A 140,962-nucleotide genomic window follows, 5' to 3' on the forward strand; every position below is an offset into this window, starting at 1 on the left:
GGTCTGTCCCACTTCTTTTTCCCCCACCAGCGTGGGGTGCCATGTTTCCTGCCTGCTGGCGAGAAAGATGAGAATGCAAATTAGTGATCGGGACAAAGGGAGCACTTGAAGTTTTATTTAAAAATCATGATGGCACTGATTGTTTTTGATGCTGTCTCTCATAGTTTGGGATCCTGGAAGGTCTGTGCCTCGCAGGCCTCAAGGGTCCTTTCATGTGGCATCTGCTCTCCGTCCTGCAGATGCCAGACTTCGTTGCCAGCCAGTGAACAGCGCCGTGGACGGTCGGCGTTCTCCTCCTCTCTGCTGCCAAGGGAGAGGCGGCGATCACGGCGTGATGCAAGCGGGAGACGGGAGTGCCGTGGGCTGCAGGCTGGGGTGGGTTGTGGCGTCTCGTCGATGAACGTGGTGATCTCATCTCTGAAGAAGCAGGCGCTGGAGCTGGAGCCCCGGGGCATCAGCCCCCCTTCCAAAAACTGCCGTAGCGTTGTCAGCTCATCTTCTGGGGGCCGCCGGCGGTGCTGGTAGTCATGCAGCTGAGGAGGCAAGAAGCCGGGGCCCCCAGGCTTGTGGGGGGTGGAAATACGGATGTCGTCAGATGAAGACCACTTGTGTAGGAAGGATGGAGCAGAACGGTGGGCGGAAAAGATGTTAGTCTCATCATGTGACATTCTCCGGGAGATAGGGACCTGGAAAACAGAGAAGGAAGAAGGTGATGGAAGACTTGAAGAGACAGAACAGAAGGGGAGTAGCTGAGGCTTTCTCAGAGAAGAGAGTCAAGAGGACACAAAGATGTGGGAGACTGACAGAGAAGGAAGTGGGTTTGTGGGGCTGCCCCTGCTAGATCTTGGCTCACCTGCAGGTAGTGCACCTTATCCTGGGGCAACAACATGTGGTGCATGGGTAGCAGCTTGATGTCCCGGGAGTCCCGCCTCACAGCTGCAGCACCATTCGCATCAAATCTCACTTTGCAGATCCTGCCATCACCATAATCATCACACACACCATCTGTTGGCAAAGAGGAGAACAGCAGTCAACACTTTTCAGTCAGAAGTGTTAACAGGGCACCTGGATGCCATCCTAACACTTGTCTGACTTCTGCTGCTCTACTTGCAACCCTCAGGGCTCACCACTGAACAAGAACCTTGTCTTTCTGCTTGCAGCGGTACTAAAGGACCCAGAGACTGCCCCATTTCTTCTGTCTCGCTTTTGAATTGCCCACTGCCAGAACCTGGACCTTTGGATCAGTGAGTTGGGCCAAGGCCTAGTGTCTCCCTTTTGTTGTCGTTTGGCAGCTGTACACATCATCTCTACTCTTGCATCTACTGTGAAGGATGTTGCACTAATTCTTCCTGAATGCTAGTGAGTGGCAGAGCCTTCTTCAGAATAAACTTTCTCATGGTTGCTGGCTCCAAGCTATAGCATGAATCCTACCTAGCCACCCACACCACCTCTCCCATGTCCTTTTCCCAAGGCAGACCCCTCTTTCTTCTGTAGTCTTTTGAGGAGGGAGTTAGTGAAGAAAGGTGACTGTGGGGTGGTGAGGGGCTTACCGTCATCTCCATCTTCCTCAGACATGATAGCCACACACTGCTCCCATACAGTGCGGAGATCTGCTCGGTAGCGCTCACAGGACCAGATGAAGGAGGGGAGCAGCAGGGTCTGCACCATGGAGCACCAGAGCACAGCCAGGACCATCCAGGTGGGGGCCGTATCGTAGCGCAGGCTAAAAAAGCTCACAACCTTTCAGGTGAGAGAGAGAAACAAAGTCAAGAAAGAAGACAGAAGTGGGGATCAAGGGAGAAAGATAATGGGATTCAATTCTGTAGTAGAACGTGAGCTGTCAGTAAAGTATTCATCAAGTAATTAGCCCATGCCCCTTTGAAAAATTGTTCCTGGGGTGTTACCCTGGGTTTGCTGGAGTATATTCTGAGCAGTCATATCTCTAACATGAGACTTGGTGCATCCCTTCTTCCCCATGCTCATTATGAGCTAGAGCTAAATAGGTGCTACCAAAGGATGCAGCCACTGGAAAAAAGCTGTGACTAAGCCTCTGTTCTCCTAATGTTTCCCTTTGAGAACTTCCCCAGCTCTCAAGTTTTGCAGAGAATCAACCAGCCAGCCAAAACCTGAATGCTGACTACAACCATACAAGCAGAAGGAAAAAGAAAACTGTGACAGCTTTTAAAGCTGGTGTATCAGTTCTCCAGAAGCAAACTGGAGAAATGGAAATTGCATTGTTTTTACAGAGGTAGATATCCCTGTAAGTCTGCAGAAAATTTCCTCTCCAATCTCCTCTTAGCCACTTAAAACTTTCACAGTGGTTTTAGCTGTGTGGTGTGTATTCCCCAGGCTTAGACCTGTCTTAAGAAAATGCTGCTGCGGAAGGATGAGAGAATTAGTGCAATCTTTTTAAAACCGTCCCTCAGAATAACACAGATTCAGATGCGACAGCTCTGTGGGTGGTGGACAGAAGACAGAGTTTCTTCTCTAAAACTTGAGAGAAACAGAAATCTAGCTTAACTGCAGACTCTGTGAAGGGAAAGGGAGAACTTGCTGCTTACCAAGATGGGCACCCCAGTGAGAGTGTCATACAGGAAGACAATAGCGCTGATGAGGTTGGTCATCTGCAAGGAGGTCTTGGCTGACTCAGAGCCATCCAGTGAAGACCTCCTTTTGCCTCGTACATCCTCCACTACAATGGCTGGCACATTGAAAGTGGTGTGTGCTGATGAAGAACAGGATGATGCTTCCTCTGCCCTCTGATGGCGGCACTGCTGGCGTCTTCTGTGTGCCCACAGGGTCTGGTAGAAAGTGATACCCACACACACCAAACCCATGACAATTCCTCCGAGCAGCAGAAGGCTAAAGCAGACACCGAAGCCCAGCCCTATCTTGCTGACAATGAACTGGCAGCCACGGGCATAGTAGCGCTCGCCATTGTTGTGCCAGCCGATGGAGGGCAGGGTGGAGAGGATGAATGATACCATCCAGATACCCATGACTGCATGCAGAGCCTGCTTCTTGGCATTGCTCAGCCGGTAGTTGACTGGCCATCTCACCATCCACATCCGGTGGTAGGAAAGGGAGGCCACTGTGAAGCAGGTGGCCAGTGCCAGGGTGTAATATGTGGAGACAAAGACCTTGCAGATGCTTTCATTCCAGTCGTAGTCAGAGGACTCACGCCGCAGCTGCACCACGGCATAGGTGGTGAGGGGTACTGCTGCCATAAGGATGTGGGTCCCAGCAAGGAAGCACAGCAGCAGCTCCAGGGGCTTGTGTTTCTGTTGTTTGGCCGTGATGCTGAGGATAATCCAAGAGTTTGCCAACAGGGCTAACATCCCACATGCCAGCCACCAGAGTGAGTTGTTGTGCAAAGTGGACTCTGATTCAGAGTCCCCCATGCTGCCACCCCTGCTAGGCTTCACCCTGTCCCTGCTGCTGGGATTCTGTAAGACGGTGAGTGGGATTCCACACTGGGGGAGCCACGTTCCTCCTCATCTGCTGCTGCCACTGCAATGTGACGTGTATGCACGCTGGAGGGGTTCCTCAAGGCATTGCCACGAGGTGCTAGGCAGAACAGCTGTCAACTCTGTCTCACATTCAGCCCTCCCTTTCCCTGCTGTTTGATTATATTTCTTTCCCTTGCTCTAACTTTTTCACCTGTTTTTTCCCTTGTTCTCTTTCTTTTTCTTTCTTCCACCTTCTTTCTCTCTCTTTCTCATGAACACTTGCCAGTGCTTCTTCCCTCACTCGCTCAGGCTCACTTTTTTTTTCCCTCCCCATCTATTTCATCCCCCTCCTCCACTCTTCCCCCGAAGAAAAAGCTCTCCTTACTTCATGTGCCGACCAGGCACCTTCTGTCTCAGGGACCACCTTCTCCTGGGACTGGTGAAGGCCACATGCAAACAGGGACTGCTGGGACTCCAAACGGCTTGGCAGTAGCAGGTGCCTGCTGCCCAATGTCCTAGTGAATGAGGAGCTAGCCAAGAGTTTCAGAGATGACAGGAGGCAGGACGAAGGTCCTGCAGAAATGGTGAGGTCAGTGCATACACCGTGTGTAATCCCCTTCTCCCCAAATGCCACGCTTGTGGCCAGGTAGAGGTTCCTGCCAAGGCTGTCAGAGAGCTATCAGCGGAGAGTGACGGGTGGGGAACAAGATTCAGAGGGTTCCCTATCCAAGGCCTCACAGCACTCTCTCTACATTGTCCTTTTTGCTGTCCTCCAGGGCTCAGCCTGCTCTTTCAAGCTTCCCTGCACAGCGCAGGGCAGAGCTGGCAAACAATAAGGAGATGGCAGGGAGGGGAAGATCCTTTTCAAAGGTTCCCTTGGAGATTCAGGGCACGAGGTTCACTGTAGAAGAGAGAAAAGAGGAAAAAGTAATTTAAGATCATTCTATCTCCCCAGATCTCTCTCTCTCTCCCCTTGCCCACACAAACACCTTGTCATGATTTAGGCTGCACAGAGCACTCCTTGTGTCTTTCAGGGAACAGAGAGCCAGATTTGCACCAGTCCCTGCATACATCAGCCCAGACTCTGTACCCCAGCAACTCCTTCCAGCACTGCTGAGACACGCTGTGCTCCCTGCCTGGAAGTCTGAAGCTCCCCACCCAAGGCGTTACTAATGCCATTTCTGTAATGGAAGGCCTGATCTGCATTGCTCCTTGCCATTCCAGTCCTGCCCTCCCCATGTACCCGCTGCAATACCCCTCACTCCTGCTGTACAGCTCCCACAGCTCCGCCAGTCTTCGGACCTCAGCTTTTCTCCACCAGTGCTCTGGATTGTAACCTGCCGCTCCCATCCCGTCCCACCCATGCAACAACCTGCCATGCCACAGGCTTGAAGCACAAGTCTTTTGGCCACACACCTTGCCCACTTAGCGCGCTTCTGCTAAAGCAGCTCTGGTCTCCAGATGCCCCACGGCTACAAACCCAGCGAACAAGACTGCTAACCCAGTCCTGAGACTACTCACCTTTGCCAGTGACCCCTGCTCCTGCTAGCTCAGACCCCCTCTCCTGTCTTCGTCTTAGAGGACGCCCAAGCAGTATATTCCAAGAAGGTATAGGCCTGCTCTGCACCTTGACCAGAGCGGATGTGAACTTAATCTTTCTGTGGATGGATCAGTAGCCCCCAGGCTCTGTTCCCACCTCTCCCCTTCCTTCTGCTTGTCTGTATTTTCTCACCCTCTCTGTAACCACCTGAGGCTTTCCCTCCTTTTCTCCCTGCTTGGAGCAGTTTGTTGGGAGCGGATTGATGCCCCTGTTCTGCCCTGGTTCATCTTTTTCCCCGCAGTGCCATCATGCTTGCAGCTAGGCCTGTGGCCCCTGGAGACAGCCACAAAGCTAGCCGGCCCTGGTAATCCCAGGGGAACAAATTTCCTTGCAGCATCTCCTTCTGCCACCCTTCCCACCCGGCTTGTTCTGGTGGCCCACGCTGTTCCCTCGATGAGGCAGGAACCCTCCCGCCTCTGCAGGCTTTGGGGCCCAATTCTGTCCCGAGCTGCGATCCTCTGGATCCCGGAGCTGATGCAGGGTGGCCAGGTCGGGGAAACCCGTCCACGACTGGCCCTGCTCTCTTGGCCTGAGCCCCCCGCCCCACCCCACCGCCCATCCCACTGGCGCGGGGAGGAGAGACTCCCGGGGCTGGCGGATCAGGGGAGGGCAAGGGCGGGGAATCTGAGGGGAAGATGACCCAGAATAATTGCGAGGAAGAGCGGAGAAAACTAGGGTGCCGGGGGATGCGGCCGGCCGGCCCGGGGCCGAGGTGCGGTGCTGACCCCGCCGCCCCCTCCCTTTGCTCCCAGCCCGGCAGCCTGGCCACGGCCGCGGCTCCCACGGCGGCCGGAGGGGCGGAGGGGGGCCGGGCCGGGCCGCCCGGTGCCTCGCCCGGCGCCTCGCCCGGCGGCCGCGACAGAGCGAAGCGGCGCAGCCGACCGGGGCTGGGCTGGGCCGGGGCCGCGGAGCCCGCGGGGAGCCCCGGGGCGCGGCTGTGCCCGGCGGCGGCGCCGCCCTGCTCGCGGCGGAGCGGAGCGGGGGCCGGCGACGGCGGGGGCCGATCGCGGCGGCGGCGGCGGCGGCGGCGGTGGCGGGGGCCGGAGGGACCCATCTTACCTCTCGCTGGAGCAAGCGCTGCCATGGCGACGGGCGCCCCGCGCGGCGGAGCGCGCCCCTGCCCTGCTGTGCCCGTCCCCGGCCCCGGCCGCCGCAGCGGACGCCGCAGGCAGCCGCCCCGGCCCCGTGCTCCGGCCATCCGCCAGGCGGGGCGACGGCGAGGGGCGAGGGGCGGGGAGCGCCGGCGGGAGACGGCGGCGGGAGCACCGCCGGGCCGAGCAGCCAGGGGGCGGGCCGGCCGGCGGGGCGCGGGAGCCACCGCCCCGGCCCCGGCCCCTCCCGGCGCCCGGGCGCCCGCGGTGATGGTGCAGGCGGGGGCCAGGGCGGGCCACGGCCAGCTGTGCCGGGGTACGCGCGGCTCCCGGAGCTGGTCTTGGCCAGGGCCCAGTCGCAGGGGCTGCTGCTGCCGGGCCCCGGGCCGCTGCCCCTCGTACGCATCCCTCCTGCCGCACGGGGTGGGCCCGGCCGCCCCCAGGTGCCAGGCTTCCATTCCCACAGATGACGCGTTATGAGGAGGCACCCTAAGAGATGTCGGGAGGATGGGTGCTGGCGTGAGGGGAAAGGCAAAGAGCTAACAGAGCGGCCTGCAGGGCATGCTTGGAGAGCAGGCTGCCCAGGACACCTGCTGCCCAGGGTGAGCCATGGTGGCAGAGCTGACTCAGTTTGCTCAGCCGCTGTGATGGCCTCTTCCATCACCAGCCAGCATAGCTCCCACAAACAGGGAAAGGGGAAGAGAAGGAAGGAGATAAAGCGGGAGTAGAGCTCAGGGGAATGGGCTGGTCATGTCAGAAGGGTAGAGCTCCCTCTCCAGCTGCATCACCTCAGTGAGGGCAATCCTGGCTAGAAAGTCTTCACAAGGCAACGGAGATCTCATTTTCCTCAGCTACTGTCTTGCCACTGAAGTGAAGGCACCAACACCTTCCTTCTCCTCATTCCCTTTTGGAACTGATGTCTACCAAAATCTCTATACTCCTTTCCTCTATTAGAACTGGGCTGGGCTGGCAGTCCGTGTTTCTGGACAGTTAGGTTGCAGCTGCATTAGCACCTCAGTTTGAATCAGGAGAACATGAACAATTTAGGTGAAAGGACCTGCAAGATAAGTGACAAACAGGCTCTGAGGACTACTGCGAATTCAGCTCTGCTTTGGGCTTGGGTTAGTCTGAAGTAAGCCCCCAGACATTTACAGCATGGCCACAGCACGCCGTAAGTCCTCAGCATCAGCTATTTTCTTCTACACATCTGCTCCTGTTGCATCACCTGTTTGCTAAAGTGGACCTGACCTTATGGATCCAGGGTCTGCTCAGCTTTATTACCCTCTCTGACAGGGCAGATTTCATACATCATTCTAAATACTGTCTGAGGTATCCCAAGTGCCTTGGATACCAAGGAATTTCAGCTGAGGTTTGTATGGTCAGCAGAAGGAGAGACTCCTGAGTAAGAAAGCTGGTGGTACTGCTGTTTCTCAGGCCCAGAGGCAGCAGCAAAGGCAGTTCCAGAGGTATAAAAGAGATCAGATCTGAGGCAAGACCTATTTGCATTGCACTGGCTGTTGTGACTGGGGCCTGTTTTAGAGACAGTGAGTAGAATCAGCAACCACTAGAAAAGATCCGGCTTTGCATTGAGTAGGTGATGAGAGGTATTTTTGAACAAGGTGGGTGGCGACGATGCTGCTGTGCTGTGGCTATTCTTTGGCATGCAGGGACTGCCACAGTGGAACAGCCCCGAGGTGGTTCATCTCGGCGGCCAGTCCAGCAACAGCAGGAGCCAGAGACATGAGAAGGGACAATTATGGCCCCCCTCAATCGTTTCTTTTCAGGTCCTATCATTTGCGAGAGGTTTATGCCTTGAAGTGAGAATGCAAACATTTGTGCAGCTCCAGTTGTGTCATTTGTATGAATTGCTTAATGTGATAACTTCCACATTACCACCCTCTTCTGATTCAGAAGTTGAGTCTCCTTAGTGTGAGTTGTTAGCCTGCCTGCGTGGGTGAATAAATCCTCTTGTTATCTCAGGGAAATGGCGAACCAAGCTTCCGGCACTTTCTGCGCTGCCTGCCTGCCTCAGCTACACTCAGGTAGGAACATCCTGCAGTCTCAGGGTGGCATCTCTTCATGGCTTGGGCTACACCTGACAGTGATCAGTGAGCAGAGCTGGATGGAGACAGGTCCTCCTATCTCGAAGAGGCTTCTTGTGTTTGCAGATGTGGCTGTGTTCTTAGTTTGAATGAAAGCACAAAACTGAAGATTTCCTGTTGAAGCGGAATGAACTCTGTGGGAAGGAGAAGAGCATTTAACCTAGGGCTGTGGTACTCCCAAGCAGATGCTAGTGCATTCATCTATCTCTCTCATCTAAATGAATTTCAAAGACTGTCTGTATTTGCCTAGGATTTCCATACACCTGGCTTAACTGGTTTTGATAAGTGGTGGGTCGCAACTGCATATGTGCTATATATTGACAGTGCACATGCAAAGGAGCACCAATGCTCAGATCTGGAAATCCTGAAGCCCCACGATGCAAGGTTGCCTCCGTATCTAGGAAGTCCAGGCTAGAAATGAGATCCCCTCCAGGCCCATCTCCTAGAAGGACTCACAGAGCTGGGACAGATTTTTAATTCCTACAGAGCCAGGCTGGACTCCCGACTGGTGACCTGCTATCTGAAGGCTCAGTACATCATTAGAATATCCTAAGGCATCCAGGCCTGAAGAAACACCACTACTACAATGTCAGGGTAAGAAATGTTTTCTGGAAAAGTTCATTGCATAAAGATCAGTTATTTCTGGACAGCAGCTCTGCAGTTCCAGGGAAATGTTCTTCCCAGAGGTGCCCTGGATTCTTACAGGAACAGGGCTTATTAAGCAAGAAACAAACACCGGATTCATAAAAGCAAAAGCATTAACAGAATAGCCATATTGACTCCACGGGACTTTGCTGGTTTGCAGCTCTTACTCGGGACTTTGGTAGTGACCATGGGAGGTTTCACACATGTTTCTCGCAGATCATGAACGCAATTAAATCCATCCTCAGAGCCCCAACATGGTTTACACAGCCTCTTGTGAGGCTACGCTGGTGTGCTGCAAGCAGGTTTCCTGGCATCCTTCCTGGCTCTTTGAGCAGGGTGTGGTTAATGACTAGGAAGAATCCAGCCAAGCAGCTACGTTAGCATATTCCTTCAGAAAGGACAGTGACTGCAACGTAGATTTGTCATATCCAAACCTTAGATTCTATTTCCAGCACTGTATGGAAAGATTTAGTGAGATTTCTCAGATAATTCATCTTCAAAATGGCAAGTGATAATAGCTCACATGAGGGGACAGACAACTAACGCTGGTCATGAGCTACACAGAAATATTAAGGGCTTGCAATGTAAAAATTGGGATTTGAACTTGTGGATGCTTGCTTACAGCTGAATGTTTTGCCTTACGCAACTGGGCACCTTCTAAAAGATTTTTTTCTTCTGTCACATACCTAAATATTTGTATATGATACTTTTGTTGAGAAAAGGAAGTACCAGGGTAGGCTTGTCAAATACATGGTTGTTATTAAGCTGTGTGCCGTTTAGCAGAGGTTTATATATCCTCTTGCTTCCCCCATTCCCCTACCCACCCAATGTAATGCTTTGCATGTTCTTCTCTTCTGTATGTTACTGACCCCTTTTTCATCCCTCCTGCCCTTGTGGCCTCATAGATATCCCAGCACAGTGAGTTCCAGTGTGTAAAGAATGTAAAAATGTCATTTCAGAATTTAATTATGCCACTTTCCAAAATTACCAAACACTTACTTGTTTGTTCTCATACACAGAAAAGATAATTAGGAGCTCTTGAATAATTAATCTGGGAACCTACGATATCTGGAAGGAGCTGAAACAATTTCTTTTCTTTGGATTTGTAACACGGAATCACAATTTTCATTTTACCACTTGTTCCCCTAGCTTGTCTAGGTATGTCTGAGGTTTCTCAAGAGCAGAACAATCTTTCCTTAATTCAAAAATAGCCTGGGATTTCAGGAGCGCTGCTGACATGCTGGATGCAGCTGGCCTGTGCCAGGGAAGCTCTCTGGCCCTCCGTGTTGTTCCAGGTGGTGTGGTGGCCCCTCTGGAGCTGTGGTCCTCACAGAGGCAGTGTCACTGTTACTGCTGTTCATCTCCAGGACCTCACCCCCAGCAAGCCGCCTCTGAGCACAGCACACAGAGAAGCTCAGAGGAGACTTCCCAGCACTGGAGCCTGAAACAGGCACTTTGACACCAGGTGCTGAAGCGTTGAGGAGCTGGGGTTTCTCCTCTCTTCCCTTTTGATTCCTTGCCAGCGACGCAGTCTCTGCCACCACCTCTTAGTCTGCTATTCTCTAATTCTCCAAATCTGGAAGCACCTCTAAGGCTTGGCCAAGCTGGCTAGAAAATTAACAGGAGGAGAGCCAAAGGCTTCTTCAGAGGGGATACTGGGGAAGGATGCTGACACACATGAGGCAAAGGCAGCTCGCCGTGGTTTGGAGGGATTGCTCGGATGTGGGCGCCCTAACAAACCCTGGGGTCCCTCCTAGTAAACATGCACTTGGGAATACTCTCAGAAAGGAACCAGTCCAGAGCTTAGCATCTGCAAGGGTCTGGTACTCCTACTCTATCCTCATATCTAAGAAGGGTAAATGGAAGCTACTCTCTCTCTGCAGCTGCATTAGGCTGATGAGGCACTCAAAGGGATGCTGAAAGCTGTTCTTTTTTCTCCTCCCTGAGATAAAAAGATAGAAGAGGCTGAAGTGCACAGCTTCTTTCCTTCTAGAGCTTGGGAACATGTGAAGGAACACATAGGGTCATCTGGCTCTGAAGGCTGAGGGATGTGAGTGCTTCGCTGCAGAGCCCGGGGGGACCATAAGTCACGTGGACTGCCTCGGCAGATCCGGGCTGACAGCATCCACCGAAGCACTGCCTCGCGTTGCACTCAAAGGGCAGAAATAAACTGGGAAGCAGGAAGGGCTTGGGGAGGTACGGCTATGGGCCGGGGTTATTTCAGCCCATGTGTTTCTGGTTCAGCAGAACTGGACAGAGCAGTATATCCTTGTCTGTGTCCAAGCCCCTTCCTCCACTGGAGCAAGCAGGTCTGTGGGTCCTGATAGGGGACCATGCATTGGAGATGAGTCCAAAGGACTGAAGCATGTACTTTTTCACTTCTGCAGCCCAGAAGCATGAGGAACAGTAGTACCAGAAAGACCAACATGTTAGGGAAAACCAGCACTTCTCAGTTTTTTCTAAACTCTTTCTTTCCCTGATGTTTCTACATCACTGCACAGAGCTCTTGCTGCCATTGTCATTTTGTAAGTATTGCCATGTATGCCTTTCTGAGTCCTACCATCATCTCAGGGCTGCTCTGATGAGCTCTCACCACATGATAAAATATGTCTGTCACTGTGTTTTCTGCTTTGTAGAGTTGTGTATCGCTGTGGTTTGCATTTGAAGAGGAATTATTCCATTGTATAGTGTACATACACCCTCGTCCCACTTAGCAAAGGGAGAAGTCCTCAATGCGTCCTGAGAAGGAGGACCAGGATACATGCAACAGAGCCTGTAAAGCCCTGGGATGCCACAAGGAAGGGACCACACAAAAGTGATCTGGTAGGGACACCTGGCTTTTCATCTCTGTCTTCAATGCCGCACAGGTGCGCTGTTGCCACAATGCTACCCACTGCACAAGGCTGTAAGACAGTGTGTCGTGTCAGAAAGAGAGTGTGCTGCTGTATTACCCCAGGCCTCGGCAAGATGTTATGGCTTGTCCACTCCACATGAGGACCCGTTAGGTACATCTACGTCGGCACTTATGTTTTGCGCAAGCTTGTTCTTATCTGGCCTGAACCTCCACCTCCTTACTGCCTTGAAGCCCGCGCTGAAGCTTTCAGCATTGCACTCAGATGGAAAGCAAAGCCCATCTAGGACTCACTCTGTGGATGACTTTTCTCTCAATCAGGGCAGCCTGTGCATCTAGAGAACAAAGAAGGTCGTCATGTGAAAAGATACAGACAGGAGAGCTGCCAAAAAAGAGATTTATGAGATAGGAGCCTAGAGTGGTTTGTGCTTGCAGGTGAGTTTCAAGTAGAGTAGGGCAGGGTCATGACTGATCAGGAGACCTACTTGAGGAAATGTGCAGTGTTGAGGAAGGCTTGTCATTTTTGTTATGCCCATCCAGATGGGAGAACTGCAAGCTGTGCATCTGTGGATGCGGCTGTGCACTTACAGGCATCCCAGTGGCACCATCATGCCCGCTGTAACACCAGCCAGGACACCTGGAAACAGGTGGAGGGACCTTCTGCATCGATGGTGAATCAGTCCCAGCTGTGATTTGGGACACAGCCTTTCGTCACTTTTGGGGACTCGGCGTGCCTTTTCCAGCCCCTGGAAGAGAGCAGGACTGGGGTTGCTGAGCTAAGGGTTGCACATCACACGGTGCCACTCCTCCCCCCATGAGAGGACCAGCCTGTCTTGGAGACTGCGCTGCCACCTGCTAGTGTGAGATCAGGGCTGTGCTGGGTCAGGCGTGCTGCCTCCTGGCTTCCACAGCTGCAGGCAGTGCTGTCAGGCAGCACGGACACCTCCTCACTCCCCGAGCCACCAGTGCAGGCTTTCTCTGCTACCCATGCATTTCATCATCACACAGGCCAGGTTTTCTATGATTCTGTATCGACCACCACTGACCCAGCACTCATTTTCCCTCATACAGCTCCCAAAACTGATCTCTTCTTAAGCCCTGCCTTGTTTAGCAGACTGATAGACCTCAGCTGGCTCCCAAGGTTCGCTGGCAGTTCAGGGACAGGACGGGAGCAGGAGGAGCGGCTCTATGTACTGGGATATGGACCAAGGCTTTTCCAAAATGAATATAGTTTTGTGTGCACAAGCACAAGCTATGGGAAGGAAAATGTCATTAGCGCAGGTCTTCGTCAGTCTTGTTTGTGTGAGGATGACGGTGGAGAAGCAGGCATGACACTGGTGGTGGCCCACACCTGCTGCCACAGCTGCCTGGGGCTGCGTCCCTGCCCCAGGGGAGAGATGGGGTTGTGAGGGGGAAGGTTTCCCCCGGGTCGCAGGTGTTGCCTCTGCCATCGTTGCCACCTGTCTTTGTCAATAACGGCGTGATGCTGGCGTGACTGCTACAGAGAAACCCTCTCCTCCAGCATGGGGTGTCCTGGGGGGGTTCTCTGCCACAGGGGGCCCTTCCCACAGCCTGTGCCCCTCTTTGCCTCTCCCCAGCAAGCCCAGCACAGAAGAACAAACCTGGACCGCGGCCAGTGACAGCTGTAGGACCTCAAGGCCTTTTTGACCCGCCGCTAGCAGACAGTAGAATAAATTCTATAAACACCAGGCTTCTGTGTACATATTTTAATAGCATTTTTCTTTCAGGACATTCTGGCATCTCTGCAACACACTTTTACTTCCATCCTAAATTTCCTGGGCTTTTCACTCCCTGTTCCCATCTCCTTGAGCCAATGAAGAGTCATTTTGGTGAGAACCATTTTCAGTGGCTTTCTCAGAGGCATCTGTTCTCTGCACACTGTGGGCTTGCTCAGTCCAAGGCTGGTTTGTTCTCTGAGGAGATGACTTTGTCAGCCCCTTCCCAAACTTACCTTCTAGATCAACATTCACAACTTCTTCAGGCTCTGATTTCCAGAAGCTGTTGGTACCCTGAACTGCCCTCCTGACAAAATTAGTCCTGAATTATCCCACTGCTCATGGTGTTTTCACTTGTGTGATGGTTTGTTGTGGGAGAGGTGAAGACTACAGGCTGAGTGATGGGTCTGGGGGCTACTGCAGGGCTCAGACTGCCCAGGAAAGACAAATGAGGATGGACAGGTTTCACAGAGAGCAGAGGGTTGGTGTGTTAAGGAAGGCTCATGGCAGCCAAAGAGGTGGGAGATAGTGAGAATCAGGATTCCACATCCTTGCAAGGAAAGGGAGAAATATGAATTTGAACAAGACAAGAGTGCCTCAGAAAAAATTTAGTCCAGCTTGCAAAAAAAACCCCAACCCTGAAGTAATTTATTGTGGCTCAGGCACATAAAATTTAAAGAAGCACATAAAATTGGTGCCACAAGGTCAAATTAAGCGCATGAGCAAAATACAAGCATATATATATGTGTGTGTATATATATCTTCTATTCAGTGTCTCTCATTATAGAACTGGGGATCAATTATCACCCCTAAGGGTTTCTTGACTTGTCCATCGGCTCCTAGCCAGACACCATCCCTCCATGGCATTATACTGGGGGAATGATGAAGGAATAAAGAATTACATCAAAACAGGAGAAAAGGAGATGTATTCACAGAGCACTATGGGCTGGCAGGTGTTTAGGTACAGGCAGAGATTTCATCAGTCCTTCTGACTCCAGTGCTGCAATACTACTTATTCAGCCGGCTGCAAGAGAAAAGTATTAGGTGAGTACCAGTATTGTAGAGGTGAAAAGCTTCGCTTGGATACCTCGAAGCCAGCCAACCCTCACTTCTTTGCACAGCGTGGAAAATGACTGCCCACCTCTGTGGCTGAGGATGCAAACGGTTACTTATGCAATCCACATGGCTGCGGTTTAGGTTCCAGTTACACTGAGTTGCTTACTTGGCAAAGAGAGTTAAAAGAACAACTGTATCAGCACTTGTATTGCACAGATTTATTTAGTTTTTGATGTAGTTGTATAGGCTTTGTCCTCTCCTTATGGGGATAATTTTTTAACCTTGATAAAAAATAGGTGAAAACAAGGTGAATTCTTTGGCACACGTTATGCTAACCAGCTCTTCACCACATATACATCTCAGCTGTGAAGTAGTACTTGCCAATAAACATTCTCACTAAATTCTCAGTGACAGTGGAAAAAAAAAAAAAAAGGTGAAACTATCACAGTTTGCCACTGTCACCAGTGAAAATTAAGCAGAAGTCCAGTTTTGTACCTATACATTCATTGAACTTGTTCATGCAATCATAGCTCTCCACTTCCAGTGACAGAACAGCTGCCAGTGTCTCTTCACAGCTGCTTCTGATGCCTGATACCATGTAAGCTTAAAGACCTGGCAAAGGGCAGCTTCTTTGCTGAGAAATCCTTGCTCCCATGAAAAGGGCCGGGACATGATTGTGTATTTCATATCACTCAAGGACTTTGGGAGAGGGCATGTCACAGCATGTGCTAGCAGAGCTGGAATTACATGATGGACATACATAATGGATTTTTAAAATTTGGGTTTCATCCTTGAGCTTAGTTATGTGCTTTCTACCTCCACAAACTCGATGTCCATGTCCCAGATCCACTGTGGAACCTATCAAAGGACTCTGGAGCTCCTGCTTGGGTTTAGCTAACATCTCTCAACATCAAGGTAATTTAAGTGAAACCTGCTGCTCAAAAGTTTCCCAGCACAGTGCTACCATAGGTTTGGGGCATAACAGGAAATTCATTAAACATAACTCATAACTCTTAAGCATGACTTTACATGAGTAAGAGCTGAAAATGCTGAAATGGAGCTGTACTGTAGCACCAAGCAGGCTCAAGCTCCATTTCTCCCTACTCGATCATCCATCTCCCCTCTCTTGAAATCAGAGTCTTTGCCCATTCTGGGTGCCCTCATTGCCACTTACTGTTGACACTGACATGTCTTGTTTTCCAGCAAGTATTGTCTTGCTCGTGCCATCCTTTTTGCCCGTTGCTGCCAGGAGAGAAGGGATAAATAACGATTAGATATTTTTATGGTTCAAATGCTTTCCTCTGAATGGTAGCAAAGTACTGTGTGACATCTGCAGACTGCCCATTTCTTTGAGTCTAAGGATTGACGCTTTATCTGTTCTGCCCCGCACCCAGACAGAAAATCAGACTCCTCCTATGGTTTGGGGAGACTGTCACCTCTTCACCTTTCACAGGGACCAGGGCACTCACCCTTCTCCGTTGCCAGCTTATACCACTGATGATGCAAAGGCACGCAAAGCCAAACACCAGTAAACTGCCTCCAATACTTGCTCCAATTACCACATAGCTAATCCAAACAGGAGCTTCCTCTGTGGAAGAAGAAAAGTATTCAGACACAGAAAAAAAGATAATCTTTTAAGGCTTTTGGGTGGTGTCAGGGACGTGATGCTAATTTCCATACCCACGGGGTAATTAAGGCTGATCTTCCTGTCATTGCCTTCTATGAGGTGACAGTTCCACAGCCCTGCAGCACTGACGTTCACCTCCACCTTTACTTCATGCTGCTTTGACTTCTTGATGTCCATTTGAGTCCCATTCACACGTTCCCAAAGCAAGTGGGCATTGGATGGGAGTGGACTAGAGACCTGGCAGCTCAGGGTCATCTCGGCCCCTCTGGGGAGTGGTCCAACAGGGTTGGCTGAGACTGTAAAGGTAAGAAAAGGACACGTGAGTGAGAGGATGGGAAGATGGGTCCAACCATACTCTTGTGGCTTCCAGGTTTCTGCAGCTCCTCATCTTGACCCACTTCTCTTTCTCTCACCTTTCATCACCACCAGCTCTATCCTGCTCTGCACGTATCTTCTGTTGTACGCCAGCTGGCACTGGTACTGCCCAGAGTGGTTGAAATGGACTTTGGGGAGTGTCACTTCTATAGTGCTTTCAGGTTTGCTTTCAGGTATCTCAAACCGAAAATGGCTGCTTTTTTTGGTCTCATGCTGCTCTCCCCATGCTGTGACGTTGAAATCAAGTAGCTCATGAGTGGTTGTACTTTCTTGTTGTTTCCAATTCAGTTGTCCTGTGAAACCTTCTTTCCATTTTATCTTCCGGAAGTTCAGATGCCATGACAAGGCAACAGTGCTATCAACAGTTGCATACTTTCTTTCAAAGTCTGGATTCTGAAAACCTGAATTCAGAAGAGACAAGGAGTATAGAGACAGGGAGAGCCATGGCTACACTTCCCTGTGTCCACCCTTGATTTGGAGAGATGCACGCCATGCTCAGTTGAAAGAGGACTTGGAGAAAAGCCATGAGATACCCCAGGAAAGATAATCAGTTAGGGTCTAAGAATGGCTTTAAAGAGCAAAAACTCCCAAGCTCAACCAGAGCTGAGAACAGACCCCAAGAAGAGGGGGATCTTTTAGGGCAAGATGGGAGAGAAAAATGGGAGCAAGTGTGGGACAGAGCTCAGGCAGCAGACCAATCCCCAAGCTGCAGTGTTGGAAGCCCTGGGAAATCGATCCTGGAGGACTGTTGCTTGGGATGCTGGAAAGTAAAAGCTCAGATCATGAGCTGGAGGGAGCACTGGTTTCCAAGCCTGTGTGTGAGTTGCATTTTTGTTGTCGCATACCTAATACCTTCACATCAAAGGAGATGTTCTGATTAATCAATGGAGAGTCTGAATGGACGTGACACATCCAGGTCCCGTTGTCTGTAGCTTCCAGTTGCTTTAACTTCAGTATGTATTTTTGACGGGTCTTGTTTTGTAAGAATTTTGGTCTTACTATACTATTCTTACTGTTAAACAATGCGATATTGAGATCAGGTAGAGGATGGGATGAATTTTGCATTAAAGTCAGCTCGGGGACTTCATTTGACAGAAAGTGCCCATCTAAAGAGATCATCACTGTAAAGAGAAAAAGTGCAGCCAGTAAGTCAACTCCTCTTCCTGCAAGAGAGGGACAAGTGTCACAGCAAAGAGAATACAGAGACTTTGTGCCCTGGAGATGGAGGAGAAATGAACTAAGATAGCCCAGGCCAGAAGAAATGGCAGCTGGATAAAGAATCCCAACAGAGATGTCTCTCCAAGATCTCCTCACCCCTCCCCCTCTCATGGATATAAAGCCCTTTAATCACTCACATTTAAAGACATGCAGTGAGATACTGACTGTGTGAGAGTCATATTCACAGGTGTAGATGCCAGCATCAGAGAGCCTTAAGTCCAACACCTTCAGCTGTTTACTGTTGGCATCGATTTCAGAGCGATCAGTCATGGTAGCTTTGCCTTTTGAAAAAATAAGCTTGGTTAGGAGGGAAAAGGTTTTTCAGCCATATACTGGGGAGAAGGAGTGACAAATTGGAAGCCTTACCTTTCAAAAGGGTATTTGTAAACAACCTTATAACAACCTTGTGGTGTTTCCAGGTCACACCTGTGTCACGAGGTATGCCTCTGCAGTTCAGGATCACCGCCTGGCCTGCAACCCCAATTTGTAGTTCGTTTTGCTGAGCCATAATGGGGAGCAGACCTGAAAGTCAATAACCACCAAGAAAGGCATACATTCACTTTCTGAAGAGTGGCTCAGTGAATACTTCCCATCCCTCCAGAAAGACACAGATATTTCTTCTCCCTTTCCACTGATAGTGGGAAGATTATCCTCAATTTCTGAATTTTTCACTCCTTTGTCTCATCGATCAAACAATCAATCAATCAATCAATCAATCCCTTTTCTTTTCATCTCCATATCTTCCCTTCCCTCCACTTTGAGCTCTTTACCTGGCTAATGGCTGTTCTGTTTCATATACATTCAGAAATAGGGAAAATACCAGTGGTTATGGTGGATTCACCATCATTGACAATTTTGAGATGTCAACAGTTTTACTGAAAAAACCTTTTTTCATTGGACAAGATTTAGTTGTCCTACTGGTAGCAAAGCCAGGACAGCATATGCCAGTCCTCCTTCAGTCCCCAGTCAAGACTTGAGGCAGCACTCACAAATTTTCTTCACCCCTTCTTCCAATTTTTTCACAGAGCAAGACTGAAAGCCCAGGAAAATGAAAGGATAAAGTAAAAAAGAAAGAAAAGAAGGCTGCCCTAACGTCAGTTTCCTGTTCTTGGGATGAGGACTACGTGGCAGTAAAAGAAGTAGAAATACGATTGAAGAAACATGAGGAGTGGTTTCTTGGAAGCTTTTGGTGCTAGGATACATAAAAGATTTCCAAGCTTTCCTCTGCAACCAGAGGAATCAAAGCTGAGTATCTGAGAAATGCAGGTTTGGCCTTATTCAGTTACCTTCCTTTCTTGGAAAATGAGCACTAAAAAGTCCACCAAATCTTATAACATTAGCAATCAAACTGAGCAAACAGGTAGTATCACATTTGTAAAGGCAAAGCTGTGATGAGAAACACACACATTTTTGCTCAGGCAGAAGTGGAGAAGGCAGTGTGGAAGGCAGCATTTTCTACTCTGTGCTCAGTGTGCACCCTGGCTCTGACAGGAACCCCACTCCTGCATCTCTACGGGGCAGCTCCCCAAACTTGGCAAGTCACCAGACACCCTGGTTTCCAGCTGGCAGGCTCAGCAGGCAGGTTGGGAACAACCTAAGTCCCAAAGCTTGAGCTGTCTGTGCTGCCTCTGAAATAACAGGGCATGGATGTAGGCAGCTTCTAGCCCCTCTGTCCTAATCTCTACTGCGTGGCCTTGCAGAGAGCTCCTGGGCAGTGCAAGGGTGGGACAGACAAGGTAAGAAGGCCGCTGTCACAGCTGCATCGCTGGAATGAGCCTGCTCTAAGCCCTGTGAGGTATGTTATATAGCAAATAAGGAGGACCCTAAAACCACCCTAAATGTTGTGAGGCTTGCGGAAAGGCTGTAAGAACTGGGAGGGTTCACTGAGCCAAGGACTCACCCAGATGCAGAACCAAGAAGACGGCAAGCGTGTTGATCACCACCGTGCCGCATGACTCCATCGCTGTGGGAACGCTCCTCCCTGCTGCAGACTGCAGGGCTGGAAGTGCTGCTGGTGCCAAGGGATGCTATCCTGGAAGACTCAAATGCTCTGTTAATAATGGTTGATTTTAAGACCTTGGTGGATGGGTCCCATGTTCCCAGTCAGTACCCATCATCCTTCAGTGCAGCGAAGTGGAAACTCTTCGGTAAAGTCACCTGAGCCCTGTGTTTCATCAAAGAATCCAGCTGCAGTTTCCCCTAGAGTTTGGTATTAAACATTTCATTTTACTCATCCCTAGGTTTCTGGCATTCCTTAGACTGCAGGTGTTTATGTTGCCAAGAGTTCTGTGCTTTTTTACTTCTCTATAGTGGGTTATCATTGCTCTTGTAGCGATTAAGGCTAAACACATACAGGACTGCGTTAGCAAGAGCACTGCCAGCAGACTGAGCGAAGTAGTTATTTCCCTCTATTTGGCACACCTGAGGTCTCATCTAGGATACAGGATCCAGTTTTGGGCTCTCAGTACAAGATAGATGCCAACAAACTGGACACAGTCCGATGGAGGGCTACTGGGATGGTGAGGACACCTTCTCAGAGGTGTACAGGAGAGGAACAGGAGGCAGTGGCCATAGGTTGCAGCAAGGAACTTGTTAACTAGATATAAGGAGCCCAGCTGTGAGCAGGCGGTTGGACTGGAGACCTCCAGGGGTCCCTTGCCATCTAAGTATTTCTGTGCAATTTTGTGATTCTGTGATTAAGGCCATCTTTAGGCTCTTATTATATGACAAAAAGTCTGGGGAGAAGGGGGGAATGAGGTCAGAAAGAAGAAGATGCATTGATGGTAACAAAACCTTAAGTGGGAACTGGGAGCTAACTATCATGTTAAGGTGAGCTATTAAATTAGATGAAGTAGCTGTAGCAGAGAGCAAGTGCTGTTATCAGCTGCAGCTGGGTGGGCTGACAAGGTGAAGGGGACCATCATCTGGTTGCTGGTGCCAGGAGATTACCGAGCTCTCCATCCCTAAACCAAGGTATATATTGCAAAAAGGAAGCCAAGCAGGTTAATTGGTCTGGGGACCAAGCAAACACAGGCGCTCCCCATGCCAAGAGGCCCTTGGGGTGAATCTTTCCTGTTGTTTGTATAAGGTGTCAGCCCTATGAGGACTTGTCTGTGACAGGCATCCACCATGGCTCAGACAGAGACCTCCAAGAGGCCTCTTGCGGCCATGGTGGCTGAGCCAAGAGGGGCCAGGAAGCCACCTCATCAGGCACCGGGGCAGCTCAGAAGCATCCCACCTCCACGCTCTGTGCTGGTCAGGATGAGGCAAAGATTGGAGGATGTCAGGTTTGTGAAGGGGAGCTGGAGGGTGCTGTGTGAATACTGACAGCATAGAGACAGGTCAGAAAAGGTTTTACAGGCGTAGCTTAACTTGTGAGGCAGGAAGTTCAAAGCTGGAAATGCTTCTCGAAACGTGCATAAGATGAGGCAGAGTGCTAGGGTTGTGAAGAGTGACAGGGAAAGAAGTGTAAAGAAGAGGACTATGGGGTCATCAGGAACATGGAAACTCAGGGAGCACAGGGGGCTGTACAGAAAACACGGGTTTCATCTAAAGCAAGAGAGGCTTCATTTATGCCAAAACAGCCCCTGGCTGCTGACACATAAAGTAAGAACTTTTTTAAATAAAGGCTGGGGAAAATCTAAGAAATATAAAAGAGCATATTATGTGAACTGAAGCATTTGAAACACAAAAACTCCATGTCCTGAAGTGAAGGGTCAGGCAGAAGCTGACAAAGCTCAAGGGGCAAGCAGTGGGAGGCAAGCTGAAGAAAAAAACAAATCCTGTTTTAATGGAGTATGGCAAAACAGTATGGATGCTACCAATGGAGAAAATCAGATGGCAGAAGTAGAACTGATTAAGTAGTGGTGACATGGAGGAGAAATCCAAGCCCAAGGAGATCTGGATCCCTAACAAAAAAATTCACACCAGAGAAGTCAATAGGGTAGCTGGTGGGATGGTCACTTAGCTCTAGCTGACAACAGAAACCTCCTGTCACAGGTACTAATGCTGGAGTCATAATGGGATTGAACTCAAAAGAAATGCAAGAATAATTTAATACAATATTTATATGTATTATGTGCAATATCAAATATGATATATTCTATTAGAGGATAATCTAATATTTAAATTAATTTAAGTGATCAGAGCACATGAAACTATCAAAAAGTAGAGGAAAACATCAGCATTACATTTACATGGAGATCAGGTCAGCATGACTGACAATCTGACAGCTAGACAGATGTACACATGTACACATATGAAAAATATGGTGGCAGCCATGTGCACCATCGGAAGAGACATAAATGACAAAGGCACAGTCAGAGAAGATTTGCGGCTTGCCTCATGCAAAGCAAAAAAACCCATCCCAGCCCCAGGGAATATTTGCATGAGCTGTTTTGTGCAAAAATAGTAAAATGAAGCAGCCCGTGCATGTGATTGGAGGTCACTTCTAACAAGATGCAGTAACAGTGATCAAGCAGTTTGCTGGGCTACACGACAGAGTAAAGAAAGGGGCGGCAACAAGGCGTCTGTATGCATCTCACTCCAAAGAAGCATCTGTAGCTGAGAACTGGCACAGGGCCCTGGGTAGGATCCATTCCTGAGACGACAGAAGAAACCTCATCCCTGCTGTGAACACTTGCGTCACCTGTCCCAGTGGGACCAGCAGGAAAAGTCAGCCCCCACTCTAAAGTGGTATCTACAAATTAACAGGGCCACTGCTGGGTTTCAATATTTTAAGTCATTAAACTTTATATAAAACCTGAAGGTTATGGAACAGGTAAAAATGAATGAAATCACTGAGTCACATGCCATCATTTTGTTTTGGTTGGGAGTCCCTATTTTCCTGTCATCCTATGGCTTCAGTTTATTCTTCGCCTTCTTGCTACCTGGTTATTGAGTGAAACCACACAACCAGAGCACCATGGGACCGGTGAACTGCTGACCTTGTGCAGCTTGGTAGGTGTAGGTTGATGCACCTTTCTTTTCCTGTTTCTTCTTGTGGTTTCATACGTTCTGCATTCCTACTTCATTCACACTAATCTTTGTATTTCTGTGGCAGATCTCTACAATGTGAGATCTCTAAACAATATGATGTTTACCACCTACGTGTTACAAGTCAGGGGGGAAAATGGATTGCCTTCAGCTAGGATTTCTTTCACACACTTTCTCTCTCCCTATTTATCTCTACTTCTCATGCATGCCACTTCCTATTTTCTCCCGTCTTTCTATCTCCTCCTGTATCCCTCCCTATCTGTAAACTCTGGAGTTTACAGATCTCGGTGAGAAAGGCTCTGCTACGTTAACCCAGCGAGCCGCTCTCGTTAGCGGATGCCTGTAGCAGACCTGCAGCCTCCTTACAGGCAGCCCAGCTGTATCTTATGGTAGTACTCATAAATTAAGTGGTGTCAGGGAATGTCCCCAGGCACTGGAACACACTCATCAGTCCTGTTAAATTGCTAGAACATTTTCTGACACATTTTTGGCCCAAGACACTCTCGCTGTCCCGAGCAACTCCCGGGATGCATTTAGGTGTTAGCAGGGGCCAGGGACCACTCCCGTTAGGTGGCTGGCATGTAGCCAGTTCTTTTTGGAGGTTAAGTGAGTTTAATAGCCCAGACCATCTCACACCAGTTTGGCCTCTGTGCCAGAAACAGTCCAGGCATACTTGATTTATTAGCACGTGTAGTGACGGAGGAGCAGGGCTCCCTCCCAAGTGAGCATTGATTTCAATTTCATTTTAACTTCACCATCTTATTAAACCGGTTTAATTTCCTTTTTGACTTCTTTTAATAATCCCTGCCTCTCTGAGGCACAGGAAAAGGAGAGCTGAGGTAGTGATTGGTCTGGGGGATGATGCCCGCTGGAGCAGGTCTGGCCTGGGGAACGCCTGCCTGGGAGAGCGGTCGGCAGCCCCCTCTTGCCTTCCAGCACTAAGCCCCAGTGGGCGATGGCTGCAGAGAGCTCTCCCCCGGGCTGGCACTGGCATGACACAGGAGGAAATTGAAATAAATAAAAGAAAAAACAACAAAAAACTCAGCAACTGCTCCTGTTGCAGAGTACGCCATCTCCCTCTCTGGGTGCGTTCCTGTGCCTCTTTTATGCAGTGTGGTTTTCTTGTTTTCTTCTCTTGCTCTTGCTTGTGGCTGTGCTTTTGATCTGGCAGCAGCCTGCCCTGTTGGGGCAGGGGGGCCTCCCAGTCAACCAACCACACACGGCTCCGCACCCCAGCCTCTGCCGCTGCGCTGCATTTCCCCTCGCGGCGGCTGCCAGGCGAGAGCCGAGGGACACAGATGCCTCTTGTCCCTGCACAGCCCTGCTGGGCTTTGGGGCTCTGGGTTAGAGAGTATCACTCCCTTTTTCTCAGTTTGAACACCTAAAGCAAAGCCCATCTGGCTCTTCTACTCAGTAGCGGGTTCTTTGAAATTACTTATTAACATAAAAGCAAACGTATGTGAGCAGCAAGCAGGGTATGAGACCAAACGCAACAAAAATAGCCAGCAGAAAGCAAAGAGATGACAGCAGTGAAGGTCATTTCATGGGCCCCACTGTCCCCTCAGGTTGGCCGATCCTGCCTCGGCTTCCCCTTGGGCGCCCTTGGCCGCTCACCTGAGAGCAGCTGCCACCCTCCGGAGCTGCTGCAAGAGGGAGGTGCTGGAGCGGGGTCCATGGGGCCAGGCAGGTGAAAGCTGCTGGTCCCCCCAGAGAGAGGTCCCACCGTCCGGGCAAGGCAGCGCGGCGAGGCCACCGTGTCAGTGCCAGCCGAGCTCTCTTCAGCCATGAAGTCCCCCCGGCCTAGACGTGTGCTTGGACCCATGTGGAAGCCACACAAAGCGGCTCTATCTCCGCAGCCCGGGCTGCTCCCTATGGCCTCTAACTCCCCTTAGTTCCTCTTCTTTCCTCCTAAACCTACTCTTTTTGGCTCCGCAAACCATCTTCCATCATGCAGTTTGCAACTGCAGCCCAGGTGTGACTTTCTAAAGCCACCGGAGGCTGTGATGAGGAAAGCCACTGAGGTGCCCTCCAAAGGCAGGCCCTCCATCGCCCTCCCAAGCCGTGTGTATGCTTGGGATGATTAATGCAGTTGCCAAAATTGGAACAGCAAGATCTTACTGTGCAGTTTACTTGACATGCAGCCCCAACGGGAAAAGGGTCTATATACATATTGATAAAGTCAGCACGGCAAAATGGAGTATATCTGCCCATTCAGAGCAAAAATGCATCCCTCCTTAATTTTTCCCTCGTGAACACAGGATCCCCAGGCGAGGCTGTGGCAAATCGGGTGGGCGCTGTCCTGGGGTGCCCAGGAACCGTGAACAGGAACGGGACAGATGCTCAATTTAGATGAGGCAAGCCCTGCTGTACTGCAGGCAGCTTTGGCAGCCATGTTTGTGAAACACTGGGGAGGATAAAGGAAAAGTCTGTGAATTGATTTGAGGCTAATGTGCACCAGGGACTTAAGAGGACTGTTCGATTTATAGTGGAGAACATTAAGTAGTTCTCTGAGCTCAATCGTAACGCACCATATAGAGGAGTATCTGAGGTGGCTGATGAAGGTTGAGTAGGATACACCACCTGAAAGTTGAAAAATTCAACCAGAAATGAAACTCCTGTTTTCAACAGTGCGGCAGCCCATGGAAGGGGAAGGCAAGTCTCTTTTCTGGTGTCCTTAAATTGAAAGGATCCCTCTTTCCCCAAGAAATCCTTTTTGCTCAGCCCTGAGCTAGTAGATCAGGCTGCATCGGCAGCCAGTGTCAGGCAGTGAGCCAGTCAGCCTGGATTAGCAGAACAGACCCCTCCGGTCTCAACACGTACAGATGTAAGCAGATGTCCCTAGTTAGCTAGAGACCGGCATCTTCTTATTTTTCAGGCTTTTTTTAGAATAAAATTCCCCTTCCTGGAGGGCATGTGGAGAAGGTGATAGTAAGTGGCAGCTGGTGGAGGGCTGCTCCCCAGTGCATTTCCAGCCCTTGGGGATATACAGTCACCAGTGACAGACCCTCATATTGGACATTTTTCCATATACGCGGGTTTAAAAGATCTGTGAGTTCCCGAGGCTCTGAGGCAGGTTGAGCTTTCAATAGCTCCCTCTTTTTTGCCCCTTTCAGGGAAAAATCCAGGGAGACAAACACTTCTTAGTTAAAACTAAAAGGCCTTGGAGAATTGGACAGCCAGAAGTGTGCAATTATCAAGTCAAAGGTTCAAGATGGTTTTACATCAGATCTTTAAGTGTGGCAAAACGAATCCATCCATGCCGAAACAGCAACTCGTGTGAAATAGTAAAGTTCGTAACATTAAAAAAAACGAAAACAGATTGACCTCTTTTCTCAGAGAAAGAAAGAAAGTTTCCTTACCTCTTTTCCTTCCTCTGCCTCTGTGTTTCAGTCTCCTTGAGTTTGTCACCTGCCGTAATTGATCTCACCCAGCTACAGCTGAAACAAAAGAAGAACGAAGTTGATGTTCAGAAAGCAGCTCAACAGACGTCGGCCTTGATGTCTCCTCCTCTACAGCCAGAGTGTCAGCAAGGTCTTGCTGCCAGTCCAGGTTCTGCTGACATCCTCCAACCTTTCTAGGTAGATGGCAATTTTCCAAATGCATGTGATCTTGACTCTGGGTGTGAACAGAAATGGAGACCATAACGGAAGGCGATGTATTGCAGCGCCTGGGGAGAATGAGTGTGCAAAACAGAGAAAGCCTATTGGCCATTTGGCAGCTGATGGGAGGCTGTGATGGGGCTGAAACTTAAAAGTGAATGGTTGGAAACCGGTTCTGCTCTACTGACAAAGAAACCTCGCAAATTAATGTGTTCGCTGAGCAGATCTGGACCCAGCCTGCACCTCTGATAGTCTGTAAGAGCAAGCCAACCTCCATTTCCCAGCCTGTCTCCTGCATCACCACCAAGAAGAGGCACCTCTGAGGAATGGGGCCATGGACCTGGCCCCAGAGGCTGCACAGGGGTAACAACAGAGGAAAAGGGGATCCCTGACTATATGTTAGGGGCACCTGTCTGTGGAGTATAGCTGAGATTTGGGGTGAGACGAGAGAGTATTTTCTTTATAGCAGTGATGGGTTGACTTTGGTTGGCCACCAGCTGCCCACCCAGCCACTTCCTCACTCTCCCTCCTCAGCAAGTCAGAGGGAGAAGATAAGATGAAAAAAACCTCATTGATCAAGATAAGGACAGGGAGATCACCCACCAGTTTGCCGTCATGGGCAAAACAGACTTGACTTGAGGAAAGATTAATTTAATTTATGGCCAATTAAAACCAGAGTAGGATAGTGAGAAATCAAAATAAAACTAAAGACACCTTCCCCCACCCCTCTTTTCCTCCCAGGCTCAAGTTCACACCTGACTCTTCTGCCCCTTCTTCCTCCCCCCGAGTGTTGCAGGTGGACAGCTAGTGGGGATTGTGGTCAGTTCATAGCACTTTGTCTCTGACATTCTTTCCTGCTTATGTTGTTCCTCTGCTCCACCATGGGGTCCTTCATGAAGTGCTCCAATGTGGGTCCTTCCCATGGGCTGCCGTTCTTCATATTCATCTCGACATAAGAAAGACATTTTTTACAGTGAGAACAATCATTCACTGGAACAGTCTCCCTAGGGCCATGGTAGAGTCTCCATCGCTGAGGTTTTCAAGGTGTGGTTGGACAGGGTGCTAGATAATCTCATCTAGGGCCCCTTTTGCAGGGAAGGCTGGACCAGATGATCTTTTGAGGTCCTGTCCAACCTGGGCTGTTCTATGATTTGATGATTCTAACTGCTGCAGCGTGGGTCCTCTGCAAAGGGTATGGTCCTTCAGGAGCAGACTGCTCCAGCGTGGGTCCTCCATGGGCCACAGCTACTGCCAGGAGACAGCTCCAGCACAGACTCCCCGGGGGCTGCAATGTGGATATCTGCTCCAACATCGACCTCCAGGGGCTGCAGGGGGACAACCTGCATCACCATGGTCTTCTTCAGGGGCGGCAGGGGAATCTCTACTCCAGTGCCTGGATGGAGCACCTCCCCCCCAGCTCTTCTTCACTGACCTTGGTGTCTGCAGGGATGCTCCTCTCACATTTTCTCACTCCTCTCACAGCTGCTGTGCAGTGTTTTTTACCCTTTCTTAAATATGTTATCACAGAAGCACCACCAGCATCGCTGATTAACTCAGCTTTGGCCTGCAGTGGGTCTGTTTTGGGGCTGTCGGGACACAACTCTGGCTGACATGGGGCCAGCTCCTGCTCACATCTTACAGAAGCCACCCATACAGACCCTCCACTACCGAAACATTGCCATGCAAACCCAGCACAAGGTTACTCGTAGGTAGCTACTGAATCTCAGCTGTTTCCCTTCTCTGTAGGGTGGAGGAGGGGGCTTTTGTGGTTTTCCACCCACATTTGGTGTGTCTCTCTCTGAATCCCAGCCTCAGCCAAGACGGCGGAAACCCACTGAGCCCCAGACATGGCTGAGATTTCATCTCTGTGCCGCCCACTCTTCTCCCTGTGACTTGTCCCTTTGCCTGAGGATGGGGGTGCAAGACGCAACCAGGCCTTGGAGGAGCAGGGACAGACAGACACCGCACTGAGGTTCATAATGTGCCACCAGATGAGAGAGGAACAGCACTGATCAAGCCTCAAGTGCAACAGCTGGTCCATTGGTTGTGTCTTTGGAGAAAGACGAAGCTGTCCCATCACAGGGAAAGAGCCACCTGTGTGAGACAGGAACTTCCCAGTGTGGGACACAGGCTACGGGATGCGATGGGATGGGCGCCCACTTTGCCAGTGTCCAGAGCCTGTGCTAGCCCTGTTCTGAGACATGGGTCTTCTGCAAGAGTCTGCCATAACACATCAGTATCTTCAAAATGTTCTCGCATGCCTGCAAACAGAAATGTCCCTTCTGGTCCCTAGCTGCCAGAGAGGGGCTGTCCTGGGAAAAACAGAGCTGAGAAAAGTCAGGTTGGCATTGTAAGACCCTGGCGTTTTGGGGCTTGGGGCCCTGGGGCATTGAGTTGATGCTTCAGTTCTTATGGATTCTGGCTTGCATTTTGTCTCCCCAGCATGCTGTAATGCAGAAACACTGGCTTGTTTTTAAACAGTTGGTTTATGTCACTGCAAATATCTATGAGAAATAGCATTGCCTGAAGGGGTAAATCTTCCAAAACGCACTTGAACTTACTGCAGAATTGCAAGGAGAAGCAGGGCTGTGGGCCTGAGGTGACAAAGCTGCAGGACCTGGCCCCCATATGGACCTGTTCTTACCCCAGGGGAGTGATTCAGGAGGGAGCCTCATGTCTCAGAGCTCCTACAGCTGCGTGGTGAACAGGTACCTCTGGGACCGAGGGTCACAGCGTGTGGTGACGTCTTTGTATCACTTTCATCCAAGCATCTCAAAGCACTTTGCAAGCATTAATTAAACATCAGAATCCAGGAGGGATGAATAATATTAACCAGCCAGTCTTTCTTCTGAATGTAATATTTCTCATAAATATTTAACTGTTTTTTAAATTCCATGTGAGTCTGTTCTCACCTCGCTGGGGCAGTTGCTGTACTGCACCCGTGGGGAAAGTGGGGCTTATCCAGCATCACCCACTGACCCTGCAGCAGAGTGAGAAGAGCCTGAGTGCTACACACCACTCCCTCCTAGCCAAATTTGTGGCTGTCATCTTTTGCTGTTTTCTCCCCTGCAGAGGCCCTCCCCTCCCACCCCGCGCTGTCTCTCTTTGCTCTAATCCCATCACCAGCAATCTTTTTGCAAATGGTGGTTGGTGAGTAACAGATTCTTATAGACCTCAGTGCAGGTAGGAGATTCCCAGGCTATGCTGGGTGGAGGTCAGAGTCTGCAGGGACATGAATTCTCTCTGAGGAAGTGTGAAAAAGGGAGAAAGGGGTCTCAGAAATCAGATGTTGAGAAGGACCTTTTACTGACTCCAGTGGAAAGCCAAGAAACCTCCAGAGATGGTGTCCTTAAAATCAAGTTCCCTGCACATCCGTGGGGGCTAGGAGTGTGCCTGTGAGCTCTGATGGGTAAAGGATACCCAGATGTGTTGCAAAATCAGCGATTGCTCAGTGGTGTTGGAGAGAAGGAAAGACAAGTGTTGAACACAGCATGAAAACCATATTTTCAAGTACCTGAACGTCAGTGGCTTCAAAGGCCAGGAGCTTTCTCTTTGCAACAGAAGAGCTGACACCTGTTAGGCTTGTTGAGGGGCATTTCTGATGCTAGATGCGGAGAGCTAGACACAACCAGCCATCTGGCGAGGAGACCTGGTGATTTGCCCCAGCACAGCTGTGTGCCTTGGAAAGGAGGGAGGCTCCTGCATTGTGCTGGGGGGAGATGCCTCTCTGCAGGCGCTTGGAGTCTTTCCGCAGAAGCTTAAGCTGGGAAGAGAGGACTCTCTCAGCAGATATCATGAAGATTCATTTGCTGATCACAATGGAAAATCAGGAAATCTCCAGAGGTGTTCTTCACGAGCAAGGTGTCCCCTGAATTTTAGTGGTGGGTGTGAAGTCTTTTGGAGAAAGAATAGCTGGATGTGCTGGGAAGTCAGGAACTGCTGGGGAGCACTGAAGAGAGGGGTGGTCCAAGAATCACCAACTGCAAAAGTGTGTCACCAAAAGTGATGGGGGCTAAAGTAAGCCTAGAAAAAACCAAGCTGTTGTTAAAGATGTATCAGAAATGCAACAGGCAGGAGAGAGGTGGCTGGGACAGTTTTTAGGGACCTGTATGGGACAGATATTACTTACTATCTTACTATTAATGACCTTGGAAAAAGGAAGGAGGAGAAGTTGGTGACAATATTTGTTATGATGCACAACTGGAGGGGTTTCATCATTATGGAGAGGGTCTGGAGCATTGCACTGGAAGCAGCTTGAGGCTCATTTGCCTTCCCACAGGCGAAGTGGGATGCAATCCAATAGCACATGCCGTAAGGTTTTGCTTCTGAGTGGTAATTATAAACATTTTCGCTTTAACTTCCTGAGCTGAAGGCAAGGGAAGGGAAGGACCTGGGCCTATTAACGGGTCACTGGAGAGCTGAGTCACGGTTGTGCACACCACAAAAGGAACAAATGATGGATGAGCCTGAGAATGCAAGCGCGGGTGGGCGGGAGACCCCTGTCGCGAGTGGACGCTAGATGGCGGCATAAACCCGGGCCACGGCGAGGAGCCGCCGTGGGCTGTGGCGTGAGAGGGGCCGGCGCGGCGGCAGCGGGGCCAGAGCCGGCCGGGCGCAGCCGTGCCCCGCGCGCTGCCGCCCCCCCGGGACGGCCCTCGGTCGCTGAGACACGGGTGATGGAGGCACAAGGCTCCGTCACCCGGCAGCCGGGGCTTTGGGGCAGCGGGATGCCCGGGGCCGGGCGGTGGGGCAAAACAAGGGGGACCCTTCGGGGGACCCTGGGTGCCTGCGCTCACTTGGGCCCGAGATTTCGAAGGGCTGGGGGAGTGCCTGGCTGGAGGGTCCCGGCTGAGCTCCTGCCAGCCCCCAAAGCTTGTCAGGGAGTCTGCTGGTGCCTTCTCCTCGGTCCAAAAACCTGTGTTCTTTCCCATTAAAAAAAGGGGAGTCCTGGCCTGATGACAAGCGAGGAAGACACTCAGTGTTTGTAAAAGAAGAAGAACATGAGAAACCTCAATATCAATGAGAAATAACAAGTCCTTCCAAAAGTTGCCCTTGCACGTCACCTCCTGCCATTTTTCCTAGGCACAGAGACTGTCCTGTGTCCTTTTACCGTAAAACCCTCTGAAACCCATCCCTTCAGGAGGGGGTGACAGCCATTTCAGAGGTACACCATATGACAGCTTTTGAGAGCCGCAGTGAGTTGCATCAAACCGGCAGGCCAGCAAGACAGAAATGCAGGAGTAGAATCTCTTGAGCATAATGGAGTCAACAACTATGTAAAACAACTGTCGGAGATGCCTTGGGTCTCAATGGGTGGCACAAGATCCAGTACCTACAACAACAATGTTCCTGTAAGGAGCTTTGTTTGAGGGAACCTTTGGAAGGCAAAACGAATGATCCCATATATTTTGGTTTTATTCACTGCTGCATCAAAGTATTGAAGAAATCCAAGCAGAGAGGCATGGTTGTTTTTTTTTTTTCAGAAATGGTGCTGATATTGTTCCCACCAATTTGCCAAGCAGATATAAAACTCAGTGTGCGTTAGTGTCCTAGATCATTTGAGATCTGGTTGTAATTTTTATTATATTTAAAAGACTGTGCAGAGGCTACCAAGGCCCCAATAGACATGTTGTTTCTTTGTTAAATTACACTATTCGCTAGCATTTATTTAGCCTCTTACTTGAAATCCCTCAGAAATCTTGGATACAGAACATCTGGGCCTAGTCATGATTTTTTTCTGATAGTACTGGTCTTTCTTATGAAAAAAAGGGTAATTTGGAATTAAAGATCATCTTCCCATTCCTTTTGGAGGAGTCAGATGCAAAGGAATTTGCCTTCCTTTACTGGTCCCCTCTGCCAAAACGGAATCCACTGGATTTCCTGTGTTTTTCTCAGGATTTCTGCTTCTGGTACATTGAAAATATTTATCTGATTTTTGCACCTGTAGCTGTATCCTTGTGGAAAAGCATCAGGTCTCTTTCCTTCGTATGACATCTGTGTTATTTGCTGCTCCTGCTTATTGACTCCACCTGGGACAGATTTCCAGATTTGTTTGCTTTATTGTACAGACTATTGGTCCTTCCACTTCAGCTGTACTGATTTGCCTTGTGCCATCTTGATTCCCTCAGTGTTCAGAAATACTTTCCTACTTCCTAGTGTTGCACTGATCCAGTCTTTATCCTGCAGCATTTGGGAAGAAAAGCTTCCTTTGGCCGTGGACAGTTATTTCTGCATTGGTGGTGGCTGGCTTTTCAGCATTTTCCCTTGAGAGCTGTCAAACAAAACAGCTCAATGGCCATGCTTGTCACTTTTGTTGGTGCCTGTATTTTGTCAGTAATTCTCATCTGCATAAAGTGCTCTGCTGGTTGCAAACACAAGACTGCAACATCTGTGAAGCTTCAGATATTATTTTCAGTACTTCAGAGCGGGTGGAATTTGTATTTGTATTTATACACAGCCATGTCTGAGGCCTTGTAGCCTTTGTAGGTGTTGTCACCCTAACCTACACAGATTATACCCCTCAGCCACCGTTTGCCTCTCTGTTACAAAGAAAGTATTTTCAGGACCTACTACAGGTATTATAATGATTGTGGAGGTGCCTACCACATGCCCAAGACTTGCAGGCTTGCAGGGTAACCGTACATAATTGTATGAATGTCTCTGGTCAAACTGTCTCCAAGTATTGTCAGCTCTTTGTGAAGAGTCATGAAGCAAGAGTAACTGTGTTACAGTAAATAATCCAGTGCTCAGCTTGCATTTTACATCTTGAACAGCTCACACGTTCTCCTTGTCCCCTTGGAGCTGCAGGGCTAGCCACAGCAATGGATTGACCGTGCACTGGGGTGAATGGGACAGCTCTGCTGTGCACCTGGGACTGGCCCCGGGGTGGGAAGTGAAGAGGAGGATTAAACTGCCAGTTGTCATCAGAGGCAGCAGTGGGGCCCAAAAGTATCTGAACTAAGACATGAGTTACTAGTGTTCAAGGAGGTAAGCAGCAAGAAGACCAAGAATGTAGATTTAAATTTGTCAGGAGACGAGAGAATGACAAGAGCTTTGGAGACATGTAAGAAAGCTGTGCTCATCAGCAACAGGAAGACAAGTGAAATTCAGCACCACTGTTCCCAAAGCTGGAGGGAAAATGTAAACTGCATAAATACTTTTAGGCTTTGGCTTCCTGGAACTGTGCCAGGTCAGGCAAGAGCCCCAGGAGTCACGACAGGCATTTCACTGAGGACACAGTGAACAGCTCGATAAAAGCTCAGTGCTGTTCAGTGGGGAACTACAGTCAGAAGAGCAGACAAGACGTCGGGAGCCATAAAGGGCAGGATGGAAGTAATGTGGAGAAAGGCACCGTGCCTCCATGCAAGCTAGCACTGCTCCCCCACCAGACTGCTGCCTCCTCTTCCAGAACAAAGGATCCAAGGAGAGTTGACCATGCATAGAGATGGGCCTGAGCAAACTGTCAGGGAGAAAGTCCCCAAATTCTGGGATTTGTACCTGAAAGACAATGAGACAGGAGGGGATGGGGAAATAAGAAAAAAGGGATGTGATAAAAGGCGGTAGAATAATGACTGGCCAAGAGACGATAGATTGGGAGTCCCTCTTCTGCCAGCCTTTGTGACAGGAGAAAACAGATGATGAAAGCGGAAAGCTTTGAATTCAAAACTGATAATGAGGAACCGTTTTCACACAGTGAATAAGCAGACCCAAGGACTGATTGCCAGAGGAAATCAGAGAGTACAAGAAAACAGCAACGTTTAAAGACAGACGGGGCACACATCTGAGCAATGAGAACATACAGACTGGTAATAGGCAATGCTAAAAGTATTACTACAGGAGCAGAGAGCATCCCACTGTGTATGAGAAGTGAGAGAAAATCGCAGTCAGGCACTAAGAGAATATGTTGAGGTCTTGCTGAATATTGGTTTGCCCCTTAGCCCCACTGGGGCTAACCCACCTTTTCTCTATCTCCAAAGCATCTGGCAGAGAGAGAAGACTGAGCTAGATGGATCACTCCAGCATGAAAATATCACAGCATTATTATTTGCCTAGGAAGATGGCTGGTACCAGACTGGACTGTCCTGCCTTATGTTGGTTCTGCTTCAGTGTCTGCCTGACATTGTGTGGGATAGTTGAAGCAGACAAGTCTTCCTCACACCTCTGCTGCATTTCTCTATGACTCAGTGGAGAAATGGGTATAATTTTCAGTAAAATACATGGCTAGCTGAGTAGCTAAAGAGCTGTGGAGTCCAGACATGCTCCCCAGAATGGACTAGTTGTGACTTTTTGGGTGCTGCTCCACTACCCACAGTCTGAGGATCCCAGAGTGCCTTCATTACCTGTGTGTCTTAACCTCTTGGGTGGGGAAGGTGAAAGCCACACATCAAGAAGGCCTTTTCATGTGCCTGCTGAAATAATGAAAAACTGTCCTGGTAGTGAAGACCTCTACTCAAGTCAAGAGAACCTTCCATCCTAAACGCTGAGAGCTTAATTTTTGTACCACCACCTCCCTGAGCAGCCACAGGCTAGGGACCCATATGGGAGAAACTACATGTGTGACTCTCTTTACTAGTGAGGCTTTTTTCTGGGGTGGCATGCAATGACTGTTCAAGAGCGATACCACAGTCCTCCATAGCTATTCGGAGAGGAGGTGAAGAGCATTCTTTCTGACTACATGAAACCTAAACACATTGAGGGTCTTGAGAGATGGGACCTGGCAGACTCATGCTTACTTTACTAAGTACATCCTTAGCAGAAGAAGAGTGACAGAGAGCCCTAATATCAATCGAAGATCTATCCGGACAATGTGAGGACTAAAGGAATAAATGAATGAATGAACAGGGACAGCCAGACAGGAGGAAAAAGAGCTTCAGACAGGAGGAAAAAGAGCTTCTGAAGCACAGCAAAAAAGAGAGACTGAACCTGTGATTCTTTCTTCTCTGGTGGCATTTCATTTCCCCTTCCCCACTATGAGAATGTCAGAAATGAACAGGCAACTTCAGTAAAACAGAACTGAAAGAGAGAGAAGGCAGCAAAGTCCTTAGAAGCTGCTTCACGCAGGCAGAGGTATACCCGGCACCATCAATAGATGCAATCCTCCACAAGCACAGGCAGGGGCCAGCAGTTTTTTTTATCAGATTTATTGTAGGTTCTAAAATGAGTTTCTAATAATATGAAATGCTCAAAATGTGCAATATGTGCAGTCTCTGTGGGGTCCCCTCTGCCACTGAATGAGTGCAAGAGCAGGGCAGTGTGGGGACAGGGAGAATAAAGTGGGCAGGGGGGAGAAAACACCATCGGGCAGCAGGGGAGCTGGGTTCCAGCCATCTCCCACGTTTAAGTGTCCCACCAGTGAAAGGCTGTGAGAGAGGCCATGAAGGAGGGGCAAAAGGTGGGAGAGAGAAGTGGAGCTAAGGCAGGCAAAAGCTACTGGCTCAGATACTCCCAATAGCTCCAAAGTGTCTGTGGTGCCTGCTACCTTACTGCAGTGGTCATCTTGCCCAGGTACATAGCTTCCAGCCCCTCTGCAGGTACAGAGCTCCCATGGCCTCCTGCTACGTTCATGCCATCCCTAGACTCTCCTGAGAGGTCTGCATGGTGCACATCTCTCTGCAGCATGGCACGCAGAGTTTCATCCTCCCATGCAGACTGGGCCTGGTGTGCCTGCTCCCATCAGCACTCAGTCTGCTGGATCTTCTCCTTCTGGTTCTCCTCCATCTCCTTCTTCCTCGGCACAGTGACTGCAACCATTCCTTCCAGCGCTGGGAAGGCAGGGGACCGTGCCTGAAAGGGAAGAAAGGGGCAATATCAGGCATGGGAGGGAGACTGAATTGCACAAGTCTGGGCTTCTGCCTGCTGTGGAAGACATGGTCCTACTGCTTGCAACCAGGAGGCTCCCATTCCCTCCTAGAGCCAGGGAAGAGCCCTAGTCCCACTCTCTGCAATGTACAGTTTCTTCTGGGGAAGGCTGGCTTAACATTATCCTCTGTGGTGTCATGGGCATAAGGAATAAGAAAGACAGGAGATGCTTAAGATAAGATAGAGCAAAGAATGATCTGGGTAATGGTCAGGCCATTGTCAGGCTCAGTGGTATGCCAGATTTTACAACACCTTTTCAGAAAGAATAATTAACGACATGAAGGTTTGTGCAAAATGAGATAAGACGAAATTAAAGAGAGAACCACTTGCACATCTTGCTTTAGGAAGTGATTTTCTAGACAGTGGAAAAGAGGTAGGTCTCAGGGCTCCTGATAACAGTAAAGTATATGGTCACATACAGGCAATCAATACAACTGGAAAGATGAGATCAGTAAAAGAATGGCATGGTAGGTGTGATCTCAGCTAAGAGGAAGGGACCGGTATTTTCCTGGCAGGTTTCTGCCAGGCTGTAAAGAAATTATAAGCACAAGTCTTCAAAGATCAGTTGTGGGACCAATCATTAATGGCACAGAGAATGTGAAAGTGCTAATGAGTTATGTAGCTGATAAAGCTGAGGAGCCTCATTTGGAAGAAAGAGGATGAAAATGTCACCTGAGACCCAGATATTTTAGGAGAATGGAGCAGTAAACTGAATGACAGGTGAAAGAAATGCAACAGTACCAACCGCATGTTGGTAGGCTCAGGGCATTGGGACAGGAATTCCTAATGTGTGGGCAATAGCTCATCAAGGGATACTGGTGAGTAGCCAGTGTTAAACCAGTGCAAAATGAGGAAATGTAATCTCAGAGATTGCCAGGAGAAAGAGGGAGAGAACAAGTGAAGAGTTAATATCTTTGTTCAAGGCACCTCAGCTGCACTCTCACAAAGGATGAGCCCATGAGGGATACTGTGCAGAGAAGGGCAGGAGGACCATCTGTAGATGGAAGACCTGTGCTGCAACAGAGGAGCTTTGCTTGCTTGACAAGGGAGACTGTGAGAGCATATACATGCTTTGAGGCAGCAAACATCCTGGCTGGATTAGAGCTGTTCAAGCTAACAGAGCTGGACACCCAGGTATCCTATTTCTTGATAGCTGAGGGTTTACAGTTACAGTGTCAAGGTGTTCCTGTCCAAAGTTTTGGGCCAGAAAGGGTGGTTCTGATCATCTTGTCCTGGACTTGCACAGTCTAGAGACTCACACAGAAACTGTAGATCTCTGCCTTACATTATTCTTTACCATCAGTGCCGATTAAGGGCTGATGATGAAGAACCAGTCATGAGTCTCTGTAGCACTATCCACAATGCTTTTTTTTAAAGTTCTCATCTTGCATCTGTTCTGATGTTGCCTTTCTTCAGCCTCCAGCCACTGGGATTTGCTAAGAATTTGCATCAGCACTGCCACATCCCTTGTCTTCAGCTCAAGGCAGGCTCAAGGCACCCAGTTCTTTCGCCAGGGCAAGCTCTCCCAACCTGAGATCACTCTGAGCCCCTGGCCCCTTCTGCACTGGAAGGGGATTTTCACTGTAGACCCTTTCCAAGAAGCTAAGTAGAAGGCAACTACATCACAGCTACTCAGGTGTCCCTTGTCAGCAAAGGGAAACCCTGAAGGAAGACTTTGCCATGTACAGCCTTCCAGTACTTAAGGGTGGCTTATAAGAAAGATGGGGACAGACTTTTTTGCAGGGCCTGTTGCGATAGGACAATGGGTAACAGATTTAAACTAAAAGAGTGTAGATTTAGACTAGATACAAAGCAGAAATTTTTGACAATGAAGGTGGTGAACCACGGGCCCAGGTTGCCCAGAGAGGTGGTAGATGCCCCATCCCTGGAATCATTCAAAGTCAGGTTGGACGGGGCACTGAGCAACCTGATCTAGTTGGAGATGTCTCTGCTTATTGCAGAGGGGGTGCACTAGATGACCTTTAAAGTTCCCTTCTAACACAAACTATTCTATGATTCTGTGTAATTCATTTGCAGAGAAACAGTTTGAAAACTGCAGAGAAATTGTGTGACTTGTTTGCAGTTTTTTTCCAGTGGCATGATGGGCGAGGATCAGTCTTGGCCTGGTCTTTAGGATGATAAAGGCAAGGCAGAGTTTTCAGAAGACGAGATACTGGAACAAGCTGAGCAAATGAAAGGCAGTAAGTTGTTGGAAGCAGGCAGCCGAGGTGTGAGGGCTGAGCGAGCAAAACCAGACCTCCATCAAGATCAGCATCTGGGGATCAATAGGCATTTATATGGAACGGGAGACTCTGTTACATCAAAGCATCCAGATAAGGAATAAAAGAGAGGACACCTAGAAAAGCCTGGAAATGAACCCTTCTCTATTACAGCATGGCTTGATCTCTGAGAGAATAAACAGAAGCTTTTCAAGTCTGGGCTGTGATTGTCCCCTAGGAGGTTTTACCCCTCCTCTGAAGTGTCTGATCTGCCCCCAGAAGAATGCCGTGGTTAGCCAGACCTGCTGATGCCCAGGATACAGCTTTCACTAAATGTCCACAACACCCTCAGCAGGCTGTCCAAGCCCCATTCTTCCTCTGGCTGCTGTGTACCTGAGACTTTTCACTGCTGTCTCTAGGGTACCCAGGGGAAGGTCAGATAAGGGGTGATGTACAGGAAAACTAACAGAAATGGGGTGAAGGGTACTTACTCTTTTTTGTAGGGCCAGAGCCAAAACACAGACCATAAGCAGGAAGAAGAAGGTGAGGGTAAGCCCAAAAGTAACCTGCCCATTGAAGATGGTGGGAGGGTTGGAGATCTGGGCACCTGTAAGGAGGAACCACAGTTAGGAAGGAGAGGAAGGTTGATTTTGCACTGGGGCAAGGCTGGGACTGCACAAAGATGGGCAAACTGGAAAAGGGTGCAGGGAACTGGAAGGAACAACAAGAGGAACTGGTGAGAGCTAAGACAGGATGACAAGATGGGATCCAAGCAGTCAAAGGGGAGAAGGATAGGGTGAGGCTGAGAGAGGAAAGGGCATCAAGGAATTGAGTAGGGCGAGAAGAGATTGGTTACAGATCTATGGGGGACAGTACCTGTGATCTGCAGCCCATACTCCACTGCTCCCAGTCTGCCTTCTGGGCCATATACACTGCATTCCCATGTGCCCGTATCCTTTTGTGACACTTGGGTTATTTCCAAGGTAGGGCCCATCTGGGATCTATGGCTCTCCAGGTTACGGGAGGAGGTCACAGCCAGCTTGCTGTTAGTGGGAGCTGAGTCAAGGTGCTTCCACTGGAAATGTTCATGTCCTCGGGGATGTGTGAGGCTACAGATGAGCAGCAAGCGAGACCCCTCAGAAACTGGTCCTTGAATGCTTGGAGTGACTGTAGCAAAGGAAAAAAAAATACCCTCAGGAAAGACTACAGGCAGGTCCACATCTCTTCCTCATCCCTCCTTCTTCTATTATACCTCCCCTTTATTACTTCCTCTAATTTATTTTCTTTGTCTTCTTCAGTCTTAAGAGGAACAATCAAATTACCCAGAAAAACCCTTGCTTACAGCAGAGTCCAGTGCAGTGCAATGCCCTGAATAGAGACCTTGTTTCCCACCCTGGGGTGGGAACCTATGAGCAGAAGCAACCCACACTCACTGCACTGATGAGTGGGGAGGTTTATCTGCAAGCAATGGGGGACCCCAGAGTGGTAATGCACCTCCCTATCTCTCCTCTTACCTGTAACCACTGCCAAGGTCACGTCCCTGCTGATTGTCTTGCTGCCAACAGAGACATCACAGCGGTACTGCCCTGCATCACCCGGTCCCACTGCAGGCAGACGAAGGGGGAAACTTCTGCTGCTCAAATTCTGGGAGGTGCCACAGTCTTGCAAGTGTCCTTCTGCAAGGTGGCTCCAGTGGGCTGTCACCACATTGATCCCAAAGGCACTGGGAAAGTAGCTCAGGGTGCATGGTAGATCAGCTGCAGAGCCAGCTGCAGCATAGACCACAGGGTTGGTTGGGCCATCAAAACCTGATCCAGAGATAGAGGACAATGTGGAGTGGTGGTTGGAAAGAGCTCTGCAGGGAGGTGACTGGCCTGGGAAGTGCCAACAAGGTGGGAGCTGGGAAGCTGAAGCCACTGGGGTTGGCCAGTCACATCAAAGGGAGCTACTTGGGGATGTTGGAGTAGCAATGCTGAGCTCACCTAGAATTTGCAGGTTGTACGTGGCAGAAATGATCTTGTTATCTGAGTATCTGAGCTGGCAGCGCCAGGAGCCTGCATCACTCATGGCTGGCCGGAGGATGGAGAGAGCCCCATGCAAGGAGCAGAAGGTCCTGGATGTGGGGACCAGGCGCCCGTTGTGGAACCAGCATGTCTCCACAAGGCTGGCCTGGTGGCTAGAGTTGCAGCTCAACAAGAGTGGCTCCTTTTCTACCACAGGGCTGGGTGGACTGAGGGTTACTGCAAGAAAAAGAAAGTGGCGGTGGGGGGGAAGATAAGATCAGGGGGAATTAGCAAACCATCCCCTTGTGCCCCTCCTGTCCCAGCTTTGTCCCTCAGGCAACCTTCTCTCCAGAGCTGAGAGCAGACAGCAGGAAGCTGTGCGCTTTCAGGAGGCTGCTGCCTGTGCTCTAACCTGCCCTGGCAAACACGACATCCCCACTCCATCCCACCTTTACAACCTCCCCAGTCCTAAAATCAACATTCTCCAGGGTTTCCATCTTCTCCTACCTGTAATTACCCCCAGGTCCACCAAGCAGCTATGGACTTCTTTGTTGTATGCCACCTGTGCCTCGTACAGCCCGGCATCCTCGCTCCGGACCGGGTAAATTCGCAGGGAGAAATTTCCATTACGTAAGGCAGAGTCCTGGACTGACACCCGGGGCCTCATGGTCAGCGCTGTCTTCCGGAGGCCTGAGTACCCCACCTCCAGCACCATGTGTGGCTCCTGGTGGGCGCTGGGAGCGGGACAAGTGAGCAGCTTGTGCCGGAGGCAAAGGAGAGATCAAGGGTGGGGAGCAGGAAGAAGGGAATGTGGGGAAGGAGAAAGGGGGCTCAAAGTGTCTCCCACCATCCCCAGTCCCTGCACAAGGACACAGATCTGTCTTGGCCCTGGTGTACCTTCCCCCATGCCGCCTCCACAGCACAGATGTCTTGTCAGGCAGCTGCTTCCAGCTCTTCCATGTCTTTCTGGGGCTCAGGTGGCAAGGCAGCATGGCTGAACTCCCTGCTCTGGCCCACACTTTCTGCTCCCTGCTTTCCCCCTCTGCTACTCCTGGTAGGATGTGGCCAGCTGTAACGAGATGGAGGGTTGAGCAGAGGGTGGGACTCATGGAGCAGAGGTCAATATCTGGCCATCTTCAGCAGGGTTAGAAGGGCACAAATTCTCCCTTCCAGACCTGTCAGGGACCAGGTAACATCCAGACTAAGTTTACTGAGCTACTCTGCCCTCCCTGATATGTTCAGCCCCTCTTACCATTGAAAGCCAGCAGAGTGAAGGTGAGGAACAGTACCAGCGTCACCAGCCTCATGGTGGCATCCAGGAGAGGCGAGGGGCTTCGTCTTCCCACTCGGGTCTGTGCTTGATCAGGTCAGAAGCTTTAAGAGATCAGCAAAAATGAAGCAGGGGCAAAGAAGATGTTAGTGTGGGTAGATGAACCAAGGGGGGTTCAGCTGGATCTTCTTGCTCTCGTGCTGTCTCTCTCCAATCAAAGCATCTCCCTAGATGCCCTTATATTGCAGGTGGGCAGATAATTTCCTCATATCACTAAGAAGATGCGTCACAACCAAGAAACCAGTATAAGTCTGCGGCACGTGAAGGCAGGGCTGAAGCCAGTGAGAGAGAGGAAGGAGGGACCAGAGGCACTGCTCTAAGCATCTTTTAGTGGAAATTCTTTGGGTCGCTGTTGTTTTTCTTACAAGTTTCGCTTCTACATAGACAGTGGAAAAAGTGTAGAAGACACTTCCCAGCAAGTCCCTTCATGTTTTTCTTTCATCTCTTACCTTTTTTGGTTTGATCTTTCCACCTCTTACAGCTTCTCTGTAATTGTTTCAGGGTTTTTGAGAACATGTTGGTCTTTTTTCTGCTTTTTTTTGTTTTGTTGGGGTTTTGGTGATTATTTTTCCTTCTTTAGTGCTTCAAACATGATCATTTTTTTGGTTTTTCTCCTTGGCCAGTTCACAGGCAGCATGAGGAAAGGGTCTGTGGTGAGCTCCAACCAGGGCACATGTGACCTATCACTCCAGAACCTAGGGGCAATCTGGGACAAAGATGAGGTGGTCTGAGAAGACAGAAAGGAGCATCCAGGAAAAGCAACCAGCACTGACAAGAGGGGCTGCATACTGTGGCACCGCAAGTGGCATGAGGAAGGGACCCTCCTCCTCTAGCAGCGCTGGAGAAAACCCACCCAAGTTCATGCACTGAGGGGCCTTGTCCTAGCTCCTGTGTAGGGTAATACATTCCCACCCTTGTGCCTCATCCTGGGGCCCCTTTTGCCTCAGAGAATCCTCACTGTTGTGGCTCACACTTTCCAGCAACCCACCAGCTCTGACTCTTTTGGACTTAATCAGCCCTTCATGATGGGTGTCAGACATTTGACTGTCACTGAGTGACTATTATCCCCCCCCCGGCTCATCCCCCAAGGGCTGGGCTGGGGCTTTTCCTGGGGGTGAGGAAGGGACGTGACTCAGAGTGGCCACTTCTTCACTGTGGAAGGATCCTTGCTTGCTCTCTAGTTTTCCTCAGCTGGGTGGTGAAGGTGGGAGATAAAAGAGAGCGAGTGGTACGCCTCAATTCAGCAGCTCCCTGTTGTGGTGATGGCTCTCGTCTCTTTCATCGCACACAGTTCTTCAGTCTCCTGAGGAGTGGGATTGATGTCAGGGAACCTGGTGCAACCTTGCACACCTCAATGTCCCAGGGGGACTGTTTTGTAGTGGTCCTTCGTGCCCTCTGTGTTACACAGCTCACACGATCGCCTAAGAGAGGAAGAGAGGAGAAAAGATGGGGGAGAACTTGTGAAAGTTGGCAGGAGGTGTTTTTTCCTCCTGTTAAAGAAAAACAGTTTGTGGTGCCCAGTCCAAGCAGAAAGCACCAACTTCTCTTTCCCCTGAATCAGCAGTGTGAGAATGGTGTGAGTGTGTGGGTGAAGACAAGAGAGAGAGAAGGGAGATGGAACCATGGTGGGGAGACACGTACGGCTCCACAGCCCAGCACCGCCTGCTCACCCTCCCTGGGCTTCACCCAGGGGACACCAAGCTCGCTGCTCTCCCCCTCCATCCCCACCCGTTCTGCACTCTTAGCCTTGGCACCCTGGCACTGTTCCCACCTAGTCCCCTAAACCAACCTTAACTGCGTCCGTGCCCTAGGAAGTGCTTCCTCCTTGTAAGAACTGGCAAAGGAGAGGGACGTATTCCCATCCTGCTGCCGCTTCCCGAGAGGTGGTCGCGAGGGACTGATGGCGAGCCCAGGAAAGTGATAGGAGCTGTCTGGCACTGGGGGGGTGTTTGGGGCCCGAGGGGTTATTATGCTGAGTGAGCATGTTGTGAAATGAAGATTTTAGAGGCACTGTTTTACTCAGCACCAGGCTATCTTTAGTAAAGACACCTGTGACGTTTCTCTCTAATGACCCATTTTAAATGCTGACTCCCTTGAATGACATTTTCGTCATCTCCCAGAACAGGACCCCGCCGCAGAAATAACAGTGACCAGAGCAAGATCAGCACAGGGGCATCTTCTCAGAACTGCCTGCATGGGTCCCCCGGGCAGAGGGGCTGGCAGGGATGTGTGGGACTCTGCAAAGCCATGGGGAATGAGCCCTGGACAGGGATACAGAAGCCCTGCTCACTAAATACTCCTTTGTCTGTGCTAGGCATTAGCTAATTTCAGCCAGGTTCCAGACTTAGCTGCAGCAGCCACCTTGCGCACAACCTTAATGCATTGCTTTTCTTGTCTCTCTTGGCATGTCTTACAGGTGTAAACTACACTTACCAAGAAAAATAGGAATAGAAAACACTATTCTGCAGTATCATAGAGTTAGTCTTGCTGAAGGAATTTTCCGTTGCATTTCCAGATTTCTGTGATACCATGTTTTTCTCTGAGTGATTCCACTTTCATGTTTTGGTCCTTATGGCATCAAGTCTGACACTAGTCATAATCTTCTGCTTTGTGCTGACTTTTTGAGTTGCTCTATAGTTTATTTGCAGACTTTTAGTGGCCTAAGAAATTGCGCTGTGACTTGAAGACTAGGTTATCAGCTGTGCAGCTTGAGATCAGCTGGTCTGGGTGTTCCTGAGATAGAGCGCTCACCAAAAGGACCTCATGTAAAACGCCCTGCTTGCTGTTTGGCCAGAGCTAAAGAAAACATAATAAGCAAAAAGAAGTTACTTACTAACAAGAGATAACTAATAACTTTGTGGTGAGGGACTGTAAAGAGAAAGCAGCCACACCTGGGGAGGCAGAGGGAAGGTCTGGCAGGCGATGTGGTGCGAGTAAAGGCTGCTCTGGGCAGGTTGGTACTCAGCAGGCATCCGGACAGGCAATGGGGTTTCCCGGGGTCAGATTGGGATTACCTGTGAGACTTCTGGCATGGCCTGGGAAGCTCGGGGAGCTAAAAGAGATCTAAGCTCACCTCCAGAGGGGAAGCAACAGAGCTGCTGTTCTCTGGGTGCTCAGGACAGACGTAGTGGTTGCCCAAGCCAACATCTTGTGGCTGCGGAAGGGCCAAGCAGCAGAACCCTGAACCAGAAAGAGCTGGTGCCCATGGCTTAGCAAGTTTTGTGTGAGATGCACAATGTGTCAATGAGTAGAAACAGGCAACCCTGAGGCAGAGGGATGCAAATCAGTCTTCCCCTGCAACAGGCTGTGATTACTTCTTCCAAGGCACCAACCTGAGATTCATTCTATATATGAAATTGCTCAGCTTCAAGTCCAGGGTGGGTACCAAACGTGCTTCCTTTCTCACAGGAGGAAGTGGTTGCTCCAGGCTTCTGTCCCTCCGCGATGCCTGGAAGCAGCATGTTATTATCCCAGGGCCAAGGTGCTCCATGCATCAGAGAGTGGTCTTGGAGGAGGGACCCTTTCATCTGAGGTGACAGATCCCCAAAAGGTCTGAGAAGAAGAGAGTAAGAAACGAGAAAGTTCACATCTCCCAGCAGTTCTGGACAAAACCAAAATGTATCTCTGCAGAAGTGCTAGGAGGAAGAAGAATGGCTGGCTGCCATTTGTTGGGAGGCTCTTTATTTTTGAACAGGTCCTTTTTAGAGGATTTGCTGAGTGGGCAGTGCCTGGGTCACCACAGGTCTCTGATGTGGAGCTGAGGAGAGTCTAGTGGTGGCCCGCTCCCCAGAATCCCATGAGAACACCTTTAGGAAAGCATAGCTTTATGGAGCCTTTGGACAAATCTGCAGCCTCTTTCTTGACAGTGCTAAAAGGCGAGTGACCTTTGTATGACAATCCTCAGCAGATAGCTGAATATCCCAGAGAAACCTGAATTAGAAAGTCAGGAACATCACTGGGGGCTCCTGACTGAAGCTGTGGGCTCCATTTCTGCTAAAAAAACTCCACTGATTTCATCACTGAAGAGGATCTGCAGCATTCATGGGCCTATTTGGCAGCTAGCATCTTGTATCTGGCCAGTGTTAGCTGTGGAGAAGTGTGTAACTGTTCTCTTTCACAAGACCTCCAGGTCCTTCCTCGGTGGGAGATAGGATGCTGCAGGATCCTCTTTGGACATCCACAACTATCTGTGGAGATGGTGGTGGATGTCAGTACCTTGGCCAATATCTAGTTAAGAGACGTCTTTGATGCTGCAGCCTCTGTGTTTTGCAACAGAGGTGGATCAACTACAAAAATCCATGCAGCAAACTAGGTTAAGTTTTGACTCAATTCTCATTGCAGTGTTCATGCCATGCTTTTAATTCAATGGAAAAATATGCAATAGCCTCCCAAACGTCCCAGGGCTACAATGAGTTTTCTCAAGAGCAAAGAGGTACCCGGGACCCCAGTGCGTGCACGGGATGGGAGAAGCATGACAGCTGTGGGGAGAAAGCTCTCAATTACAGTGACCTGACACTGAGTTGAAGGAGTCAGGCACTGACCCAATGTGCCATCTGTCGCTGAGTAACTGGGGCAGTAGCAGAATTGTCCTAAAAGATTTCCTTGGCTCAGGTACGGGCTGAAAGGAGCAGAGGAGTGCTCTGAGAGGAGCAGAACCTTGGTCTGAGAGTCCACCCTCAAAATGAGGCCTGTTCTCCCAGGGGTAGCTGGAGAGAGGGAGTCCAACCATCTGCAGGGTCCCTGGGCCCTGGAGGGCTGGAAGCTCCAGTGCCAACAGTGGAGCTGGGTGACAGAAAACCGCTGGACATCAGGGGTAGTCCAAAAAGCAAGTGAGCACTGGCAGAAATGGCCAGCAAACAAGACCTCTGAAAGAGCCATCAGCACCAAGACTTACCACCTGTAAGAGTGGTGTCAGGACAGGCTGGGGGGACGACACTGGGCATGTAGTGAAACCAGGGCACCCAGATTTCCCCAATGGATTACACACAAGACCCTTCTTACGTGTGGCTTCTCTGGTTTGCCAGTTTTGCGGGGAGACTGTACGACTGTGTTTCCTGAGAGCTATTTTGGCTGGGGGGATCTCCACAACAGATGTGGGTTGTGTCTGCAGGTGTGTTCCAGCAGCTGATCTGAGGGAATATCGATGGTATCCTGGGTGCCAAGAGAGAGATAGGTTGATCAAGATATGCCAGGCTCAGATCCTCATTGCTGCTGTTACTCTCAACTGACAATACAGTGAGTATCCCCTCAAAGAAAAACAACCAAAGAAGGATGTGCCTTCTAGTCATGGGGCTCAAATCCTCTCTATGTCTTACTCTTGGCAGCAGTGTGGGTCTCTGACAGAAGAGTAGGAAAGCTAGATATAAAAAAAGTGGAGGGTAACTAAAGGAGCATGTGATGCTATGAGAAATCATTTGCATAAGAATACAATCTCTGGGAAGGTTCATGTGGATGATGGCACAGCAAGGAAGAGGACAGCAGTGCTCCAGCATATGCCTGAAGAGAATAAAGTCTCTGATTTGGTAATCCCCAACCACTTTGCTTTGAACAAAAATTGCTAGGGAGGGAGATGGTGCATTTTTAAACTGAAAGGACTCATTGTAAATCAAAATGGATTTATTTCATTATATTTTATTTTTTAGCTTGATCAATTCTCCGATGCTCATCATTGTTGACAAAAGAGAGGCAGCAGGAGAGATGAAAGGGAAGATGGGATTGCTCTTTTCTGCAACACTATGCATTTATGCTGGATTAACATGATTGTGTGACAGACTGAAATTCAGAGTGTGGTGGCAGCTGAGCTGTTTTTTCAATTTCTTCTCCATTTGGCACCTCATGGCAGGTAGCAGCCTGCATCGTTTTGTAAGACAGCTTCTACTGCCCCACTAAGAAAAAACGCAAAATCAAGTAAACTCACTTGTTAGTCACAGCATCACAGGAACGTTCATGTGGGAAGAGACATCTGGGGTCTCCACTCCATCCCTCTGCTCCCAGCAGGGTGACTCTCAGACTAGACCGGGCTGCTCAGGGCCTGGCCCAGGCAAATCCTGAACACCTCTAAGTGTGGAGATTCTCCAGCCTCTCTGAAAACCTGCTCCACTGCTGAAACACCATCACAGGAGAGGCTTTCCCTTGCGTCCCACAGGAATTTCATTTGCTGCAACCTGTGCTCCTTGTCTCGTGCCCTTTCTCTGTGCTCCTGTGAGAGGAGTCTGTCTCTGCCTTATCTCTAATCCCCTTTGGGTAGTAGCAGGCAGCAGTTAGCTCCCTGCTCTTCTGCAGGCTCAACAAATGCCCCTTGTCATGAGCCATGTCCTCCACCCCACAGTCATCTTAGGGCCCTTTGCTGGACTTGCTCCAGTGTGTCAACATCCCACAGTGTTGCAGATGTGGCTTTTCATGTGCCATGAACATGGGATTAATCACTGCTTGCTATGTTCTTGCTAATGAAGCACAGCATTTGGCGAGCCTTCAGCACTGCAGAGAGACCCTGCTGGCTCTGAAGGTACCCCCATTCTTACCATGCTGGAAGATGACTGGCTGCCATTATAGCACACACAACAGGCTTTTTTGGTGTCAGGGCTGACTCTTGTTTACCCTCAAAGGAGGCTGAGACCAAAGAGATGGAAGTATATTTCTGTGTAAAGAAGGGGTGGGACATCCCGTGTTATGATGAGGGCTGGGAGAGATCTGGGTTCCCAAGATGGAGATCCAACAAACTAAATATTAAGAAGTTCTGCTAGGAGTTGGTCACTGGGATGCAATTAAGGCCACATGGGGAAAACATGGGTTTAGGCTCGATTTTTTTTGTTTGGTGCCATTTATAATTTTTCCTGGTTTCTATTTGCAGATACCAGGTCCTGTTCTCCAGGAGGTGAACAAGCCTCACTGAGCAGCGTTCTCTCCACTGTAACAGGTTTCTCTGCCAGATTTTTCTCAGAAAGCCACAAAAGACCAAAGGACCCTCTCTGGCTGTATAGTGTGCATGAGAGTAGAAGATAAAGCAGCTAATACTTTTGTGTCCTGTGTAATTATTTCAGACCCTTTGTTGATGAGACGAAAGCACCCTAGAAATTCAGACTCTGCAACACTACACATTTATGCTGGATTAACATGATTGTGTGGCAGACTGAAATTCAGAGTGTGGTGGCAGCTGAGCTGTTTTTTCCAGTGCTAGTCTGCCATGTGATTTGTTCAACATCCAACTGCTTTCTGATGTCCGTGACTGTCTTATGCTGCCAAAATGTGGTTAGGAGGGCTTCACAGCTCTGCAGGTGGGGCTGTCTCTCCTGGCATGGTGCACACTTCGTACTTGGCAAGGTTAATGGGAAGCAACTGCCTCCCAAGACCCTTGGTAAAATCACACTTAGAATTAAAACATAAGGTTATATGTTGAGGAACAAAGTATGTGGATCACACTTCCAGAACAGAATACAGTATCCTGGGAAGACAAGACTCCAGGGATGGAGATATTTGATAACACGCTATATAAAATGGGATCTCAAAGAGCGAGCAGATTGTGTTACCTCTGTTTACAGCACAAGTTATTGGAACATGTCCATGATTCGAAAAAGGATGTGGAAAAGTGGAAAAGGATTTATAGGAGTGGTACAAAGAAAACTGACTTGGGGCCTGGAGATCTTGTTTTTGAATGCACAGAACTTGAGGTGTTTGATCTACTTTACCTAATCCAAAGGAAGCAGTGGTAAGCTCAGGCAGCAATTTTACTGCAAACAAAAGGAAATTAATTTTTCATGTCACAAAAAGGGTAGAATTATTGTTAGAGGATATTGTGGAGACCAGGTGTATAAATGAGTTCAAATAGGGATTAGGTAATTTCTGGAGGATCAGTTCCTCACTGGCTTTTGAATGTGATGGCCTGGGTATGCCTGCCAGCTCAGGATGCCCTCAGCTTTGGTTTACAGCAAGGTGCTGTATGATGCCCTGTCCCTCAGTGCCTTTCCTTAGGGTTCTTGTATCAGTCATAGCAGAGCACTAGGCTAGAGACACCATTGTCACAACCATTTCTACACTTTTACATTCACAGTCTTTGATATTTTCTCCCCATGAGGAGAAGATGCGAAATAGAGGCAAGCTCTCTACTCCAGCTGAGGAGCATAAGGGTGACCAGTGGCTCGAAATTAAAACCAAAATCTGTCTGGAAATGAGGTACATGTTTTTCACAGCAAGGCTCTGACACAGGAAGAACTCTTGCGGTGGCCTCCTCACCACCTGCACTCTGCTGACCTGAAAAACAGTCGCTGGTATCCTCTTGCTCAGCCCTAGGATATGGGTCTCTCTGCAGGAATGAGGAAGCCAAGCCAGATGATCACCATCATGAGAATAAAACACTGTCTATTCATATTTCCCCAGGCTTTTCCCTTACTCACAGCCCTGACTGGAGGGCTTCCCTAAGAGTGCATGTGGGCCCTCTTTAAGACTCAGAAAAAAAGCCAGCTGGTCTGACTCTGCCAGAAAACTCCAGCACAAGGCTGTGAAAGAGCAGAGGAGCATGACTGCTGAGCTGAGGGTACATAACCCACAAGGAAAAGGAAGGAAAAGGTTCCTGGACTCAGATGAACTGAGGTAGCGGTGGCATGTGGGTGTGGGGACTTTCCCCTGAGTTTAGCAGGGACCTGCTGTTTTTTCCCTAGCTACAGGTGGTTGGAGGGCTCACTTGTTCCAGACTTGAAGGAGATACAGGAGTTTCTTTTCTTTTTTTTTTTTTATTACTATTGTTTTCTTCTGTGTGTTGCTTATTAAGTCAAAATAAAAGTCATTCTGAAAGACTGGTAACCTCAAGGGTTCTGTGTGCCCCCTGTCTGAACTGTAAGACCAGATCAGTTCATGCAGAGGAGGAAATATGGACAAAATGGTCCAGTCATGAGCCAAGGTAAAGTTCAGAAACCTTAATAATGGAAAAGGAGGCTACAGTCAAAATACTGGCTCAAGAGCAGTTATTCAAAAGGAAAAAAACAAACCAAGACTAACAGCCCTCATCTGTGAAAAACAAATGTTTGGGATGGGTATAAAAAGCAGAGAACTCCTCAAAGTGAAGGGGCATGCTCATTGAAGGGTCGGAAGGTGACCTGGAAACCTTCCCAAGTGCCTGAGGGTGGGATCCCACCTTACAGCTGCTCTCATGAAGAAACTGATCCAAGAGACTCTCTTCCAGGTTTGCCTTCCTGTCTCAATGCCACTGGGAATGACTACCCCTGGCTACATACTCACCTCCCCCTCCAGCCACCGCACAATTTGTGATAATATGGGGCTGTAAGCCAGTCCAATGTAAACGTTAAGTTTAAATGGAGGAGGAGAAGAAAAGGTGAGTGTGTAATTAGAATAGGGAATAACTCAAATTACTTCCATGGCAAGTTCCTACAGGTACCTGCCCTAGTGCAACTGAGTGGATGAGAAACTGTGCTGAGGAGTGGAAAGTACAGGAAACTTTTAAAATGCCATTGCTGTCACATAGAATTACACTCTGAATGGCTGGCTGATGTCTGTAAATGGGTCTGGGAAAAGTAGACTATCCAAGCAGTGTCCAAAACCCAGCTGACAGTGCAGCAGTGACAGATTTTAAGATACTTGGGGCAGTTGCTGTGGTTGCCTGGGGACCTGTGGACCTGCTGGCTAAACCCAGAAGTTTGTTTCCCCAAGAAAATTCTGCAACTGACAACTGTAAAACAGGTTCTCCAAAAAAGTTGCTGTGATCTCAGGTACTGGCTCTGCTGCTGGGCATCCAATATAGGTTCTTGATAACCAACTGGAGTTGTAGGCAATCAGAAAAACAGGTCCCTAACTTCCTAAGGGGAGACAGTCAAACTAAGGCTCTACCTAGGGGACCCAATAAGGGAGGGAATGCTCCTGGTAAAAGGTCCAGAATCAGCTACAGCTGAGAATACTGTAAGTGGCATGAATGTATACGTGCCTTTCTGGTGGAGGTCCCCTAGACCTGCGTTGGACTCTCAAGGCAAAGGATTGTTTCTGCTGGAAGCTAGAGAGCAACCTGTGTGTGTTCAAATCACCCTGCGGACACCCCATCAAGACAAACCTCATGCTGATTGACCACACAAGGGACTTCTCGGCTCTCCAGGTTTGAATTAGGCCTCTCATAACACCGGCAGCATGATCAGAGCCATTCCTCATTCCTCCATTCTGAGAGACAGCTCACAGCAATGCTCTGTGCCAGACATTTTGGGTATGGAGAAACTCAGATGACGACTGCTTGCGATCTTTCAGTCAAGTATTTAGAGACGCGAAATCTGGTGCCACCAGGGGGCCCTTTAGGCAGGAAAGCTGTAGACCTATGCTTAAAGGATTCTAGCAATTCCTCTCCCAGTAATAAACCCGTTTGAGAGGATCAAGAAAAGCAATATAAGGTGCACACTTGAAGCTGAAAGAGGTATCAGTCTGAGCTATGTTTGGTTGTGCTCCCTATTCTCCCAGAGTGGTGCTTTTTCTCAGCACAAGCAGAGGTCTTGAGAGAAGAGATTGGGGCTTAGCCTTTGTGTCCCAGGTGACGCAGAAGGACTGGGTCCTGCTGGAGTCTTCAGCGATGACAGCACATACAGCACTGAGATGTTTGGCTGTATAGCAGTTAGAACACTGCAGGTGTCACCACTCTATCCCAATTCCATGACAGCAGTCTTCCTTCTTGTCTGCAGCCTGGGATCCCATCAACTATTTTTAAGCTTTTCACCCTTGGAAGTAAAAGCAAAAGCAGCACTGGGGAATACCAGGCCACCTATAGGAATCCTGCCACAGATGGGAGACCTTAAGTCAGGATTTGATCTGGAAAACCTTTAAACCAGAGAGAAACTGAGGTGGAACAGGATCCTCTCCCAAACAAGAAACTACAGTCAACATGGCACACACTAGCAGTGCTCTACAAGAATGCTTATTTCTACAGCTATGAAAAGGGATTCACAGACCCTGAAGCAGTCTGTATTTTCTTCAGTTATGAACAAAATCTCATGACTCATCTGAATTACGTTGGCTTTCCCAAACTTCTCTATCAAATCTTCTGTGACATTTACCTTGTGCAGAAGTGGCAAATTCACAGCTCAAATCTGGGTCCATATCCACCATGCTACTATCCTGGAAGTACAGGAGGTTTGTCAGAGCCATATAAAACAGCCTCCGCTGTTTTCAAGACCGGATCTGACACAGGAAAAAAATTAGAAGTACCTTTTAAGAAACTGTCCTTACCACAGGAAAACAGCAACTAGCTCTAAGTTTTCAGATGGGATTTCTGGTGTGCTTATGGACGAGCCTAACAGAGTGCTACCTGTGTTCATGCTTGTGGAGTGCTGTCCAGCAAATAACCTTTTGTGAAGTCATTTGGATGTGCAACAACAGAAAAGCTGCTGAAGGATGCTTTGGGTAAGAGTCTTTGAAAATTTTCATTACAAATTATGTAGCCTGATAAATGCATCCTAAAATGATGGATGAGTTGCTCTAAGACCTGGGAAAGTCTAAGACATGACTCTGCCTGAGCTGCCAGAGAGGTATTGGCAGACATATGTAATCATAGAGTTCTGGAAGCTGAATATTTTTGCTACATCTTACAGCCTTTACTGGTTTTAGGATCTTCCATCTTGGATGCATGAAGCCCCACTAACATTTTGGACTTAGGGACAAGATTCTTCATTACAGGATGTGTGGCCAAACACCTTGCTGACATTATGACACCACTTCATGTATTAAGCGACTAAATTGAGAATAAAGCATCTTGAACCTCACTAGGACATTGGAAATGTTCAGCTGGACTTGCTAAGACAAAGTGTTTAAGATACATGGTAGAGAATGGGAATAATAAATGACATTATAAAAAAAGCTGGAGATCTGTACAATGTGCAGCTCCTACAGCCCCCTGATGACAAGTGGCATCAGCTAGATATCACCCACAGCACATACATGGGTCGTGTGCTCTTCTGTCCTCTTTGATGAGTGATTTGCAGCAAGTCACCTAGTCATCTCACAGCCTGCCTGCACAGGTACACCTGGCAAGGTGAAGCTTGTCCACTCTGATATCCCAGTTCTCTGAAGCTCAGCTAAGGATCTACTGTTGTGCACAGATATTTCCAGCTGGGTCTCAGGCTTCCTGAACAGCCTGAGATGGGAAAGCATCCTCTTCTGTGTCTGATAGAAAATGCCTCCCACAAGAGCAAAGATGTACCTGATGGCACCACACTTGGTCCATAAGCCATCTTGTGTGGCTGAGACCCTTGAATACTAACACCATAGGTCTCTCCTCATCCCTGTGACCGTCCATGTTTTGCTAAAACTGTAAGAGCTCACCAGGAAACAAACCCCAAACTCATCCACTGATACACAGTGCTCCAGTCCTGTCCATCTGCAATACGTCCCCAGTCTGAGCCCACACGTGTAAACACAGACTTCTTCCCTGAGAAAACACACAGACTGGATCAGTCACAAGCGTGTCTGTCTTTGACTCTGCTCTTGAAATAAGGGAGAGAGGTGGGAGGGAAAAGTACACGGGCTTCTTAAGGATCTGGGAAGGCAAGTTGTTTCGGTTTCCCATATGGCGTATGGGAAGCGGCTGAGCAATGTGTCTCCTAACCAGAGGGCCTAAAGAAGCCCCTGAACCCAGAGGAAGGAGTGGGGGAAAGAAGTAATTCATCTTCACTACTTTTTTAGAGCTAACACGACAGGGTGGTTATGGACTTTTCTGAAGCAAGAAGGTTCTTCTTCCCAGACCAGCAGCAGCTGGAGGGCTCACTTTTTCCAGGTCTTGTCTCATTTATTGGCTTATTGCTGTGAAAGACCAAAGAGGCTGGGTGGAGGGATCATTTGCCTAAGGGGGAAATGAGGAAGTGACAGCTATAAGATGCAAAGAGCATTTGTTTCTGGGCTCAGCACTGCAAAGTATCTTGAAACTCAGCTCAAACTTTCTGTGGCAGGCCTCTGTTTCTTCATGTATCGCAGAAAGATGTAGATGGGAAGGAACCTCTGGAGACCTCTAGCCCAACCCCCTTGGTTTCAGCAGAGCTGACTCCGAAGTTAGGTCAGGTTGCTCTGCTTAACCAGGAGCATTAATTGGTTTTATTCAATCAACATGGAGTTCAGCTGCCTCCTCTCATGCTTACCATCTGCAGCTCACCACCACAGCCAGAGCTGTCTTCTCCAGGAGGCTGAGCCTGCACGGTCACCCAATGAGGAGCAGCTCGCATCCTGCCAGTGCTGTCCTGGCAGGCTTGGTACCCCCAACACAGCCACAGCCTTCAGGCAGTGACCTGGCCGCCCTGGTGGGTCCAGGTCCCGACTGTCTGGTGATCCCTGCTGGGAACGAGGGGTCACTACTCATCCAAGCTAAAACAGGGACCCAGCTAAGACCTGGTAGGCGGCTCTACCTGCTCTTTGCATTGGCGTCTGCATTTGCTTTTCTAAATCACACAAAAGGGCCATCAGAAACAGAAATTGTCAGTCTAGAGGGAAGTCTAACAGAGCCTGCAAGATCATGACTGTGCCACCTCCACAACTCTCTCAAAGCAAGCAGCCCCAGAGGATGACAGTGCCACTCAGTTGGCAGGACCAGAGCTGATAGAAGCTTGGAGCAGGTGCCATCAGAAGCAAGGAAGGGACCATAAGCACTAGACATCTCCCTGACAGCTCTAATGATACTGTGGTTGGAGCAAGAAAGTTGCTTCGGAAAGGCCTCCTGATACCAAAACCTCTCTCAGGTGAAACCACTGAGGACTTTGTTGCAGGCTTACTGAAAACTAGTCTGGTCCACAATCACACATGAGCCAGTGGTAAGAACTGATGAAAAGACAGTTAGGATCAGTTGGTACATACTTCTGTGCAGACAATCTCTTGCACTTTAATCCCAGCATGCACTGACTTCTAGTGTAACTTTTGGCAAAACTGATAGCGTTGAGGGAGGTCTGCCCCCAGCTGCTGAGGTTGACAGATGGTCACAGGATTCAAATCAGATGAGTGGAGAATTAGAACGGAGACAAGAAAGGTGAATAAGGCCTCTGAATGGCATCATTACTTCTGAGGAATCACTGTTGAAGATGGGCTTTGTTCTTTCCTTGATGACATCAGCACACCATTGATCTCACTGTGGAAGAAGAATTAGACTGAATGATAAAAAGCATCTTCAAGTTTGGATGCAAGTAAAGCACACAAGCAAGCTTGAGATTGAAGTGCAGTGCAGAATGCTGTATCCTCAACTTTTTCTGGAATTCTATGAAACTTTTTGCTGTGATCGCCCTGTCAGCTAAAATATCACCAGATACAGCATGGATCTTTGCAGATTCTAAGGAAAGGGAAGAAACTATGAAATTTCCCATTATGTTATCTGTAGCTCTGACCTCAAGTCAGCAATGATGTTCTGCAGGTCACCAAGATGAAAAAATACCAAAGCAGATATTCTTCTAACTATTTCTGTATCTGTAGCTGTATTTCTACCTATCCATAGATGATGACAAAGGTGTTCAATAAAACTGAATAAGATGGAAGAACTAGTAGAAGCTGTGGAGTCAAGTGGTCCACAGAGACATGGAGAACCTGGCTAGCAGCCCTTTGCCACTTCCCTCTCTCCTGCAGTGTTTTCCTCAAAGGAAATGAGGGATGGCTGCTCACATTGCTAGTGCTGGCCTAACAGTCAGGTGCTGCCTCACTTCCTTCTGGATAACTGGCTGGACAGAGTCAGAGGTAGTGGTGTTTCATCCACACAGAAAGCAGGGACAGAGTTATCTCTCCACAACTTCTCACTGGCAAGTACATTCTTCACTACTCAGCCAGGCACTGCTGCAGTGATGGGGAAGTGTGAAAACTGTAATCAGCCTCTGCAGGTATTGTACCATCCGCTAATGATTTCTCTTCCGTACCAAAGAGTAAAAGATAACTGGTCAGCAGGAAGTTTGGGGGAGTCCTGAGGACTTGCTCCAATGTGAAAGTATCTTGAACAGAGACTAGAATCCACCAGTTTTTAAAATGAAGCAATAGTACAAGTACAGAATTGCAAAAGTGCAGCTACGAGATACATGCAGGTTGAAGCAGCACATTGATCACAGCGCCCAGGGCGGGCGTGCGAGTGCAGGGAGGAGGTGTTGCAAGTCAATCCCAGGCAGCAGCTACCCGCTTTCGAAATGCTGTTCACAGAGGGAAGGCACCCTGACTGACTGTGGCTCCAGCTGCCGAGGGAGCTCTGTGGGGCGGGCCGGGGCTGTGGTGAACATGGCTGAGGCTGACCCTGTGCAACGGAGAGGGCATGGCTGCAGCGACCGCGCTGCAAAGGCCCCTGAACGCAGAGCCCAGCACATGGCTCCAGCTGGAGTTGGGGATGTCCCAAGACCAGAGGGGCCTGCTTGAACCAGGCCCATCCCTGCTGGAGCAGAAGGGCCCAAATCCCCTCCCTGACACAAAGCTGAGAAGGAGGGAAGGGGCCAGGGCACAAGCACGAGGGCTATGGTGGCCCCTGGGCTGAGATGTGTCCAGACCCAGCAAGGCTCCACCAGCAAGCGGGTGCTGGGGGAGCAGTGCACCCACACCCTGTGGTGCAGGGATCCCACCAGGCAGGCACGAACCCCCAGAGACATTCACAGGTGGGAAGGGGCTTAGCAGCAGCTGTCCCACTCACACCACACTTAGGTCCCTCTGCGCCCTGGGGGCAGCCCTGCAGCCAAACGCGGGCATTTGGGGAAAATGACGGTTGAGGCTTTGCCCAGCCAGAGACAAGCAACTGTTTGCACTTCCAGTGTCTGATCTGTTGCTGCAGTTGGACAAGCACAAAAGCCACCGATGCTCAGACAAAAGTTGGTATTATTTACAGCTCCTGCTCTCAGTGGCTCATTGTACAATTGCCAAAGTATGAGTTTAAAAAGGAAATGCTAAACTTTAAAGGTCTGCAAAGATAAGAAGACAAATGCTTCATGGATCTCCCCCAGGCAGCTGGCAAGACAAACTGAAGCTCGTGCCTAAAACACTGTTGCTGCGACCGATACCGTGCGGGTCATGCCTGAAGGGCAGCGTGCGGTTAGAGCAGCACTTGGCCTCATCCAGCAGCCACAGCCTGGGTTCCCCTTCCGAGCCTCCACCGTCTGGTGTAGAGAGGCCCGGCTGCGGTTTCGAGAGCTTTGTCTTACCACTGTGCCGTGCCCTTGCTGTAGCTGCCCGGCAGGCGGAGCAGCGCAGGAGGGAGGGAGCAGGACCCATGCTCGCTGGTGGCCAGCATGCAGAGGCCATTCAAATAATTAACGCAGGTCTTTTGACTAACTTAGGGTTTCCCCTCCCACCCGCTGCTGGTCAAGCCACCCCATCTTACTGCAAACCATCCTCTACCAATCCGAACATAACCAAAGACTTACAGACACAACCGTCCACACAAACCATTTGAAATATTTTTAAACTTTTTTATTTACAGTGCTAGTTGAAAACAATATATATATTTATATCTATCATCCTCATGATGTCTGTGCCATAGAAAATGCTGTGGCTATATTGCCTTTAATTTACAAAAAATGGTCACAAGAAAATCTGAAGGGAAAAAAAAGGAAATAAAAGTTTGGTCCCCAATTGTTTCTCTCTTGATTTATCATTTTAAAAAAGCCTCCAAATTAAAAAAATATGTAGTTCAGATGAAATTCATATATAAAAACAATCCTTACCTTCTGAAAAATTCATGAGGGCCAGCTTGCTGTCATGTAAACTTGGGGGGCGGGGGGAAGCTTAAAATAAATTCTGTCTCCTTGTGTGGTTTAATAGAACCATTATTTGCTTTTAATATTCTTTGTCTCTCAAAGGTTCAACAGGAAAGCAGATGAGAGGAGGCCGAGGACTGGGAAATGGACCTTGCAGCCTCCTGAACTCAGGGAGGGTATTTGACAGCAGGTCTGGGGAGCTGAAGCTGTCAAGAATCTCAGACTAGTGACAAAAAAAAAGGAGGGCAGGTGAAAATGGAAGGAGAGGTGCTCACCACAAGAAGAGCCTGGCACATGGGCCTGGCGAGCTTACCCACTGCACCCCAGGAAACAATGGGATTCTTGAGGGGGCACAGCTGAGATTCTTCTAAGTGGGGCACAGCTGAAAGGATGCGGGGGGCTGGGATAATTTCAGCTGGGGAAGGTCACAGATGGGCTAGATCTTCGGATGAGAAGGGAACTGCTGTCTTCCCCATTTGAGAGCATTTCTAGTCTTTCCTCATCTGAGACTGTGTGAAGCCAGAGGCTAATGGACAGTGCAAGCACAGGCTGGAATGGAGGAGGAGAGATGGACGGAACACAGGAGATGGGAGGGGAGGACTCAAGCTGAAGACCCATTTTCTGTCTTCTGTCTCTTTGGATCCACTTCATCCTACACAGGGCAGAGAGTCAAAAAAAAGGAGTTACCATCAAACAGTCACCACACCAAGGCACACCATTTCCCCACAAAATTCCTACTGCTGCTCTCTCCTCCATAGAGGAGAAATAGGTATCTGTTTGGCCCACCCTAAATCCATTCCTCTCTAAAGGACCTTTGAGTGCCTGACACAACTGTTCCATTGACAGTCGCAGTTAAGACGTGGACAGCTCCATCTGGAGTGATACCCACGCTGTTACTTTTAGGAGGTATAAGGAGTACAGGCTCACATCACTGCAGACAGACCCTGAGATCTGCCCTTACAAGTCCATTTTCTGGCCTGAAGCCCAGAAGTCACAGGTGTCTGAGGGCTCACGGTCCAGCACAATCTCAAGCACCGTGACTCTCAAACACTCAGTACCATGACTGCTAGTGGAAGGACCAGGATCCTACATGGAGTCTACAGGGGTTTATTATCCCCTTGCCACATCGGATTTGTTTACCCATCTGCTGCTGAAGCAATGAGACCCAAAGCCAATTTGAGATGCATCCACATGGATTTGATCAGATCATAGCAATTAACCTGGTTCCTTCTCACTGCAATTACTCTCAACGCTATCACTCACCTCTTCCTCCTCTGCGGATCGCTTTTCTGCATGACCATCCTGCTCTTGCCCATTCTCATCTCCTTCTAAGCACAAGCAAGATAGGAAATCACAGGTTAATTGAAGTAGCATTTAAAGGAATGTAATCTCACAGTCAGAGGGCTCAGAGGAGGAACTCTCCTCCGTGATCTTCTATGCCCCCACAGCCTGATTCCTCCCATTCTCCCTATACCAATTATTCCTACCTTCATCCTCATCACCACCTTCTTCTTCATCCACATCATCAGGATTCTCTTCCTCATCCTCTTCAGCTCCATTTTCCTCATCCTGAGTGAAATAAATTGGTCAGAGAAGAAACTGGTGTCAGGATGACAACCCCATGTGCTCTTTGCTGCAAGTGCAAGAACAATCTCCACAGCTCCAGCCACTGCAGACTCCAGTCTCGATATGCATCAAATGAGCGAACCTCTGCACTGTTACTCAGACACTGTCATTCGCACCATCCCAGCTGAAACCCTCCTCCCAACCAGCCTTCTTTCCAAAACCAATCCTTCCAGTCCTTCCCCATCAATATAAATCTCCTTGACTTCCACAAGCTTACATTCCGACAAGCTGCTGCCATCCCACCCCAACAATCAGAACAACTCTCTTTGTTACAGGCTAATGACTTAGTAGTACATCTGCTTCCAGATCCCTTCTTCACTGTTCCCCCTCCCACCTTCTTCAACTTATACTCCTTATGCACCTCAAGATACTTTCAGCAGGTGCAGGACCACATCTCCTGTGTGACCTTCCTCCTAACTCCTACTTGCCCTTGTCTCCATTCCTTTCTTTTGACCTTTTTTTCCTTCTCACTGGGCCATGCTGACTATGCCAAGTCCTTCAAGGCTCATTCTCTGCAATTACCCTATTGCTCACTCTTCATTTGCCCCTCTCCCTTATGAGCTCCCCTGGCCTGTCCTCTTAATTGCTACCCACCCCAAGTGAGGCTAACCACCCCTTATTAAACCCTCCTCGATGCCTCTAAATCTATCCCCCAGAAGGGCCTCACCTCTACTATCTCCTTCTTCTTTTCTTTATGGACTGTTTTCTCCTCAAGTTTTTCCTTCTTTTCTTTCATTTCCTGTGAGCGAGATGAGAAAAAACCCCACATTCCAGTGGTCAGCAGCAAGAAAATAAAAGATGGGGATGCTTAAACAAAGAGGGTCTAGAGGAGATGCTGTATAACAGTGAGGGAAGAAAACATATTAGGCGTTAAGTCTGCCCGCCCTGAAAAAGCAGCAGCAGCGAAAACGCGTCAGAGCTACTTTTAGACCACACACATGTGGAAACCAGAAGTACGGAAGAGTTTAATGTCTTTTAAAAGAACCTTGTCCGTCAGATCGAGGCGTTTCCGGCCCTCCCCCCGCCACCCGCGGCGCCCGCGCTTTGTTGTCCACACAACTTTCCGCCCCCCCGGGGGCCCCGCCGCCGTTAAACCGTTCGCTAACGGCTCTGCCACCTCCCGCCCTGATGGGGGACCCGCCGGCGCGATCCGCCCCCTACCCCCCCGGCCCCCCGGCGCCGAGCCGAACCCAGCGCGCGCGCCGCCCGGCCAATGGGGGGCGGGGGCGGGGCGGGGGGCGCGAGGGCTCGCGCCCCCCGCCCCGCCCCCGCTCCCCATTGGCCGGGCGGCGCAAGGGTCCGCGCGCGCGCCCCCCGTCGGCTGGGTACCTCAGAGGCCGCCGCGCCGGCCCCGCGGGGCTGGTGCCCGTCACCCCTCCCCCCCACCTCGCTCCCGCCCTGGACGGGAGCGGACCGGCCGGGGCTGGGGGATGGTGGAGCGGGGGTGTCTCACCTTAGCGCTCAGCTCCGCCGGCGCCTCCTCGACGCGTTTTTCTGACATCCTGGCCCGGGTAGCGAAGGGAAGAGGCCGGGGGGGAACAGTCCGAAGGAGCCCCGCGGGGAAAGAGCGAGGGAGAAGGGTTGGGCGGGGGTCAGCCACGGGAGCGCAAAGTCCCAGCGATCCGGAGGTGGCGGCGGGCTCCCGCCCCGGGGGCCAAAGTATCAGGGTCTCCCGCGGTGGGGGGATACGCCGGGGAAGGGGATTTATACACCGCCCGGTGACGAGGGAAGGAGGGACCTGGGGAGGGAGGGGAGAGGGACGGGAGGCGGAGGAGGGAGGGGAGAGGGACGGGCCGCGCCGCGGGGAGCTCGGCCGCCAGAACAATGTACGCTCGGCGCTCCACGAGCGCCGGCGGCCGCCCGGCAGCAGGGACGACCCGCAGCCCCCAGGAAAGCGCAGTCCCCGTAAAGGCGCCGCCTCCCCCTCCGGCACCACCTGGCCCGTCGAGGACAGGCGGGGGCGCGAAGCACGAAAGCCCCGCTCCGCTTTCCCCGCCGAGCCGCGGGCTGTGGCACCAGACGCTGCCCAGGGGTAGCCGAGTCCTCTACCCGCCGCCCGTCCAGCAAGGCCGGGGGGAGCCGCCCGTACAGCCTGGCCGCCGCTCCCGGAGGCACCCGGGGTGGGCGAAAAGCGGTGCTACGGGGCCGTGTGGGCGGGAAGCACTGGCGACGGCCGGGCTCACGCGGCCGCCTGCCTGGAATTTTCCACTCCAGCTGCCCGCCCTCCCCGCTTCCCGCTGGAAGCGCTCCCGGCGGCGGGGCTCCTCCCGCCCGGCCCAGCCCGGCCCCCCGCGCGGGAATCCGCCGGGTGGGGGCGGGGCGGCAGTGAGGCTGCTTTTCCCGCGCTCAGTCCGTGGCGGAGGGAAAAGGCGGGGCCTGGCTCGCGCGCGCCGGCAGGGCAGCTGGCTGTGGGGGAAGGGTTACAGAGCGTATCCCGATTCCCCATATAAGGAGGGACTAACGAATGAGCGCCTGATTGGGCTATTCAAATGAGCCGTCCGCCTGGCAACAGCCTTCCCATTGGCTGCTAGGAGTAGTCTTGCTAGTGGGTGAAGGGGGGCGCGCGGGGATGGTTGCTGCAGTGAGGAGGGAGAGACCGCTGGCACGTGGGGCGATGGGGAAGGCGCGCGAGGGACTGAGGGCGTGGGGCGGTATTCGCCAGCGCCGCGGCCCCGGGCGCGCTGCGGGGCTCGGCTCCTGCCCAGGACCGGCCTGCCCTCTGCTGAGCGCTGCGGCAGTCCTCCGGGGGTGGAGGGCGAGCATGTGTGCCCTGGCTGACGTCCGGGGCGGCTTGTGAGGAGAGAGGCCGGTGATGAAGTAGCCGGGCTGCATGGGGCACGAGTGTTGTGTGCATCCGGCCCTTAAACGGGAGGAGGCCTCGGTATTGTCAGCCCTCTGTGCAACTCCACGGCGGTACGGCAGGTGTCGGAGGGCCCACAGCCCCGGTTCCGCGGCGGGCGCTCGGCAGCCCGAGGCAATGGCGGTGCCCCGCTGACAGGCTTCGCCAGGCGCGGCTCCAACCGCCCGCTGCCAGCCCGACCTCCCGCCCCGGTGGCGAGGCGCGGCGAGCGGAGGAGCAGCCGGGCAGCATAGGGTGTGCAACACTGACCCCTGCCGCCTGTCGCGGAAACCGGGCTCGTGCGGCCCGCGCCCGTTCCCGACCCCCGCCAGCCGCGGACGCGGTGGGTCCGGGCGGTGGGTCCGGGCGGCGGGCGGCCCGCCGAGAAGGATCACGACCGAGCTCCGACTCTCTTTTTAGGAAAAGCCCTTTCTGCAGAATTGCAGGTTGTGTGCTGCAGCTGCGGGGATTTGTTGCCGACTAACAGATGTTCCTCTAGCCGCGCTTCAGAGCGTTGTTTGTCAGCTTGAGCAGACCGGAATGACTAAATTCCCTTTCCCAGAAGATTTATGTTGTCCCACTCTGGGGGACACACGAAAAATCTGCATGCATTTACAAGCCTATGTACAAAATTAAGCATGCACATGAGTACGTCTAGATGTAGGCGTGTGCACAGCCATGTTCACAGGTATGAGGCAAGGTTATTAATCCATCTGGTTGGAAAATATTTAGGCACAGAAGCCCTTCTTGTCCTTCTGCTACAAACTCACTAAGCTCCAGTTCAAAGTCAGGATTTAGAACTGCTCCTCTGAGTTTATAATCAAATGAGTTTCAGTTTGAGCATTTAACAGGAAAAGCAATTGGTACGTGTGGAACGGGGAGAGTAATAAGTATATACCTCCTGAAGGAAAATATGAAAGAGCTTGGATAAAGTATAATCTGTGTGACAGGGAGGTAGGAGGTCCCCATCTTGTCTTCTCCACAGCTACAGCTGCTTCTCTCAGATGATCTGACTAATCTATGTTCTTCCTAGATACATGCATTGGTAGTGCCTGCCCCAAAGAAATTGCCTTGTAACCCAGAGACACAGAGGTCTAGACTAGTACCAAAATAACAAATCATGAAAATACATGCTTTTTTTTCCTCCTTCTGTTCCATAAAGCCCCTCTGGCCAACTTGTCAGGTCTAGCTGCTATCAGCATTCAAGCCCTGTTTGGTTCAAGTACCCCGCTTTCATCCCTCTCTTATGCAAGAAGATCTTAATTTCTGGAGCTACACCCAAAATCAGGAGAAAAAAAAAGTCTATAAAGTGGACAGATGTTGTTCCTCTCTGTTTCTGCTTGTCAGGAGACACATGGCTCACGGCTCTGCTGTTCTCTTCACCAATCCAGGTTCTTCATCCTTTCCTTTACACACTCAGCTACTGAAAATGCAAAAGACCGACAAGCATCCCTTGTCAGAGACGTTTTCATATTAATGCACGAACAGGCCTTGACACAACATCCTCAAGGGGAGAAAGCAAGGGATATATTCAGTGATGTCGCTGTGCCCGAAGCGCTGTGTTGACACAGACAGCACACCCACAGACAAACGCCTGTTTGTGTAAGGGAAGCCTGTCTCCAACAACCTGTAGGATGGGGCTGCTTGGTCAGCTCTGCAAACTGGTGTGCCACCTCTCAGCTCTCCCCTCCCCTCAGCACTTGCAGCGTGCAGTCTCACATTCTCCCTTCCACGCTCCTCACCATATCCTCCTGGCAATTTTTACCTCATCTGTTGCTTCTCAACTTTTGCCTCGTACCCATATTCTTGGCAGCATTCTTCCCGTGGCCCTCTCCCTGTCTTCCCTTTATGACAACCTTTACCCCATGTACAAAATTCATCTTGCATCCCCCGGCTTCATTCTCCATGTGTCCCATATTGCCCTGCATGCCTGCATCAAGTATGTTTTTTGCCTTAAATCCTGTGTGAAAATCTTCCTCGTGTGTTGTGACATGCCCGCTTCTGCATCCCAACTTTTCTTGCCCTTCAGATCCTGATGGGGAGATTCCTCTGGCTTCTAGCGTGCAGCCGCTTCGCTCAAGGCCTGAGGGCATCCCTTAACTGTTTCACCTAACTCTGCCCTGTGTCTTCTGCTCCTCCATCCGATTTGTGCCACTCTGCATTTCATCTGCTGGATTGCTTTGCAGCTTTTCTCTGCTTGCCTCGCCCATCTGTGTTTTTCCCTTTGTTGCAAATGCGAATATACTCATTGTGCAGTCTGCAGATGCGAGTCCCTTTTCAGTATGTTCTGTAATTTGCCTCAAGTCGATTTGCTAACTCAGCAGAATATATTCCATCCTTTTTGGAGTCTTATGTCCTTAGACAAAATGAGGGAGGTGCAGAAGTTACATGATATATCATTGTTCAGGAACACAGACAATATGCGTGTCTGTCTGCAGGGTGGAGAACAATATGAATGTAATTTTCTCTGTACAATAAGTTACAATTTTTGTGCTGCATGCTGTTTGTGCTCTGTGTTTATGCAGGTGTGTGCATGTGTTTAGATGCAGTACATACCTATTTGTGTACAGTGGTGATATTTTATCTGTTACATGCATTTACTTTTGTGAATATAGAAAGTGTGGTACTTTTCTACTGAGGCATGTGTTAAGCTTGCATGTGTGTGTCTTCATACGTGAGCATGTGCTTGCATATGTGTCTGGGCTTTCATGCATGGTCTTTATTTTTCTTCTAACATATGGAGAGTGCATGCACCTAGAAGCAAATATTTATGCATTTTGTTGAAATACCTTGCTAATCTTGTCACTGCATTCTGTTGGGGGGTGGGGCGTGATGTTGTTTATGTTGAAGGCTGAACTAACTGAGCCATTTTCTGAGCAAAAGCAAAACACAATACTGGGTATTTCAAAAATTTTATTTTGTGAACTAACTCATAAGTGGTTCCAAAGCTCTTCCAAACCATTTGCTGAACAACAAATGAGCAGAAGGTTGCGTATTTGCATTAACTTGTATTAGATTTACATAAATTCAGACACAGAGAGTATCTGTCCTTTTACTTACAGTGAAACTGGCAAAATCTCAACATGCGGAAGGAATGTGTTTGAATGCATTTATGTATTTAATCCACACTGTTCATCTTTCTGTCCTGTGTCCATTAAAAATCCAGGTGGATAATCGGTTTTGTTCTTCTTTCATGATGCTGTATCCTGGAGTCAAGAGGAAATACCCAAGATTTCAACCATCAGCCAACTTTGCATTGGGAAATGGCTTCCTGAGAGGCAACACATTTAAATAAGCACTGCGGAGGGCTGGGAGGCAGGGTAGGTAACAGGATGAGAGGAGGCAAGAGGAGTAGAAGAGGCTGATGAGGAGTGACACAGCCTGTCAGAAGACTGGAAAGGGGAGGGAGGTTTTGAATCGTGATTTTTGTGAACCTCTTTTTGCTAACACAGCACAGATGGAGGTCGTGGTTCTCACTCACAGTGTGATAGACACATTCTTAACACGAGCAAAATATTCTGAAAGTAATTGCTGCCGTGCAACACAAGCTGCAGCCACCACAAGCTGGCTGTATCATCCCAAATATGAATTGTCACGTTTGAGGATCAAATCAGAGCTATCCTTCACTCAGGGTGCCCTTCATCTGAGGTCAGAGTTAGTTGTTGGGTGAGGATTATGTACGAGGCACAGATGAAGGGAACCAATGAGGAAATGGCTGTGGGTAGCTCTGACTTTTGATAATGAGGATTTCTTTGTCTTACAGGCATCCACAGGGGCCCTGGAACATTTGGACACATTAAGAAACGGCTTCTGTCTTCCTGGCCAAAATGATCGGTCCCCGGAAGCAGCAGGTAACAAGGCATGATTTTTCACCATACTGTTTATTTACCTTCACCACGTGACACTCGGTTTGCTTTTAAAATGCTTCCACTGTGGCTGCCCCTTTGGCTGACTCTGCCGCTACGGGTGACGGGGATGCTGGGGGAGGCTGCCTGGCAGCAGCCAGCAGTAGGCGGGAGAAGGTGGAGTTGAGGGCAGTGGCGCCATTCATCCCTCTGCCATTTTGCCCTTCACTCAGGTCCTCCTGGCTGCCTGCTGAGCTCCTTCTTCCTCCCCTTCCCCCATCCTCCACTGCCTCCAGCACTACCTGTGCAGCTTAAAAAAAGAAAGAAAGGAAATGGAGAGATGTAGTTAATGGCTTTTATTCATGATGGAAAACAGAAGCAGCCTAAATAAAGAATGTGACAGGAGCAAGATGGGAGTCTTGCTTTTCATTCACGCCCTCACGTGCTTCGTTATTCTAACCTAGCAAATGACCATCCCCTTGGTCCACAATTAGACATGTGGTGAGTACTATACAGAAACCTCTCCTACAAATAGTGCAGTAACACAGCTTCTGCATTCCTCAGAACTGTGGGCTTGTCCATGTTCCAGAAAAACATTACATTTCCAATTCCTCCTTCCAGGGTTTCACCTAGCATTAGCCACCAGCACGATTCTTTGCAGGATAGGTTTTCTTAGGATTTGCTGAAGTGGTAGTATCACTGGTAATGTAGTCTTTGGTGACATAGGTTTATCAAGTGTAAGGACTGCCTGTAAGGCTACAGAAATATCCAGTAAGACTCACAGCTGCAGCCCCCAGTCTCAAAAACTCAGCCCTTTGGATCACAGACCACTTGAGGAGGAGCAGCACTGGGGACAGAAAAAGGATCTGCAAAGCAGTATTTGTTCCGAACTCCATTCTGTTCCTTCCCTGTCTCTGTGTTTGGACAGCAGCAATGCCCGACTTAGTATTTGGAAAAAAATGAGGGAGTCCTACTATCTCTAGGACATTCCAGGAGGGGGAGGATCACTGGTATCTCAGGGACAGCAAGTAATTTTATTCCAGATCTGGGGGGAAAAAAAAGAGAAAAAACCCCCCCATGCTCACATTCTTGCCCAAGAAGCTCTTTACCTGCCTTTGAATCCTGCCGCTTGAGGTCAGCTCCACATACTCTAATCAACACCAGGAGAGCCTCAGAGCAAAAGGAAAACACACCAAACAGGAAAGGCTTTCCTGACTGCAGGTCACTGAAGGATGAAGGTTGCAAAGGAAGAGGCAGAGAGGCTGAGGCAGCATTAGCAGAGGCTCTGTATGAACTTCAGTGCTCACAGATCAGCTCCCAGCTGATGACGGGAGAGTGTTTCAGCAGTTCACCTGTGAACAGCCTCCTAAGGGGCACTGCCTGAGTGGTCTGTCACTGCTTAGCCCGTGCCCTGCCCATAGGATCTGTCTCCACCTCACAATCCTGCACCACTACACTACCCACAGCTTCCATGTTGTGGACATTAGTTTCAGCCTCTGAAGAATGCACTTGCTAGACACAATGGGGGACATCTGAAGGGTCTTCTGCATATGCACAGGCACAGGCCTCCAGTGAGAGGTCTTCTATCCTTTCTGGACACCAGGCAGTTTTGAGACCTACTGTAGCAAGAGGTATTGCCAATTATGGTATTGCCAATATATGCATTCCACCACGTAAAGCATGCTACTGGGTTGTTTTCCTCCGTCAAACTCCAAAATCCAAGGATGTGGCTCCTGCCACAACCCAGGAGTTCAATTTCTCAACCCCATCTTGCAACCTGGTATGTCCAGTCTTCTGGCACGTGTTTAGGAGGGCTCCCACACCTAGCAGGCAGGATGCAACGGTCAACAAAAACACCACTAAGGAAGCCTGCGCTGGTCTCAAGCTGGAACGAGTCAGTCTGCTCTCCTCCTTTCAGTACAGGAAAGAGACATGGACCTGTTGGAGCAGGACCAGAGGAGGGCCACAAAAATGATCAAAGGGATGGAACACCTCTCCTATGGGGACGGGCTGAGAGAGTTGCGGTTGTTCAGCCTGGAGAAGGCTCCGGGGAGACCTTACTGCAGCCTTCCAGTACTTAAAGGGGGCTTATAGGAAAGATGGGGACAGACTTTTTAGCAGGGCCTGTTGTGATGGGACAAGGGGTAATCGTTGTAAACTAAAAGAGGGTAGACTTGGACTAGATAGAAGGATGAGATTTTTCACACTGGGAGTGCTGAAACACTGGCATAAGCTGCCCAGAGAGGTGGTAGATGCTCCGTCCCTGGAATCATTCAAGGTCAGATTGGACAAGGTTCTGAGCAACCTGATCTAGTTGAAGATGTCCTTGCTCATTGCAGGGGGGGTGGACTAGATGGCCGTTAAAGGTTCCTTCCCACCCAAAGATTCTATGATTCTAATCCAGCGGAGCAGGCATTAGGAGCTGAAGGCAACTGGCATTCCCCAGGGACAGTGACAGAGGCCATCACCCCACTGATTTGTGGAGGTGTAGGTGCACGCATCGAGTACCTGTGCTCTGTCTGTGGTTCTAGGTGGCTGCCCGGGGGCAGTGATGACCCCCAGCCGGCTTACAAAGTAGCCTCCCCACCTCTGCCGGGCAGAGCACTGGTGTGCATGCACCATCCATGCTCTCAGCACAGGCAAGCAGATCTGTCGGTTGCCCGCTACATGCTCACACTGGGTGGGAAGCCTGGGCAAAGTGCTGTCCCTGCAGCGGCTCAGACATAGGTGTGGGCTCTGGCAGTGAACTAACAAGTCACTAGCTGCTGGGCTTGTCCTTAGGGTGAGCTGCCAGGTGGCAGCCTCCATCTCCTCTGAGGTGCCCCTGGCTGGCGAGCGTAGCAGAGGCACCTGTGACCGTGCTCCCTCTCATTCTGATCCTTCGAGTGCTCGCCTCACCCATTGGCCACTTCTCCTCTTACCGAAGTGGGATGCCAGCGACATGCCCCGTGCCCGTCCACCGTTGCCTCTGCCCGAGGAACAATAGCCCGTTGTGACAGGGCATGCTTTCACTCGCTGCCAGCTGCAGCCCGCACCCGGACCCACCCGGCAGTGCCGTGCACCAGCCCGGGGTGGCACCTTGCCGTGCTGCTGCCATGCCGAGGCATCCCCAGACAGTAAGGCGTTGCAGAAGCCAGTGTTCGGCCTGTGACCCCTCGGGCCCGGGTCTGTCGTCCTCCGGCTGGTGCTGCAGAGCCAGGCCTGGGGCGCCCCGCTGGTGGCTGTACGGGCATTCGGGGCAGCCCTCACGGCGCGTAGACCGGCCTGCGGTCGCAGCTCCGGGGTGGCAGCCGCCGGGCCTGCCCGCCGCGCTGCGGGGTGGGGGAAGGGCCTGGCAGCAGGGGGCGCTCTTCCGCGCAGCCCTTCCGGCCTGGCCGAGCTTCGGGGCGCGCGCGAGGAGGGGGCGGGGCAAGGGGCAGGGGCCCCCTTTCCCCCCCCCTCGCCTTCTTCCGGTAAGAGCGTCGCCGCCCGGGCTGCGGTGGGCGCGCATGCGCGTGGCCAGCCGGCTGGCGCGGGCGGGGCGGTAGCAGGGGAGAGCGCGGTGCCGGGACGCGATGGGAGCGGAGGCGTGAGCGGCCTGCAGGCGTCCCGCTGCCGCGGAAGGGGGAAGCGAGGGGCTGCGCCCGCCGCTCGGCACCCACCGGCGCGCCGGCAGGTCAGGGGAAGGGGCGCGGCGGAGGAGCCCGGGCCTGGGCCCGGGAGGGCCGCGGCAGGGCGCCGCGGCCTAGGGCGCTGCGGGGGGAGCGCTGCCATCACCTGCCCGGGAGGGGGGCGATGGAGGAGGCGCGGGGTGGGGGGCTCGGTTCCCCTGCTCGGCCTCTCCCCGCCCTCACGCCCCGTCTACCCCCCGCAGAGGCCGCCCCAGACCGAGGGAAGTATGTTCCGGCTGATGAGGGATGGTGAGCCGGAGGACCCCATCTTTGCCATGTGAGTCGAGCCGGGCATCCTCCGGGGGGACGGGGTGTCCGGTGTGCCCTACCCTGGCGTCCGAGCAGGCGGGCAGAGGGCTGCCGGGGTCGCGGAAAATGCCGCAGCGCAGCAGCTGTTTGAGGAAAACACAAACGCTCTCTTCAGGGGCAGCACTGGGAATAACCTGCTTCGCGTTGGGCTGGTTTCTGTAACAGAGCATGGTTTTGGAGGAAAGCGTAATTAAATAAAGTAGGCCAAAAGGCATTGCAACTGCCCGAGGAAGAGAGGGTTGGAATACCTAATCTTTTTCTTTGCGTAATAATTTTTTTTTTCCTATGCAAAGTAGAATTTCAGTTCAGGTAAATAAAATCTACTGTTCTGTCAAGTGTTTGTTGCTATTCTGCACAGGAAATCACTAATGGAGCTGGAGAAGACTGCCAAAAGAGTTGTCAAGTTGTAAGGAACTAAGTAAAGAGATGATAACAAGGCGTTTTGAAATGCTAGTCTTGAAATCTAACAAAGGAACTCTTCCTGGGATTCCTTTTACTGAATGTTTTTGTTTCTGTCCACAGTCCAGACATTGGATGCTACTGATAAATTTTAGCAGTGAAACTAAGTTGGCAGTCCTTGCCAGAGCAGATTAGGAATAGACTGTAATACAGTAAGAATTTGATTATGTTAAGTGTGGCTCTACTAGAAATTTGGTGGAATTAATTGATGTAGAAGAGTAAAGTCCATTTTTTTGTTTGTAACATTGATAATAAAAAATTTATCAGCTGTAAACAAATTAGCAGGAGAAGAGACCTTCATGTCCCAGTTAGTCACAGAATGACTGTCTGTTCTCATTGATGTGGCAGGTATGAGTCTAGCTTTTATTATGCGAAGCATTTCTAGTAGAGACAGAAAAGTATTGGTTTCTAGTAAGTGCTTTTGTGATCTCAGGAATATTCTATGCTGTTGAGGTTATTCACGCTCAAGAGGGATTAGTGCAGACTATCAGATGTGCAGAGAAATGCTATGATATTTCCCAGACTTTTTTTTTTTTTTACTGTGGCCGCTGTCTTCTGTGACTGTTTGTCTCTATTCTTTTTCTCTCCTTGCTCTTTCAGCATGTGTGAATGTGTACAGCCCTCGAAATGGAGACTGCAGAAAAAGGAAAGGAAGGAAAACCAGTTAGGGACACCAGTTATTGTTCCCTTTCTCTCTCAAATCTGCAAAAGCTGTATGTGATCTCAACCTCTTGACACGTGTACACATAACATTGTAGGAAAATAGCAGATGAAGATTACTTGGAGTGGAGGGATGTTGCACAGTGTCAGGCTGTGCAGTCTGTTCTGGAGGTTTCAGTCTTGCATTTGAGTGTGTTTGTGTGCACGTATGTGAAGGGATGAGAGGACAGTATCTAGGGTTGCATGTTCTCTGGTCCCATTAAGTGTAGTTCTGTCTTTGCAGCCAGGAAGGTCTTCGTGTACCTCCCTGCAAAATGAAGAATTGCTCTTCTAGAAGGGTTTGGTTGCTTAGCAGAGTTGTTGTAAAAGGGTTTGATGGCACAAGAGGAAATGAGTATGAAATGTTACGTGGACTGCAGATCTGAGAAGTGTCTTTCATCTGTTAGAGCAGTGAGGTTCTGGAATGGCCTTGGCCAGTGGGAGCAGAACACCAACCTACTTCTGCGCAGACATCAGTTAGTGCCTGAGAGGAATTCTGTGGTGTAATACCTTCTATTACAAGAAATAAGATGGAGTACAGAGGACCATTCCTGTCCCAAGGGTCACCATAAGCAACACCAAGTTTTGGGGATTCTGGATTTTCAGCTTGGAAACGAATGTACATAAGAGAATCTACATAAGAGAAACTCAAATTGAGAAGGGGTGGATTTTGTAGGGCTTTGTCTGCTGTCACCCCTTCCTCACCATTGTTATCTTAATCTTTCCAAAAGGGACCCTTTTGCAATCCACCGGCAGCACATGAACCGCATGCTTTCTGGAAGCTTTGGGTTCGGCCCGCTTCTTGGTATCACTGATGGGACCACACCTGGGGCTCGCCAGGCTGGCCGGAGGATGCAGGTAAGAGAGGGGCTGTGACTACAGGGTAGGATTTCTAAACTGCCTTGTTAGCTTCTGTCTTCCCCTGTTACTGGGTTGGGCATGCCCTTCGCCTTCACATGGATGGTGGGGCAGAATTAATCCTCAAACAGTGGTGTTCTTATCCTTTTCTTTACTCCACGTGCATTAATACATTGAACACAATTGTGTTCTAGGCTGAATGGGGGGAAGGGAAGAAATGCATGTTGTTTCTCAAGACCGTAAACCAATATAACTGGGAGAAATTTAGGAACATCACCTTCCGTCTGGTTTGTTAGGGGTGGTATGGTTTGAATTGCCATGAGTCTGTGGCGCACTTTCCTGATCTGTTTGTTGGGCCTGAGTGTTCCCAGTTCTGTTTCTGAGAAGGATGAGGGTGTTCTGAGGAGGATCTAGTGTTTGGCTGTCGCAAGGTCATTCTCTGTCTGTTTTTCTGTTTTCTTGGCAGGCTGGAGCTGTTTCACCCTTTGGGATGCTTGGCATGGTAAGTTATCTGTTTTTCTGGGTCAGATTAGAGGCTTTCCAGATAGTGACTCCTTCCTGAAATTCATCAACGCTCTGTGCAACTGATGCTAAAATGTATCCATGTGTGAGCAAGACCATCTATCCTAATGGGTAGTGAGGGTGGGAAGGTGTGAAGAGACCAGAAAGAGCTCTAAATTTATAGTAAACAGAATACAGAAGAGGCTATTGAACTGAAACTGGAGGCAGCTGGTTTCTCTTGGACCTTTCTCATTGCGTTGCTATATGACTTCAAGCCTTTCCCTCATTTCCCCTCTAACGCTTTAATCTAGTCTGTGAGCTGTTCTAGAGATGAGATTCTAACTCTGTTTATATGGGGCAGTTGTATTTTCAGCTTGACCAGAGGAGAGCCCTAAAGCTGTTGTGGCACAATATTTTGTAGGAATTGGGACAGTTAATATCTGGGAATAGCAGATAGTCTCTTAATAACATATGTCTGAAAAGGAGCTGCGGATCTGTTTGGAGATAATGGATGAACTGTGACAACATGAGGAAAAGACTTGGCTGTCATTAGGCAGAGGTGATTATTGAACCTCCTTTGCCAGTGGTGGCAGATGGAAAAGCCAGCCGAATGCTTCAGGTGAACAGGACTGGAATGAGAATGGCTATGTCTATGGTGTCTGTTTAAGAACACCATGCTTAGAGCATGCTGATCTCTGTCATCTACTAAAATAATACAGTGGAAATAGGTTATTCCAGGTCCAGCAACTTTAGTTGCCTTGCTCTGCAGGCTTGCCTCAGTGAAAGAGGCTAAGTGTCCTGGAATTATTGTAGCTCAGAGAAGGATTAATAAGAATACAAACAGATATACTTCAAAGGATAGTAACATTGCATGTGAGTACTGCTTTTCTGGAAAGGAGAACAAGAGGCTACTTGAGGAAACAAAAAAATCAGCAAGTTTAAACTGAGAGTAATTTTGTTTACATATTGCACAATTAACCTGTGAGACCTGCTGGCCCAGTGTATTGCTGCAGCCTTTAGGTTTACAAGATTAAAAAGTCAAGTGTTTGTAGGGAAAATAAGAAAACTTTTTATTATGTTAGAAAGAATACAATCAATGGAAACTTCGTTGTAGTTTAAGAGTTGACAGGGATGAGGTGAAAACATCATTGAGGAGAGGTCTGCCTTAGGGTTAAGATCACTATAAGTACATACCTGAGATTTCTTCTCTCAGCTTTGCTGAGTGCCTGGAGTCAAACCCAAACTAAAAGAACAGCCTTTGCTGTATTCAGAGATCTGGCGAGCAAGAACACTTGGACAGTGCAACCTGAAAGAATGGAGAGAACAGCAACCCCAAATCTTGTTTTTTCTGCACTGCTGAAAGGGAAAAGAACAAGGTTTTTCTTCTTAGGCAGGTGTTTTTTGTCCCTTGCAGATAGTTTGTTGTTCTTTCCTCCTGTATATTTCCAAGCTGACTATTGTTGTGTTCTCTTTTCCTTTTTATCAGGCAGGTGGCTTTATAGATATGTTTGGGATGATGAATGACATGATTGGAAACATGGTAAGAACCCTCTACAAGCCAGTCTGTATTGTGGGGAGTACTGAAGCTGGTCCTGCCATCCTCTCTAATGTCTCCCATCTTGCTGTGCTGCTTTGGTGTTGGCTGTGCTCGAGCTGCCAAGGTGGCAGAGGCTGTAAGCTTTGCTTGCTGACCAGTATGGAGTGATTAGAGAGCTTGTTCCTGAGGCGTACCTGCTGAGTGCAGGGAAGGGAGATGGGTAAGGAAGGAAGTGTGGGGGTAGACTTGTTCAGCAAGAAACAAGAATTCATTTAACAGAAAGATGTATTCTCCAGAAAGGTGGACCCATGGGGATTATATTCCTTCTATTGTAACTTCTTTCTACTTCGTTGTATAGAGAGAGAATTAGATGCCATCTCTTCTTCCCTCTCATTCCTTTTTTATACCGTTCCCCATTTCTTCTTGCAGGAGCATATGACAAGTGGTGCGAACTGCCAGACATTTACCTCCTCGACTGTCATCTCCTATTCCAACCTGGGTGATGGGCCCAAAGTCTATCAAGAGACCTCAGAGATGCGTTCAGCACCTGGCGGGGTAAGGAGGAGGCTGCAGTGCATCTTCCCAGCACAAGGCTGCTGGTTTTGCTGTGGGTGGATAAACTTCATTTGGTGGCTCAGTGCTGGCCACCCACAGCACTTCTGCTTTGCAGTCAGCTGCAGTTTGAGGAGTGCGTTGTGACTCATTGAACTATGCTGAGGGCCACTGGGAGGGGATGGGAAGAGCTGGCAGGGGGGAATCCATTTTTCCCTCATCATTATGTTGCGTCTGACATCCTGGGAGTGGTGGCAGCGCAACATGATTGAAATACTGCAGGCAGCAATGGGAGTGCCTTATGGGGCTGGGAGAATGAATTACAATGTTGATCCTACACGGGAATCTGCCCTCAGATCCGTGAGACTAGACGGACTGTAAGGGACTCAGACAGTGGCTTGGAACAAATGTCGATTGGACACCACATCAGGGAGCGGGCCCACATCATGCAGCGATCCCGCAACCATCGCACGGGTGACCAGGAGGAGAGGCAGGACTACATCAACATGGATGAAAGTGAGTACTGTCTGTGTCCTGCTCTCAGCAAACCCAGGTGCTGCTGGCCCACCTCCTCCCCGTCTGAGCTTGTTCTGTCCTTATATAGGTGATGCGGCTGCATTTGATGATGAGTGGAGGCGAGAGACATCCCGTTTCCGGCCGCAGCGGGGGCTGGATTACCGACGCCATGAAGGCAGCAGTGGCCGCCGAGCTGAAGGGGCTCGTCTTGCAATCCAGGGCCCTGAGGATTCTCCTTCCAGACAGTCCCGTCGGTATGACTGGTGAACCCAGAGCAGACCTTGTGGGGGGTGCAGCGTGGCCACCCCCAAATCTACCTACACGCTCTTGTAAGTCTTAACAAGCTTTTTTCCTCACCTTCCACTGCACAGTTGCCTGTTAGCCATATAATCACCTTTTTTCATTGCCCCGATCTTACATTATTTTGAAGTGTTTGTTGGAAATAGGTTTTCCCACTTAATCTAGAGAGCAGGGGAAGATGTGAATTTTGAGAAAACATTTTTCTGAATGGGAAGGTGGAAAGCTGTTTAAGTTAGCTTTGTCATCAACAAAAAAGTGTGGTGTCAGCCCTAACTGATAGTTGAAATGGTATGAAATGATGTAGAATTGCAATATGTAGAGCGTTTATACCGTCATTGTATAGAACTTGGAGACCATTTGCTGTCAGTCCAGTTTGAAATATAAATAGGTACTGGTGTCTGGTCTCCTGTCTCTTGAACAGGGTTCACTAGGATGTGATGTAATGCTTGAAAAGGGACTTTTTTCCTTTTTAAAAAATTGTCTAGACATCAGGTTTAAACATGTCTTTATCTGTCTTCTGTGCTGCTTTCTAGTTGCCACTTACTCTTTTTCATGTTCTGTGTTTCCCTTCCTCCCAGGTACAAACAGTGAAACTCTGAAGCCCCTTCAAAGCAACACTTGGACCTTCCTCAAATTTAGTATTAACCTCCCTTCCACTTAAGAATTGAAACAAAGCAACTAATCTTCCGCATTGCTCTTTTTTGCCCCATTTGGGTGCTTCAGTGGGTCATGGGGAATCTCACTGATGTGCAAGGAACATGTTAATTGCCCATTCCCTTTCTGCTCTCCCTTGGTTCTGTTCTTTCTGACAGTAGTGGTGGGCATGAGGAGCTGCCACCTTGCCTCTTCCATCCTTTCCACTCTTTCTGTGCTGGCTTGGGCTGGTTCTGAAGTTTGTGTTTAGTCCCCTGTGAAAGAAATATGAGGGAATTCTGCTAGAACCCCATGTCGGTCCCGTCACCGGGACAGAGGCTTCGATTTCCCCCCTGCTCCCTGGTGCAGCTATGGAGAAGCAGAAGGATGTGTGCGTTAAGAGAAGGGAGGAGCAGAACAAAAGCTGGATCAGCCTGTGCCCTGACCCCCCCCCCCCGACCCCTCTTCAGTCAGCTCCCTCACTTTTTTAATTTGTGGAACTTGTAACTAGATGTTTACTGAATAAAGAAACAAACTGTAAAGAATTGTTGGATCAGTCTTCACCTTCAGCTAACCTAATTGTGCCTATTGTGGAGTTAAGTAACTTACCTCATATCCTTGGGAGTTTGCTGAGGAGAAACTTGGTGTTTAATTCTAAGGCTTTATTTTCTTAGAGAAAACAGCCTTATAGCCTTCCCACGTAATTTTAAAATGAGATAATGCTCAACATGGAAACAGTGAAAGAAGACCTAAGAACCCACTGTTTGCAAAAATACCCTTTAATAGCTGTAGTTTTGCTGTGCACTCAAGGGAGATTGGTTGGTCTTTATTGCTGCCTGGTCATCTGTGCCACCCTGAATTGGGCCTCTGGGGTGCCTGCATGGCCAGGGAGTATTTCCATTATTTTCTTATTTCTCTGCAATGGAGGCTGACATTGTTAGGAATGACCTTTCAGCTTCTTCAGTATTAGGTGAAACTTGAGAGGCATTAGGAATACAGGACTAGGGAAGATCTGAGTTCTTGGGCCAGTTTCCTATTCCAGCATGCACCCTTATGTAGACCTTTTCATCAACTCATTTGGAACAGAAGGCAGGAAGGTGTCATCACTTGGAAGTGATGTACTGGGATCTTCCTGTGTATCCCCATGTTGTACAGCTGGGCACTAACAGAGGAACAGGCACCTCACTGGGGACTGATTATCTCACCCTGAAAACAAGGATGCAGAATCCGGCCCCTGAAAGTTTAGGTCAGAGTTTGCACATTCCACCCTTCAACAAAGTGCAGGGCAGAGCCTTGGCTGATGGCAGGCCCTGTCCCTTCTTCCCTGCCCTGTTCTGTCCCATAGCGAACCCCAGTAGGAGTCCTGGTCTTCAGGTGGTGGCTCACCAAGGCCTCTATGTCTGGGTGCAGTTGGAGAAGTCTCCAGAGTCCAGGAGAGCTAAGGGAGGGGAGGGACCTCTGTGGAGGCAGTGAAGTAAGCGTTGGAGGGCGATCAGCCAGTACCCTGTTGGGAATGGACTGAGTTTCTGGAGTTGTAGTGAAGGCAGGCCCTGAAGGGAGCAGGGCTGAAGGAGGAGCTACACAGAAAAAAGCAGGGCTTGGAGGACGTTTAGTGGTAGACAAGTCATCTTGAGGTTGCCAGACTTTGAGAGAAGGAACTGGAGCAACAGCAGCCCTCATCCCAGTGGTAGTCTCCAGCTGGTGCAAGGTGTGGGACCTGGTGTTTTGATTCAGCAAAGAACCAGCTGAGCTCAGACAAGTGCTTACAGCATCGAGACAGTGGTGGTAACCAGCCATGAAGGCCTGGCTGTTCTTTGAGGCAATGTCTGAGAAAGAGGAGGAGATGAGTGTGGTGGTGGGGGGGATTAACTTGGACCTTAAAGATGTGAGGATCCATTCCTCTTTGGGCATGGATTTCCTAATCTTGACAGAGGACAGACAGGAATGTGGCAACTGGGGTCCTAGTGCTATGAGCTGTTGCAACAGTGACTCCCCACAAACTGGGATGATGCTTGAGCAGGTGTGCCTCTTTCTCAAAGAGAGAATCTTTTACCTGGCTTTGGCCTCTGCACCCTGTTATGTGCCACCCTGCTCATGGATCTGGGACCCTTGCATGCTCTTGCACTCTGTGGCAGGGGGTGTGATTTGCCTGGCTGCTTCAGCCTTGCTAAGGAGGCAATGTACGGTTGTTCCCAAGATCTCAGCTTTCTCTAGGCGTGACAAGTCTCTGGTGGTCTAGGGAAATGGAAGAGAGGTTTGGTTAGAGGAGGACTGTGTGTTAAGGCTGGGAAGCAGACACATGAGCCCAGGAGAGAGTTTTGGAGATACCAAATGAAAAAGTAAGTATGGTAAGTGTATTGGGAGGGTCTCTCCATTGCCAGTCCCAAGGCTGACATGGTACCTTAACCTCTGACTTCAGAGAGCAGGAGGCTTTTTCCCAAAAGGGGGAGGGTGAAGCTCCCTTGACTCCTCTGGTCCTGTGAGGTGGTTCTTTGCCTGCTGCTCAGGGTTCTGCTGGAGAAGCCTTCTCAGCTGCTGCAGGCTGTCATTGATCCAGGCATAATGGTGCTTTTCAGTTGATGGCTTGAGAGAATGTGACGGCAAGGAGAATCATAGAATCTTGGTGTTGGAATGGACCTTTAAAGGTCATCTAGTCCAATCCCCCTGCAATGAGCAGGGACATCTTCAACTAGATCAGGTTGCTCAATGTCCCGTCCAACCTGACCTTGAATGTTTCAGGGATGGGGCATCTACCACCTCTCTGAGAAACCTGGGCCTGTGTTTCACCACCCTCATTGTCAAAAATTTATTCCTTATGTCTAGTCTTAATCTACCCTCTTTCAGTTTAAAACCGTTATGCCTTGTCCCATCACAACAGGCCCTGCTAAAAAGTCTGTCCCCATCTTTCTTACAAGCCCCCTGTAAGTACTGGAAGGCTGCGATAAGGTCTCCCTGGAACCTTGTCTTCTCCAGGCTGAACAACCCCAACTCTCTCAGCCTGTCCTCCTGGGAGAGGTGTTCCATCCCTCTCATGATTTTTGTGGCCCTCTGGACCTGTTTCAACAGGTCCGTGTCTTTCCTGTGCTGAGGGCTTCAGAGATTGATGCAGTACTCCAGGTGGGGTCTCACCATAGCGGAGTAGAGGGGCAGAGTCACCTCCCGTGCCATGCTGGCCACACTTCTTTTGATGCAGCCCAGGCTACAGTTGGTCTCTGGGCTGCGAGCGCATATTGCTGGCTCATGTCCAGCTTTTCATCCACCAGTACCCCCAAGTCCCCCTTGGCAGGGCTGCTCTCGATCCCTTCATCCCCCAGCCTGGATTGATACTGGGGGTTGCCCCGACCCAGGTGCAGGGCCCTGCTCTTGGCCTTGTCGAACCTCATGAGGTTCACACAGGCCCATTCCTGGAGCTTGTCCAGGCCCCTCTGGATGGCATCCCGTCCCTCAGGCACGTCAGCTGCACCACTCAGCTTGGTGTCATCACAAACTTGCTGAGGGTGCACTCCATCCCACTATGTCATTGATGAAGATATTAAAGAGTACTGGTCCTAATACGGACCCCTGAGGGACACCACTTGTCACTGATCTCCTTCTTGACATTGAGCTGTTGACCACTACCCTGTGGATGCGACCATCAAACCAATTCCTCATCCACTCAACAGTCTACCCATCAAATCTATATCTCCAGTTTCGAGAGAAGGATGTTGTGGGGGACCATGTCAAAGTCCTTACCGAAGTCCATATAGATGATGTCTGTAGCTCTTCCCTTGTCCACTCCATCATCAAAGGCCACTAGCCATGCTGTCTCGAATCGCCTCCTTGTCCTCCATGTGGCTTAGCATAGCTTCTAGGAGGATCTGCTCCATGATCATCCCAGGCAGTGAGGCTGACAGGTTGGAGAAAGATGGCAGATCTGTACTGCGGTGGCAGTAAGATGCGCTGCCACCAGTGCCTTATGCTGAGTGATCACGAGTTGCACTTGGGGCTCTCCCTTTCGCTGATGATACCCTGATTTGATGAAAATTCACTTACTGATCATTGATGTAGGTTATTAGTCCAATGGAAGAGCATGCAGACAATTGCACGGAGGCAACAAAAAGGTGTGTGTCCACAACCAACGATTTACTCCTCTTCCTCTGTCTTTAGACAAGCTGCGAGAAGCACCAAGTTGTAAACAGGTGCCTGAGCCTGAGTGCACAAGAACACGCACGCAGTCAGAAAGCTCACCTCTGTGGCACCACCCTAACTTTGGCATTTAGGTCACACGCATCTGGTTACTTTTTTCCCTTAGTTATAGTTTCAAGTGAGAATGGTTTCCTGTTAGAAGTAGTCCCACCTGCTGTGTCAGGGCAAAGGGAAGGCCTGGGGTGAGTCTTTGATATTTCTGAGATGTCTGTGACAACTCTTCCAGCAGGATGGAGAAAGAGAAGGTTGGGTGTTCGCAACACGAAAGTCAAACAAACAGTGTTTGTTTAAGATGTGTGGGGCATGGCTGCAAGTCATCCTTATCCATCCGGCAGAGACAAAATCCTCTCTCACTCCTCCCACAGCTGTCACCTTCACATGGGACTTGTTGAAGCACCAAAATGATGCAGTTCAGTGGTACTTCTGGATCTTGCTAAGGAGCAAGTAGGGCACCTGGAGTGAGGCAGAGGGGGGGGGTGGTGAATAAAGGGCGGGGGGAGCGCAGAATGAGCAGAAAAGAACCTGGAAAAACTGGTAGAAAGCTGGATGACGTAACCTCAGATCAGAGTGCATTAGCTACACACAAATAGAATACAGCCTTAAGCTTTTTTTGCTTGTTACATATTATTAAGTTTTCCATATTTGAAAATTTATTGTGAAAATAAGACCATTAAAGCTAGTGGGAACTTTGTCCTTAAATGTCTTTGCTGGTAGCCCTGAAGCCCTGTGCACCTTTCACTGCACTCTTTAAAGTGTTGTAGAATACTGAAGAAACATGATGAGCCTGGCAAAGTTAACTTTTGCCAATATTTGCAAATGGTAAATGAGATGATATCCACAGCTGTAAACTGACATTAAGTCAAGATAAGAGGTGGAAAATGCATCCAATTTAAAAATAAAAAGGGATGTATCAGTTTTTATAATGTTCTTGATCTCACTTTCTCAAAATTGTTCCTGTCCAAAAACTGTAATATTTTCTGATTAAATCATGGGTTGGGTTAACAAAGGTGCTACAGCAACCTAAAGTTAAAGGTCACACCAGCATGGTATATCTTAGCCACACTAGAGTCTTCTCTGATTTGAAAAAGAATAAATTATTAAAACAACAAAAAGGCTGATATTATAAATTTTAGTTCACTGATAGATTTCAAGTAATGAGCAGAAAAAAAGACCCCACAATATGAAATTATTTCTAGTAGGATGCTGTTCTGAAACAAATGCTTATTAGTAATTTGATTAATGATCTGAAAGCAGATATTAAACCAGTGCTGATGAAGCTTTCAGAAGACCCAAGGAACGATGAAAGTGATAAATGATGGAAAAAGATGAGATACGCAGAGCAGTCCATAACTATTGGTGTGGTGTTTGTTTATAAACAGCAAGTATTTCTGGCTGCACTGAAAGCAGAAAGACATTCATGCAGTAACATAAATGTAGCCTGTGCTCTTTCAAGATGGAAGAATGTTTTCTGGAAACTCTGGATGGACTCCAAAAAAGAGTTAGGGGATTGGGCAATAACCAAGTAAATTAATGGTACTTGCATAGTTCTTCATCTGTGGAGATGGGTTACACTTAGATGCATTAGCCTGTGTTAAGAAGGGAGGTAAGGTTTCTCCCCTATATCACACTGGTGAACCCATTGTGTGACATTTGAGTGTACGACACTAAAAAGGACACCAAAGATCAGAAGGACTCAAGAAGGGAGCAACAAGGATGACTTGAAGCCTGGAAACACTGACTGGCACTACAAGGTAACATGAGCTCAAGACTTTTGTGTCTGAGCTCATTCCGCTGGAGCACAGGCTGGCATGACCTATATGGGAATGAGGTTTCTGACAGCAGAGGGCTCTTTAGCCTAGCAAAAAACCTGCAGCTACCTAATGATGGAACTGGAAATGAGACGTGGACCTTCACGGGAGATCGTCATTATTAGAGCATACCTGGGTTTTCCATCTCTTGCTACTCCCAACCTAGTGGGGTGTCTCAAAGGGAAGTTGGAGAGCAAGCACAGGAATGGGGTGAGGTCGTTCTTGGCCACTTGAGAAGCCAAACGGTGTGATTATACCTGTCACTTAAAGCTTTAAAAATCCATGAATTGGCGAGGAAAGCAGGCTGGCACAGTGCTAGACTGCAGAGGAGATGGGAAGAAGAGACCTGGTGACTTGACAGGTACGTCAAAGCACGTGAGACCACAGAACGAGCTGCAGGAAACGGAGCGGTCTACAGGCCCAGCGGTTTGGGAAACAAATGCGAGCTTTCACAGGGCGAGAGGGTAAAATCCCACGGGCAAGTGCCACTCCCCTGGCACCAACTCCCATGTTGGAGAACAATAGGATTCAAAATAGACCTGAATACAGAGCCTAGAAAAAAATCACTTGTTTGATTTTGCAACATTTTTCTACTTTCCAAAACACTCTAAAAAAATGACTTGATTTTATTTTCCAGACATGTCTTAAATGTAACTATTTTTTTCCTCTTGGGAATTTTCTTTTTTAAAGACAACACTTCAAAAAAATGTCCCCATGGGGAAATTCCACTTAAGTTGTTATTACTTCCACTATCTCCTCACATCTGGCTGCTTTGACTGACTGGGTTTATGAATCCTGAGGACACAATACAAATTTAGGGGGGGGACAAAAGGAGATACAGAGGAAAGGGAATAGAATAGACACTACCTATCTCCAACTGCTGGTGCTGTAATGATCAGAGGTAATCTGGAAGTAGAGATACTAGCTGCACGATATACATCCCTTATCAATAAGAGAAGAAAGATTGTAAAAAAATGAATACATGAGTAAATAAATAAAACCCAGACAGATTGCCAGGCAGGATGAGAGTGTCACACAGGAGGATGTAGGTGGCCTTAAGGGTGTCAGTAACAGCAAAGGGACTAAAGTTAGTAGCACGAAGTAGAAGGGAAAAGACACATAGGAAGTAAAATCAAAACTTTCTTAGCTGTATACTGGAGCCTCTTTAGTTATAGGCAGCAGAAAAGAAAAACTCAGGATCACCAGTGAAACATACAACTTAAGCCCCTACTGAGGCATCAGGAAGAAGGAACACGCAATCTGGGAGGTGTTTCTAGTAGCTATAGGTATGTATTACTGTTGCTGTGCAAGGTGCTGATGAGACTTCACCTGTGGAAGAGAACTGAGCTCATTTCTAGCCAAGAAAGCTTAATTTGAAATGCAAATAAGAGCTTGTACGATAGCCTACAAGTTATGGAGAGCTCACAAGCTATGAGGAGGCTGGTTTGGTTAGTTAAGCAAAGTGAAGTTTATACTCAAGGGAAATAAACACCAGGGAGGAAGAACAGCTTCATCTAAACCCGCACTGGCACAGGAACAAGAGAATATAAACTAGCTGTGAATCCATTTAAGATGGAAATTAGAACAACTTTCTAACCACTACAGCAATCAGGTTCTGGGGCAGCCTGCCAAGGGGACTAGTAGGGACAATAAAATCAACCAGTTTTTCGTTGGCACTTGACAAGCTTTCGCAAGGGATTATGAGATGGTACCAGTAAGAAATCACGCTCGGTCACCGGCAGCCTCTTTCTTACTTCTGCTAGCACTGAACAGATCATCCATCTCCCTGTGTCCCAAAGCCAGCACTAAATGTTTCAGAGGCAGATGCAGGGAATGCTGCAGGACACAGGGTGAAACCTCCCCAGAAACATTTTCCCCTGATCCGAAGGGGCTGGGGCTTCACTTGTGCCCTGGAACCGGAGGGTTTAGAGTTGCTTTTAGTGCATGCACAAGTGCTACAGTAATTCTGGATGTTCTTGTTACCCGTATAAGAGTCACAGCTCTTGAATCCAGCTGACATTTCAGTCTCTATTGAATTCATTGCAACATGAATATAATTGCACATTGACGAAGAAGTTTTGCAGATGAACTCTGTTCCCTGGCAGTGGAAGAGCCTGCCACCAGCAGAGGCGGCAGACAAAAATCCAGCCCCGTTCCACACTGCACCAGCAGGGATGCTCCCGGAAAACTGGAGCAGCCCTGAAGAGAAACACCCAAAAGGTGGGTGGCTGAGGAACCAGCAAATGATTTTTTCTGAGTATTGCAGCTAAGTAGCAACTAGTACTAGGAAAAGGGATGAGGAAAGAAGAGCGCTGCAGGTGGGAACACAGACATGGAAAGAGGCAGAGGAGGAAAATGGGCAGCTATTCCAGGGGATAACAAGAAGGCAAGAAGGATGTCTGAGATCTGAGAGATGCATTTGCAAGCTGCTGACAGAGACCGTGGGATTCTTCTGACGACTCTACCTTGCTCTGCATCGTAGTCCTGCAGAGCCAGGGCCTCATCCCAGGGGGCTGGTCCAGCCGTGGCAAGCGGCAGGCACAGCCTTCCGTGGCTGCTGTCAGTAGAGAGCCTTTGCGAGAAGGTGCAGCCCCACAGGAAGCAGACCGGGACACCCATCCGCTGTGCCAGTTCATCCAACAGACCAACTGTCAGGCACCAACCTTCTACAAAAGCCTTCAGGGGGGCCGGTGAGTCAATGCCCGCTAGAGCAGAGGTGAGGCATTCCCACTTTTAACTCTAGGGGACCACATGGCTGTATGAACATCCCACAGACCGGTAAATGGAAGCTGGCTGGTGTCACTGTGACCTCTGCAGCATCCCCGCAGCCCTGAAGGATGCTGCAGCACCCACTCCCTGGCTGGCACCAGGGACCCACGGGAGGATGGAGGTGGCGGGAGCGTATCCTGCTGCTGGGCAGAGGTGGGGCTGCCATCCTCCCAGGTCACCCCAGACTAGCCTGGGGAAACCTACTGTCATGTACCCAGATGTGGAAGCCCCACATATGACACCCAAAGAGGGGCTGCAATGCATCACTGTGCAAGAGTCGTTACACTTTCTGTGCCAGGGCTGGCAGATCTCCTGCTCCTAGATGAACTGGGGCAAGTGCTTCTCCACACCTTCTCTGCAATCTCCTAAACTGCAGTCCTTTGCCAGGGCTTGGGGCGTCATGTGTCCAGGTATTTCTGTTCTGCTCTACTCAGGGTCTCTTTTCTCACTTTTTTCTTTGGGAGAAAACAGGGCTAAAAACACAGATACATTTAAAGTTAAAATGAAAACCTATAATAATAATGCTCAGTACTTACCTCACTCTTGCCATCTTCAAAGTGATTTACAAATGTTAACTAATTAATTAATCTTCACATCCTCTCTGACTGAAATTCAGAGTCACGGCTGAAGTCAGCAGGAAAATAAAGAGCGTGATTTTTCAGGTGAAGGGCAAAGGGAAACCTGTGCTCCTGCCTGCTGTTTGCCATCCGGCAAGGCAATTTGCAACAATATTTTCATTCTGTGCTGCACACCTCTCATTTATTTTTCAGTCATACCAAAGGTCTGAAGTAATTTTATCTGCTACCTTCTGCTTCCTTTTTCTTAATGGAGGTCTTAAAAGGTGTTCCCTTTGAAAAGTAAACAAAATGGAAGACTTTCAGAGCTGTGCAGATGCTCCTTGAGCAAATACGTTTCATCCCAAACCCTTCTGAAATCCACAACACAACCAGCCTTTAGAGGTGCAAATAAGTAAATGGGAAGGGGGAGCAAGGCCTGTGGCTGCACTTGGCAAATGCCACTACCAGGGAGATGAGATGAGCCTCGGAGAGGGGGCAAGCCAGATGCCACAAAACAAAGTTACAGCAGAAGCATGCAGGCAGACTCTCACCAGCTGTGATTTAGGATCCAAGCCTGGGGCTTCAGCACAGCCCAGGGCTGGTGTGGTGAGCCCGCCAGGACCCCGTGTTGGTCCATGCTCTGGTTGCTGTCACCCGTGCACGGGTTTTTGTGCTTATAAGACCGATGCCAGTGTGTGTACGGCGCTCAGGCACTGCCCCGCCTTGCTGTGTGCTGCGCAGGGCGCTCACACAAGCGTATCACGTGCGACTGGCATGCAGCCCTCAGTGCTGGCTCAGGGATGCTTCCAACTCTGCTCCCGGGATCGGCAGCCGGGATTTAAGCTGTGGGTTCAGGGTGTTTAAAAAGATGCTTTGTGCCTAATAGCCACAGTGCGGTTAAAGAGAGCAAAGACCAACAGGTCAGAGAGGAGCTGAGACACCTGGGAAGGACAAAGAGCTCTTACAGCTGCTCTTCCTAAGGGTCTGTGGGACTCCTGTGGGGCACAAATATCCTCCCTCCATTATTGATAGCTTCAGCTCTCCCTGGAGGTGCCACGGCTCCAGCCCAGCTCCCACTGGACCTCAGCCGGCTGTTGGGACAAGTGCTTTGTCTGGCTGCTCAGCTCCATCTCAAGCCCATTCTCTTCTCTCCTTTGCATCACAGCCCAGTGGCTTTGCAAGTGGCTCTGCTTTCAAAAGACATGAGGTGCCAGACATTTGGCAGGTGCTCAGGGCTCTGAGGCACCTCTCCCCTGTCGGCACCTCGGTCCCAGACTAGGCCTTCCCAGGGAGCAGGAGAAGCTGATGTGCACAAACCTTATTGCTTCTTGCAGACAACTGCAAATGCAGCAAGCACAGTGACTTTCCTCGCTGAGAGAGACAGATGAAGGTGATGCGATGCAGAAGAAGGAAGGCTCAAGGTAATTTAAACAAAAAGCTGGAAGCCTTGTCACAACCCCTCTCTGCAATTTATGGAGAACAGGACTCATCAAGTAGACTTCCTATTGCTGCAAATTAGCCAGACCTCTCTAGGTGAGTTGAGACAACCCCAGCTCAGTTGCCTCCTTATGCGCTCCTGCAGCCAGATTTGCACCTCTCGTCTGGACAACTTCACGCCAAACCTCTCCTACTTGGCACTTTGTTGACAGATGTCTGCAGCTAAGGGGCTTGATGTCACAAGCTGTGGAATAGGGGAAAGGTGTGGGGCTCCCCTAGCTCTTGGAGACCTCAGCCAGTAACAGCAGTCACCCTGGGACAGCTTGGCATATCCCTGCCCCAGCAGAGCTGGCTGGTATGCCCTGACCTTACACACACAGAAGGAAGCTGCTTAATTTTTAGTTTATGGGTTCAGGTGACAGGGGTTCCCCACTGCACGTTAGTGCTGTATTACAGCAGTCCAGAATCAGTACAATAGCAATATTGCACAAACCAGCATTTTGTGGTGTTTGACTATTGAGATGACATTGCACCTTGCTACCACTACAACAAACATGGTCTCAGCCCCCTCCCCATCCCCTTAACAAGGCTTGCTCCCACCTACACTGCCTCAGCTCCAGCTCTCACTTGTCTGCACAGGGAGCTGACCCAGAAGAAAACTCAGCCAGGCCAACAACTTGAAGAAGCCTCCAGCAGACAAAGATCAGAGCTTTCCCTTGTTGGATTAATTTTTCAGCAGTTTGGTCACGCACAGATACCCAGGTTCAGGGAATCAAATTTTAGCACTGGCACAAGGAGAGGCAGGGCAGAGCCAAGCGGGGGTGGGAGTCACAGTGTCAATTTACATTCACATCAGCGTACACTATCATGGAACAGCAGTGTGGCACTCACATCCCTCTGACTTGGCTTCAAGCCAGTCTCAAGGATGCATCCTCTGAAGAATCAGATGTTTTTTCCTGGGCATCTCACAGGAGTAAATTTTTTTTTTTCTGGCCAGACTCCAACATCACCCAAGAATGGCTTAAGCAGCATTTATACCACAAAAACGCACTCAGATGGGCCTTGACTCGATTACCTTCAACTCTGTCAGACAAGTCCCCACATGACTTTCTGTTTTGTCCAGGATCACGGGGCAACGTAGTATAGACACAAATATGACCTTTTTCCTCAGTCTCTTCACCTTCCTCTGAGACTACCTGAAAAGCACCTCTTTTGAATGTTCCCGATGCAGATCAATCACCCAAAAACTCTTTAAATAAAGATTTATGATTCATTCCTGCCTTACGGACTCTCATCCCAGCTCTACTGAGCTACTGTGGCACTGCCCTTTGGAAAAGGAAGTGACTATTTTGAGTATATTCCACCCAGAAATGGGAGAGAGGCTCTCAGTATCACGACTTATTTTGGAACATGCAGAATCAGTATACGAGACAAAGAGACACCACCACAGCAGCACAAGTTTGTATAGATATGTCCATAGATCTATATTTTTATTGTTTTATATATATTTATAATATATTTATATATTTTTTAAAAGAATCCCTTCAAAAACTACCCTCCCACCTAGCAAAACCAAGATTAAACAATCAAAGATGGCAGCTGCATCCTGGAGCAAAGTATCCCAGGGGTCTCATAGAGCCAAAATGACTGCTGAGCACCAGCACACTCTTTACAAGCTTCTGTGATGCCCTGCGGGTGCAAAGGTGACCGACACAGTTTTATGGCTCTTTAAATTGACCTGTCAAAAGACAGGGAAAGAGAAAGAGAGAAACACACGGCCATGGCAATGGGGGCTTGAGGGGTAGGGGAAACGCATACGATTGGAAGCTTAGAGTGTGAAATGCTGTGATGAAAAGGAGGGAGGCATTGCCTGGAAAGCCGGTAAAGAAGATAGGAAAGAGAACAAACATGCAGGAGAATTAGTTGGCAAGATGGGCCTCGGAGAAGAGCTCAGAAGCATCACACTTAGGACCCTTGCTACCCCTCCATCCCCCAAATCTCTTCCTCTCACCCTCCCAGTTGTGAAGGGAGATTCAACTAGTTTGATTTAGACCAAATCTTCGCACTGCCCCGGAGCCTGTGGAGCAAGAAAAAAAAGGTAAAATTTCAGAGTGGACACTACAGCTCATCCCCAACTTCGTTTTCCAAATCCACACAGAGAAAAGCGGCTGATGTTCTTCACAAAAGAACACAAGGAAGGCTTATGAACTCTGCTTCAATCAAGAGCCGCAGAAATCTCCCCCCATGTTAGCAGGAGATTAGCTCAGCTGCGACTACATCTCTGACCATCCCCTGTCCAGGCAGCAGACCCCTGCAGTCAGTAACCTCACTGCTCTGAAACAGGACTCCCATCAGTTCACCTCCTGAACACAGACAGACAGGAGCTCTGGTCATTTGGCCTCACTCCTTACCCTTTGGCTTTGGAAGTTTTCTTGCTCGCCTGGCGCTGGTTGGTGCCAGGGGCTGGCTCCCTGAGCTCTGTTAGGTGCTGTTCCGGGTCTTGGGATGTGGCTGCTGCAGCGGCTGCTGTTGTCACTTTAATGGTCTTCTTCAGGTTTGCCACCTGCAACAGCAGAAAAGCAAGAACCAAGGAATTTCCCAAGTTTTTTAGTTTGGTTTTGGCTTTTTTGTGGGCTTTTCTTTTTTCTCCCTTTTTTCAACACAAGCCCTGGAGTTAGGAGCTGCAAGCTTAGGTCAAACAAAAGAACTAACAGCTGTCCAGACTCCTGCACTGTAGAGGAGTGTTAAGCTGATTTCGGACTCTTCTTCAGGCACAACCCCTGAGGGGTCTGGCCTAGGGAAAAGGTAATGCCTCACCTTGAGCAAAGACTGTAACAACCACAGGGTACTGGTTCTAGTTATTTTAAAGTGGGGAGCACTGGTTGCTCCCTCCTCGGACCACTCACCTCGCTCTCTATCTGCTGCTTAAGTGCCAGCTGTTGCTCTTTGTGTTGGTTGGCCCGGCTAACCTGTTCTTCAATGCCTGACAAGACAACCTCGCAGCCCTGGCACCTGGAGAAAAGAGGTAGAACTGAACAGGCCAGGTAATTTACACAGCATAAAAAGAAACATGAAAGATTACAGCTTTCAACTCTAGAAGTCCTTTTGAACGGAAGGTGACAGCTACACCACACAGGGAAAAGACAGAAGCAGGAGTCCAATGTAATAACATGGTGACGTTATTACCTGGGAAGGGGACAAATAACAAGGTGACACTAGGTTAGGAACTACAAATATATACTCAGAAAGCTTCCTGCCAGCAGCCAGGACTCCGCAAAGGTTGCTGCGGTCTCATCAGTCCTCAGGAATAAACAGGGGAACTTGGAAAATAATTTTTGGAAAATTACTTTCCACTGGAGTATGGGAAAAGGGATCGAGCAGGTCACCTCACAGTGCTACCCCCCAGCAACACACACAGATCTGGGGAAGCCACTGGCCACTCCTCCAATCTTTTTTAGATGTTAGTATTGGGGGCTTCCTCCTCACCACTCCTGCAATGTGCGGGTGATAGTGCTTAGCTCCTCCCTCCGGATGTCCCTCCCAATGCTGTAATCCACCTCCAGGCGCTGATTCCGCTGATCCAAGCTCCCTCGCAGCACATCTGCATACACAGCCTCAATCACGAGGTCCTCCAGCTGCCGGACGTTCTTCAGCTGTAACTGCTCCAGCAGCACTGAATAGGGGATGCACTGTGGAAAGATGGCGGTAACTAGCATGAGGTAATCCCAGTGCAAGGAAAACTTGGGGAAGAACAGGGCTACTACCTTGATCTTGGCAGCCAGAGTGACGACAGACAGGTGCCTCAGTTTGTTCTTCTGAGCCTCTGTCAAGGGAGGAAGGTTTGCTGCTTCAGCTATTGTCAGGGGAAAGAACAGGGTGTAAAAATTTATGCCTTATTTTTCATTTCCCAGCCATGCACAGAAGCATCTGCACCATACCCACTTCTTAAAGCTTCTGCACACCAATCCCCCAAGTGATGCTTCATCTTGCCAAGCCATCCCCATTAATCCTCAGCTCAAAAGACCTTTTTCAAGCGGCCTTTCCTCCCTTCAGCCTCAAGTCATCCTCTCTAGCTCTTCCATGCCTTATTTATGGAGGTCTGCACATCCCAGTGGATACCCAAGTCTTTCCCATCACCCCTCAAAAACGTCTTTCTCAAGATGTTCTTGGAAATTCCCCACCCAGCTGGCAAAGGGTAGTATTAATTACTGTCAGGTACTGCAATGATCTCGGGCCCAAACTGCAAGAGGCATCTATCGGGTCATAGTGACAGAGGCACGGCTCTTGCTGCAAAGGGGGGCACTTTGGGTGAGAGTCTACAACGGCTTGGGGCTCCGGCACATTTTCCAGGCTGAGGGACCAGCATCAGCGGGAGGGGAAAGGGCCCCTGAACCGCGTTCTGCGCCGCCGCCCCGGGACCCGGCCTCACCCAGGTAGTCCGCATAGGTGCCGTAGGCGAAGATGGTCAGGAGGCGGAAGACGGGAGAGAACTCGCTGTCGGCCAGCTGCGGGGACACAGGGTCAGGCCCCGTCACCCGCCGGCCCGGGCCGTGGCCAGGGCCCGGCGGGCCTGCCGCCCGGGGCCGTCCGCGGGGGCCGGGCCGGGCCTGGGCCGGGCCAGGCCGGTCTCACCTCCCGGACGGCGGGCATGTCCAGCAGCTCCCCGAAGACGTAGATACCCGGGGCCTCCAGCACCTGGTGGATGAGGCTGGCGAGGGCGGCGCCGCGAGCCGCCTTGGCCAGCAGCAGGAACTGCTCCTGGCTCTGCCCCGTCACCTTCCCCTCGGCCGCCATGGCGCTGCCGCCGCCCCCCGCGGGGCTCGAGCCCCGCCGCGCTTGCCCTCACGCAGGCCCCGGCCCCGCCGCCGGGCGCCACCCGCCGGACGGCTCAGCCCCACCCCGCCCCGCCAGAACTCCTCTATGACACCGCCGTCGCAGAGCGGCCGCTTCCGGGTGCTGACGCTCCCCGCCTCCGACTGGGGAGGCAGCGGCACGGCCCGCCTCCGGCGCTTTCCCATTGGCCGGCCACAGGTCCGAGCGGCGGGGCGGGCCTGCCGCGAGGGCGCCCCCAGCTGGTTGGGGTGGGCAACGCTGGCCGGAGTGGCGTCTCGTCGCCTGCCCGGCAGCCGAGCGCCGCCCTGGGGGCGCCGCCCGCGTCGGTCCCGGCCCCGGGGCCGGGCAGGGCCCGGCAGGCGTGGCGGGCATGGGCACATGCTGGGTGCCCGCTGCTGCCCCCACCCCTTGCGGCCCGGACAGTTCCATGGAGCCCGTCGCCCGGGGCGCGGCCTGGTCTGGCGTGAGGCGGCGGGAGAGGCCTGGCCGGGGTGGGCTGGCTCCGGGAGGGGTGGCCATCGCCCCGGGCACGACCTCGGGGCGGTGGTACCCGCCTTCCACAGAGCCCGCGCAGGGCCGCAGCCCAGGGAGCCGCCCCCGGCAGGGTGCAGGTCCCTGGGCTGCAAGCGGCAGCCGGGCCTGCGTGGACTGGGACTCGGCCGCTCTGCAGGGGCCGCCTGGGGTGCAGCCTCCCTCCAGGGTGACGGCTGGCCACCGGTCTGTCACTGTCTCCGACCATGCTGGTCACAGGTGCTGTCTGTCCGTCGCATCTGTTTTCCACGGCTTTTTTCATGCTCTGCCCTGCTCACTGCCAGCACCTACTCACTGTTCCCCACCACCTGTTTTCTGTCCAAAACTGCCCAGATCTGCCCAGTTGTAGCGAGGTGTCCAACAAGCTGCAGCTGGCCTAACAATCATGGATACCACATGAGTATCCACGTATTCATGGGTCTTCCCATACATCTTGGTGAGTATTTAACTCCTTAGCCGTACGGTGTTGAAGTTGAAATAACTGAGGAGAAAACAGATACGCTACTATGCGGCAAAGTATTTTTCATATTTCAATGGTATACTACACAAGCACCACACCAGAAATAAAAGAAATGTATAGAATACCTCGTGTGTGCCTACATGTCGTTCTCATCTTTGCTCTACTTTCACACCATTAAGATCTCACTATTTTAGGCAGTGTTTTGGGGGTATGTAAATGTAAAAAATCTTACGTTGCAGAGCTCTGTCCTTATGTGTTTAAACTGTACATTTCTTAAATCCCTGCATGCATCCCCTCCTCTATTGCATTCATTTTTACAAAAAAAAATTGCTTTACTATCTGCTGAATCATTAACCGTTGCACTTGTCAAGAAATGCATCCCTGATGTAGACAGGGTATGGCCATAAAAAGATAGTTTAAACACTCCACAAGGATAGAAATGTTTATGGTATAATTTAAGTATCTCTTCATGGGCAAATGCGTTAGTGTAATATGATCAGGAGGCATCACCGAGGGCACGCTTCCCCATGCTAGGTGAAAGAGCTGTTTTTACAATGGTGGGACTAAAAAGTGAGGAAAAAAAAGGTTTTTTTTTTAAAAAACACTTTCATAGCTCTTCTCATGTATAAATCATGTGGTAGGTGGAGGTGAATTGTGAAGGGGACCGGGAAGAGTGCAGTCAGCAAACACTCATTTCAATACGCAGTATTAAGCTGTTTGGCCAAGAGTTTCCAATCTGGCACCAACTTCCTCATGGCTGGCTGCTTTAGAAATCAAGGATGTTTCTCCATGAAAGTAAAGGAGGCACCAAATTGATGAGAGCCCAATCTAGTCTGTGTAGGCAACATGGCTTTGGCATGTTAAAATCTTAGTGTTCTCAGGGGCAGTTCGCACTCCAGCACGTGATTGCCAGCCAGAGAATCAGTCTTCAGTTCAATCAGTTTAGCACATATTAAAGGCAGTTGACTTGTGCTTTGCCAGACTTCTGTAAGCGTAACATCTTGAAATAAGCATAACATCTTGAAATCTTCATCTGGGTGAAGTCTAAGTTTGTGAAGGTTTTACTTGCCAGTATCAACAACTCCTTTCTCATCCCTTGCTTTGACTCTAGTTCTTCTCACGCAGCTGCTGTGGCTGAGTTGTGGAGAAGGCTCCTTTAGGGTACTGTATGGCTCCAAACACAATTATAGTGCTAGAAAATACAACCCATGACTGCCTTGGGGAGTTAGGTCATTGTGTCTCCCAGTGAGAGGTTGCTCCAAGCTTATTTGAACAGCCATATGTACTGTCCCTACCCCTTCTCAGGGTCCTTTCAGTCCCTGAGGCTCCTTCAAACCTTGGTCTCCACGCTGAGACTACTGACAGAAGAAGGGAGCAGTGTAGACAGCGATGGTCAGCATGGAAAACTGAGCTTCTAACATTAATTGTCATGCCACTAGAATCAGGTGGAAGTCACTCAAAACTAATTCCAGGCAGAAGGAGCAAAACGGCTTGGAGTGCCTGGGCCAGGGAGGCAAGCAGGTGCCCTAAGCAGGGGAATGTACCCAGACAATCAGCTCTGTTCTGGCAGAGCACATTTTCATTTACATGCTCTGACACCCCCTTACCTTTGGGATGTCTCAGTCTCATTTGCCTCAGAAATCTGGCGCTGAACAAAGAGGCTTCTCTCGTCAGCTTCTGTTGGTACATATGCATGGGCATAATCAATCACCTCTCCGAGAAAAGCGCCCCAAACCCACCGGTTCAGGGCATTGTCAGAAGTTGTCCTGCCCCAGGTCCTCCATGAACGAGGTGGTAAGAAGCATTTCCTGGACTCAGTCAGGTAAAATGTGACTGAGACACATTTTACCCAACAGACAAATCTTCAGGAAAGGCTGAGGATCATGGTGGCCCAGGGCAACGGGGAAAGGCTATCAATCTGTATTCTCAGAGCTAGCGAGGTCTGGGCTTCTCCATATAGCAGGATTAAAGGAGAAGCAGGGCTTGTAAGGCTGGGTCAGAGCTATGAAGGCAGATTACAGGGCAGTATTAACAAGAGGACCATCTCCTTCCTACTTTTCGCTCTCTGTTTCTGTATTTAGGTCTGATTCACCATAACCTTTACCTTCTGTGTTCACTTACACCAGTGCAGAGTGCATTCAAATCTGAGTCAAATGTAACCCTGCTGATTTGTAGTGTTTTACTACTCTCTTCCCCACCCCCTCGCCAGCTCTTTCCGTCTCAGTTTTATCTCTCTATCGATCTGTTTCTCTCACACTCTCTGACATGCTTGCTGCCTTTCATTATTAGTCAGATAAAGCCAGGCAGCCCGAGCATCCTAGCTACATGAGGCGATCGTTGTCCTCCTCCACTCCGACCCCGAGGTTCTATGTCCTGTGTGCTGGGTCCCCACGTTTTTGTCTGCTCCTTCTTTGTCCTGCATAGAGCTAAACCAAGGGCAAAGATGAGAAAGTCCTTTGAATGAACCACATCCTGAGCTCTCCAAATGAGGTGGTCATCATCTTCCTAAAATATGCAAACACCTGTGAGAGTGCATGGTAACATCCCTGTAACTTAGCAAAGTCTTTGCTTCATCCCTAGATCAGGGTGCCAGGTTTTGAGTTTAAATTCCAGTTGAGATTAACTCCCATGCTTTCACTTTGTTCACAAAGCAAATGCCTATCTTTACGGTCACAGGGAAACTGTGAAATGTGACTTTCATGTAACCTAAAGAGTCCAAAGTAGGAGGCGAAGACTGCAGATGAAAGCAAGTCTTTAAAATATTTCATAATTTTAAGACAAATCTCGTGACACAAGGAGGTTCTGCATTGTTATTTCTGAATGTTTGGGATTTTGGGATTTCTAATCCTTGCTGTAACCACCCCTAGCATCATTCCTCTCTTCTGATCTCACTCTGATCGTTCCAGAAAGAAACCTCCATTTTCTTCGTGCTGTAGATCCACTTTCTTTCCTATGTGCTCAGTGTCCCACTTTAAAGCCTGTAGAGCTGTACTGTCTCATTCTAGGCTGTTTCTCTCTTCATCACCGCAGAATCCAAATAACTTGTCAAAACATTGATGATATTTTTTCCCCAGTCCTTCTCCAAACATAGCTAGGATCACATCTTCTGAGACAGTTTTTCACAACTGTAACACTGACTCCAGGACAGAAACACTGGAAGGACAAAAGAGGCTGGGGTGAATTGCTTGGATACCAAGATGATCCAGAAGGCTTCTAACTCTATAACTTGTACTGGGCTAATGCACACAGGGTCATAAGACCGGTACCTAGTTACACCTCAAGGCAGCCCAATGTCAGCTGCTTACAGAGGAGTTTAAAAAGTGGATAACTTCCTGGTAACTCTTCCTCCGATCTGTTCTCACAGCCCTCAGGATTTTGCAGACCAGGGACTGTCTTCCAGACAGGCCTCCGGTCGTGATTCAAAGACTCCAGAAGAGAGAGGATCTTTCACTTCACTTGGTAGTCTGTTTCTGTGATTAATCACTCTCCAGTGACTGGCTCCTGTTATTCTCTGCCAGAATACCTGGTAGACTTTTCCCCAGGAAGGAAGTGATACTCCTGCAAGCAAGTCATGTCTCGTTTTGCTTTTTCATACATTAAACAGGTTGACCTCTGTAAATTACTGAGATCTTCAGCCTTTGGATCACCTTTGATTCAAAGTTGCTTTTAAAATATGGAGCATGAACCAGGGTACAGTTTTCCAGCATGGGACTTAGCCAGACACAGAGAGAGGTTTAATCATCTCCTCACTTCTCTTCCTTATTTCTGTCTTTGCATGGCCAGGGATCACGTCAGATCCATTGCTGCAGCCTGGCCCACTGGCCTTGTGTTGTGTTTTCTGCCTGTTATGATGCCTAGATCGTTTTCAGATCATGTTTTTTCAGGGCAGGAAGCTGTTCTCTGTAGTTACAGGCATTTTTTCATGTTCATGGCTGTACAATTTGCTCTCGACTATCTTATAATAAGTTTTATGAGAGTGACCACCTTACTGAGTGTGGTAGGTCATTCTATGCTGGTCCTATCCTCATTATTTTTAATACTCTAACAATATTTGTGTCCTCAGTAAATTGTGTCAGAATGAACTATATCTGCTTACCAAGCACAGAGTAAAATGGTGAGTCATTTTACTGGGGGGAGTAAAATGTTTTTTAAATTTACAATGGGAACTCGTTCCTGGGCATCCATGTAAGAAACACTGCCACTCAATGGTGGGCTTCCAGGGTTGACCTCCTTTGTGTTTGCAGGTTGTTAAATGGCGTTAACCAGCTCACTTAACCTCCTGCTCTGTTAATATTGCATAATGCTATTTTTTTCTCATCAGCATGCTTTGGGATATTAATGCTTCCAGAAGCCTGGATAGATCTAAGCCATCACCTTTTCCAAAGAAACCTGTAGTCACATCAAAGACTGACAAGAACAAAACAATTTGATGCAGCAAGATCGGTTTCATCCAAATCAGTCTGATTGGCGTTAACTGGAGAATCTCATATCAGCTCTTTGTTGCTTTGCTTAGAAACTTTCAAGTCTTCTGTTTGCTCTTTACAAATATTGGCAGGGCACAGCTCTCTTCCAGTCTTCTGGGATGTCTCTGATATTCCAGAGCTTATTAACCAGTTGTTTGGTGAGCAACGGGGCTGAGGAAACTGGGTTCTCTACAGACTTGTTTCCTATATATTCTATACTTCCCACTACCATACCTTCAACTGGGGTATCTTGATGACATCCTTTCCACAGTCTGCCACATCTGTGAGTCCTTTCCCCTTGGTCTATAGTTTATGTTGCCAGGCTCTTCCTCCACCACTCTCTAACACACAAACAGCTTTCCCGGTATTTTTGACTTAATTCTTTTGGCCTGCTGGCTGGACTGCTCTGACCTGTGGGGTTTTGCCCAGCAGCATGGCTGTGGGCTCTCTTCCAGCACAGGCACTGATAGTTTCTCTCTGCTCTGTCAGGCTGCCAGTTTTCAAACAACTTACTGGAGCTTTTTTACCTTTCAGACTCTGGTTCTTTTGTCAAACCTATGGCAGAGACGGACGGGCAGACAAAGTTCTTCAGGTAGCAGGGCAACCACATGGATCTCTCTGCCCTTAGGAAACAATACTAAAACCAGCAGCAGTGGTCCACTTGGCCTCAGGACTCTTGGATGTAAATGATTTGTATGTGGTGATTTAAAAGTGACTCTGCCAGACAGAAATAACAGCCTCATATCCTTCCCGGCTACGGCCGGGCAGGGAGGTACTGTATTGTCCTCACAGGACATACACTGATCCTGGTCCAAATCCTGGCCAGAGATAATTTTTACATTTCCATCTTCTTTCTATCACCAGATCACCCTCACTTTAACACCTTCAGAGTAATCCTGAATGTTATTACATCAGTATAAGTTATACTTAGCATCACTCTCATATCCTCTTTCCACAGCTCTCGACTGCTCCTCCACCAGCCCACCTGATTCCATCTCTCCCCTCACATTTCCCTATAATTTTATGTTAGCTTTCCTTTGAGCCCACCCCATCCAGAGTACCTCCAGTTGCCACCCTGCTTGTCTAAACCTGTGCTCCAAACCAAACAAGCTATTCCATCTATATCATGTGAGATGATGTAAGAGTGACATCAGCCCTTGCACTTGCTGTTCCCATCACCTTGATGGTTTTCCTGACTCCCCCTCCAGATCTCCTGGGGTTTCCTTGGTCCCTACAACGTCCTCTTCCTTGTTCTCTCTCATATCTCTGGCTCCTTTTGATTCCTTCTGTAGTTTTGCTCTTCAGGGTAATTTTCAGTGTTTGCGTCATTTGGATTTTTGCCCTTTAACTGACCTTTCCCCAGTTGAAATTTCTCGTCTGTTTTGTGCTTCCCAATTATACTAAACACATTCATCAGGATTTGAAAAGGTCAGAAAGAGCCCATGTGGCTGATGTAGCCCCTTCCAGAGCTTTCTACCCTCCGCTATCCCGAGGTGAGAAGGCAGGAGGAGAAGCGCAGAGAACAAGACAAGCTGAATGCCTGCTCGTGCTGCACTGCCATGTCCCCGGCCATGTCTGTACAGGTAGGTTCTTGGGATGAGTGTGTGAGGGCTCGCTGAGCGAGCTTTGCACAGATCATTGGTACAAGTACCAGTGTGTTAGGGTGCCTGGGGATGAAAAGGCTGGAGAATGTGACGGAAGCCTGGATAATCTCTGACATAAAGTCCCATGTATATGAGGAGAACAAAAGCCGGGAGGCTCAGATATGTGCACGCCTGTTGACACACAATGGCACTGTGTCTCATAAAAACGCAGGCTGTGACATCTCCCTCAGCAGCGCCGTCCTCCCACACCTCAACCCCCCAGTGACCATAAGCCTTAATACAACTGCATCCCCATGCCCACACATCCAAACACACAGAGACCTTACTCCCAAATACGTGAAAAACCTGTTGACTCTCCCAAACATGCTCACAAAAACACATGCAAGACTCAAACGTCCCAACACGGGAAAGCTTGAATCAGCCTGGTTCATTAGCGTGGGACCTCACAGGAGGCCTGACGAAGAACAACGGACTCAGCCCCCTCAGGTGTCTGTCCAAAGTTGGCATGACCTGTTCCAGGCATCCTACCATGCTCAGGTGTGGTGCTGTGTGTCCATTTGTCATCTGTGTCCATTCCCGATGCAGTGGCAGTTGCTTTACAGCTCTGCGCTGTCTCTACGATTTCATTGTGGTTTTTTTTCCCAGGGTCAGTCACAGTCTTTCCTCATTGCTCTATGATGAAAAGTTTGATTGTTTCTGAGGATCTGAGGAAATTACTTTCTTGCTTCCTCATATTTCAGACCCTGGAGTGGAAACTGTCTTTCTGTCATTGACTTTCTTCTTTTGCCCGTTGGTTGCTCAGCTGCTCCCTTCTGATTTGGACTGTGGTTTCTGTTTGGTACTTGATGGTGGAGGGAGATTTTCCCTGTAAAACATCCGGCCCCTCAAAGGCACATCAGCTTCTTTCTTTAATTTCTCTGTCACATCCTTACCATTTCCAGATGCATCCCATCGATCCCCGGCAGAAACACGCCTGGGGACACGTTCAGACGACCTGGGTGATCCCTCAACGGGGAAACCCACCTTGGACAGACCCGCTCCCATTGCTTCCACAAGCACCCGTGTGTTCCCCTCGGCCCACGCGTGGGCGGCTCGGCTCTGCCCGTGAGGCTCAACCGGACCCCGCCGCCCGTCCGCCCGGGCTGCGCCCCGCTGGGGCACCCGCCTGCCGCCCCCCCGGTACTGCGACGCGCAGGGGGGTTCGGGGATGATGGGTGCGAGGATGCGGGGACGGGGGGCGGGACCGGCGCGGCGGCGAGGGGCGGCCGTGGGGCGGCATCTCCCCGAGGGGACTGCTGCGGGGCGGAGAGGCGGGGGGTGGCGGGGGTGAGCCCGGGGGGCGGCCCAGGGGAGGGGGATCTCGGGGGGCCTCCGCCCCCAAGGACGGACCTGTCCGGGGGTGGCATTCGCCGGAGCGAGCTGGAGCGACGGGTCCCTTGGAGACACCTCTCTCCATGGCAACCTAATCGCTTCCTGTGAAGATCCCGAAATAACCGACGAGACTGGGGAGCGGGGCCGAGCGGAGCGGAGCCGGGCGGGCAGCGGCGGCGGGGCGGCGGCGGCGGCGGGGAGGCGGCGGGGGGCAGGTCCGGCGGCGGCGGCGGGCGCCGGGCTGCGGGCAGGGAGCGGGAGGAGCCTCCGCACCGGGGCAGGGGGCTCCCGGGCCGGGGGGACGCGTTGCCCCCCGCCGGCTCCCCCGGCGCCCCTCGGGCTGCAGCGGGGGGAACGGTGCCGGACGCGCCCGCGCCAGCAGCCATGGGGTTAATGGGAGGCAGCGAGCGAGAGAGACGGAGACGGAGGGAGAGAAAGAGGGGCTGGACCAGTCCTCAGCAGCTGTTTATTTCAAGGCATCTCTCGCTCCCTCTCCCTCAGCCAGGGCTCAGCCTCATCAAACCTTCCTCCTCCTCCTCCTCCTCCTCTCCTTCCTTCGTCCTGGCCATGAGAGGCACCGGCAGCAGCAGCAGCTGTGCTCCCCCAGCCCCCTGCTCCGCCGCCCCGGCTGCACCCCACTCGTCCCCCTGCAAGGTAAGTTCATCCTCTCAGCCCGGGCCTGGGGGACGGGGTGGGGATGGGGCTGCAGGGGCGAGGAGCCGGGAGGGATGCGTGCCCGTCTCCAAGTCATCTTTCTCCGTCTCCTTCCCTGTGTCCTTTCTCCCCCTTTTTCTTTCCCCTCTTCCCCATCTAGGTGCTCTGTCTCCTTCTAGCTGGCTGTTTCCTTTCCCCCTGCTCCTTCCTCTCCTCTTTCAGTGTGGGGCAGGGGATGCCCGAGGGGCTGGGAGGGAGGGGGCACAGCCGAGGCATCGCTACCTCTTGCCCTCCAGCTCTGGGCTCCATCACAGACCTGTTGTGCTGGAGCACTGGAGCCTGTGCTGAGCAAGGCGACTTCAGCCAAATTGGCGCAGCTGGAGAAAGGAAACGGAGGGGTCAGTTGCTCCTCTGGCCTGTCCAAAGGTGCACCATGCAAGAGAGCAAATCTCCGAGATGTGGAGACTCGGCACCTGAAGCACTTAGATGCCCGGGAACAGTAGGAAACTGGGAGGCAGAAGATTGGCAGACTCATGACATGTATTGCAGGCAGGCACTAGATGGCAGGGGACCGGCATCCTAGAGTGCTGCTTGGAATGGGGCCACACTCACAGTTCCCAAATGCAGGGAGACTTAAGCTCAGAGGACCATTGATGGGCTTTACACGTCCATTCCCTAGCTACCGAAATGTCCGAATGCACCACCACCCTTCCAGCCCCAGATTCTGCCCCAGCCTAGGATTTCCATACCCAGCCCAGGATTTCCATACCCAGCCCATTAAGTGCTCGCACTGGTACCCTGGCACAGGTGTTCCCACCGGCAGTCACCGAACGCTGCAGGACCTGCACTGACACAGGGTGAGCAGTGTCAGCTCCGCCGCGGTCCTGCCAGATTCTCCTGGGCGCTGCCACCGACCTTCTCAGCCTCAGACATCAGGTAGAGCAGCCTGATGTGAGTCACTGCATTCAGACTGCCAGCCCCCAAATTCAGCCTGCTCTGCAAGCTGTCACCCCTAACCCCATGCACAGCGGGAACTCCTTCCCCAGGTGGGCTTGGCATCTCCCACTCCAGGGTACCAGCATTCGGATGCATGCTCCCAGCTGCTGAAACTCCTCCGAGTGCAGCAGAATTACCTCCCTGGGGCAGCTGCTCTGGGATTCCTCCCTTTCCCCGTTGCCACCCAGCCTAATACAGCAGGACGTATATATATAACCCTTTTTCATCAGCACCAGGGTTCATGCTTTCTGCTACCAAACCAGTAATGACTGCATCTCTGCCTCTTGGACCATGAACTCTGGGATGTTCATGGCCACTGACAAAAATATAGGCGTGGGGTGCCTGGAGCGCCAGGCAGCGTGTGTGTGGGTCTCACTGCCAGTGCCTAAACTCGCTCTGCTCGATGCTTGGAGATAGCTGCTAGGTTCCACGGTCCCAGATCAGAGTCTTGTATTGGTAGCTGTCACCGTAGCCCTTAATGCTGGCTGGGAGTTAAAAAATGACAGCCAACCTAGTGTTCTTTCTCTGCAAGGAGAGCTGGATCCTCCTCAGGTTTGTTTTGATTTTTTATCACTATTTCAAGTGGGATCGTTGCCGTGGGGGAGCTGGGCGAAGAAAGGATTTGCATGAAGCTCTCGGTGCTGCGGGGTTGCTAATGGCGAGCGTTATTTCAGCTGGCAGTAAGTTTCATAACCTTGGCCCAGCTCCTGTGAATGTTCTGTTCCTCGGGGTCATGAGCCTCTTTCCCCTTCTTCCATCCCTTCCCCCTCTCCCCAAACTGGTTGGAAATTTCATTGTTCCAGTGGAGTATATCCATCATGTGAGGTCATCGCTGCATAAGGAGAGGTGATTGATTGCTTAGGTCACTGGGGCCTGTCCCATGCTGGGCTTTGAATGCTGGCTTGGAGACCTTGAAGTGGACTCTGTGCTCAAAGGCGAGGCGATGTGGGGTGCAGAGGGGCACGGTGATGCATTCCCGGCAGCTTGAGTCGCCGAGCAAACAGACTGCTGCATTCTGAACTAGCTGGAGCTTTCTGAGAGCAGACGGCTTCATTCCTAGAGGCACAGTATCACAGCAGTCAAGCTCGAGATGTTACAAAAATACAGATAGATCATCATCTGCCAGCCGAGCCAGACAGAATCGGGTACAACTCTTTTCCCAGCCCCGGATGGAAGGAGCCTCTACCCGCTTCTCACTAACACGGCTTGTGTGTGCTCGGCTTCATCCAATTGCTCTTCAGTCAGAGCTGATCTCGGCTAGGCATCGAGATATCTGTGAGATTCTCAGATTTTAAGGCCAGAGGGACCATTTTGATCATCAAGTCTGACCTACAGCAGAGCACAGGCCAGAGAATTTCACCAGTTTCATTTCCTGCGTCAAGCCCATAACTTCTGATTGAACTGTAGCGTCTCTTTCAGAAATACGGCCATGCGAAGGCTCCAGGCAGTAGGGAATACACCACCTGCCTAGGTGAATTGTGCTAGTGTGTGACCCTCTTTATTAATAGTATTGTTGCTCATTTGAATTTGTTAAAATTCAGCATTTTGTAGCAGAAGGTTACAGATAGCATTTGATGCAAGGCAGCTACGGCGCGGGTATTACCTGTACACAGCTGCCACCTCGGCTCTTTTATTCCTGTGACAGCTTTTATACTTGGATAGCATTTACCTTTGGGACCACAGTATACAAGAATCCTGGACACAGAGAAGGAGTTATTGGCAGTGAATCCTAGGGCTTCCCCAGGGTGTGGTAGCATCTGAACTCTGGAGCTCAGGGTGTTACATTCAGGGTTTAGTCTGTGCTCCCTGCTCAGAGCAGGAGTGCAAGCAGGCACTCCTAGCCATTAGTTAGAATGTAAATTCTCAGCCCCATTGGTGAACTGGGATACATGCTTTGGGGCATGGCTACCGAGATCTGCTCTCTCATGTCCCAGCAGCGGTGGATCTGTGCTGTGGGACACTTACAAAGAGGGAGGAAGCACAGGTGGGTCTCTGATATTGGGGAACAGCAGCAGGATTTGAGCTTCTATCCTGCAAATGCAATGAGAGCAGCTCCTAATAGATCAGCCCCAGGGATCTCTGGTCTGGACCAGCAGTGGGGTCAGTAGCAAAGAGCAGTGTAGTACTTACTCACGGCTTTCAAGGACCAAGATTCACAAACTGCACTCAATGAAGTGCCCTGGGGAAACAGCTTTGTCATTCACACTCTGTCATCTGTGCATCATGGGACTGGAACACTGTGATGAAGGCTCCGTACCTAGAGTGAAAATACACAGGTTCATCTTTGGACCCTGGGAGTAGCCCTGTCCATTTTTATCACAATTAGACCTGTGAAAAAGATCTGAAAGCAAGAGCCAGGCCATGTGGTACTGGTGCAGAAATACAGTCTCTCTGCTCTGAAACAGAAAGGTCTCTTGAATGGTGTAAGTTGTGTGGACACTGGGATTTATACATCCATTGGTGTCCCCTCCTCCCCTCTGAAGATCTACCAGTTTGTTCAGCATCCGCACCGGGAGCTGCATGCAGGGCTGAATGAAGGGCATTTGTTACACTTGCCCTCCATTGCAGCAGGGTCTGTGCCCAGGACATAATCCCCACTGCTGGTGGCTAACTGCAGAGTGTCCCAGATGCGCTTTGTCTGCTGCTTTGTCAGTAAGCCACAGGGACATCCATGTTCTGTTTTGCACATGAGCGCTCCATGCACAGTGTACTCCAGCCCTCTCTGGCTGGCATTTCCACCTAACACCTTCCTTTGCTCTCATGGCATTAATGCTATGGGAGACACCTCTGTGCTTCTCCCAGCTCCTCCACAACCACACCTTGGTGTGCTAGTGGAGGACACACTCTCCGTCTCCCGCCATGATATGATTTGCAAACCAGAATGTATTGACTGAGACCCACTGACATTGCCTCATTCCTACAGTCACCTGAAGCCACCCTTGGGATAGGGGCACCGTGAGTCACCTGCTCTTCACCATTGGCAGCAGGACCTGTGCACAGCAGTATCTCAGGTCTGAGTTGTCAGACCTGATGCTTACACCCGATGTCCAGGCTGTCACTTCCACAGTATTATGTGTACATGAGGAGGCCAGTCCTGAGGCTCGCTCCTTCCCCTCAGCTCCAGTTACAGCCATTACCTGCTCTGTAGAGCTGAAATTCAGACCACCAGGTGTGAAAGCAGTTCAGGATTTGGCTCTGTAGGGTTTCTTATTCCCAGGCTTTAGACCCTGGGAATCCATGAACTGGGTGCTGTTGCTGGAGCTCACGATCTCAGCCAAGAAGTACAGAGAGGTCTCCATTATAAGACATCCCAACAAACGACAAGAGTGCAATGAGATGGGTGACCCAGCAGACTGTGCACCTACGCCCAGGCATGTTTTGCTGGTAGAGCCATCTATGTTAGGAGGAGTGATAGTGGTTACACGTGCACCCCTAACGTACCACACTGCCCCATGGGACTGGCACTGAGGTCTACCTGCACCTGGAGAGGATCTCCACTCCTGGGGTGGCATTGTCCAGATCCACATCTCCTGGACCCTGAAGACCAGAGCTGTAATTGAGAATGCCGTGCCACAAGCAGAGCAGGCTCTTCAGCCCAGGGAACTACTGTCCCGTGATGAGTCCCAGGCATGGCCCTAGGCACTCCAGGCCACCTTGAAACCACTCATGTGGCTTGTGTGCCCCCCCCGGGGACTCACACGAGGAGGTCCCCGATGCTTGGAATCCCCTCCCTTTCCAAAGTCCAAATGAAATTCTTTCACAGATCTGTGTTGCCAGACGTGATCTTCCACGGCATTGTGATCATAATCCAGATGGCCAAGATCTCGCCAGCCTCTGGCTTCGGAAGAAACTTGCTCCGTTCTGCTGCCTCTCTGCAGAGCTGCATTTTAATACTGAGTCCCCTCCAAGGCTTAGAGGTTCAGGAGCAAAATACAAAGAAATGCTGAGAATAGCTGCTCTTTTCTCCTCATCTTCATCTCAGGATCCCTCCAGAGACTGATCTTGCTCCAGAGGGAAGGGGCAGGGCACATTAGCCGACAATTCCTTTTTTTTTCTGTGAACTTTGTTTAAATATTTAGCAGAAGAAAACTAAAAATATCCCCAGTTAATGCAGCAGGAGCTAGACAGCTGCTCACTCTTGGGTGCCCTTCCTCCCAGCCCCTCTCCTCAGGTGTTCATCATAGAGTGCTAGTCCCTCACCACAGCAAGTACCGGCCTCTTCCCTCGTAGTTTTAGTTCAGGGCATGACCTGAGCAGGAGGGGATGGCAGTAACCCTTTGGGAGCCAGGAGGTGCAACACAACTGGCTCGGGCTGGAACCACAGGGCATCTGGCCTCTGCGTTGACTCCCTCCACCAAGCACCTTCATTCCTCCATTCCGGCAGCCACAGAAGGGCATGACAGTGGGCTGTTGGCATTCATGCTTTCTCCTTCACAATGAAGGAGCGAGCTGAATATCTTGAATAGTTTTTGTGTGTGTGTGTGTTGCATGCTGTCTTTGTTGCGGAGAGGATCCCGGCTCAGGCACATAACAGCTCACTAGGGAAAGGCCAGCGCTGGGCTGTGCCCAGCCAAGGGAAGGGGAAGTTGGGACGAAGGGCAGCCGTGCTACCGCTGGACTGATGCCAGAGGGTGGCGTGTGGGTGGTGCAGAAATCCCGGCGGGAGGACCAGTCCTTTACCCCCTGTTACTGCTGCTGCCTAGTGCTGCTCCTCCGTTGGAGGTGGGAGAGAAAGGGGAGGAACAGGGGAGAGAGGGATGGGACAGCACAGAGGACACTAGGACAAGGAGTGTGGGAAGGTAATTCCATATTAGCTAAGAGGAAAGTAAATACTAAATATTTGATCGGCATATTTTTGCTCTTAAATTCTTTAGTAAGGCTGGACTTTTCTCGCTGATTCACTCTCTCTTTCTCAGTCTTCTTGGTTTATCACTCTCGTGCCTCCCCTTTTGCTCCCTCACTCTGGCACACAATGAAGAGGCTCTTTTTTAATAAATGGATTACATGCTCTACACTATAAATAAACACAGGAATTAAGATTCCAACTTGTACTAGCGATAAGCAAACAAGATGCTGAATCCCCCTCTCGGCCCTCAGACAGGAGGGTCCCCAGGGAAGCTGCACATGTGCCTCTGCACGTGTGCTCCAGAGACTGCTCCTTGCTTTTGCGTGCATATGCTAAGGCATGTGTTCCTGCGTGGGGCTGGGTTCGAGGGGACGATGCCCCTCTGTGTAGGACCGCGTGTGGGCATGGGGGGCACGAGAACAGGAGCGGGTGTGTGGGTGCTGCATTGCCCTGCGCACCCGGGGCCCGGAGCTCGCCCGTGGTGGCACGCACTGCCTCCGCTGGGCGAGGGGACACTGACACCTCTCCCTTTTGCTTCCCAGTGAAGATGAGACAGGATCCTCGCTGAGCAAAGACGCTGTTGCATCTGCGATGGAGCCCAGTGCCTGGTAGGTTCACAGCTTCCCACGTTCGCCAGCAACACGGGAAGACGACGGGAGCGTGGGCGGCAGGCTGCTCCCGGCTGCTCTGAGTCTTTCGGCAGGAGGGACATTTCAGATAAGTCTCTCTTCTTCCTCCTTACACCCTGCAGCAGGATGCCTCCACTCCTCTCCTGCGTCCACTCCCTGCAGCTTTGGCATCTCCTCCTCCTGGTCTCGGCCGTCCCTCCTCCGGGCGTCTGGTCTCTTCGCTCTCGGGGCCTGACAACCGCTCGGCCTCTTTGTGCCCGTCGGAGCCCCTCGGCCCCACGGCCCATTTGCATCTGGGACAGGACCTCGCTGCCAGAGAGGGATCCCCGCTTCACCCTGCCGCGCCAGCGGGCTCTGTCCCCCCGGGGGGGAGAGCTGCGGCACGTCATGCGGCTGAGGCGCCAGGTGGCAGGGGCCCGCCCCGCCACCCCCTCCGGATTTGAAGATGGCATGCCCTCCTCCCAGTACCCCTGGGCCATCGTGTGGGGCCCCACCGTGTCGGATGAAGACGGAGGGGACACCAACTCAGCCAACCCAGGCTTCCCACCGCTGGGATACACCTTTGTCTCACCACACGGGATGGCAACGGCGCAGCCCAACTCCCACTCGCTTCTGCACAACGCGGGGCTCAACCTGCGCGAGACCCCGGCCACCCTGCGGCCCTTCTTGTTTGGGCCAAGAGGGGAAGGTAAATCTGCCCTTTGCTTCTTTCACCGCCTCCATCCCCACAGGAGCAGCTCCTCCTGCAAATTTCACGAGGGCCCCAGCAGGAACCTCCCCTTGCACTGCTGCTCTTCAGGGACCAGTGGGGGTGGCCATCACACCCCCCTCTCCTCCTCTGTCTTGCAGGTGTGGACCCCCAGCTATATGTCACCATCACCATCTCCATCATCATAGTCCTGGTCGCCACCGGGATCATATTCAAGTTCTGGTGAGTGGCGTTTGGGCCAATGTAGGCTGTCACCACGCCAGTATCTGCAGATGGGTGGGCAGGAGGACTGTGGGCTTGGAACTCGTTTGTCCCAAGGATGCAGATCTGGTGGTGGAAGCCCACGGGAGGTTTGGCACGTGGCCATGTTGGGCTCTCAGTGCTGGGTGTAGTAGGGTCCCATGGACACCCGTCATTGAGGGGTGGGTCATGTCTGAGGGGGCACTCTTTACCTCACCCCTTGTCTCTCTCCAAAGCTGGGACCGTAATCAGAAACGCCGGCGTCACTCGGGGCAGCAGAGCGGTGGGAGGCAGCAGGAGAGCCAGCAGCCCCTCACAGACCTCTCCCCCACCACCGTCAGCATCCTGGGGCCCTACAGTGACTCCCTGGCTCCCACTCCTGAGGCAGAGGAGTCCAGGCAAGGCCAGGAGGGTGTGGAGAAACTGGGGGGCCACGGGAAGATCACAGCCTTCCAGCTCAACCGGTGAGTGGCCGGTGAGCTGGGGCAGGAGGGAGTGGCAGAGGACAGGGGGACAGGCGGGCTGAGGCGGGGCAAAGGCACCTGTTGGTTAGCAGGGGCGGTGGGGCAGCGTAAGTGCCCGTCGCTAATTAATTTCCGATTCCCTTTTCCCCCCAGAATCCCACTGGTGAACCTGTGATGCTCATGGGAGAAGCAGAGCGGGCTCCCCCCACCCTCCTGTCACAGCTGGCGAGCGCAGACTCCCGCCGCCTCTGCTACCCCAGGAAAAAAAACACCTCCTTGTGCCACGGCCCGCCACCACCATTATTAACCAGGACATGCCTGGGCAAATGGACAAGCTGGACCTCCTTAGCCTCCCACTGGGGGAAGGTTGGGGACCTCCCCCGTTCGCACAGGACAGAGTGATGAGAAAGCGGGGTGGTGAGAGGGAAGGTAGCTGCTGGTGGTGTGAAATCTTGGCCTCCCCAGCCCCTCTCCTAGCACACACATAGACACACACACACTTGGATCTCTGTGACTCTCACCAGTGCATGCCTGACATTGGGGGTAGGTGAGGTGGAAAGGCGTACCCCTGTCCCTGTGGGCTCTAACCCCTCTGTGTGTCCCTTCCCATGTTGTGTGCTTTGAAGTGAACCTCTGGAGTTCACTGGCTGCAGGATTGCCCACCAAGGCTCGGTCTCCCCTGCGCTGGAACTCAGGTCGTGGCAGGTTCTTCTGTTCCTAAGGCCTTGGCCCTCCCAAAGGTCCCAAGTGTGGGTGAAGCTTGGGCAGAAGAGGCTCACACAGCACCTGGCCCCCCTCAGTAACCCATTTCCTTGAAGAAAACGTCACCTCCCCTCTAGATGGAAGATATTCACACCTTTCTATTTTGTTTCTGCCTAACACTCCTGTTTTCTCTCTTCAGCTTATATCTTGCTTCATCTCTCCATCCCCAATTTTTTTCTCTCAGTTCCTCCCCCTGCTACTTCTCTTGCCAGTTAAAGTTGGGAAAGGTTCCTTTGGCTTTCCAAATGTTTTGATCTCTTGGAAACCTCCTTGCTGTCCCCCTCCACCCGCTCAGTCTCCTTCAGCAAGGTTTTTCTGAAGAACATCGGTCTATGGTGATGTTCTTCAGAAAATCTGAGGTGAAGCCCTCTGCTCATCATGTTATTTAGCAAGTGTCCTTGGGATACTGCTGAAGCAGCTAAAGCATGGCATGCAGATATAGCTGGGCACGGGGAATTTGAGTTTTTCTCGCTTGAGGTATGGAATTGCTTTCAGACTCTCATGCCACAGGCAACAAGCAGCAGACATGACTCTGGGTGCCTGGGATGACAAAGAGACGTTTAGAGTTGACCTCTGGAACATTTGGAGGGTTGCCATGTACTGCTGGTAGGTCTCCTGGAATGCAAGGTGACTGGAGACCTATGAGGCAATGCTCACCAAGAGCATGAGAGAGTGGATATCTGGGGTACCAGCCTTCATAAGCGTATTGCCACAGCTGGTTGGGGACCAAAACCAATGGTACAGGTATCAGTGCAAACCAGTTGCCTGAGCAGGTACTTCGGGGCTGTGGTGGTCTGTAGGCCAGGCAGCCACACTGTTAGTTACTTGTGCGAGTAAGATCAGTGTGTCTCAACCTCTTCCTATGTGTGGACCCATGGGTGTCACTTTGAGGAAGTGTGAAATGGCAAATTTCAACTTAATGACAGCAGTTGCTCTCTCTTGGCTTTTGTGGACAACTTCAAAGTAATTCAGAGACCCCACACTGACAGCCACTGAGCTGAAATGATGCAGGTTTAGGTAAGGTTGCCCCTATACTGTACAAACACCTTCAGCTTCTGGACTGACGTGGCCAGAGACAGGAAACTCACCCCCAGTTTGAAGGCCCTAATGCACTATACAAGGTCTCTGACAAAAGTCATATTGGAGAAAAGGAAATGGCCCTTTCATCCTTTATCTCTGCAGCAAAAACCTATTCTTTATATGACAAAGCACAGGGAGTTTTGTAAGAGGCCTGGTTCTGCCCATTTACCCAACAGAACTATTAGGTGATCTTGGGCCCCATCTGACTCACTGTGAAGGACATTTAAATGAGAGTGCAATAAATTTAAATTGCAATAAGCTTCACAAAAAACAGTAAAGATTTGGAGAAAATGACAAGTCAAATAAAATTACTGGCTTATTAAAAGCACAGAATGGCTGAAAGACGTAAGTGGAAAAGGATCCTGGAGGTCTCTAGTCTAAGTGTAGGTTGAGGCTCCGCTTGTAGCAGGGGATATTATTGCTTTACCATAGATTGATCCACTACCAAGCCTTTTCTGTATTCAGGTTCCATTCAAGGCTTTGGTGGACAGTTAAGCTGCGGATGGACAGAGAAGGGGCAGATGGCTGCCCCGCTCACCACCGCCCCCGCCAGCTGAGGGCAGCTTGGGGCTGTTCCCCCTCTCACTGGCACATCAGTGCTGGAGAAGGCCATCTGCACAGTCTGCAAGAGGTTGCACTGCTTATTGCTGGCAGTTTACAATATGATGCCTTGAACAGGTTTAAGTAATCTTCCCAACTAGATTAATTACATTGCTCTTTGATCAATAGCACTTGTTGAAACAAGGCCAGAGTTTAGACTCCACCCTGTGTGGAGAGAGGGTCTGTAAGAAAGTGGCAGGGCATTTCCAGAGGTGTAGTGAAAACATTTTCCAACACTTGATGCAGGGAAGCCCTGCACTCTGCTGGCCAGGCTTTTGTAAACTCTACAGGCAAATCAGATTTTGGCGTTTTGGGATTTTTTCCCCCTTTAATGTGTTTCTTTGTTAAAAGTATCTCCAGGGAATGAAGCCCTTCATGGATGCTGTGGTAAGGGGGAAGCTGGGGAACACAGTAGAGAAAACTCTTACAATGACAGAAGTGTGGATATGCTGAACATCTTTTCCAAGACCAATTTTTCTAGCCAAATATGTTTCTATGACAGTCATTCACTCTCTCACACAAAACAGGTTAGGTATGGGAAACAACTTTATTGTCCTGCCCAAACTTTCATTGCTACATTTTGTCCCTGGAACAAAAACATTCAAAGCATGTGTGGACACACTAGCTTCTTCCAGTCAATAAATAATCTCACTGGATCTGTTTTCTCCATGTCTGGAGCATTATAAGCCACCTTCCCCTACACAGACTGGAGTCAGAGTATGCCTGCAAGCCTCTTCCCTGGCCCAGGCTAATATTCTGCAAGATGCGCACATGGACGAGTCAACAGCACCAAGTACCAAGCCAGGGCAGAGGCCAACACCTTCTCAGTCACAGCCCATCAGGTTTCACTATCTTCTAGGCGACTGGAGGAGAAAGATCTGGATTAATTTTTTCTAGTGGAAATTTTACAGAGAGAAAGTTGTACAGGGAAACTGACTGAAAATGTTTGTAGCCTTGGGCTGAGCCTGCCCAACATTTCTGTGCAATTAAAAGAGAACATGCAGGTAGGCTGGGTGAGTTGAAGGAACCGTGTCTCTGCTGAGCTCCTTGAGGGTCATGGCTTTGTTATCACAAGGGTGGTCTCTCTATGAGCACAGTGGGAAGAAGGGAAGGTCTGGGCGAGAATATCTCTCCTCTGCCCTGTATTGTTTTGGAGCAGGAATTGGAGTCTCCCCCTGTTTACCCAGCAGAGTGGCATGACCACAAGGCCAAATCCTGCTTGGGCTTTCCCATCTGGTTGGTTGTGACTGGTAAACTGGGGAGCAGACATCCGGTGTGTGCTTCCACACTGCTTCTCTGGTCCAATTTCCAGGGACTCACATCCAGCCGAGCACCCCACAGCTTCAGAGAGGGCTATCTACCTCTTCCTCAATGGCACCCAAGTGCCCTTGCAAATCTGGTACTTTCATTCCCCATTCCCTTTCCCGATAAGGAAAAATGCTTGGAAAGGAGTGGTTTGTTCATTCCCCACAAGTTCTCAAACATGATCACCTTCAGACTGTTCTGAATTAAACTGTAGTTTTGTTTTTACACTCCAACAAACCATGTCTATGGCACAGCCTTAGAGCCGAGTCCTGCAGCACAAAAGCCCTGGGCCAAACTCCAGCTCCCCGACTGCACCCCCGCTGATGTCTCACTGTAGTCCTGGCCCTACCTTGGCAAGACCATAGAGAGGGGCCCCCTTCCTTCACCGACTGCCGGCTCTCCGCTCCTTTTTTCCTGTTGTTTTCCCTTTCCCACCATTTTCCCGCTTCCCACTCCTGCCCCTCCCAGGGTCTCCCTCCAGGTTATCTCTCCCCTCCTGCTGTTTCGCTTTCCCCACTGCTCTCTTGTTCTCCCTTTGCCATTCAGTCTCGTTCTGCTGCGGCTCCCATTCTCACCTCCGTCCTCCCTCCTGCTTCCCCGCTCAGTCTCGCTCTTCCCCCTCCCCTGCCTTTGTGCGCTGTGATATATATTTTTGTAGGATTTCTCTTCTCCTTGTGGTGAAATATTCAATTCTTGTGGGATGTTAGTTTCAACATTTTTAAATAAACCTTTGCAAAATACTGAAAGCAGAGCTCTTGCTGCTGTGGAAGAGGCCGTAATGGAGAGATGTCAGGGTGGGACAAAAAGGACTTCACCTTGGGGAAGATATCTGATATATGGCAAGATATCTTGCCAGATATCTGGCACCCCACAGCTTCCTCTGGGGGAGGGGTAGACGGGGGGATTTGACCCCATGTCCATCTCACCTTGGTCTCCTAACTGTCCTTTGACCCTCCTCACACATTTCCATGGGAGGTGCCGCCTGATGGAGGTGGCTGCTGGGGCCTTGCACACCCACTTCTCCACCTGGAGCAGCTGCTTTGCCTCTAGAGCTGCTGCCTCCCAGCCACGCTTTGGGGCTGCTTGTCACATGCCAGTTCGTGCTGGGAGCCAGGGTGGCCAGGAGAGGTGAGAGAAGCTGAGGGGAAGGGAGGGAGATGGAGCGATGCAGGCGCAGAAGCCTCCCTCACTCTGTTCCCCGCGGCTGCCTCCGCAATTTCTATTTACAGCCCTGCTGCCTCCCCTCCTGGCCACAGTGCCGCTGCTGTTGCTGCTTTCCAGGGCTGCTCTGTAATTAAGCATCCTTGTCTCCTGCAACTCCCCCACTTTGCAAGGCCCAGCGGCGATCGGTGCTGGGGTGGGCATGGTGGAGTGCTGGAGACCAGCACCAGGAACGGTGGCCACTCTGAAGGGCCAGTTCTCGGCAATGGTAGGAGGATCACTGGGTGCTGGGGATGGTCCCAGGCCCCTGCTCCCTCTGCTCGCTCGCTGTCTGAATCTTCAGCACTGGAGGTGTTCCTGATCCGCTGCTTTACTGTTGGAGGATGGAGCAGGCTCGCCAGACCAGACCTGACCTGGGACTCTGTCCTGGAGTCTCTTGCCCACTGGAAGGACCCAGGACCACCTCCTGCTGCAGGGCCAGACTCCTCCACATGTCACCCTGTGCCCTGGACAGGATCTCTGTGGGCTGGAGCTGGCCCCAGGCCCCTCGGAGAGCAGACACATGCCTGTGGAGGCTGTCCCAGGGCATGCATGCGCGAGAGGCTGAATGGCACCTCTTCTGCCCCCGTGCTGAGTGTGGAAGGAGGGAGTCCCTCACCCCTGTTGCTTTCAGTGGCTGGTCACCTGCCCCACTGGCTGATCCTCTCTGGTCAACCACATACAGCAGCTCTGGGGCTGGGCAGGGTGGAGAGACTTGACTGAGGAGGCAATAGATTCTCACTGTGCTGAAATTACAGATTCAAGTACTCATTGGTGCAGTGAAATGTCTTGCACAAACCTCATGTGCTCCCAGCCAGAGCTTCAGTCCTTCCTGCTGACTTCTCTGTCATCAGATGCTTCTCCTCTGGAGCCCTCTCAGCAGAGGCTGAGGCTGCAGGCGCTCAGTCAAATGTTCCCTTTCTTCACCAGGACTCACTCTCTGCCTTACAGGAGAAGCTCCATGAGCTGCCCCTTTTTCTTCTGGCTTCCTGACACACCAACTCCCTGGTCTACTTCCTTCCCCTCACCACTCCCCACTACATCACTCTTGCCCACCTGCCCATGTTGACTTCCCACCCTTTCAGTCTGTCAGTCTGTTACCAGCCCTGCCTCCTTCCCAGCATCTCCCTTCCTTCCCGGTCTCCAGCCTTGCCTCCTTCCCTAGCATCTCCCCAGCGTCCTGTTCTCCAACAGGGAGCTAAAATGGGGAGCTGCTTGCTGAATGAGGACAGCAGAGATGGGAAGAATGGATGAGATAATTTAAACCAAAGAAGAACACCTAAAAATTGTATGACCACATCAAGACACATGAAAATTGCCTCAACGAGTTGTCAAAAACAAGCATGAGGTATTGCTGGCCACTGTGATTTCCCAGGAAAGACAGCACTTCAGAAAAACGTTATGAAAACATCTCCCAAAGCTGGGATTCCTTCCAGCTGAATGCCTTCTATAACCTGCAATAAATTACCCCATTATGAAGGAAAAAAAAAAAATCAGGCAACTGTCAGCTGGAAGGGCCTGTCAATGCAGGGATCTGGCAGCGAGCTAGAGCGCTCGCTTGCCTTCCCTGCTCGAGGAGCTTATCCAGAGTTGTGGCTGGAAGTTAGGACTCCATGTGCTCCAGCTCTGCCCTCCTCCCTGGGCCTGTCCTGTTGGTTATGGCCACTTTGTGTGCCTTCGCAGCACGCCCCATGAGAGAGCTGGCCTGACGCTGTGGGCAGGAGGGTAGTGGTAGGCAAGCACCTGTGGAGCTGTGGGCATCACCGTGCTCCTTGGGCCACAGTGTGGACCGGGCACGGCAGCATGGCGAGCTGTGCTAACTCAGGTGTAAGCCTCGGTGCAGAAGGGAACAGACAGCTTAAGTTAGAGGTATCTCCACACCCTGCTAAAGGGACGTGTCTGTAGAGGGCCATTTAATTAGGAGCAACGCACATCTTGAAACTGCCATGAAGAATCACCCTGAAACAAGCAACCACTCATTTCAGCATCATGTAAAGGAGCTGAGTAGTTCCCTTGGTTCATTCCTGCTTTGATCCTCAGAGGCAGAATTGAATCTTTATTGAGGGCTGCTGTATCTCCGAGTGCACATTGCACTCAGTGAATAATAGACCATTCAGTGACGCATTCCACATTGATCCAAAGCCCAGCTTTCTCTGGGAGTGACCAGAATACAAGCAAAACCATCTTCAACTTCAGATCAATCCCCACAAGGGATCTGGCAGGGAAACAAATGCCAATCTCTGCTCCGGGGACCTGTCCTGCATCTCTGTGGCTCCTAGTTACAGCTCCAGTGGCAAGAGAGCAGATGCTCTAGGGCAGCCAGTCTACTTTGAAGCCCAGACTTTGTCGATGGCTGGACATACCGCGAGGGTTCAACAAACAAGCAAGCAAACAAGCCTGGGGTGACTCATTTTCTGAATGTCAGAGGAACATAGTGTGATGTCTACAGTATGCACTGGTGAAATCTGCATTACAGCCTGGCCTGGCTGAAGAGATGGTTAGTTTCCCAATTAGTTTGCCTATGGAAGGATGCTTGGAGAGGCATCATGATTCCCTCGGGTACCATCTGAGCCTTGGTAAAGTGACCCAGAAAGTGGGAGGTTTTTGAACACTTCCTGAACCCAAGTAGTGGGTGTTCTCTGCTAGTGTCAGGGGAATCAATCTAGCCAGACTAGTGTACTGTAACGCACACAGCTTTGGTTGAATGTGTTTATTAACCAAAACATGACTGCAATGGTTAAACACACCTACAGAGGAGGCTTGTGCCAGTCTCATTACATTGATTCAGACACCAGGATGAGTTATTTAAGCCTGAAATGGTTTCTCTCTGATGCCTTTTTCTGCTTTGCCAATTCCTTTCTTGTGTGACATATTGCATGTGAATGAACATCACGCAAATGAGGTCCGAGACTCTGCTTAGCATTGCCCTGCGTTGGCTGGATACACAGCAGGAGCTGGAAGAAGTGGCAGAGATTTCCCTTATTCCGAGCATCAGGGCCTCCATGGCAAAACTGAAGACCAAAAAAGTCATGGCTAAATGGGGGTTTCTTGTCACTACTGATGTTGTCAAGCTTACTTGTAGCTAACGACACTGTGCAGTAGTTTTAAGTGCAGCAAATGAGGAAGAGACAGATTTTTCCCCTGGTACCTGCAAGTTAGAGGAAGGCTGGGACGAAATGGTGACTAAGCATAACACTGCCTCTTCCAGGGTTTTGGTGACAGTTCTTTGCTGATGCTCAGGCAGTCCTGTGGAGAGAAACAAATTGCCTGACTAAAATACAAGGAGCCGAAGCTGTCAAGCACAGGCCTTAAAGAAGAGTTATGAGAGAGAAGGAACATGAGGGAGGACAGGAAAATGCAGGGTGAGGAGAGAGTGGGCAGAACCAGAAATTGTGGCTGGGAATAAACGATGGGACAGGAAGGGGAAGCAGGGTCAGGTGAAGGGATCAGGATGGAAATTTAGAGCTAGGGGACTTTAAAAGAGCTGGGTACATGAAGACAAGATGGGTGAAGCAGGGGTCTGGAAGCTCATGGGTATCAGAGTGCTGCTGATGCTTTAGCCTGATACCTGTGTCCCAGCCCCCCTGATCCTTCCAGCTGTCTCAGGAGCAGCAACCGGATCCCCCCACCTGCCTCCTGGGGAAGGAGGGGGAAGTAGACAGGACTATACATGCTCATGGCTCAGCCCTCAGAGCTCAGCCTCACTGCTGCAGTGCGGACCGAGCCCACGTGTCAGAGATGCAGGATTGTCACAAAATGTAGGTCAAGGGATGAAAGTCCCTTTTGCAGGTTTAAAGGTCTCAGCCCTCCTGACGTTCCCTCCGAAGGATGATGATTCCCACTTAAGGGATGTTCCTACCTTTTCTTGCCAGCTTCCTTTTCTAATGTTAATTCTTTGGTCTTCATTTTCCAGGAGCTGAGGTGGAGGCCACATCATCTGATCTGCAGCGGTACTAGGAACTAAGCCATAGGGATTGAACTCTGAACATGCACAGCACGGAGACCGCTAAAAATGAGGCTGTGGGTGTTTGCCCTTGGGCTCCCAGAGCCAGTATTTTGGCCTCTGGCCTTTATCACTAAAGGGCAAGAACAGTACCACCTCGAGTGGTGCATGGTGAGAGAGGAGTCCCTCAGACTCGGAGATGAATGCACTTAGAAAGCCCAGAAACAATGACGCATGAGAAAAGTGTTTTGCAAGGATGAAGCCAAGGATGCAAATGTGAAGGAGTGAGTAGTGGCATGATACAGCGAGCACCATCCTCTGCACCAGAAGGGCCTAGTGGAAAAGTAGCGCATGCTCATGTAATGATAATGTGAATCCAAGCATCTATCAGGATGGTGGATGAAGGAAGAAGCTGGTGTTTCACAACTTCTGAGCTGACTTTGCATCCTGGGTGGTTGCTGCCATTTGTTTTCTTCCCCTGTGATAATTGTACGTCGTTTCTCCGCACGGTTCGCTGCACAAATGATCTCACGTACCCGCCCGAGCTGTGCTTTATTGTATTTTGTTTAAATATGCAAAATTGAATGCAACTCCATGTGACGTCTTATGCAAATTGCTTCTTGTGTTACTGTGCATATTTGAAATTAATTTGAGTATGATCACAACTCTGACTCTAAAGCCATTGTTTAGACTGAGTGCTCACCCAGCTGCCCTGATCCTTCCAGTTATCTCAGGAGCAGCAGCCTGAGCCTCCCCCGCCTCCCTCAGCCTTGATCCAGAGGCAACGTGCGCTGGAGGTGACATGGCTTAGATGAAGGTCACATTCCAGGCCTCTGCTGAGTTTGCCAGTTAGTGCAGTCAGAGAGTGAGTATTTAATGGGGAAGCTGGAACACCAAACTCGTGTCCCAGGAGGGTCCACAGACATGCACTCACAGGGAGCGATTTTTAACCCTTGCAGAGCAAGGCTAGACTCTGCACAGTGACATGCTGTCCAGCGGTTCAATAGCTCAGTAAAATGTCCAAAGGCATCTAGGCTTAGAAAAAAGCACTGCTGTTCCAACATCAGGAATTAAAGTTGCTTTCTGGGGGAGCTTATTTCTTAGAGATTTGTCCTTTGTGCTAGTGGATCTGCAGATATAGGCAAATGCTCTACATACTGGTGCCCCATATCCTTAAAAAGATCAGATTCCATTAAAAACTTTTACTAAACACACCAGCCATAACAGAGGAAGCAATACAATATCTACACTAATCTCTGAACACATACAAGCCATATCAGCAACATTCCTCATGCTAATTTTCCCTTTTCTCTTCTGCCTGGTTATGAGTCAGCAGCTAGGCTTGAAACCCCTAGCCTTCATCATTGAGGAAGATGTAGACGACACTTCGGCAATGCCTTAATCTTCTATTAAAAAAAAAAAAAACAGAAAAGAGATAGTCAACCACCGTGTTTGCTGTAACTCCTATTTTATCCCCGGCTTGTATAATCCACTGTGACCTGGCAGTGAAGTATTTCAAGCAAGGATTCCTGCTTTGGGCAGTCGAGTGCCGACGGGTGCCCACTGGCAGGGGTGGCTGGGAGCTGTGCGCTGTGTCCCAGGGCTGCTGGTGTCCAGGGCTGGCAGCAGGAGGGAGCGAGGCAAGAGGTGCTCCAAGGCCACTGGTTCACTGCAGCACCCAGCCCACAGCTGCCCTGGGAGATCTGCAGTCATCTCTCCTCTTGACAGCTGCTCCCGGGGCATCCCCCTCTCTCGTCACCTTTTGCTGCCCAGAGCCAAGCTAGTCTCATCTGACCGACTGTCCTGTCTAGTAAAGGGGTGAATGATGGGCCCTGGCCCAGGATGGGTACTAAGCTTTGGTTAATGAAGATGAGTGAAGACTGGAGGAGCTGGCCTCAAAGCCCCTAAGTGCCCAGCTCACAGGGGCACACACTCCCCTGGGCTGCGTGAGGAGGAGCCCTCTTCTGCTCATCAGAAATCCCCTCAGATCTGGAAGACACCCGGCCGCCACCCGAGGCAACCGGTCCTGGGCCTGCCTGTCACGTGCTGTCCCCTCCAATTTCCGTGCTAGTGCTCTACATGCTGGAGGTGTCTGGGAGGCACATCCTGCACTCCCTGGGTAATTACAGCCCTACAGCACTCTCTGCAGCGTCCCCAGGACACTGTCCCTGAAGCCCGAAACGGCCAGCATCGTTTCCAGGTGAGCCTCGGGCACCCGGCTTGGCTTGTGCTGCTTTAAGAGCAAAGTTGTTATGAAAATGTCCTGCAATTGCATAAGAAGAGAGGACTGGCAGACATCTCCTGGCCTGCGGCAGGCAGCCCCATTCCATACTCTTGTTCAGAGACTTCCAGTCCCAAAACAAGTTCAGTCTCCTAGCCTCACTGCTGCTGTTGAAAAGCTGTTCCAGATCCTTGCACTGGCAGGTAGGAAGCTCCTTCTAATTTCCAACCTCAGTGTACCCATGGCCCAGCCTGTGATAATTTATTCTTGTGCCAGCATTGTCCTCGGGCTTCAATTCAATGTCAAACCCCTTTGTTAACACAGAGTTAATGTTGCTTGGTGATAGCTCATTCCTTCCCAGAACATTATGTTCATCAAAACGCAAACTTGTGGAAAAACAGGACATTTAGAGTTAAAGTACATGCCCAGGCAACCTTACTTCTGCTCCTTCTGAGCTGGCAGCTGCGAGAGGGACTGTCAGCTCTCTGTCTGCATTCACTGCATCAAGTATAAAGCGTTCCACGATAACCTGGGACACGTTGCAGGGCTGTGAGCACCAGAGGAGGTCAGCAAGGAAGGGGGAGCCAGTCCTTTGGGGACAGACAGGGGGGCATGCCTGACTCCCCTCTCCATGACAAAAGCGTTTCTGTCCATGGGATACCCAGGCCATTTCAGTGCAGCACTTGCAAGGGCAGAAGGAGATGGTATGTGATTAGGACATCCTGGGGTAAAGATTTCACCAGGCACTCTCCACTCTGCAACAACACAGAAAGGAAAAACTTTCTGGCAGGGGTGAGCTCATAAAAATGCAGGCGTGTGGCATCAGTCCTCTGGGAAGGACACACACCGAGCGCACACCCCAACCCACTGCACTGAAAGTCGCTGGGGTGGGGGAGAGCCATCTCCAGCAGCATGTTTAGCTAGCCCAGCAGATTCGGCTCTATCACAGCTGGAGAGGGCTCGCACGACTCCTGGTAGCAGCAAGCCATTTGCCCTTTCATGTGGTTGCAGTCATGCTGCTCTGACACGGAGGCTGCTGTGTCTAAGGTGGAGGGTGCTAGGAGGTTGCCATGAGCTTCAGCCCCATCCTGCGCTCTCCATATTAAGAGCAGGGAATTCAGGCCAGGATGGCCAGCAGGGCCACAGCGATGCACAGCGGGCAGAGGGCCAGGGATGAAAATTTTGGTAGTTTTACTACATGGCGATTGTAGAAGCTTCAAGCACAGAAGCAAAGAACAGCCAGAGGAACACCTCTCTACACCCCTCCCCAATTATCCACGCTGCTGCCATTTCCAGCTCACTTTTCTCAAGACATTAAACTATCAGTGCTTTAGAAACTCCTGATGTTTAAAAAAGTTTCTTACAGTCTTTGCTGCTGCATATGTGTTTCCTAAGCAATGCCTTACAGGAGGTTGAGTACAAAGTGCAGCCACAAATCAGGTCCTGCCCTAGACAGGCTGATCAGTGTCCTTCTGTCCAACCAAGCTTTGTGCTGGGCTCCTGATCTCCAGCAGTTTTGGGGTGCCAAGCAGCATTTCTTAAATTTATCACCTACTTTTCATAGATTTTTACATGTGGATTGTGTACAGGACTTGCCCTCTGCCTAGAATGGCCCCCTTGCTGACCCAGAAGGGCAGTTGGCCATGCCTGCCATGGCAAGCACATGCAGATGATGGGAGCCGATCTGGGAGAAGCTGGGGCTGTCAGCTGGCAGGTCTGAAGGGCTCCACTCCAGAAAAAGGAGAGAGGAATGAGCACGGAGCTATTTCTCAGGTGGCAGCTGCTCCCCAGACAGAGCCAAAGGCTTCTGTGACAGATGCTCGCTCTGCCTGGAGGCTGGAGGAAACAAAGCCCCAGGTGATCGCAGTGCTGAGGGAGTCCCTGGAAAACACAAACATCCTTGCTAAAATGAGGCCCAGCAATGATGCAAAAGATTTTCTAGGAAATCTTGAGCATCTAGGTGAGACTGAGAACCGCCCTGCAGATGGGGAGATCATCATGCCAGCCTGCCTGGGAGGAGGAGCTCAGCCAGCTGAGTGGGAAACACTTGAACCTGCAGAGTGTTACCTCCCACAGTTCTGTACTCACCTGCTCTGACCCAGGGACTCGCTGCTTCTGATGAGGGATTGGGCAGGAAACCTGTGCCCCAGGGTCCCATATCCCTCCAGGCAGAAAACCTGGCAACTTCTGTATTCCCTAAAGCCATATCTAAAGTTAGAGGTGCTTTCACCTGGAGAAACAGTAAATAATCCAGGAACTCATCTTTTGGGTCTATAAAGAGGCCCCAGGAACAAATTCGCAACTATCTTGTGCTTGCTTAGCTTGAATAGTGGAAAACTACCCAGAAACCAGACTGCACTGTGGAGTGTGAGGAACATAAAGGTGGAGTGTACAAAATGAGAAAAGGACAGTGCTTTGTCAGATAGACAGAACACACTCATAGATAGAGGCAGCAGGACCTGCTTCCCTCCAGAACAGAAGCACCACGTCAAATCCTGATGGGATGCCTCCACAAGTGCTGAGGGATTTGGCAGATGGCATTGTGAGGCTGCTCTTGATAATCTTTGATTGATCATAGTGACGAGGAGAAGTACCTGAAGACTGGATGAAAGAAAACAACATTTCTGTCTTCAAGCGGGGCAAGGAAGAGGACCCAGGGAACTACAGGCCAGTCAGCCTCACCTTGATCCCTGGGAAGGTGATGGAGCAGCTAATCCTGGAAACCATTTGCAGGCACATGGATGACAAGAAAATTATCAGGAATAGTCAGCATAGATTCACCAAGGGGAAGTCATACTTGACCAACTTGATAACCTTCTATGATGAAATGACTGGCCTGGTAGACAAGGGAAGAGCTGTGGATATTGCTTACTTCGACTTCAGTCGGGCCTTTGACACTGCCTCCCATAAAATCCTCACAGACAAGCTATTGATGTATGGGCTGGATAAGCAGACAGTGAGACAGGTTGAAACCTGGCTGAATGGCTGGGCCCAGAGAGTGGTGATCAGTGGTCCAAAGTCTAGTTGGAGGCCAGTACCTAGTATTGACGCCCTGTAACCCAGGGGTCAGTACTGGGTCTAGTCCTGTTCAACATCTTTATTAATGATGTGGATGATGGGGCAGAGTGTACTTTCAACAAGTTTGCTGATGACACCAAACTGGGAGGAGTAGCAGATATGTCAGAGGGTTGTGCTGCCATCCACAGGGACCTCAACAGGCTGGAGAAATGAGCTGACAGGAACCTCATGAAGTTCTACAAGGAGAAGTGCAGAGTCCCGCAGCCAGGGAGGAACAGTCCTGTGCACCAGTATATGCTGGGGGCCACCCAGCTGGGAAGCAGCTTTGCAGAAAAGGACCTGGGGGTCCTGGTGGACACCGGGTTGAACAGGAGCCAGCAGTGTGCCCTTGCCACAAAGGCGGCAAATGGTATCCTGGGATTAATTAGACAACGTATTGCCAGCAGGAGAAGGGAGGTGATCCTTCCCCTCTACTCAGCTCTGGTGAGGCCACACCTGGAGTCCTCTGTCCAGTTCCGGGCTCCCCAGTACAAAAGAGACATGGACATACTGGAGACAGTCCAATGAAGAGCTGCTAAGATGATTAAGGGGCTGGAGCACCTCTCCTATGATGAAAGGCTGAGAGAGAGGGCTCACGGTGATCTTATCAATGCATACAAGCACCTGATAAGAGGAGGGAGCCAGGCTCTTTTCAGTGGTGCCCAGTGACAGGCCCAGAGGCAATGGGCACAAACTGAAACACAGGAGGCTCCCTCTAAACACCAGGAAACACTTTTTTACTGTGAGGGTGACTGAGCATTGGCACAGGTTGCCCAGAGAGGTTATGCAGTCTTCCTTCTTGGAGATATTCAAAAGCCACCTGGACATGGTCCTGCTTAAGCAAGGGGAGGTTGGACCAGATGTCCTCCAGAGTTCCCTTCCAACCTCAGCCAGTCTGTGATTCTGTGAAAGTACTTTCTGGGAATGGTACCTGATGTGTGCCACCCCCAGCCATGCCTGGGCTTTGTCTCAGGTTGTAGTTAGATTGGGCTAAAACTGCACCATCAGTGTGACGGAATGGGTGGTTGCAGGTCCCCACTCAACCTTCTGTCCTGGGGCTGTGTACTCTGTAGCACAAATACAGATTTGGCTTCTGGGAGACCACCTCAGGAGATGGCAGGTTGAGGCTGTCTGCAGTTGTGCTTTCTTGCAACAAGGGCAAGGTGACTTCCCCATCCCAGATGGAGGTGGAAGGAGGGAAGGATGGAGCTGATATGGGGAAGAAGGACATGATGGTGGGGAAACTGTCTGTAACCTCCTCTGCTTCTCAACAGAAACTGTCCCCTCCTGCCATATGGCTACATGCCTTGCCTGCTGGGGAAAAAGAAGTGTCCAGGTGTGTGATACAGGCTGAGAAATAGTGGAAAGCTTGCAAGATGTGCTGTGACTAGGTAACACTACTACTGCTGAACTTAGCTCTTTGGGAACTACAGCAAGAGGAGGATGATGAAGTAATTCTGGGAGATAAACTGTCTGTGATACAATGAGAGAAAGTATGGCAGCTGGTGAGTTTTCCCTGATGATGCTGTAAACACATGTGAAAAATTACTTCCCTGAACATTATGTTTACCTGAAGCTTGGGAGCTCTGCCCAAAGGGATCTGCTCCAGACACTGGGAAAGCTCTGGGATACAATAAAGGGGTAAGAGCTGCTTGAAACCTGAAAAGCCGCCCAGAGTGACGCAGCCCAAGCCTCTTACTCAAAACCTCTCAATGTGTCTGAGTCCGTAATGAATTCCAGAGGGGTTTACGGTGCACAGATTTGATGCATCCCTGATGTTACAGGCTGTTAAAACACTTGTAGCAGACTGTCCTTCAAGCTTTTGGTGCTTACCCAAGGGGCTCCTGGCAGACCCTCTTATCCCCAGAACTCCAACAGCAGGCTATTTGTCCGGCACTGCATTTTATCCTGGCTGGATTTGCCTCCTGCCCCTTCAGCTTGCCACAACCCTAAGCCCCTCTCCCCCAGCCCCTTTCCCATCCCTGCCAGGCAGCAGCTGCACATATGAACTAGCTTCCCCTCCAATGTGTGCTTCAAACCTGAAAAAACCTCCAATGTCAATTCATCAGGAAGATCACATCAAGACCATCTAACCTTGCTGTCTGACAGGGTAACTGCCCTAGTGGGCTCTGGGGGGCATGTAGTAGATGTGATACGTCTTGACTTCAAGGCTTTTGATACAGCAAAAGGCATGAAGCTTTCATAAACAAACTATGTTGAACAACCACAGTCAGAATTGCCAAAAGGTGCATGCAATTGCCAAAAAGTATATGCAGCTGGTTTGGGGAGATTGCACTGTCAGAGTAGAAAGGCACTTTCCAATGGGGCCATGGAAATAGACAGATTAATTTTCATCAGTGAAAGCTTAAGCTGTGGTAGGAAAAGCTTTTCAAGTATTGAGCAATAAAATGCTGGACTAGATTGGCCAAGGGAGCCCTGTCACTGGAGGCTGTGGAGAACAGGTTCAACAAATATCTGACAGGGATGAGTTGTGCTTACTTAATCTTGTTGCTGGGTCAGGAGGATGAATTAGATGATTGCCCAAGGTCTCATCCCAATTTAATTTCCCCCAATTAAATGAAATAAACCTCAAAAATCATTGGTAGAAGCAAGCCACAGCAAGCTCTTTTCACTGCGTCCCACCCCGAGTCAGGTGTTAGATCAGCACTAACCCCGTCCCAGTGTAAGCCAGGTTCAGGACCTACCACCCGTCCCCTTGATGCTGAAAATCAGCACGATGAAACCCTTTCAGCTCTGCTGTCTGCACGGGCGTGTGTGGTACATTTAGTTCAGATGAGCTTTTGTGTATTTCTCCAAAGAACTGGGCCTTTTCTGAGATGCTAGGTTTTAAATTTCCTTCCTCGGAGGGCTTATGGGAACAGGCGTTATGTGGGAGAAAGATCAAGCAGTCGCTTGTATAGAAAACACAAGACTTTGGACTGATCTCTTACCCTTTAAAGAAAAACTCTTTGGGAGACGGTGTAGGAAAATGCGGGCTTGTGGGCCTGTGTTCAGCACCTCTTGTTTTATAAGCTTGTGCTCACCTGCTCTGCCTGCCAAGGAAGCACCGCAAACTGCAGGGAGAGGTAAATTTGTGCAGCGTTAAAAAGGGCCAAACTCTGAAGAGAAAGGGACTGCCCGACTCAATCATGGCCGAGCTCCTTCCCTTCTATAATGGCTCATTTTGCTAGGCATGACCCTGTATATAAAATGGATTTCTAGAGAGAAGTTCACCCGTTTCAGCCTTTCGCTAAGCTAAAGAAGCCAACTCCTCTCCACGTCCGCTCACACGGGGAGCAGGGGGAGGCAAGAGACAGACTCTGTTATTCTGGCTCCCCCATGCTGCTGCTGGCCCCAGGCCCACTTCTGAATATGGGTAACAAATTGTATATAGCATCCTAAATGAGATGAACATAATGATCTCTTTAAGGCTGTTGTCTTTGTGGTCACATCACATTGGAGCTTCATAATCATCTCGTGAATGATGAATGCACCCAGATCTGTCTTTCCTTCTGTCATTTCTAAGCAGTGAATCTCTGTGTGTAAAAGACATTCCTGTTAGCAGGAATGAAGAACAGGACCTCACACTTCTCTGCTCCAGACTGTGAGTAATTCTTCTAAATGCATTTAATCAGCAAACTTCCTTTTCATGCTGCTTTTTTTGCTGAGCTAGAGCCATTACTGCAAGCAGAATTATTCCCAAGGCCAGTAACATTCCTCCATGGTGGCAGTTCCCTTCTGACTCCACACATCATCTGCCTTTCCCCAGCATTTTACCCACCTAAAGTTCTCCTACTAATTCCTTTCATTTCAGCTTATCTAGCTGCCTTCCAGCCTTTACTGTATCAAATGCCCTACTGAAATCCAGCTAGATTTGATTTGCCGATTTCTTTTTTTTTAATCCAGGTAAGGGAAAGGAGGTAAAGAAAAGGATCAAGTTAAGGGCAAACAGTGCTTTTGTTGATAAACCCATTCTGTATTTGATTCCATTTTCCACTTACTGCTGTAGGTTTAATTTTGTTTTCCTTCTGTAACTTGTTCTTAACCTTATGCTCTATCGAGACCAGACTAATGGGTTTGCAGCTGCCCAGAGTACTTTGTTTTCTCTCTTCCTGAAATATAGCTCCCTTTTTCCAGCCCTGGCATGCTTACCCAGAATTTGATGGATATGCTGCAAATCTTTGCTCCCAAAACTGCAGTTTCCTCAGACAGTTTTGAAAGAACACAAATATGGAGGTGAGCTGGTGAGCTCCAGTCTTGCTGCAACAAAGCTTCTTGAGTTTTGCTTCTGCCTTAATAAAATAATTTACTCTTCTCCACTCTTTCTTCTATCCTCTTCTCCCACCTTTTTCAGCATCATGCTTCCTATTGAAAAATGATGTGAGGCAGCTGTAAAGACCCACAGGTGCTTTAGCAACACTGAGGTGAGCACCAAAGGTGGTGCAAGGAACAGCATCAGCCAAGCACCCACCATTATGCTCTCCTGGTGGATTAAATGCTACAGGTGCATTTCATAGAATCATAGAATCATAGAATCTTTGGGTTGACAGGGACCTTTAAAGGCCATCTAGTCCAACCCCCCTGCAGTGAGCAGGGACATCCAACTAGATCAGGTTGCTCAGAGCCCTGTTTCCAGGGATGGGGCATCTACCACCTCTCTGGGCAACCTGTGACAGTGTTTCACCACCTCAGTGTGAAAAATCTCATCCTTCTATCTAGTCCAAGTTTAGAAACCTTCTTTTAGTTTAAAACCATTACCCCTTGTCACATCACAACAAGCCCTGCTAAAAAGTCTGTCCCCATCTTTCTTATAAGCCCCCTTTAAGCACTGGAAGGCTGCAGTAAGGTCTCTCTGGGGCCTTGTCTTCCCCAGGCTGAACAACCCCAACTCTCTCAGCCTGTCCCCATAGGAGAGGTGTTCCATCCCTCTGATCATTTTTGTGGCACTCTCGACCCACTCCAACAGGTCCATGTCCTTCCTGTGCTGAGGGCTCCAGAGCTGGGCGCAGGTGGGGTCTCACCAGAGCTGAGTAGAGGGGCAGAATCATGTCCCACATCCTGCTGGCACACTTCTTTTGATGCAGCTCAGGCTATGGTTGGCCTTCTGGGCTGCGAGCACACATTTCCGTCTCACATCCAGCTTTTCATCCACCAGTACCCCCAAGTCCTTCTTGGCAGGGCTGCTTTCAATCCCTTCATCCCCCAGCCTATACTCATACCAGGGGTTGCCCTGACCAAGGTACAGGACCCTGCACTTGGCCTTGTCAAACCTCATGATGTTCACACAGGCCAATTCCTTGAGCTTGTCCAGGTCCCTCTGGATGGCATCCTGTCCCTCAGGCATGTCAACTGCGCCACTCAGCTTGGTATCATCTGCAAACTTGTTGAGGGTGCACTCGATCCCACTGTCTATGCCATTGATGAAGATATTAAAAGAATATTGGTCCCAATACAGACCCCTGAGGAACACCGCTCATCACCGATCTCCACCTGGACATTTCTCAGAAAGGGGGACTTGCAAAGTGACTGTATAATTTCTGAATGAGAACAGAGATCCCCTGTAACTTATTACAAATTGTATGACTGTACAGAAACATGCAGATACCTAAACCGAGAATGTAAATGAGTTATTAAAGTTTCTCTGCTTCTGAAGAGGTTAAAGGAGTGGGGGGGGGGGAAACTCCTAAAACCTGCAATATAGTTTTCAATGACAGTTGGTGACTGCTGCTGTTCAGAAGAACATGGATGTCACAGCTTCGGGAGTCACCCCCAAACCAAAAAGGTCCTGCTGTTAGGAGATTCACGTGTACTTGAAACAGAAGTAAGATGGGTTGAGTAAGGCTATGGAGGGTGGCAAGCCAGCTGAGAAAGAGATGTTCATGAGGAAGGGCTTTACAGATGCTAACGCTGCTGTCAGCATAGATGCATTTCCACAGGGCCAAGGAAGCATACTACCCTCCTGGCTTCCAGCATCATGAAGACACTGAATATTGGCTCACGGCAGATCAGCAGCACAAAATCACCTATCCACAGAAAAAATCAGGTAGGAAGGGACCTCCAAAAGTCTCTAGTCCAAGCCAGAAGTCTCTAGTCAAATCCCTTGCTCACAGCAGGGTAACTCCAAAGCTAGACCAGGTTGCTCAGGGCCTTGCTCACGCAACTTCTTCAGTCTTCTTGGGCACCTGTTCCGCTGCTGAACTGCTCTCAAGGGTAAAAAATTTCCCTTATATATGTTCAGAATATCCCCTGTTGCAACTGTTGTCCGTTGGCCTTGTCCTTTCACTGTGCCCCCTTCTCAGAGTATGGCTCTATCTTCGCTACAACTTTCCTTTAGGTAGGAGCAGACAGCGATTAGATGCCCCCTTGGCATTCTCGCTTGAACAAACCCAGACCCCCCAGCCGCCTTCTTGTGCATTTTGTGCTCCAGCTCTCCACTGTGGGGCCCTTTTGCTGGCCATGCTGCAGGTTGTCAACATCTCTCTTGTACTGAGGAGCCAGCCCTGAGCATAATCTTCCAGGTGGGGCCTTACAACTCTCAAGTGGATGGGAATAATAATTTCCCTTGCTGGCTACATAAGCTGCAGGGATCCTTCATTGCTTGAAGAGCTCACTGCTGAATCATGTTCAAAATGCTTCTTGGGGTTTTTTGTGGTGATCTAATAAAATCTATTTTTGTTTAAGCCTGTTGAGGTTAACACCACAGAGAAGCTATCACCCCACTGGAACAGGTTCTGCCTGTGCACGTGTGGTGTGCTTTGGCTGTGACCATGCAAGAGAGATCTCCCTGAGGCACTTCTGATGTGACTGTGATTTTTACCCTGTGCTGAAGGTCCTCAGGCACAGCCCCTCTGGCTGTCTTGACACATCCAGTGATACTTTTTCCTCCTTCCAAATTATGGGATTTGTATTTGTGGCACATTGGTCAGAAGGTTCAGTAACTAATTGCCCTTATTACAGCGGCCAAAGGAACTCAATCTGTAGTAAGGTTGATCAATCCTGGGTTACTGCATGCCTGCCCAACAGTTCCAGTGCAACCTACTTCTGTCAGTGGAAAAGCAGTGGATTGTTGTCGCATAAGCTTCTAATTTGAAAGCGTATCCCAGGTGTGTGGTTTCTGCTCCTTGCCCATAAGAAAGTAGATGCCACTAAAATGCAATGATTCAGGCAAGCAAGCACGTGCAGGATAACACACACTATAACTCTCCGTTACCATGTATTTCTCAAACATTAAACAACACTAACCAGAGAAGCTACCAAGCCGGGGAAGATGCAATTTATTTCCATGCAGCAGAAAGAAAGCCAGGAATGACGTGCTGAATGCTCTCTGCTGTGCGCTGCCAGGGGATTTAATCAGCCAATTGCCAAAGAGATGTCACTGTCACTGAAAGAGTGAGGACAACATGCTTTGCTGAGAAATGTACTCACAAGATTGAAATACCAGCTTCAGGATAAACCTAATATTGTCCCACAAGCAGATGAAAATCTGGGCAAGAATAAACAGCCTTCATCCTTAAAATGTGTGTCACTACATCATCACACCTTCCGAGCCCATCTGTCCATCTCTGCCTACTGCTCAGGTACCACCAATTCAGGTACCAGTGGAGGCAACTTACTGAACACGTCAGGCCAGGTCTACCAGCCCCAGAAGCCAGCCAGGCAGGATCCCATGACACAAAGTACCACCTATATTAATGGGACAGCCACCGTGAACAGCGCAGTTTACACACAGATGGCGGACAAAAGGTGTTCACGTGCAGACCATATGGTGGCAACACAAGCGGGATGGTCTGTAGTCATTGTTGTAGGTCCAGGGGTGGGTGCCTTGTGTTAGGGTGATGAGGAAGGAGAAAGTGAAAGAAATCAGGTGAGCTGAAAAAGAAGGGAAGAGCTGAGGTGGGAACGTGACAGTCAGATGTGACTGTGGAGGAAGTAACAAGGATGGGAGGTGGAGCAGGCAGTCAGCGTGGAGGTGTGTGTTTGCCACCCTCCTGGGCCAAAGCTGTTTAGAAGAGCTTGTTACAAAGGTTGTAACAAAGGTTGTGAGAGAGCAACTGCCATGGTAACTTGGGCTCAGCCAGTTTTCTCCACGCATTTTCTTTTCTGAGCTAGTCAGGAGCTGGTGCCCCCAGCAGGAGGTGGGCACCCAGCTGTGCCGCTTGCATGCTTTTGCTCCCAGGAGAGAGGCCCCACTAACCTCCACCTACCACCTCCTCCACGGTTCGCTTACCTCCCGCAGTCGCTTTTACATTGCTGGTGGCTTATTTTCTTGATGCACAATCGTAAACCTCTCTCAGACACCCTCTTTCCAGCTACCAGCCCAGGCTGGCAGTGCCACTGGGTGAACCCCATGGCTGGTACAGCATGGCCGCCCCTCCTTGCAGAGCTCCGAGCCCTGAGATGGCATGCCCTGAACGACAAGAAGTTGTATAGATGGAGACTGTACCAACATTGTTTTCTAAAGAAATGAGCCACTCTGGAAACAGCCACTGGGCCCAGGGGTCTCCGCTACATGCATCACGCTACTCACCCAGGGGCCAGCTCCCTGACAAGCTCGGCCCTGTGCGCGAGCATTGGGTAGGAATGGCACCTCTTCACCGCCCTGCTGCCCACACTGCTCCTCCCACCCCCAGCATCAGTGATTGTACACAGGCGTTTAACCACCGCAGTCCTCAGCCGAGCCAGCTGGTAGACATTAGGAAACGCCAGAAGCCCTAAGCACATACATGTGGGATACGGCACACCTCACTGGGGAGAAACCTGCGGTGGCTCTTCCTTGGTGCAGAGAAGGGGCAAGGGCAGGCAGGATAAGTAAAAGGGGGCAACAGAGACCTGGGAAAGGGTGAAGAGATCAGCTGTACTTTCCAGAGATGCACACCCGTATTTCTTTGATTTTGCCTCCTCCTAAGAAAAGGAGATAAAAAGAAATCAAGTGTCTCTGACAGATGTTAGTCACGCTACCTCACGTGCTACTGAAGGGTGCTCGGCAGTGCGGGGTGGGAGGGGGAACAGAAAACTCTAGGCGCGGTAAGAAAAAAATTAACCATTTTGTCCCACTCCTCAGCTGGCAATTATGACTTTTACTTGTCTGGTATAGGGTGTTTTGACAAGCTCCCCCAGTTACCAAGCCTAGGCCAGTCCTCTTCTTGGAGGACACTCTCGGTCTTACTTTTTTCTAGGCGGCATGCAGAGAGGAAGGAGGAGAGCCGAGAGGCTACAGGGGACTCTGGAGCAAAGAAGAGGCGAAAGAGATGTCAGAGTTCCTCTTCCAAGGCGTAAGACTGAATACATTTGCCACGTTGCAGAATGAAGAGAGAAATGTCACCTTCAGAGGTGATCTGACAATCACAAAAATATATTACATAGAGGAGGGGAAAAAAAAAAAAAAAGATGAGCATTTGTGAATATTCATGAGCAAGTCAAAACCCCCAAATTAACAAGGAAATTAATTTCCAAACTGATTAGTCTGCCAACTCCTTTTATTTAAATAAATCAACAATTGCCTTCATGTGACTCCTGCTGAAGAAAGCAGAGCTAATCCTGGCTCCTCCCAGGAGGAAGTTTTGTGCTGCCTGGGATGACCAATACCCCAGCACCTTCTGGGGACAGGCAGGCGCTGCAGCTGCAGCCGCCTGCCTCTCAGCCGCCAAGAGATTTCCCTTTGCCCACTGCTCCGGATGTTGCGGTTTCATGATCGCCCGGGCCAATCTAACCACTGGCTGCTATAGTCGTGCTCTCCCTGGTCCCACCCTCTTACTCAGGCTGGCTCTGAAAAAGCTGTTCCAGCATGCCAAGCTGGCAGAAAACTCATGCAACAATTAAAAAAAAGATTTTTCCCAAGTCAGAGCACCGAAATGGCTCAGCCAAGTGCCCAGTGAGCAACACCACAGGTGAGGAAGGTAACCTAACCTCGCTTGGGAGGTGGGCCCAGTGCCAAAGTTAGCCCTGCGATAAAGAGTAGAATGAAGTAGATGATACCTAAAAGTCTCTTTCCACCAAAATTTTAAGTCTAAGACACAGCAGAGTTGCAACAGCCAGCTTGGCTTGGTGATCTTGTGGGGTGTCTCCAGTTTGGTGTGGGGGCAATCAGCCAGCCTGGCTTAGCGATCTTGTGGAGCACCTTGGTGTCAGCTTCTCCAGGAACAGCCTCAAGCCTTCCCCTGTGCCATCACCAAGGCTCAAGGGACTGACTGCTGCTTGAAGTGCAGTAACTCACACTGCACAGCAACTCACCTGCTAGTGCCAGCACACGGGAGACAGTGGGAAACTGCCAGCCAAAACTTAGGTGGGTTGAATCTGTGAAACTGAATTCTCAATGAGTGAGAATCAGGGTGAGTTGCAGCCCCCTCTGGGGTCAAGTTGTGAGTGGTTACAAATAAAAAAAATTAGTATTTGGGTATGGTTACACGAGCCACTGGCTTGACAACTATGGAAAAAGGGTTACCCTGCTCCCCTCCACGCATGGCCTTGCTCTCCTTTTCCCTGTAGCACTTACGGACTGAGATGGTCCAGTTTGCCGACCTGGCAGAAAATCAGGTTGCGAAAAGTCCTTTCTGTTGGTTTAGCATGACGAAGGCATTTAGCATTCGACCAGGCAAGCACTAGAGCCAGCACACACGAAGGGGCAGGCAGGGACCGCCCCAGGTGGTGGCGGCAAGCCTTTGGGTCAACTCGTCTGTAACAACCGAGCTGCCCCATCCCGCCGGGCTGGCGCGGCCACCGGAGCTGAACCAGCGACTCCCTCCTGCGCTGCCACCGGACACGGCGCCAGCCAGGCCCTCATAGAGCCACCCAGGCTGATGGGAAGCCGAGCTGAGACGCAGCCGGCGCTCCCTGCCCAGCTCGGCACGCTGAAGCACCACGGAAGCCGCTAGCGGGGCGGCCTCGCCGGGGCGGGAAGGCAGCGGGCAGCCGTCGAGCCGGGCGGGCGGTCACTGCTGCGGGCACACCCTCACGCCTGCCCCAGGCCGCCGCAGCAGGAGAGGGGCCCACGAGACCTGCCCGCAGGTAGGCGAGGGCGGCCGGGGTACGGGCCGCGAAGCGCGGAGGAAACGGCAGCCTAATTATTCATGAGGGTTCATGAATATTCATCAGGGCGGTTGTCCCGCACGGCGCACGTCACGCCGGGAAGGCCGCCTCGGCCGGAAGCGCTCTCGCGGTCGGGCTCGGGGACGCCGCGCGCCCGCCCCCGCCGGCACAGCCACTTCCGCCCTTCCTCCAGCCCGGGCTCCCCGCGCGCCGCCACCCTGCACTTCCGGTAAGCAAGCGCGCGCCCGCCTCTGCCCCCGCCGGTGCCCGGTCCCCGTTTCTGGCCTAACCCAGCCGCCCGCGGCGACCCCGCTGAGGGGAAACCTGTCCCCAGCCGGCGGCCGCCGCCGCTCCGCCTCTTTTTCAAGCGAAGCCGCAGATGACGCCGTTCCGCTCCGGTCGGCGCCCCGGAAGAGCTGAGGCGCGCTCCGCCCCCTGATCCGGAAGCGACTCGCCGCTCCTCTTTCCGGTGAGGAGGCCGCTGCCGCCGCTGGAGTCGGGGTCGGGGTCGCCGCTGGGGGGTGGTGCCCGGTAATCTGCCGGGTGGCGGGTGTGGGGGCGGGGGGCCCCGGGGGAGCGGGACTTCCGGGGCCGAGGCGATCCGGAAGCGGAAACGGAGGAGGGCTGTCTGTCTGTCTGCTCGCCCGCCCGCCCGCCCGTCCCTCTGTCCCGGTGTCGGGTGCAGAGCGCGCCTAGGGGCTCCGTCGCGGGGTACCGCACTCCGGCCCGGCCCCGCCTCGCCTGCCCCACGCCGCAGGGGGCGACCGGGCGGCGCGCCCCGTCCTCGGCGGCCGCCGCCGTGTGCGCGCGGGGCTCCGCGGGGGGAGGTGGGTCCGGGCCCCTCCTCCCATCCCGGCCGGTCCCCGCGGGGAGCGTCCTCCCCCGCCCATGGCCGCTCCCCCGAGGGCCGGACGCGGCCGGCGGCGCCGGGGGCCCCGCGTTGCGCCGCTCGCTGTCATGCCGGGCCCCGGGCGCCTCCGTAACCCTGGCGGTTTGTTTGCAGAGACGGCCCTGGAAGGAGGAGAGATGCAAGAGGAGGGAGAGTGAGAGGGGTAAGGAGGTCCCGGACCTGCGTGAGTGACCCCCGCCCCTCGCCGCGGGGACTCCCGCCGGCCGCACGGGAAGGGGGGGCCGGGCCGGGCCGCGGGTCCCGGCGTTGGGGGCTGGAAGTCACTTGAGCTCCGGGGTGCGGGAGGGGGGATTGACCGCGTGGAAGGAGCAGAGGCGCAGGGTACGTCTCCTGCCAGGCACCTGTTCCGACGGAGGCTGTGTCGGTTGGGTGGAGGCTGCGCATGTGTCCGGGAATGGCACCAAAGTTGTTCTGGCTCTGGTGTGTGGGTTTGGGATTGAGGACTTTGTCCGGCATGTTTGGGGTATTCCTGATGTGCATCCAGATGTGCTCATTCTAAAGATGTAGTGGCGCTTAAACTTTTTGGTGCTTATGAGCTTCGTGGAGGCATTTTTGCATTTGATCTAACAGCCTGCATGGCCTTCAGCATCCTTAGTGTTTTGCAGCAGTTAAGCCTGAAAGCTCCTTGTTATTGAGCAAAGATCTTGAGCAAACATGAAACAACATTGTAAATCATTCCCAAGTGCCATATTTAGGGCCTTTTGACAACTGAAAACTCTACACCGAGTAGAAAATAAAAGCTAGGTATCTGGAGAATAAAGAAAACCATGTCAAAAGTCAGCCTCTAAATACCTGCATATCCAACCTTGATTGTGCCTTCCAGAAACACAGCCTCTACCTCTCTGTATACTTGCACGTGCTTTTATCTGTGTGTTTATGATTAAAGTGATGACCTGCAAAGAAGTATAAGTCCAGCACGTTAAGTATGTGATTCTGTGAAGTACTCTGAGATCTAAACTCCAGATTCCTTGTCCCTTGTGAGTTCTTTGGTTCACTCGGTTGTTTATTTGGTGTATGTACATTTGTGGTCTGTACATAGAAGGTGTTTTTGGTTTATATCAGGAGGGTACGTTGACAACTGTCTGATACTAGACTGGTGAATAGGAAGAAGGTCCCATCTCTGGCCCGTTTGTGGAAGCTGGGATGATGAAGGCACTGCAGTGGGAACATGCTGTGGTACAGGGTTGAAGCTCCAGCCCATGTCTGGTAGTTATAGAGCAATTGGAAAGGTTACGTGCAGAGTTCTGGTAAAGTAAGTGTGAGCAGCGTTAAAGTGGGGGCTGCAAATAGGGGTGCATGTTTTCAAAATATCCTTTAGCCTAAAAGCCGGGTAGGGGAGGGACAGCTCTGGGTATTACGTCGGTAGTTTGGTGGAGGAATCTTATCTTTGTTTTCTCCCTTTGGAAGACTGGCTTGCTAGTGAGATTGCATGAAAGCTTCAACTCTTACACCATTTCTCCTTTTCCTCCATGTTCTTATAACTTCATCACACTTCAGCCTTTCAAGCCAAAAGTTTTGAGGCCTGAGGTCGACTCAAACGTGAAGATTTTTGGATGGGGATGTGGATTCTAAGAGAGTTTAATGAAAACAGTGTAGTCATCTTTTAAGAATAAGAGCCTTATTTTGACTTGCACGCTTTGTAAACTGAATGAACAAAAGTTAGGTGCTCTGTGAAGTTCTGGTAGGGGACTAGATGGGAATAGGCATCCACTGAGTATTCTGGCCAATGCTGGTCTGGATTTTAGAATCTGGAAATGGAGTTGCCTTTTCATTCCTTGTACTCTTTAAATAAGAAAGCTGTTGTGAGGTTTTTGTTTAAATTGGCATCTTTCTGTTTAACTGCTGAAGTTTGCAGTTGGATCCAAGAGAGTCTTGGACAATTACAAAGTTTATTTGGAAAATGCATCAGATTATTACATGAGACTTTATGTTTTTACAGAATAAGGTTCACTTTGATGTTTTTGATGTGGAAGCTGAGCAAATAAGGGTTTACTTATTCTAAAAACAAACAAAAAAAACCACCAAAAAAACCCAAACTTGACATTCCAAACAAAAACCCTCTCTTGATTCAGGTGGCGCTCAATTGCCAGGAATGCGTTATCTCTTCATGTGTGCCCATCCTGTGGAAGAAAAAAGTCATGTAATTAAGCGTTACATACATAGGGCCTTGCTGTGGGCAGTGTACTTAATAATTAATTTGTCTCAGAAAAGAAAGCAGAGGAAGGAAGGTAAGAGTCTTACCCCATCAGATTCTGATTGAATCACAGCACTGTAAATCCAGAGTAATTTTCAGTCAGGCAGCTAGCCGTCTGACTGCATGCCACCGATGCAAGGTAAATAATTCATCCTTAAGTGTGTTTATTGGTTGATTTGTAGTGAGTGAGTGAGGCAGGAATACTTGGCTTTGCTGTTGCGTGAGCAATTCATAAAAACAAAATTATCAGGTAATTTGGTTCATTTAAATACTGCTTCTCTACATAGAGGAAAATTATCTTTGCATTTTGGCTCACACGCAGCAATTCCACATGTATTTATTCTGCCATAATATACCTCTGGAAAGTAAGTGTTTCATGCTACTTTGGGCATGCTCCTCAGCTTATCTGATGGTTGAGATAGGCCCTTCAGAAGCAGTATTTACTCATTAATTAGGCTACTGCCACATCATAACAGAAATAGGAGTGGGAAAATTTGCAGGTAGCTGCATGAGAAACCTACAGTGCTTGCTTTCTCTAAGCAGCTTGCTCTGCCAGATGTTCTCTGAGCATAGTTTTTATCACATGTATTTTATCTACCTGCTATATTCAGGAATAGGTATATTTTCTGCTTCACGGAATACCGTTGTGTTAATTTCTGTAGTTTTTGAATAGCGTTTTCACGTGTGTAACAAACTTTGTCCACTGATGCTATTATGCAGAGGACTGTAAGGATTAAAATGGAAAGGGCTTCTTCAGCCAGGTGTTCCTAAAGAGATTACGCCTCTGTTTTCAGGTGTTTTCAGACATCTTTTGGTGTCTAACTGGTCCTCTGACTGCATGGAGAGTTGAGGTGGAGCAGTGGGCACTTGACTGGGGACAGAGTCCTACAGAATCTTGTCCCAAAGATGAAAGTGAAATGGGCAATAGAGAGCCATGACATGATCTCGCTTGGAAATAGGGTATCTCAGGAGCTGGGCAGTCAGGTTATTTTCCCACTGCCTAGTCTCATTGGATGAAAGTGGAGGATCTTGTCTGTCAGGAATATTGAGTGATATTTCTGGGTTTCTTTCGAAAAGAAAGGGTGTGGGGTGGGCAGAGCAGTGGGCAGCAGGAAGTTAGGAGCCCTAAGTTTGACTTCTTGATCTGCTGTGGCTGTCTGTTATCTTGGGCAAGCCTGTTTCCCTCTCTCTGCCTGTCTTTCTTCCTCTGTAACATAATGCTAATGTCCCCTTGCTGCATCTGGGTCCTTAGTGTTGAGCTGGGGTGGGGGCTCAGGCAAGGTCCAAAATTTTCACCGCTTGTGGGATCAGACCGCCTGTGATGGTTACAAATCTTCCGCTGTATTTGCCTGGTTGCAGATGCAGACTTCATCATTTATGCCATGTACTTGGGTGGATGATAATTGGGGAATTTTGGAGGTGTTCTGGGTTTGCAGCCAGTCCTTTTTTTGCACGGAGGTGTATTGGGCAAGAGACGTTTGAAATGGACCCAAGCCTGTGGGAATAGCAGACACCTTTTTCCCCTGAAAATAATTTTTGGATTTGGGCAGATAGCTCAAAAGTGGGGAGAAGTTGTTCAAGTAAGACAGGGGAGATTAAGGAACTGTCACAGCATTAGACTGAGTCAGTTCCATGTTGGAGTCTCTTTGGGTTTAATGTTCTTTTTGTGTCTGTCTGTCTGTCTTCCTTCTCCTCCACTCCTCTTCCCTTCCCCCTTCCTCTTCCCCCCTGTGCCCAGCTAGGATGGAAGAATCTCATTTCAACTCCTCCCCGTACTTCTGGCCAGCAGTGCCCACCGTCTCGGGACAGGTAAGATCTTTGTCTTGCAACCTATTATGCTGGTCTTGCTTCCTGTTAGAAGTGTTTCTGTTGCATTTCTTGCTCATCCAACTGCTGGGAGAAGCTGTGCCAGGGTATTCTGAAAACTGTTCTTCCCACCCGTTTAGATTGAGAACACCATGTTTATTAACAAGATGAAGGAGCAGCTATTGCCCACAGAGAAGGGCTGCAGCCTGGCTCCCCCCCACTACCCTGCCTTGCTGACAGTACCCACCTCCGTGGCCCTACCCACTGGTATCTCTATGGACTCAGACACCAAGCCGGAGCAGCTGACACCACACAGCCAAGCCCCTGTGACTCAGAACATCACCGTGGTACCAGTGCAGTCTGCTGGGCTCATGACAGCAGGTAGGGCACTCCAAATACTTTGGCAACGTACGAAGGAGACTCTGGGGTGGGAGCACAGAGGGTCCTGGAGAATTGTTTTCAGGCTGTAGGTTATTCCTAGCTTTACTGACGGTGTGGATGGCCTTGGCATGGCTTCACTATGAATCTCTAGGCACTCCATACATACACCCTCTTTATGGAAGTTTGACTTCCGGTAGTGGAAGCTGGGAATGTGTTGGGGAGGGCAAGCTACTGCCCTGTTTGCGTTGTAGTCAAAAGTAGGTGTATAAAGCTCGCTTCTGTGGGCTGAGGAGGTTGGACCTAATTAGAGGTGTAGTAACTGACTTCCTCCATCTTTTGTTTGCAGGTCCTGGTCTGGTGATAACTTCCCCGTCGGGTTCCCTGGTGACCACAGCCTCCTCTGCCCAAACCTTTCCCATCTCAGCTCCCATGATTGTCTCTGCGCTACCCCCTGGCTCCCAGGCAGCCCTCCAGGTGGTTCCTGACCTGTCCAAGAAAGGGACAACCACCCTCTCCGAAGGTGGTGGGGGTGGCGGGGGTGGGGGAGTTGCCCCCAAACCACCCCGGGGCCGGAAGAAGAAACGATTGCAGGAGTCGGGGCTGCCAGAGATGAGTGACCCCTTTGTGCTGTCAAACGAGGATGATGAGGACCAGCACAAGGATGGCAAGACATACAGGTGGGGAGTGGGGTTAAACCTTGGATGTAACATTGCATGGGGATGGGGATGTTTTTAACCCTTCAGAGGGTTACATGGGGAAGAAGAGATCTCTGCCTTTTCCCTGTAGAGTCCCTGAGTAGACAATCTTTCAGCTGCAGAAACAGTTGAGTTTTCTCTTCAATCAGGAGTGTTTGCAAGCTGGTGGGTTAACCCAAAACTAAGGGTCTCCTTCTTAGTGGACAGCATTGATTTCCTGAATATACAGATGTTAATGTTACTAGGTTAGTTAATGACCAGGATGTTATGGAAGCCAAACCATATCCTTGAGGCCACAGCCAGGTAGCATGGCTGGTGTACTGCAGAATGCGGTACTGTCTGGTACAGCTGGAGCACTTCTGGTGTACCTGAGAGCCCTAGCCTGCCTGGGTGCTCCTGAAGTAGGACTCCAGTCTGTCCAGTGTAAAGACTACAAACTGGAGGCACACAGAGCAGGAAGTGAACTGTGGTGATAG

At 50.2% G+C, this 140,962-nt stretch overlaps 8 protein-coding genes across 12 annotated transcripts in view; 3 read left to right on the top strand and 5 right to left on the bottom strand.

The window, feature by feature from the left end:
- Positions 1-158: 158 nt before the first annotated feature.
- On the bottom strand, positions 159-4,004 carry GPR162 (G protein-coupled receptor 162; the record flags this gene model as incomplete). The annotated part of the gene is made up of 4 exons (XM_082014175.1): positions 2,562-4,004; positions 1,551-1,740; positions 854-1,005; positions 159-686 (listed from the first exon to the last, which is right to left on the bottom strand). Exons 1-4 carry the CDS (start codon positions 3,399-3,401, stop codon positions 159-161), a joined length of 1,710 nt encoding a protein of 569 aa, XP_081870301.1. The 5' UTR covers positions 3,402-4,004.
- Positions 4,005-15,700: 11,696 nt separating this feature from the next.
- On the bottom strand, positions 15,701-19,711 carry LOC309407952 (T-cell surface glycoprotein CD4-like; the record flags this gene model as incomplete). Its single annotated transcript, XM_082003638.1, has 8 exons — positions 15,701-15,772; positions 16,000-16,118; positions 16,211-16,453; positions 16,571-16,933; positions 17,378-17,653; positions 17,888-18,031; positions 18,117-18,272; positions 19,651-19,711. The coding sequence occupies 8 exons, from the start codon at positions 19,709-19,711 to the stop codon at positions 15,701-15,703; spliced, it is 1,434 nt and encodes a 477-aa protein (XP_081859764.1).
- Positions 19,712-36,016: 16,305 nt separating this feature from the next.
- Positions 36,017-41,731, bottom strand: LAG3 (lymphocyte activating 3; the record flags this gene model as incomplete). Its single annotated transcript, XM_082013184.1, has 8 exons — positions 36,017-36,127; positions 38,913-39,028; positions 39,298-39,588; positions 39,936-40,229; positions 40,404-40,661; positions 40,932-41,158; positions 41,322-41,493; positions 41,677-41,731. 8 exons carry the CDS (start codon positions 41,729-41,731, stop codon positions 36,017-36,019), a joined length of 1,524 nt encoding a protein of 507 aa, XP_081869310.1.
- Positions 41,732-58,931: 17,200 nt separating this feature from the next.
- PTMS (parathymosin) lies at positions 58,932-61,554 on the bottom strand (the record flags this gene model as incomplete). The annotated part of the gene is made up of 5 exons (XM_082014370.1): positions 58,932-59,079; positions 59,691-59,755; positions 59,915-59,996; positions 60,721-60,792; positions 61,507-61,554. 5 exons carry the CDS (start codon positions 61,552-61,554, stop codon positions 59,029-59,031), a joined length of 318 nt encoding a protein of 105 aa, XP_081870496.1. The 3' UTR covers positions 58,932-59,028.
- Positions 61,555-70,599: 9,045 nt separating this feature from the next.
- On the top strand, positions 70,600-76,190 carry MLF2 (myeloid leukemia factor 2; the record flags this gene model as incomplete). Of its 2 annotated transcripts, none has more annotated exons than XM_082014343.1 (7): positions 70,600-70,664; positions 72,586-72,712; positions 73,179-73,214; positions 74,700-74,753; positions 75,180-75,305; positions 75,659-75,818; positions 75,907-76,190. In XM_082014343.1, the coding sequence occupies 7 exons, from the start codon at positions 70,615-70,617 to the stop codon at positions 76,083-76,085; spliced, it is 732 nt and encodes a 243-aa protein (XP_081870469.1). In that variant the 3' UTR covers positions 76,086-76,190. The 2 variants fall into 2 exon arrangements, with proteins under 2 accessions (XP_081870469.1, XP_081870470.1); XM_082014344.1 differs by having other exon boundaries at positions 70,615-70,664; positions 73,170-73,214.
- Positions 76,191-89,544: 13,354 nt separating this feature from the next.
- COPS7A (COP9 signalosome subunit 7A) lies at positions 89,545-92,301 on the bottom strand (the record flags this gene model as incomplete). Its single annotated transcript, XM_082000500.1, has 7 exons — positions 89,545-89,584; positions 89,919-90,070; positions 90,414-90,519; positions 90,994-91,196; positions 91,272-91,360; positions 91,937-92,012; positions 92,140-92,301. 7 exons carry the CDS (start codon positions 92,299-92,301, stop codon positions 89,545-89,547), a joined length of 828 nt encoding a protein of 275 aa, XP_081856626.1.
- Positions 92,302-107,856: 15,555 nt separating this feature from the next.
- PIANP (PILR alpha associated neural protein) lies at positions 107,857-109,482 on the top strand (the record flags this gene model as incomplete). Its single annotated transcript, XM_082006809.1, has 5 exons — positions 107,857-107,873; positions 108,017-108,582; positions 108,744-108,825; positions 109,080-109,307; positions 109,461-109,482. 5 exons carry the CDS (start codon positions 107,857-107,859, stop codon positions 109,480-109,482), a joined length of 915 nt encoding a protein of 304 aa, XP_081862935.1.
- A 25,449-nt stretch (positions 109,483-134,931) lies between these two features.
- Positions 134,932-140,962, top strand: part of ZNF384 (zinc finger protein 384) — a gene marked incomplete at both ends in the record, with an annotated part of 21,010 nt that continues 14,979 nt past the window's right edge. For 2 of the 4 annotated variants that reach the window (XM_082014043.1, XM_082014044.1), the window contains 4 exons: positions 136,610-136,662; positions 139,347-139,413; positions 139,551-139,791; positions 140,138-140,468. In XM_082014043.1, the coding sequence (XP_081870169.1) occupies positions 136,610-136,662; positions 139,347-139,413; positions 139,551-139,791; positions 140,138-140,468 (692 nt within the window). Of the gene's footprint in view, positions 134,970-135,499; positions 135,578-136,609; positions 136,663-139,342; positions 139,414-139,550; positions 139,792-140,137; positions 140,469-140,962 lie in introns of those variants that run through there. The other 2 variants (XM_082014045.1, XM_082014046.1) reach the window with 2 other exon arrangements.

Source organism: Phaethon aethereus (genome assembly GCF_964289735.1).
Source record: "Phaethon aethereus genome assembly, chromosome: 1".
Lineage (NCBI taxonomy): Eukaryota > Metazoa > Chordata > Aves > Phaethontiformes > Phaethontidae > Phaethon > Phaethon aethereus.